This window comes from Monodon monoceros, unplaced genomic scaffold (assembly GCF_005190385.1).
Source record: "Monodon monoceros isolate NGI ecotype Baffin Bay Population unplaced genomic scaffold, NGI_Narwhal_1 Super_Scaffold_12, whole genome shotgun sequence".
Lineage (NCBI taxonomy): Eukaryota > Metazoa > Chordata > Mammalia > Artiodactyla > Monodontidae > Monodon > Monodon monoceros.
In genome coordinates, this window is record NW_021703768.1 from 113,876,410 (window position 1) to 114,020,588 (window position 144,179).

A 144,179-nucleotide genomic window follows, 5' to 3' on the forward strand; every position below is an offset into this window, starting at 1 on the left:
CCCCACTGGGGCCAGTGGCCTCTGGGACCTCTCAGAATGTGTTTGTCAGATAAATGAAGGATGAGAGTCTCCAGATGGTTCCCTCTCCAATCTGAGCCTAGTCCTTCACAGGGCTGTGGTTGGTGACCTCTAACCACCCCCCACGCCCCCAACCTGGCAAGGTTGGCTTCTGGGTTCTTAGACCCACAGCCTCTCACCCTCTGACCATTTTCTGCTTCTCCAGGGAACCACCCCTTACTCCCGAGAGCATCACAGGTTCCTCACAAGAAAATACGTTTAGTTCACTTAATTGAAGGTTAAGAAGTCATAAAACTCATTGAGCAGGAGGCTGAGAACAGCTCTAACAAAATCAAGCTGAGGTCAGAACCACTCAAATATGGGGGACTACAGCCCTGGAAAATGACATGAATATCTGAAAATCCCTTCTCTGTATTTTCTTAAAGAGAGGCCACTTTCAAATAATCTTTTTTTTTTTTCCTCTAACTGATAAACACTGTGGCATTCAACTTGATCAAAATAATCTAGCTCATCAGTATTTCCACAGGCTATGTAACTGATCAGGAGATTTTCTTCTTTTGGAAACATTTCTTTCTGTGGAGAAATAAATGGAAAGAAATCCAGAAAAATATATCCTACTGTTAGCTCCAGAGATATACAATTTCTAAAAAGGTTGTTATCTATCTTATAGCAAGAGCAGAAAAGAAAAAACCTCATTTGTATATAAAAATAAGATAGAGATTGTGGTTCTCTCTGCCGTATGCAAAGCCTATAGGGTCTTGCTATTAATCTGCTATTAAATCCCAGTTCTTTTCCTGAGATTGAACCAGCAGGTCAAAATGACAGATGCCGCAGTTGCCAATGCAGCAGATCATTGTTTTCTGAAAACAAGTGTGTTCATGTGAGAGGGACCAGGGCTTGTTCCCTAGCCTGCCTCTTTGTGTAGTTCAGGAGCATGTCAGTAAGGCTCCTGATTGAATTCTCAACACTGAGCACTGAGCCTGGAATCTAGTCAGAGTTCAATAATATATGTTGAGTGAGTGAATAACTACGTGACTGTATTCACTCCTCCCAAAATGCACACTGTGACTGGCCCTTATATATATTTCGTGTACAAAATTCTTCCAGGGTACGACCCATTCTTTAAGCTACAGTGCCACCATCTCCATGACATACAGGAATTGTGTGAGCACAGAGGATGGAGCATCTGAATCTGCCTTGGGTTATCAGAAATGCTTTATGGAGGAAGTGCTGTTTGAGTTGCATCTGGGTGGATTAAGAGGTAGAGAAGAGAGAGAAGGCTCTCTAGGAGGAAGGAGGGGAACTGTTGCAGGTGAAGAGAGTCAGGGGAGGGGAAGGGCATACTCTTGTTGGCTTCTTCCCAGAGTCCAGGAGATCAGAACCTTGTGGGCCAGTGATTCATCTCCCTTGCAGGCCTTTGAGAGTAGAAGGGTCTCTCTGCTCCTACATGCCAGGATCCTAGGGCATCAGAGTCTCTGATCTGAGAATCTCCTCCACCCTGAGAGCCAGGAGCGTCCATCAGGCCTCTGCCCTAATCGGCCTGGTGGTCCCAGCCAGACCTATATTCCGCAAGAGGTATGAGTGGTACTTGGTGTGCCCTCAGAGAGCTGTGATGCGAGTATGCGAACTGCCTTCTTACTGTCCATCATTCCTTAGGACCCCTCCTCTAGAGGCGCCCACACAGTACACAGTAGAGGCCCTGGCACATTGCAGGGCTCAGTAATTATTTCTGAGATGAATGAATACTAGAATCTTGGAGGTGGAATCATTACCACATTCCCCATCTAAAATAATCCTGGATTATTTCTTCATTCATTGGACTCTTGGTGGAGGGGTGATTTGGAACATTTCCATCCCCACTAAATATTCCGACAGTGAGTGCCCAGTCTGTTCTTCTCACTTTTCTCTGAGTAGTTAAACATGTCCTACATGAGGGTTTAGCCTTTTGTCCAAGCCGCCGCCAGACGCTCAGTAAAGTGATGTGCTGTGCAATTGGACCTCATCAGGATAAAGAGAGCTGGTCTGGTCCTGGGGATGTAGGAGACAGGTGAGTCACAAGGCTATTAGGTGCACGGGAATTGTCATCAACTGAGAAGAAAGACCAAGCAGCATGGTCATAAACAAGAGTGTCCTATCCAACATTTTGTAGATAGGCAGTCACTCCCAAGAACATGAGGGCAAGCACCATTTTGAAACTCCTGCCAGGTGTGTTGTAGTAAAGGGAAATTTGAATGAGCTGATGTTCGGAGGCATATCCCTTCCTTTCCAATCACAAGGCTCTGGTGCTAATTAGAATTTTATCAATATAACTGATACACTGAATTGGCTTTTAATAGCTCAAAGAGGTTGAGACGTTAGGAAAAATTTCATTTTGGAAGAGATCATGGAGTAGAATTTGTGACCTGCTTCAGGCATTTTAGCAGGTGCTGACCTCTGCCCCTCCTCCATTCACTACTTCCTTGTCAATCCATGCTCCAGTTATTCTCCCTTGCCTCTGTTAGTGTCTCAGTCTTCTGTGGCCTCTAGTTTCTCTCCTTCTTCCTTCTCTAATCCATGCTAGAGTGAGCTTTCCAAGATCAAAACTTGACCATGCTCTTCTCAGGTGAATGTCTCCTAATCAACTGCAGAGTAAAACTGAAATTTGTTGTTGCAGGGGACCTGGCCTCACACAGTCCTTGTCTATTTTTCCCTTCTGTCACTATCTCTTCCTTCATCTGTCTTCAACTTCCTTCTGTTCCCCAAGCAAGTTATGTTATCTTCTGTTCCTTCACCTTTCCCAGTCATTTTCTTCTTTACCACACTTGCCCTTCCTTCCTCGAATATATCTGATTTTTAACTTTTCAAAACCTTCCCCGTGAAGCCCTCCTGCTGGCACAGTCACTCCCTGCAGTGTCCCCATAATACCTATACAAGTCCTATCAGGGAGTTTTCTCATTGTATGTTTGTATGTATGTGTTTGTTTTTTATTGAATCATAGTTGATTCACTATAGTATATTAATTTCAGGTGTACAGTATGGAGATTCAGTATTTTTACAGATTATACTCCATTTAAAGTTATTATAAAACAATGGCTATATTTCCCTGTGCTGTACACTATATCCTTTTTGCTTATTTATTTCGTATACAGTAGTTTGTGTCTGTTAATCCAGCGGTCCCCAACCTTTTTGACACCAGGGACCGGTTTTGTAGAAGACAGGTTTTCCATGGACGGGGGTGGGGGTGGGAGGGAATGGTTCAGGTGGTAATGCTAGCGATGAAGCTCTGCTCGCTTGACCACCGCTCACCTCCAGCTGTGTGGCCCGGTTCCTAACAGGCTGCAGACCGGGAGTTGGGGACCCTTGTGTTCATCGCATACTTCTCTCTCCCCCTCCCCTGCCCTTCTCCCCAGTAGTAACCACTAGTTTGTTCTCTATATCTGTGAGTCTGTTTCTTTTTTTTATATCCATTTGTTTGTTTTATTTTTTAGATTCTACATATAAATGCTAACAAGGAGTATTTATCTTTCTCTGTCTGACAAATCACTAAGCATTATACTCTCTAGGTCCATCCATGTTGCTGCAGATGGCAATATTTCATATATATACCACATCTTCTTTATCCATTCATCTATTAGTGGACGTTTAGGTTGCTTCCCTATCTTGGCTATTATAAATAATGCTGCTATGAACATTGGGGTGCATGTATCTTTTGGAATTAGTATTTTTATTTTCTTTGGATATATATACACAGCAGTGGAATTGCTGGATCATATGGTAGTTCTATTTTTAGTTTTCTGAGGAACCTCCATACTGTTTTCCACAGTGGCTGCACCAATTTACAATTCCACCAACAGTGTGCTAGGGTTCTCTTTACTCCGTTTCCTCGCCAGCATTTGTTATTTGTAGACTCTTTGATGATGGCCATTTTGACAGGTGTGAGAGGATAACTCATTGTGGTATTGACTTGCGTTTCTCTGATGATTAACAATATTGAGTATCTTTTTCATATGCCTGTTGGCTGTCTGTGTAGCTTCTTTGAAAAAAAGTCTATTCAGGTCTTCTGCCCATTCTTTAATTGGGTTCTTTGTTTGTTTGATAGTGAGTTTTATGAGCTGTTTATGTATTTTGGATAATAACCCCTTATCATTAATATCATTTGAAAATATTCCTCCCATTAATTAGGTTGTCTTTCCATTTTGTAGATGGTTTCCTTTGCTGTGCAAAAGCTTTTAAGTTTAATTTGATCCTATTTGGTTTTTTTTTTGCTTTTGTTTCTTTTGCCTTAGGAGACAGATCCAAAAAAATATTGCTACAGTTTATGTCAAAGAGTGTTCTGCCTATGTTCTCTTCTAGGACTTTTATGGTTTCAGGTCTTACATTTAAGTCTTTAATCCATTTTGAGTTTATTTTTGTACACGATGTGAGGAAATGTTCTAATCTCATTCTTTTACATGTAGCTGTCCAGTTTTCTCAGCACCACTTGTTGAATCGACTCCATTGTATATTCTTATCTACTTTATTGTAGATTAACTGACTGTAAGTGCATGGGTTTATTTCTGGGCTCTCTATTCTCTTTCATCTATGTGTCTGTTTTTGTGCCAGTACCATACTCTCTTAATTACTTACTGTAGCTTTGTAGTATAGTCTGAAGTCAGGGAGCATGATACTTCCAGCTCACCTCTTTTTTCTCAAGATTCTTTGGCAATTTGGTGTCTCTGGTGGTCCATGTAAATTTGAGGATTATTTGTTGTAGTTTGTGAAAAATGTCATGGGTGTTTTGACAGGATTACATTAAATCTGTAGATTGCTTTGGTTAGTATGGACATTTTAATGTTATTAATTCTTCCAATCCAAGAACATAGGATACCTTTCCATTTCTTTGTATCATTTTCACATTTCTTCATCAGTATTTTATAGTTTTCAGAGTATAGGTCTTTCACCTCCTTGATGAAGTTTATTCTGAGATATTTTATTTGTTTTGATGTGATTATAAATGGGATTGTTTCCTTAATTTCTCTTTCTGATAATTCATTATTGGTGTAGAGAAAAGCAACAGATTTCTGTCTGTTAATCTTGTATCCTGAAACTTTACTGAATTCATATATTAGTTCTAATAGTTTTTGGCAGGGACTTTAGGTTTTCTGTATATAGGATCATGTAATCTACAAATAGTGACACTTTTACTTCTTCCCTTATAATTTGGATGCCTTTTATTTCTTTTGCTTGTCTTATTGCTGTGGCTAGGACTTCCATTACCGTGTTAAATAGAATTGGCGAGAATGGACATCCTTGGTTTTTTCCTGATTTTAGAGGAAAGGCTTTCAGCTTTTCACCATTAGTATGATGTTAGCTGTGGGTTTGTCATAATGGCCTTTATTATGTTGAGATATGTTTCCTCTGTATCAATGTTGATGAGCGTTTTTATCATGAATGGATGATGAATTTTGTCAAATGCTTTTTCTGTGTGTATTGAGATGATCCTGTGATTTTTATCCTTCCTTTTGTTAATGTGGTATATTACATTGGTTGAATTGTGAGTATTGAACCATCCTTGCTTTCCTGGAATAAATTTCATTTCATCATGGTGTTGGATCTTTTTTATATATTGTTGAATTCAATTTGCTAATATTTTGTTGAGGATTTTTGCATCTATACTCATTAGAGATATTGCCCTATACTTTTCTTTTTTTGCAGTGCCTTTGTCTGGTTTTGGTATCAGGGTAATAGTGACCTCATAGAATGTGTTTGGGAGTGTTGTATCCTCTCAACTTTTTGGAATAGTTTGAGAAGGATAGAGCTCTCCTTTATCTGGTAGAATGCCCCTGTGAAGCTATCCAGTCCTGGACTTTTGTTTGCTGAGAATTTTGTTTTTAACTACAAATTCAGTTTCACTGCTAGTGATTGGTCTGCTCACATTGTCTATTTCTTCCTGATTCAGTCTTGGAAGGTTGTATGTTTGTAGAAATTTGTCCATTTCTTCTAGGTTATACAATATTTTGGCTTATAACTGTATTCTCTTATGATTTTTTACTAGATCTTTATTGGAGTATAATTGCTTCACAATATGGTGTTCATTTCTTTTGTACACCAAAGAGAATCAGCCATATGCATGCATATGTCTCCATATCCCCTCCCCTATGAGCCTCCCTTCCATCCTCCCTATCCCACCCCTTTAGGTCATTGCAAAGAACCGAGCCGATCTCCCTGTGCTATGCTGCTGCTTCCCACTAGCTAACTATTTTACATTCGGTAGTGTATATATGTCGATGCTACTCTCACTTTGCCCCAGCTTCCCCCTCCCACCCCGTGTCCTCAAGTCCATTCTCTATGTCTGCATCTTTATTCCTGCTCTGCAGCTGGGTTCATCAGTACCATTTTGGTTTTTTTTTAGATTCCATATACATGTGTTAGCATACGGTATTTGTTTTTCTCTTTCTGACTTACTTCACTCTGTATGACAGACTCTAGGTCCAACCACCTCACCTCAAAACTGATAACTCAATTTTGTTTCTTTTTATGTCTGAGTAATATTCCATTGTATATATGTGCCACATCTCATGATTTTTTTAAATCTCTGTGGTATTGCTTGTTGTTTCTCCTCTTCCATTTCTTATGTTGTTTATTTGAGTCCTCTCTCACTTCTTTATGATCCTGCCTAAAGGTTTATCAATTTTGTGTATATTTTCAAAGAATAAGCTCTTAGTTTTATTGACCTTTTCTATCTTTTTGGTCTCTATTTTATTTATTTCTTCTCTTATCTCTATAATTTTCTTCCTTCTGTGAACTTTGTGTATTGTTTGTTGTTTTTTAAATTCCTTTAGAAGGAAGGTTAGGTTGATTATTTGAAATTTTTCTTGTTTCCTGAAGTAGTTTCAGGAAAAATTTTCTGAAATTTTCCTTGTTTCCTGAAGCAGGAAAACTTCCTTCTTATAACTGCTTTTGCTGCATTGCGTAGTTTCTGGAAAGTCGTGTTTCCATTTGTATTTGTCTTCAGGTATTTTTTGATTTCTTCTTTGCTTTTTTCATTGATCCTTTGGTGTTTTAGTAGCATATTGTTTAGTCTCCACATGTTTGTGCTTCTCCCATTTTTCTTCCTGTAAATTATTTCTGATTTTGTACTGTTGTGGTCAGAAAAAAAAGTGCTTGATATTTATTTATATTCTTTTAATTGTAAAACACATGTAACATAATTTACCATCTTAACCATTTTTAAGTGTACAGTTCAGTAGTGGTAGGTATACTCACAGTTTTGTGCAGCCACTTCAGACTATTTCATCTTGCAAAACTGAAACTCTGTTCAGATTAAATCTCAACTTCCCATTTCACCCTCCCCTCATCTCCTGGCATTGACCATTCTTTCTGGCTCTATGAATTTTATTACTTGGGGTACTTTACGTAAGTGGAATTATACACTATTTTTCCTTTTGTGACTGGCTGTTTTCACCTAACAGTGTCCTCAGTGTTCATTCATGTTGTAGGATAGGTCAGAGTTTACTTCCTTTTTAAGGCTAAGTAACATTCCGTTGTATGGATGGGCCACATTTTGTTTCTCCAGGTGTCACATTGATGGACAGTTGGGTTGCTTCCACCTATTTGCTGTGGTGAGTAGTATTGCTGTGAGCTTGAGTATGCAGATTTCTGTTTTAGTTCCCACTTTCAATTATTTTGTGTATATACCTGGAAGCGGGATAGCTGGATCATATGATAATTCTATTTTTAATCTTTTGAGGGACTTGAGACTTGTTTTTTGGACTAGCATGTGATCTGTCTTTGAGAATGTTCCATCTGCATTTGAAAAGAAGGTGTATTCTGCTGTTTTTGCATGGAATGTTCGATAGATATCTATTAAGTTCAGTTGATGTATTGTCATTTAAGACCACTGCTGCCTTACTAATTTTCTGTCTGGATGATCTGTTCATTGATGTAAGTGGTGTGTTAAAGTCCCTTACTGTTACTGTATTGTTGTCAGTTACTCTCTTTATGTCTATTAATGTTTGCTTTTTATATTTAGGTGTTCATGTTTTGGGCACATTTATGTTAATGGGTATAATATCCCCTTCTGTATTGATCCCTTTATCAGTATATAATGCCCTTCTTTGTCTTTTGTTATAGACTTTGTTTTAAAGTCTATTTTGTGTGATCTGAGTATTGCTACCCCTGCTTTCTCATTATTTCTATTTGCATGAAATATCTTTATCCATCCCCTCACTCTCAGTCTGGGTTTTTAGTTCTGAAATGAGTCTCTTGTAAGCAGCATATAGATGGGTTTTGTTTTTTATCCAATCAGGCACCCTGTGTCTTTTAATTGGAGATTTTAGTACAAGGACACTTAAAGTGATTATTGATAACTTACTGACATTTTGTTACTTGTTTTCTGGTTGTTTTTGTAGTTCTTTCCTGTTCTTTTCTTTTTCTTATAGTTTCTTCCCTTGTGGTTTGATGACTTTCTTTACTGGTATGCTTGTGTTACTTTCTTTTTGTTTTTGTGTCATCTATTGTAGGTTTTTCATTTGTGGTTACCATGGTGTTCATATATGTCGACCTATATAAGTATACCTACTTGTTTTAAACAGGTAGTCCTTAAAGTTCAAACACATTCTAAAAGGTTTGCATTTTGATTCCCTTCCCTCACACTTTGTGGGTTTTTTAAAAATTTGTTTTATTGAAGTATAGTTGATTTACAATGTTGTGTTAATTTCTGCTGTACAGCAAAGTGATTCAGGTATATATATATATATATAAAACTTTCTTTTTCATATTCTTTTCCATTATGTTTTATCACAGAATATTGAATATAGTTCCCTGTGTTATACAGTAGGAACTTTAGAAGTTTATAAAGTTTATAAGTTTATATGGATAAACTTGTTGTTTATCCATTCTAAATGTAATAGTTTGTATCTACCAACTATTTGTAATAGTTTATATCTGTAAGTTTATATGGATAACCTTATTGTTTATCCATTATAAAGGTAATAGTTTGTATCTACAAACCCCAAATTCCCAGTCCATCCGTCTCCTTCCCCCTTTCTATTCAGTGGCAATCAGAAGTCTGTTCTCTATGTCTGTGAGTCTGTTTCTGTTTTGTAGATAAGTGTATTTGTGTCATACTTTAAATTCCACATATAAGTGATATCATATGGTATTTGTCTTTCTCTTTCTGACTTACCTCACTTAGTATGATAATCTCTGGGTCCATCCATGTGGCTGCAAATGGCATTGTTTCATTCTTTTTTATGGCTGAGTGCTATTCCATTGTATTAATGTACCACATCTTCTTTATCCATTCATCTGTCAGTGGACATTTAGGTTGTTTCCATGTCTTGGCTATTGTGCATAGTGCTGCTATGAATACAGGAGTGCATGTACCATTTTGAATTATAGTTTTGGTGGGATATATGCCCAGGAATGGGATTGCAGGGTCATAGAGAACTCTATTTTTAGTTTCCTGAGGAACCTCCATACTGTTCCCCATAGTGGCTGCATCAATTTACAATGACTCCAGAAATGTAGGAGGGTTTCCTTTTCTCCACACCCTCTCCAGCATTTGTTATTTGTAGATTTTTTAATGATGACCACTCTGACCAGTGTGAGATGATGCCTCATTGTAAATAGTTTTGATTTGCATTTCTCTAATAATTAGTGATGTTGAGCATCTTTTCATGTGCCTGTTTAATGACTTTGACCATTTTGATGAGTATTGATCAAATAGTTTATATAATGTCCCTCAACTGAGATTTGTCTGATGTTTTTCTCATGATTAGTTTGGGGTTATGTGTTCTTGGAAGGAAAACCATAGAGGTAAATTGCCATAAAAATCACATTTTACCAAGTGTACTTATGATCAACATATTTGTCACTGTTAGTGTTGACTTTGATCAACTGGCTGAGGTCGTGTGTATAGTGTGTGTCAAGACTCTCTGCTGTAAAGTTCCTCTTTTTTCCTCTTTCCATACTGCAGTCTTAGAAATGAAGTCACTATTGCAGCCTGTACATAAGGAGTGGGAAGCTTTGCTCTCTGTCCTTGAGGGTGAAGTATCCATGCACATTATTTGGAATTGTACTGCACAGGAGATTTGTGCCTTGTTACATTTATTTATTTAATTATTTTTTTCCAGTATGGACTTATGGATATTTATTTTAAACTTCAGGTTATAATCCAGTACTACTTTATTTATTTTGTTGCTCAAATTCATTCAGCCTTGGGCTTTGGGAGGTCTTTCATTTGGCTCCCGTGTCCCTTTGACATACCTCCATCATTGTGTACTTTTTTTAAAAAAAGTACTTCTTTATGTTCTGGTGCTACAAGATGATCAAAGCTCATGTTGTGTATTTCTTGCCTCAGACGTAGAATAAATCATTTCTCCAAAGAGTACTGATTTTTTAAGGTGAAGAATGTTAAGTTCTGAGATCTGGGTACCAGGTGTATTCACTGCTGCTGAATGCTGTTGTTTATAGATCCTCTTGGCCAATGGAACAAGGAAATATATGTGTATAGTAATGTGTATATATACATATCTATAAATATATCTGTATGTAGCCATCTCTAACCGTTTTAAGGTAAACATAAGTTCACACTGATGTCTCCAACTCTGATTCATTACTACATGTTCTAGCCTCTTCCCCTTGCATATCTGTAACTTCCCACTCCAACACTGAGAAACTTGGATCCCACAATCCACCAACAATTTACTTAATTGTTCAGTTCCAGTATACATGTGTAGCAGTATCATAACCTGCACTCCCATGGGGAACAACTTTATCAGTTGGAGCACAGTGCTTATGTATAGTTTTCTTTTGCCTTTAGGCTTATATTATAGATTTCACTCATTTAAAAGTTAATTAAGTCAGGGACATTCACCCCAACCCCTTCAGTGAGGTTGTTACGTACATTTGTAATACATTATTGTTTTGTCATATTTTGCAGTTCATCTTGGGACTCTCCCAATTTCCTGCATGATTTTTTTGAAATTTGCATGTATTAAGACTTCGTGCTGAAACCTTTTATGGATTTTGACAAATGTGTAATGTCATGCATTCCCCTTTGCTTTACCTATTTAACCCTGTTCCCTCCTCTTGGATGTAACCATTGATATGTTTACCACCTGTATAGTTTTGCCTTATCCAGAATGTCGTATAATTGGAGTCCTTTACATACTGTCTCTTTTCCCTTAGCAATATTCATTTAAGATTCATCCATGTCTTCTCATAACTTTATAACTCATTTCTTTTTATCCCCCAGTTTTATTGAGAGATAATTGACATAAATCACTGTATAAATTTAAGGCATACAGCATGATGGTTTGATTTACATATATTGTGAAATGATTACCAAAATAACTTAAGCTAACATCTGTCATCTCATATAGATACCATAAAAAGAAAAGAAAAAAATTTTCCTTGTGATGAGAACTCCTAGAATTTACTCTTAGCAACTTTTCTGTATGTCATACAGTAGTGCTAACTGTAGTCATCCTGTTGTGCATTGTGACCCTACTACTTATTTATCTTATAGCTGGAAGAGTGTACATTTTGACCACCTTCCTCTAATTCCCCCTCTCCACACCCTCTGCCTCTTTTAACTACAAGTCTGATCTCTTTTCCTGTGAATTCTTTTAATTTTGTTTTGTTTTTTGTTTCTTAAGATTCCACATATAACTGAGATTATACAGTATTTGTCTTTCTCTGTCTGACTTATTTCACTTAGTACAATGCCTTCACCATTCATCCATGTTGTTGCCAATGGTAGGATTTCCTCATTTTTTATGACTAAATAATATTCCATTGTGTATATATCCACAACTTGTTTGTCCATTCATACATCGACAGACACTTAGGTTGTTTCCAAGTCTTGCTACTGTAAATAATGCCATGAACATGGGAGTGCAGATATCTTTTTAAGTTAGTGCTTTCATTTCCATTGGATGTATTCCCAGAAGTGGAATTAGTGGATCATATGGTAGTTTTATTTAAAAGATTTTAAGGATTCTCAATACTGTTTTCCATAGTAGCTCTACCAATTGACAGTCCCACCAACAGTGCACAATAGTTCCCTTTTCTCCACATCCATGTCAGCATTTGTTATCTCTTGTTTTTTTGGTGATGGTCATTCTCACAGGCGTGAGGTAATATCTCATTGTGGTTTTGATTTGCATTTCCCTAATGACTGGTGATGTTGACCATCTTTTCATGTACATGTTGACCTTTCACATATTTTCTTTGTAAAATGCCTAGGTCCTTTGCTCATTTCTTACGTGAGCTATTTGTTATTTTGCTGTTAAATTGTATGAGTTCTTTATATATTTTGGACATTAACCTCTTATCAGATATATGGTTCTTAAATGTTTTCCCCCTTTTCTAGGTTGTCTTTTCACTTTGTTGATGGTTTATTTTGCTGTACAATGCTTTTTAGTTTGATGTAGTTACACTTGTTTATTTTTGATTTTGTTACTTGTGCTTCAGGTGTCATATCTAAAAAAAAAGCCATTACCAAAACCTGTGTCAAGGAGCTTTATTCCTATGTTTTCTTCTAGGAGTTTCATAGTTTCAGGTCCTACATTTAAGTCTTTAATCCATTTTGAGTTAATTCTGGTGAGTGGTGTAAGATAGGGATCTAGTTTCATTCTTCTACATGTGAATATTCAGTTATCCCAGCATCATTTATCAAAGAGACTGTCTTTTCTCCATTGACTATTCTTGGTTCCCATGTCAAATACTAGTTGACCATGTATGTTTGGGTTTATTTCTGGGCTTTTGATTCTGTTCCATTGGTCTATGTGTCTGTTTTTATTACTGTTTTTATTATTGTAGCTTTATTGAAATCAAGAAGTGTGATGCCTCCTGTTTTGTTCTTTCAAAGGATTTCTTTGGCTTTCAGGGTCTTTTGTGGTTCCACATACGTTTCTGGAGTGTTGTTTTTTTCTACTTCTATAAAATTCCATTGGAATCTTGATAGGGGTTGCATAAATCTATAGATGGTTTTTAGGACTTCCCTAGTGGTCCAGTGGTTAAGACTCCATGCTTCCAATGCAGGGGGCTCAGGTTTGATCCTTGGTTGGGGAACTAAGATCCCACATGCCACACAGTGTGGACAAAACACAAAAACAAGCAAAAATCTATAGATGGTTTTTTGTAGTTTGGACACTTTAACAATATTAATTATTCCAATCCATGAACATGGGATACTTTTCTATTTGTGTCTTTTTCAAGTTGTTTCATTATTGTCTTGTAGTTTTCAGAGTATAGATCTTTCACCCCTTTGTTAAATTTATTCCTAAGCATTTTATTTTACTTTATTTTTTGATGCTATTTTAAGTGGGATCAATTTCTTCATTTATTTTTCAAAAAATGTGTTGTTAGTATATAGAAGCACTACTGATTTTTGTAGGGTAATTTTGTTTCCTGCAACCTTATTGAATTCATTGATTACATCTAACAGGTTTTTTGGTTGAGTCTTTGATTTTCTATGTATAAAATCATGTCATCTGCAAATAGAGACAATTTTACTTCTTCTGTTTTGATTCTGATACTTTTTATTTTTCTTGCCTGACTGTTCTAGCTAGGACCTCCAGTAGCATGTTGAATAGGAGTGGTAGAGTGGGCCACCCTTGTCTTGTTCCTTATCCTAGAGAAAAAGTTTTGAAACTTTCACAATTGAGTATGATGTTAGCTGTGGGCTTGTCATACATTGACTTTTATTATGTTGATATGTGTCCCTTCTATGCCTAATTTGTTAAAAATTTTTATCATGAATGTATGTTGAATTTTGTTGAGTGCTTTTTCTGCATCTATTGAGATGATAATATGATTCTTTTCTTTCTTTCTATTAATGTGCTGCTTCACATTGATTTATGTATGTTGAACCCCTTGCAACCCAGGCATAAATCACACTTGATCATGGTGAATGATCCTTTTAATGTGTTGCTGAATTCAGTTTGGTAGTATTTTATTGAGAATTTTTGCACCTATATTGTTCAGGGATATTGGTCTAGTTTTCTTTTCTAGTAGTGTCCTTTTCTCGTTTTGGTATCTGTATAATGCCGGCCTTGTAAAATGAATTGGGGGATGTTTCATCCTCTTCAATATTGTGGAAGAGTTTGAGAAGCATTTGAGTTAATTTTTCTTTAAGCTTTGGTTAAGTTCACCAGTGAAGCCATCCAGTTCTGGGTTTTTCTTTGTTGGGAGATTTTTGATTACTGATTCAGTCTCTTTACTAGTAATGGTTCTATTAAGATTTTCTTTTTTTTTTTTTCTGTTTCAGTATTGGTAAGTTTTGCATTTCTAAGTTTTTTTCATTTTTTTCTAAGTCATTCAGTTTGTTGGCATATAGTGTTCATAGTAGCCTCATGATCCTTTGTATTTCCGTGGAATAACTTGTAATGTCTGTTTTTCATTTATAATTTTATTGATTTGGATTCTCTCTTTTTCTTGGTTAGTCTAGCTAAGGATTTGTCAATTTTGTTTATCTTTTCAAAGAACCAACTTCTTAGTTTGATTAATCCTTTCTATTGTTTTTTCTTGTTCTCCATTTCAGTTATTTCTGCTCTGATCTTTATTATTTCCTTCCTTCTGCTAACTTTGGACTCAGTTTGTTCTTCTTTTTCTAGTTCCTTAAAGAGTAGAGTTAGGTTTATTTGGGATCTTTCTTGCTTCTTAATGTAGGCATCTATTGATATGAATTTCCCTCTTAGAACTGTTTTTGCTACATCCCATAAGTTCTGGTTTGCTGTGTTTCCATTCACATTTGTCTCAGGAAACTTTTAAATTTCCCCCTTAATTTCTTTTTTGATTTATTGGTTATTCAGAACAGTGCTGTTTAATTTCCATGTGTTCATGAATTTTCCAGTTTCCCTCTTGTTATTGATTTCTAGTCTGATGCCACTGTGGTCAGGGAAGATAATTGCTATAATTTCAGTCTTTTTTAATCTGCTAAGACTTGTTTTGTCACCTAACATATGGTCTGTCATAGAAAATGTTCTATGTGCACTTGAGAAGAATGTGTGTTCTGCTGTTGTGGATGGAACGTTCTGTGTATGTCTTTTAGTTACCTGTGATCTATAGTGTTGTTCAAATCTTTTTCCTTATTGATTCTCTGTCTGGATGATCTATCCATTATTGAGAGTGGGGTACTAAAGTCCCCAACTATTATTGTATTACTATTTGTTTGTGCTTTTAGTTCTGTTAAGTTTTGCTTTATATATTTAGTTGCTGTGTTATTGGGCATACAAATGTTTACAACTGTTATATCTTCTTGATGGATTGACCACTTTATCATTATGTAATGACCTTCTTTGTCTCTTTTTACCATTTTTAGCTTAAAGTCTGTTTCGTCTGATGTAAATATAGCTACTCTTGCTTTTTCGTTGTTGTTACCATTTGCTTGAAATGACTTTTTCCATCCCTTCACTTTCAATCAATGTGCATCTTTAAGGCTAAAGTGTGTCTCTTGTAGGCAGTGTGTTTTTGGATATTGTTTTTAAAATTTATTCAGCTGTTCTCTGTCTTTTGATTGGATAATTTAAGCTGTTTACATTTAAAGTAATTATTGATAGGTACAGACTTACTATTGCCATTTTGTTAATTGTTTTCTGGTTGTTTTGTAGATCCATTGCTCCTTATTTTTGTCCTGCTGTTTGTTTTCTTGTTTCGATGTCTTCTTGTATTAATATATTTTGACTTCTTTATCTTGTTCTTTTGTTTAACTGCTATAGGTTTTTCCCTTGTGGTTACTGTGAGACTTACATAAAATATCTTAAAATTATAGCACCCTATTTTAAGCTGATATCAACTTAACTTTAATAGAATTCCCAAACCTCACACTTATACTTCTCCTCCCCTTCACATCTTAGGTTATTGCTGTTAAAATTTCCATACTTTTATACTGTGTAACTATTAACAGATTATTGTAGTTATGGTTATTTTTACTATGTTCATTTTTTAAAAAACATTTAAAGTTGTAGGCAAATTATGCATCACCATTACCAAGTTATAAACTCTAACTTTGACTGTATATTTACCAGTGAGTTTTACACTACCTTTTTATGTTTTTATGATGTTAATTAGTGTCTTTCTACTTCCACTCAAAGAATTCCCTTAAGCATTTCTTATAAGGCAGGTTTAGAGGATATGAACTCCTTGAGCTTTTTTTGTTTATTTGTTTGGGAAAGTCTTTATTTTGCCTTCATTTCTGAAAATCAGCTTTGCCACACATAGTATTCTTGGCTGATGCTTGTTTTCTTTCAAGTTTTTGAATATGTCATCCCATTCTCTCCTGGCTTAAAATATTTCTCTTGAAGAATCCACCAGTTGTCTTGTAGGTGTTCCCCAGTATGAAAATTCTGTTTTTTTTCTTGCTGCTTTTAAAATACTTTCTTTCTCTGACTTTTGACAGTTTTATTATAATGTGTCTTGGTGTAGTCCTATTCAAGTTTAACTTATTTAGGATTCTTTATTTATATTCTTTTCATGAATCTGGATGTTTATTTCTTTTTCCAGGTTCAGGAAGTTTTCAGGCATTATCGCTTTGAGTATACTTTTTGTGCCTTTCTCTTTCTCTTCTACTTCTGTAATTCCCATAATGCAGATATTTTCTTTTCATTGTGTCCCAAGAATCTGGTAGGCTTTCTTTACTCTTTTTCATTCTTTTCTTTTCTTCTGACTGGTAATTTCTAATGGCCTATCTTCTAGGTCACTGGTTCTTTCTTCTGCATGGTCGAGTTTGCTTTTGAAACTCTATTGAATTCTTCAGTTCATTCATTGTATTTTTCAACTCTAGGATTTCTCTAAGGGTTTTGTTTTGTTTTTTGATGATTTCTGTTGTATTGCCAAACATTTCATTTTGTTCATGCATTATTCTCCAAATTTTGTTTAGTTGCTTGTGTGTTCTTGTAGTTCATTAAACTTCTTTAAGAGGATTATTCTGAATTTGTTGTCTGGCAGTTCATAGATCTCCATTATTTTTGTGGTCAGTTATTAGAGTTTTATTTGTTTCCTTTGATATTGTCATACTTACCTTTTTTTTGTGATTCTTGGTTTCTTATATTGATATCTGCACATTTGAATAATTGCCTTTTTTCCTCTTCGAGACTTTACAGGTTTGCTTTAGAAGAGACAGATTTTCAGCAGTCCATTCAGGTTGGGTTTCTGGATGTGTCTGCTGGTAAGTCCTTGGGTAGGTGAGGCTGCTATTATGGTATATTTTTGGTCAAGGCAACTGAACTCTGAGATTGGGGGTGGCAGGGAGTGTGCCATGGCTGATAGTAGTTGGATATGACGTCTGGCTTGGGTCTCTTCTGAAGTGAGGCTGTAAGATGGGCTCTTTGGTTGCATAGATTCTCTGGTCAGACTTAACACATGGTTAGAATTGGATACTATATTCATTAGTAGGTGGGGCTATGAATTAGATTCCTTACACTGGTGGTGCATCAGGACAGAACCCGGGGCCTCTACAGCTCATTGTTTGGAGACCTGAATTGGGCAAGAGTGTGCACTGAATTCCCTGGTCAGGTGAGGTCACTGGTTTTGCTCCACAGTTTGGGGAAGCCATGATCTATGCTCTCTGTTCAAGTGCTCCTGTAAGCAGGGCTGTTCCATGGGCTATGCAGCTTCCTGTATGCTCTGGCTAGGTTCCCTGGTCAGGCAGTTGGATGATATATTCAGAAATGACTGGGGTTAGAAATTAGTTTCCCTTCCTGGGTGCAGTGGGAGAAGCAGCTCTAAAGCTGGTAAAGCTCTTTGTTTGTTGTCAAGTAGACCCATGTCCTAAGTTTCCTGGTCAGTCGACCCATAGTCCACTGGCTTTGCTCTGAAGTCTGTAGGCTACCAACTCTACTTGAGTGACACTGGGCTGCACAACTTCTAGGAGTTCTCACCAGTCTTTCTGGTCAGATGGGGACCAAGAGCCAGAGTGGAGGGTCTGTGTCTCAGTTCATTTGCTTGGGTGGTCAGGAGAGTAGTGGCTAAAGGCAACTGTTAGTGTCCCAGACTTTCCAGCTGGGGGAGCCTGGGAGTTACCCTCCATTTTAAATTTATTTATTTATATTTTATTATTTTTTTAACAGATTTATTGGAGTATAATTGCATTAAAATGGTATGTTAGTTTCTGCTTTATAACAAAGTGAATCGGTTATACATATACATATATCCACATATCTCCTCCCTCTTGCATCTCCCTCAGACCCTCCCTATCCTGCCCCTCTAGGTGGTCACAAAGCACCGAGCTAATCTTCCTGTGCTATATGGCTGCTTCCCACTAACTATCTATTTTACATTTTGTAGTGTATATATGTCCATGCCACTCTCTCACTTCATCTCAGCTTACCCTTCCCCCTCCCCATGTCCTCTGGTCCATTCTCTACATCTGCATCTTTATTCCTGTCCTGCCACTAGGTTCTTCAGAACCTTTTTTTTTTTTAGATTCCATATATATGTGTTAGCATATGGCGTTTGTTTTTCTTTCTGATGTGCTTCACTCTGTATCATATACTCTAGGTCCATCCACCTCACTACAAATAAATCAATTTTGGTTTTTTTTATGGCTGAGTAATATTGCATTGTATATACATGCCACATCTTCTTTATCCATTCATCTTTCGATGGGCACTTAGGTTGCTTCCATGTCCTGGCTATTGCAGTGAACATTGTGGTACATAACTATTTTTGAATTATGGTTTTCTCAGGGTATATGCACAGTAGTGGGATTGCTGGGTCGTATGGTAGTTCTATTTTTAGTTATTTAAGGAACATGTTCTCCATAGTGGCTGTATCAATTTACATTCCCACCAACAGTGCAAGAGGGTTCCCTTTTCTCCAAACCCTCTCCAGCATTTACTGTTTGTAGATTTTTTGATGGTGGCCATTCTGAACTGGTGTGAGGTGATACCTCATTGTAGTTTTGATTTGCATTTCTCTAATAATTAGTGTTGTTGAGCACCGTTTCATCTGTTTGTTGCCAATCTGTATATCTTCTTTGGAAAAATGTCTATTTAGGTCTCCTGCCCATTTTTGGATTGGGTTGTTTGTTTTCTTATTACTTAGCTGCTTGTAAATTTTGGGGATTAATCCTTTGTCAGTTGCTTCATCTGCAAATACTTGCTCGCATTCTGAGGGTTGTCTTTTCGTCTTGTTTATGGTTTCCTTTGCTGTGCAAAAGCTTTTAAGTTTCATTAGGTCCCATTTGTTTATTTTTGTTTTTATTTCCACTTCTCTAGGAGGTGAGTCAAAAAGGATCTTGCTGTGATTTATGTCATAGAGTGTTCGGCCTATGTTTTCCTCTAAGAGTTTGATAGTGTCTGGCCTTACATTTAGGTCTTTAATCCATTTTGAGTTTATTTTTGTGTATGGTGTTAGGGAGCGTTCTAATTTCATTCTTTTACATGTAACTCTCCAGTTTTCCCAGCACCACTTGTTGAAGAGGCTGTCTTTTCTCCATTGTCTATTCTTGCCTCCTTTATCAAAGATAAGGTGACCATATGTGCGTGGGTTTATCTCTGGGCTTTCTATCCTGTTCCATTGATCTATATTTCTGTTTTTGTGCCAGTACCATACTGTCTTGATTACTGCAGCTTTGTAGCATAGTCTGAAGTCAGGGGGCCTGATCCCCCAAGCTCCGTTTTTCTTTCTCAAGATTGGTTTGGCAATTTGGGGTCTTTTGCATTTCCATACAAATTGTGAAATTTTTTGTTCTAGTTCTGTGAAAAATGCCATTGGTAGTTTGATAGGGATTGCATTGAGTCTGTAGATTGCTTTGGGTAGTATAGTCATGTTCACAATGTTGATTCTTCCAGTCCAAGAACCTGTTGGATATCCCTCTATCTGTTTCTATCATCTTTAATTTCTTTCATCACTGTCTTATAGTTTTCTGCATACAGGTCTTAGGTCTCCTTAGGTAGATTTATTCCTAGATATTGTTTTCTTTTTTTTCCAGTGGTAAATGGGAGTGTTTCCTTGATTCCTCTTTCAGATTTTTCATCTTTACTGTATAGGAATGCCAGAGATTTCTGTACATTGATTTTGTATCCTGCTACTTTACCAAATTCATTTATTAGCTCTAGTAGTTTTCTGGTAGCATCTTTAGGATTCTCTATGTATAGTATCATGTCATCTGCAAACAGTGACAGCTTTACTTCTTCTTTTCCGATTTGGATTCCTTTTATTTCTTTTTCTTCTCTGATTGCTGAGGCTAAAACTTCCAAAACTGTGTTGAATAAGAGTGGTGAGAGTGGGCAACCTTGTCTTGTTCCTGATCTTAGTGGAAATGGTTTCAGTTTTTCACCATTGAGAATTATGTTAGCTGTGGGTTTTTCATATATGGCCTTTATTATGTTGAGGTAAGTTCCCTCTAAGCCTACTTTCTGGAGGGTTTTTAATCATAAATGGGTGTTGAATATTGTTGAAAGCTTTCTCTGCATCTGTTGAGATTATCATATGTTTTTTATCCTTCAGTTTGTTAATATGGTGTATCACATTGTTTGATTTGCACATATTAAAGAATCCTTGCATTCCTGGGATTAACCTCACTTGATCATGGTGTATGATCCTTTTAATGTGCTGTTGGATTCTGTTTGCTAGTATTTTGTTGAGGACTTTTGCATTGTTTTCATCAGTGATATTGGCCTGTTGTGTTCTTTCTTTGTGACATCTTTGTCTGGTTTTGGTATCAGGGTGATGGTGGCTTCGTAGAATGAGTTTGGGTGTGTTCCTCCCTCTGCTATATTTTGGAAGAGTTTGAAAGGATAGGTGCTCTTCTCTAAATGTTTGATAGAATTCTCCTGTGAAGCCGTCTGGTCCTGGGCTTTTGTTTGTTGGAAGATTTTTCATCACAGTTTCAATTTCAGTGCTTGTGATTAGTCTGTTTATATTTTCTATCTCCTCCTGGTTCTGTCTTGGAACGTTCTGCTTTTCTAAGAATTTGTCCATTTCTTCCAGGTTGTCCATTTTATTGGCATAGAGATACTTGTAGGAATCTCTCATGTTGCTTTGTATTTCTGCAGTGCCAGTTGTTACTTCTCCTTTTTCATTTCTAATTCTACTGATTTTAGTGTTCTCCCCTTTTCTCTTGATGAGTCTGGCTAATGGTTTTTCAATTTTGTTTATCTTATCAAAGAACCAGCTTTTAGTTTTATTGATCTTTGCTATTGTTTCCTTCATTTCTTTTCCATTTATTTCTGATCTGATCTTTATGATTTCTTTCCTTCTGCTAACTGGGGATTTTTTGTTCTTTCTCTAGTTACTTTAGGTGTAAAGTTAGGTTGTTTATTTGAGCTATTTCTTGTTTTTAAGGTAGGATTGTATTGCTATATTCTTCCCTCTTAGAACTGCTTTTGCTGCATTGCATAGGTTTTGGGCCATCGTGTTTTCATTGTCATTTGTTTCTAGGTATTTTTTGATTTCCTCTTTGATTTCTTCAGTGATCTCTTGGTTATTAAGTAGTGTATTTTTTAGCCTTTATGTATTTGTATTTTTTACAGATTTTTTTCCTGTAATTGATATCTAGTCTCCTAGCGTTTTGGTCAGAAAAGATACTTGATATGATTTTAATTTTCTTAAATTTACCAAGGCCTGATTTGTGACCCAAGATACGATGTATCCTGGAGAATGTTCCATGAGCACTTGAGAAGAAAGTGTATTCTGTTGTTTTTGGATGGAATGTCCTATAAATATCAATTAAGTCCATCTTGCTTAATGTATCATTTAAACTTTGTGTTTCCTTATTTATTTTCTTTTTGGATGATGTGTCCATTGGTGAAAGTGGGGTGTTAAAGTCCCCTACTATGATTGTGTTACTGTCTATTTCCCCTTTTATGGCTATTAGCATTTGCCTTCTGTATTAAGGTACTCCTATGTTGGGTATATAAATATTTACAATTGTTATATCTTCTTCTTGGACTGATCCCTTGATCATTTATGCAGTGATCATTTGTCTCTTGTAATAGTCTTTATTTTAAAGTCTGTTTTGTCTGATATGAGAATTGCTACTCCAGCTTTCTTTTGATTTCCATTTGCATGGAATATCTTTTTCCCTCCCCTCACTTTCAGTCTGTATGTGTCCCTCGGTCTGAAGTGCATCTCTTGTAGACAGCATATATACGGGTCTTGTTTTTGTATCCATTCAGCCATTCTATGTTTTTTGGTTGGAACATTTAATCCATTTATATTTAAGGTAATTTTTGATATGTATCTTCCTGTTACCATCTTTAAAATTGTTTTGGGTTTGTTATTGTAGGTCTTTTCCTTGTCTTGTGTTTCCTGCCTAGAGAAGTTCCTTTAGCCTTCGTTGTAAAGCTGGTTGTGTGGTGCTGATGTCTCTTAGCTTTTGCTTGTTTGTAACAGTTGAATTTCTCCATCGAATCTGAATGATATCCTTGCTGGGTAGAGTAATCTTGGTTCTAGGTATTTCCCTTTCATCACTTTAAATATGTCCTGCCACTGCCTTCTGGCTTGCAGGGTTTCTGCTGAAAGATCAACCGTAAACCTTATGGTGATTCCCTTGTATGTTATTTGTTGTTTTTCTGTTGCTGCTTTTAATATTTTTTCTTTGTATTTAATTTTTGATAGTTTGATTAATATCTGTCTTGGCGTGTTTCTCCTTGGATTTATCTTAGAGTATGGGACTCTAAGTGCTCCTGGACTTCATTGACTATTTCCTTTCCCATGTTAGGGAAGTTTTCAACTATAATGTCTTCAAATATTTTCTCAATCCCTTTCTTTTTCTCTTCTTCTTCTGGGACCCCTATAGTTTAAATGTTGGTGCCTTTAATGTTGTCCCGGAGGTCTCCGTAACTGTCCTCAATTCTTTTCATTTTTTTTTTTTCTTTCTTCTGCTCTGTGGTAGTTATTTCCACTATTTTATCTTCCAGGTCACTTATATGTTCTTCTGCCTCATTTATGCTGCTATTGATTCCTTCTAGAAAATTTTTAATTTCATGTATTGTGTTGTTCATCATTGTTTGTTTGCTCTTTAGTTCTTCTAGGTCCTTGTTAAACGTTTCTTGTATTTTCTCCATTCTATTTCCAAGATTTTGGATCATCTTTACTATCATTACTCTGAATTCTTTTTCAGGTAGACTGCCCATTTTCTCTTCATTTGTTTGGTCTCTTGGGTTTTTGCCTTGCTCCTTCATCTGCTGTGTGTTTTTCTGTCCTCTCATTTTGCTTAACGTACTGTGTTTGGGGTCTCCTTTTCGTAGGCTGCAGGTTCGTAGTTCCTGTTGTTTTTGGTATCTTCCCCCAGTGGCTAAGTTTGGTTCCATGGGTTGTGTAGGCTTCCTGGTGGAGGGGATTGGTGCCTGTTTTCTAATGGATGAGGCTGGATCTTGTCTTCTGGTGGGCAGGACCACGTCTAGTGGTGGGTTTTGCAGTGTCTGTGACTTTATAATGATTTTAGGCAGCCTCTCTGCTAATGGGTGGGGTTGTGTTCCTGTCTTGCTTGTTGTTTGGCATAGGGTGTCCAGCACTGTAACTTGCTGGTCGTTGAGTGGAGCTGGGTCTTAGTGTTGAGATGGAGATCTCTGGGAGAGCTTTGCCATTTGATATTACATGTAGCCAAGAGGTCTCTGCTGGACCGAATTCCTGAACTTGGTTCTTCCACCTCAGAGGCATAAGCCTGATACCTGTCCGGAGCACCAACACCCTGTCAGCCACACGGCTCAGAAGGAAAGGGAGAAAAAAAAAAGAAAGAAAGAAAAAAATAAAATGAAATAAAATAAAGTTATTAAAATAAAAAATTAAAGAAATTATTCAAAATAAAACAAGTTAAAAAGTAATAAAGAAAAAGAAAAAAAATAAAGAAGAGAGCATACAAACCAAAGACAAATCTACCAATTATAGCCAGTACTAAAAACTATACTAAAAAACACAAAAACAAACCAAAAAAAAAACGGACAGAGAGAGCCCTAGGACAAATGGTAAAAGCAGAGCTATACAGGCAAAATCATACAAAGAAGCATACACATACACAGTCACAAAAAGAAAAAAGAAAAAAAATATATATCTATATATATTTTTTTAAAAAAGGAAAACAGCAACGAAATGAATAAACAAATCCACCAATGATAATAAAGGCGAAATACTAAACAAAGATAAACAAAACTAAAGCTAAATTAGATGCAGAAAGCAAACCCCAAGTCGACCGTTGCTCCCAAAGTCCACCGCCTCAATTTGGGATGATTCGTTGTCTATTCAGGTATTCCACAGATGCAGGGTACATCAAGTTGACTGTGGAGATTTAATCTGCTGCTCCTGAGGCTGCTGGGAGAGATTTCCTTTTCTCTTCTTTGTTAGCACAGCTCCTGGGGCTCAGCTTTGGATTTGGCCCCACCTCTGCATGTAGGTTGCCAGAGGGCATCTGTTCTTCGCTTAGACAGGACAGGGTTAAAGTAGCAGCTGATTCGGGGGCTCTGGCTCACTCAGGCCCAGGGGAGGGAGGGGTACAGACGCGGGGTGAGCCTGCAGCAGAAGAGGCCAGCAGGACGTTGCACCAGCCTGTGGCGTGCCATGCGTTCTCCCGGGGAAGTTGTCCCTGGATCCCGGGACCGTGGCAGTGGCGAGTTGCACAGGCTCCCCGGAAGGGAGGTGTGGAGAGTGACCTGTGCTCGCACACAGGCTTCTTGGTGGCGCAGCAGCAGCCTTAGCGTCTCATGTCCGTCTCTGGGGTCCACTCTCATAGCCGCGGCTCGCGCCCGTCTCTGGAGCTCCTTTAAGCAGTGCTCTTAATCCCCTCTCCTCAAGCACCAGGAAACAAAGAGGGAAGAAAAAGTCTCTTGCCTCTTCGGCAGGTCCAGACTTTTCCCCGGGCTCCCTCCCAGCTAGCTGTGGTGCACTAACCGCTTCAGGCTGTGTTCACGCCGCCAGTCCTCTCCCTGTGATCCGACTGAAGCCCGAGCCTCAGCTCCCAGCCCCCGCCCGCCCCGTCGGGTGAGCACACAAGCCTCTTGGACTGGTGAGTGCCGGTCGGCACCGATCCTCTGTGCGGGAATCTCTCTGCTTTGCCCTCCGCACCCCTGTTGCTGTGCTCTCCTCCGTAGCTCCGAAGCTTCCCCCCTCCGCCACCTGCAGTCTCCACCCGCGAAGGGTTTCCTAGTGTGTGGAAGCCTTTCCTCCTTCATGGCTCCCTCCCACTGGTGCAGGTCCCGTCCCTATTCTTTGTCTCTGTTTTTTCTTTTTTCTTTTGCCCTACCCAGGTACGTGGGGGGTTTCTTGCCTTTTGGGAGATCTGAGGTCTTCTGCCAGCGTTCAGTAGGTGTTCTGTAGGAGTTGTTCCATGTGTAGATGTATTTCTGATGTATCTGTGGGGAGGAAGGTGATCTCTGTGTCTTCCTCTTCCGCCATCTTCCCCCTCTCCTTACTGTTGTTTTAATATTCCGTTCCCTAATGACATATGATGTTAAACATATTTTCGTTTCTTTTCTTATTTTTTTTCAATCCTTTTATTATTCTTTTTTAACAAACGGCCCCGTGGATTGGGGACCAGGGGAGGGGGGAGGAGGGGACTTGTTTTTAAACTTAAAGCCCTTTTGTGTTCTTTTTACTTAATTAATTTATTTATTTTTGGCTGCATTGGGTCTTCATTGCTGCATGTGGGCTTTCTCTAGCTGCGGCAAGTGGGGGGCTACTCTTTGTTGCAGTGTGCTGGCTTCTCATTGCGGTGGCTTCTCTTGCTGTGGAGCACAGGCTCTAGGCACGCGGGCTTCAGTAGTTGTGGCACATGGGCTCAGTAGTTGTGGCTCGTGGGGTCTAGAGCACAGGCTCAGTAGGTGTGGCACATGGGCTTAGTTGCTCCGCGGCATGTGGGATCTATCCAGACCAGGGCTTGAACCCATGTCCCCTGCATTGGCAGGCATATTCTTCACCACTGCACCACTAGGGAAGTCCCTAAACATATTTTATTATGCTTATTTGTTACTTGTAAAGCTTTGGTGTTCTAATTTTTGCCTACTTTTTAATTTGGTTGTTTAGTTTCTTATTGTTGAGCTTTCAGAGTCTTTTGTACATTTGGAATACAAGTTCTTTATCAGATATATATTTTGAAAATATTTTCTCCCAATTTTTGGCTTGTCTTTTGATTCTCTTAACAGTGCTTGGTGCCAACTGATAAGAATGGATTTTATTTTCTAATAAATGTTAAAGTTATTAAGACAGTATTTGTTTTATTCTTTAAAAGTACTTTTATTTAATTCTCTAAACATATCATGTGTGTTTTAACATCTTTGTGTGCTGAATTCAATATCTGGAGCTGGTTTTTATGGATAGCTTCTTTACTGAGTATGGGTCACACATTCCCATTTTTCCTCCCCCACACCCCTGCCTTGGGTGTGTAAGTTTTGATTGTGTGCTGGATATTGGTAATGATATGTTTAAGCAACTCTGGAGTCTGAAATCTTCCTCTGAGGAGTGTTAATTTTTGTTCCATTTGGCAGTTCACTTACTGGTTGATCACCTTCAACCTGTGTAGACTTGACTTTATAATTTATTTAGGGTGGATCTGTGAAAAGCCTGAGGTGTTTTCTTAGCTGTTCTAACTTGGTGAGACTCAGCCTCCAAATTTTATCTTCCCTTTTCGATCTTCTCAGGCCCTGGTCTTAGGTTTTGTTAGGATAGGTCTTGAATATACTTTATTTTAGGATGCAGTCTTTACTTTTTTTTTTTTTTTTGCGGTACGCGGGCCTCTCACTGTCGTGGCCTCTCCCGTTGCGGAGCACAGGCTCCAGATGCGCAGGCTCAGTGGTCATGGTTCATGGGCCCAGCTGCGTCGCGGCATGTGGGATCTTCCCAGACTGGGGCATGAACCCGCGTCCCCTGCATCGGCAGGTGGACCTCAACCACTGCACCACCAGGGGAGCCCGCAGTCTTTACTTTTTAGACTCAGCTTTTCTTGTGTCTCAGCTGAATATCTGGGATGCTATTGAGGTGTTAATGAATTTTGTCCTCTTAGGCTAGATTTGACCAATGTCCTCTAGTATGCTTGACTGCTATTATCTTTTTATTTTTATTTTGACTCTGTAGCAGCCAGTAAGTCACATTTTGTCTACTACCTATGTAATCACAGAGCAGTGTTCAGCTAAAACCTTGTGGAAAACTCTCAAGAGGCTTGCAGGGAACCCTCCTGCACAATTCCCATATATATGGACTCTGCTCTTCAGATTTCAGTAGCTCCAGATGCCCAAACTGTGATCTCTTTCTCCTCAGCGCAGTGGGATTGCCATGCTCTGATTGTACTCTAGCTCAGTATGCAGTGGTCAGGAAATTGTTCCTACGCAGATGACTAGAGCTATCATGGGACTCACCTCATAAGTTCTCCTTCCCTTAAGGATCACAGAATTTCACTGCTAGTCAGCCTGTGTCTGTAAACAGTTGCCTCATGTAATTTGTCCGGTTTTATAGTTGTTTTTAGTGGGAGGGTCCACTGAAATCCAGTAACTCCATAATAGCTAGAAAAAGAAATCCCAGCATGACAGTATGTTTTGATTTTTGTCATCTTTGAAACTCTCTTAAATTCCACTTCTTCCTTGAAGTATCTCCTGATAATGTCAGAATTAATCTTTTTCTCCCTTTCTTGTCCATTGTTTTTTGCACTTGTGTTATCACCATGAAACATGAAAGATATATCACATCCTATATCTAGTTATTTGAGGGGTGCCATCATTGTATTACAGCTAATTATTGTCTTTGGGGGCTAACAGGATTGGGGAGGGGCTGTCATAGTCTTGTTCTACTCTCAAGGTCAGTGTCCAGCAGGACGCATTCTCACATGCTGCATGTCTTGCTCCCCCACTAAAGGGAAGCTCCTTAAGAGGAAGAACTCTAGGCTTTTAATCTTTGTTTCTTCTCATTATGCCTAACATAGTGCTTGAGGCAGTGACGATGATGAAAATTAAGAATAACACCAAACGTTTATTGAGTGTTTTTTATCTGCCAGGCACTAGAGTAAATGCTAGACTAAGCATTTTATTTAATGAACAGTCATTTGTATGGCGTTTACCATGTGCCAAGTATTATTCTAAGCACTTACAAGTATTAATTTATGTACACAGGTCATCTCATTTAAGCCACCCAAGAACTTTATGAGGAGCTCTATTATCTCCATCTTACAGATGAGAAAACTGAGGATTGGGAAAGTTAGGTAACTTTCTCAAGTGCTCACACATCTAGTAGGTAGGGTACAGCTGAGACAGGCTGGGACCTGGGACTCTGCTGCATGCAGTGCTTGCACCTGGACAAACGTCTCCTTGAGCTACAAATTACAAAGAAGCTATATGTGACTAAAAATAGTTGCATGCATATACAGTTGGTGCAAATTCTGGACAAAAAGATACAAAGAGACCCAAAAACCCAACCGCCACTGCTGAAGAGCCGGGAGCAAAAACAGGGTGTCAGGAGCAAAAGCAGGGCATGCTCCCCTGCACTCAGCACCACCAAAGAGGTGGGCAAAACATCTAAGCCACTCCTCCAGCCTGACCCCTGGAGATACCCCTACCCTCACCCCATATAAGAAACCAGCTTGCCCCCCCCCCCGCCCAGGGAGGGAACTAGGGAACCTGTTGCTTGTTCTCGCTTCCCCCTGCTATAGCAGGGGCCCCATTAGAGCCTTGCCTGGATTCTTGTCTGGCCTCTAGTCAATTTCTGTTGATTTGGGAAGGCCAAGAACCCTGGTGGGTATCAGAGCTAGTAGGTAGTCATCAGATATTTGTTAAATTACATACAGTTTATAGCTTATACTTGGTAATGTTTCACTCCACCTTTACAGACAGTAATATTATACCAATGCACATAATGTGTACACACCCTGCAGGGATTTGTCTGGTCATTCCAGCTGGCCGCATACAATATCCTGAACCAAGGTGTTAATGCCAGAACTAAAACTTTTTGGGAAAGGAAGCCCTGTGGGGATTAATGGCCACCCTTCCACAATCTTCCATTTGATGGATTCTAAGTTGCCAGAGTAAGCTATGGTTGTGTGCCTGGACCCAGAACCACAGAGGCCCAATTCTTATTGATTGTTTGCAATCAAAGCTTCCAAATTAGATTGCTGGAAAAACAGCAGAGATTTGAAATGACCAGGAAAAATGTCCTTCTCCAGGAAGATGGATCAGGTAGTACTTATACTTTAATTCAGGTTTTATGAAGCTATAAGCTTCAATAAGACATTTCAGCCTAATATATCAAGACAATTTCAGCACAGTATTTCTCCAAAGAACTCCATCTTTTTCCTGGCAGTGGGTACAAAGGGGAGGGGGGAAAACTCCTGTGGTCAAAACAGACACTTCTGTGCTCCAAACTGAAGCAAGCTAAGAACACGGAAACATCTTTTATGTAGTGTAAGCCCTTCCCACTCTCCACCAGTGATAGATAGTGACATTTTTCCACAGTAGAAGGAAGATTTTACCTTTTCATTATCCTACAACCTGTTATTTATCCTAAGTGCTGAAGGATTTTTAGAGGAAATTTAGCTGATTCCCAGAGCTCTAGTAAATTGCATTTGCTTTCTGCAAGTAATTTTCCTTTCCTCAACTTTCTGTAGCTCATTTTCCATGAGTTCAACCAGTCCCTAGTCCTTGTAGTGTGTGTGTGTGTGTGTGTGTGTGTGTGTGTGGTGGGGGGGTGCATCCTGGTGCTACACTGATTTTGAAAGCAGTTCCAGAGACTCCCTTCCCAGCATGTCCAGAATAGATTAGTTGTTAGATACAATATGATAATGATGTATTTCACATACCCAGACTAAGGGAATGACACATATTTTATCTTTTAAAATTTTATTCATTTATTTTATTTATTTTTGGCTGTGTTGTGTTGTTGTTGCTGCGTATGGGCTTTCTCTAGTTGTGGCGAGCAGAGACTACTCTTTGTTACGGTGTGCAGGCTTCTCTTGTTGTGGTGCATGGGCTTCAGTAGTTGTGGCATGAAGGCTCAGTAGTTGTGGCTCGTGGGCTCTAGAGCGCAGACTCAGTAGTTGTGGTGCAGGGCTTAGCCGCTCCACGGCATGTGGGATCTTCCCTGACCAGGGCTTGAACCCATGTCCTCTGCATTGGCAGATGGATTCCCAACCACTGCACCACCAGGGAAATCCGACACATCTTTTATACTTAATACTGTGACTAGACTTAGAGTGAGAAAGTCCTGGTGCACACCCTCTCCTGGTCCAAAGATTGATATTGGTTTCAGACTGAAGAAATTTTATAGAGGACACAATTTAGAGAATCAGTCAAAGGCCTAGTGAATCTACTATTGTAGACACTGAACTGAACTGTGACCCAGGGGAGGTGGTCTAAGGAGATGGTAATGTGCACTGCCCTTTGGAGTGAGACAGAATGGGTTCAGTTTCTAGTTCTGGTGCTTACTAGCTATGTGTCCTCGGATATGGAAATTAACCTTTCTGAGCTTTCATTTCCTCTCCTGTAAAATAGTCATGATATTTGATGGTTGAAAGCATTAAAGAAATAATGCAGGTGTGACTCTTATTATAATGCTAATAAAAGATTGGAAGAGGGCTTGACAAAACTTAACCATGTTTTCACTGTTCTAGGTTCTTTATGTGTATTATTTTGATCAATCTTCAGAACATCTCTCAGAGACTTTCCTCATTTTCACAGATGAGGAAACCCAGAGTTCAAAGTTTAAATGACTTGCCCCAGCAAGAGCTAATAAGTTATCAGCAAAAAGTAAATTGATGCTAGTTGGTGCCACAACACCTTTCAAATGCTGGAGGCGGCACTCCATAAAGTCAGCGAGCATTGGTAGGACTCTGGAGCAGGAAGTTCATCCTGTCCAACCACCTGGGCAGGATGGTTGAAGGTCATCCATCAGTGTTTCATGAACACACTAGCTGTATTTATAACCAGCCTGGTATTTAACAGCTATTTAAACAAACAAACAAACGTCAAATAAATAAACATAATGGCATTTCTTGAGCACTTGCCACATGCTAACAATTTCCTTAAGTTTTATCTCATATTATCTCATCTAATTCTCATAATAACCCTGTAAGACTACCAAAATAATCCCCGTTAGGAGTGTGGAAACTGGCATTTAAATGCTTATTTGCTCAAAGTCACTGGGCTAGTTAGAAGCACAGCCAGGGTTTGAATCCAGGCCTGTTTAACCTCAGAGCACTATCTACTTGCTGACTATGTTAGCAGACTACCCTTCAGATATGAGGGCACCGTTGCTAGTTGCAAAGTCCAGGGCAGTGTTGAGAGCTCCACAGATGATCATCCTTGGCAGCCACTTTCATGTTTTTCCTGTTCCTGTGTTCCTTGAATTTCCTTGATGATTTCAAATGCTAAGTGACTTGGCACTTCATTTGGGAATTCTGCAGTGACGCTGACCACAAACAAAACTGAACAGTCCATGGTGGATTCTTTTTATTATTAACTGAAAGCCATTTCTTGTGAGCCTATTAGAGTAATAATTTTTTTTTAAATAACCATATTCTTTTTTTAAAATTATTTATTATTTCTTTATTTTTGGCTGTGCCAGGTCTTCATTGCAGCACACAGGATCTTCGTTATGGCATGTGGGATCTTTAGTTGTGGCATGTGGGCTTCTTAGTTGCAGCATGCATGAGGGATCTAGTTCCCTGACCGGGGATCGAACCCGGGCCCCCTGCATTGGGAGCATGGAGTCTTACCATCTGGACCACCAAGGAAGTCCCTAGAGTAATATTTTGATTGAATGAAAATAATTACTAAAATATCTGGCAGTACAGATTTACCCTAATGCAGGTTCAGGCTTAGGAATCATTTATTTGAATTAAAAAAAAAAAAAATCACAGCTTTTTTTCCTATACGAAAATAAGAAAAGTTCTATATGTCTACTTTCTGAGTTAAAGACAAGTTACTGTCCCATGAAAAACACAAATAATAATTATACTCCAGGCTCATATTATGACTAATAAATGAGGGGGGGTGAAGTACAGTTGTCCCTTGGTATCTACAGAAGATTGGTTCCAGGACGGCCCAAGGATGACTAAATAAATCTGTGAATGCTCAAATCCCTTACATAAAATGGCATAATATTTGCATATAACTTAAGCGCATTCTCCCATTTACTTCAAATCAACTCTAGATTACTTAAAATATCTAATATGATGTAAATACTATGTAAATAGTTGTAAATACAATGTAAATGCTATGTAAGTAGTTACCAGAGCATGGCAAATTCAAGTTTTGCTTTTTTGAACTTCCTAGGATTTCTTTTTAAGTAATATTTTGGTTCTGCATTGATCCAAAAGATTACTTGAATTGGCTATGGAGGGCCGACTCTATTTCAGCATCCTGAGAGTAAAGAACAAAGTTATTTTAAATATAATTTGTATATTATTCTTTCTATTAAAAAATACTAGATCAGCTTTTTAGATTGAAAATTGCCAGGAAAAGGTACAAAATGTGCTCTAATTCCTGTCTAAAACTGGGAAGTGTAACAGGATGACTAGTGGACACAGAGTTGGGAGACTTGGGTACTAATTCCAGAGGTGCCACCTACTGCTGTGTAGTAGAGGAAGCCATGTGTCCTCTCAGGGTCTTGATGACTGTTCCTGTAATGAGAGGACTCCAGGCACTGCATTATTTCATTTAATGCTCACAAGAACTTTATAAGGTTATCTTGGCCCTAATTGGTAGAATAGGTAATTGAAGCTTATAGAGTTCAAGTGCTTTGTTCACAGTTGAGTTGTGTTTCGGCATCCAGAGGCATAAAGGAAATTTGCTCTTGGTATTGATTCTAGGCGCCCAAAGCAAATGTATGCAGGGGGAGAGGGCTAGCCTTGTCCTAGACACATATAGGAGAACTAATCTGTCAGAATTCAGTCAATTCTGGTCTTTCCTATAGTCCTAAAGTCTCTAATAGAAATTACATGGGGAATATTTCCAATGAAGTTGCTTGGAGGAGCTGCTTATGCGAGATGACTATAAATAATGTTTGGCTTCGTTTAAATTGAATTGAGAATGTGCTGAATTAGGGACTGACTAAAATGTTAAACCACTTTTGCTTGAACTATATTCAAGGACAGGGCTGAAATAAAAAGTGTAAAGCCAGCTGCAAAGGAGGAAGACATAAGGTCAGCTGCATCATTGATGGCAGCTTGCCCTGGAGTTAACTCTGCTTGGCTGCAGTCCTGTCCCAATGGGCAGCTGCAGGGAGGACAGGTGAAAGTCTGAATGGGCTGCCTCAGGAGAAAAAGAGTCTGCAGAGTGGCCCGTTATTACTGTCAGATGGGAATCATCCCTCCAACCAGAATGAATACTTCTCTAGCCAAGTCATCTTTTAGCAATTAATTATATTTGTGAACAATATTGAGATATGTGTGCTTCGTCATTTCTGAACACTTGGCAAACCAAGACAGACACCCATTTTTGATGAGTTCAAGCTGCAATGTCTGTGAAGACTCAGCTCAAGAATAAAGATGTAAGACTGTTGATATTTCCATGCCAGTTGTACTTTTGTCCTGATTAATTCGTTTATTCATTCATTCAGCAAACGCGTTCTGAACACTCACTGTGTGGATAGTTCTAAATGCTTGGTATACATCGGTAAACAAGACAGACAAAGATCCCTGCTCTCATAGACATTCAGTTCCAGCGATTTACATTATTAAGTGGAAAGAGCACTAGCTTTGGAGCCAAACAGCTCTAGGTTCTAAACTCAATTCCACCGCTTCTTACCTGTGGGACCTAACCTGTTTGAGCCTTGTTTTACTCATGGGTAAAATGCGGACCATAAAAACCATAATTCCAGCTCATAGAAATGATGTGAGGTTTGGAACAAATGATGCAAGTATCCATGCTTGGCGCTGAAAAGGTCCTCAGTAAAGCTACCTCCTTCTACTTTTCCCAGGCAGTGGCTTCCTTCATTCCTGCTCTCTGCTGTACACCAGCCAGCTCCATACCCTAGACTTTGTTCTGTGCCCATTGTGCAAAATTCACTCATCCCTTCCTCAGAGTTGTATTTTCAACTACAACTGACTAGAAAGTAGCAAAAAGAGGGGTGAGTGCTATGGTCTGAATGTTTATATTCCCCCAGATTAATGAGTTGAAGTCCTAACCCCCAGTGTGATGATGTTAGACGGTAGGGCCTTTGAAAGGTAAATAGGGTTGGATGAGGTCATGAGGGTGGAGCCCTCATGGTGGGATTAGTACTCTCACAGCAAGAGGAAGAGGCACCAAAACTTTCTCTCTCGTATGCAATGAGGAAAAGCTGTGAACGCACAGGGAGAAAGTGGCTGTCTACAGCTAGGAAGAGTGCCTTCGCCAAAACCAGAACCTGCCGGCTCCTTCATCTTGGACTCTTCAGCCTCTAGAATGTGAGGAAGAAGTGTTTGTCGTTTAAGCCAACCCAGTCTATGGCACTTTGTTACAGTAGCCCCAGCTGGCAAAGCCAGTGAGCTTAATGCCATCTGATAAGAAAGGATGGCCACTGGTGCTGATCCATCCATTTCATTGGTCTGAGCACAGTGATCCTCCCATATAGTCACCAGGTATCTTAACAGCGGTCTTTACAGCCATGTCTCCCCACCAGAGTCATCATCCTGTAGGTGGGGACTTCAGATCCCGGCTGACCACAGTGGGTGTTCTTAGAACATGCCACACAAAGTGGAGTCTTCCCTTCCTCAGCATTCTGAATTACAGTCAAACCTCCTTTTGCTTGATTAAATTTTGGTTTACTGTGTTTCCCAGTGACACCAAAATTTTTAATTGACTTCAGAAATGCCATTTCTTGATATAAATTAAAACATCTGCCCCTTTGTACCTTTTAAACACTCTTAGTCTTTCTTTGAATTGTTTTTAAACTATTGATAAACAGAAACTAATAATGACTAAGGAATTGATTAATGACCTCTGATACAGCTTAATCAGTGGAGGTATTAATTTCAGGTATCATGTGTAGTTTTCAGGTGAGAGGTAAATTTTAAATTGTATTATACATTTAATAATATTATATTGCTACAAATATATATAATACATATTCTTGATAGAAAGTAGAGAATAAACAAAAATAAGGAAATATTACAGGACCCTGTGGTAAATGCTAGTCATTTCTGACAAATATTATAGTTGTTAAAGTTGGTAATCTACTTTTATCAACCTATTTCATCTTTTCCTGTCATTAGATACTTTTATATAATACCATTTTAATAACTTCATTAGTACTCCATTACACAGATGTACCATAATTTACTCCCCCCCCTAATTTTTACATTTATCCCTCATACACTTTTGGACATCACTAACAGCATCATGATGAGAATCTGCAGAGCCAAGTCTTTGATCTCATCCATGTTTATTTCTTTAGAATAGCTTTCTAAAGGCGAAATGGTGGGTCCAAACTTAGAGCCGAACTCCCATTGATTTATATATTTATTTAGCAAATATTTTAAAGCATATTTTCAGGCAGCGGTAGGCACTAAAGAAAAATCATGTGAATGAGTCACACAGTCTCCATCCTTACAAAGCTTATAATCTCATGAATTTGTCTGATTTATCCTCCTGCAAGCAGAATGTGAGAGTGTCTTTTATCTAATATGAATAGGCTCCTTCCAAAATGCCTTTGAAAATCTTTCATACACATTTGTTGAACTGCAAAATAAAATCGTTCCCAATGTCCTAACGTTGTGCTATGCGAAGATGCGTACCAAATCGTATCAGTCTGTTGGAATGACTGATCACACAGTGATGTCCTTTTACCACAGTTCTTGGACGTGAACATGAACTCCTTAAAATCAATAAACTAGTATTTTTATGCCTTGCCTTGACATGTCTTATGCTCAAAACCTCATGTGTTCCTCATTTTAACACCTCTTGTGTCTGGGTGTCTGGAGCAACCCAGACTTGGATGTTCTGTTTGAATGTCATGGCATTTGTGTCCAAACAAATTAGTGTCCGAAATGGCTCAAGTGGAAATAGGTGGGAAGGGGACTGGACAAGATGGCTTTGAAATGCTGTCTAACCCTATTTTTTCTCCTCTGTTGTCATTTTAGAAAGTAAAAAGTGTCTTCAAAAAGAAGAAAATCTGTTAGAACGCAGATAAAATTTATTCTAAATCATTAACAAAGAGAGACATCTATCTTCTCTCAACACAAAGAGATCCCAAAATGTCATACCCAAGTCTGCAACATGGAAAATCTGAACCATTGAAAATCATGCATTAACTATGGTTATAAGATAGTCATCTCATCTCAACAGCTAAAAATACACAGGGACAGTCAGAAATATTTCCATTTTTTATATCCAGTGAAATAGCTTCATTTTCATTCCACAAAGAAAAAGGCTTCTTTGAACCCTGAACAATATTAAATTTTCTGTTAACTCCCATTATGCCACATTCTGTCTTAAGGTCAATACGCTCAATCCTCCCCTGGCCAGGGTGCCTCCTTTGCATAAGCTCCCAGGGTCCTCCCACATTGCTCATTCTCGGTGAATTCCAACCCATCCCCCCAAGATCTAGGTTCTTTATTCCCCCAGTCACTCACAGCTCCCAACCCCCCTTAATGCCCACCCATGCTTATTTATTGGCTAGCTGAGCCAAGAGTATACGACTGAGTTAATGACAGCCTCCTGAATAGGTGACTTTTGCCGCGAGAGAATAGAGACCAGTGCTTTCCCGATGCTTTCAGTTAAGGCTTCTGGTAAAAGAAACTGACATTGGAAAGAAGAGGTGTCAAGTCAGTAACTTCAACATCAGAAGTGAGGGTAGTGAGGGAAGGTGAAGTGAGATACCAAAGGATCATTTAATTTGGCAAAATAACACACAAGCTTTTATAGCAGTTACTATAATATGTCTTCAGCTTAGGAACTTCATATTTTGGGGAACTATAAACATGTATTTCCCTAAAATGCCTGAATCATTTTTGCTTCATTTGGAGCCACTCACTTTCAAAATACTCAGGAGGCTGTGTTTTTCCATAAGTTCGCCTAAATCTAGATCAGTCGGTTGTATACACCAGTGAGATTAAAAACCTCCTAGGGACCTTGCTGTAATGCAGAATCCCAGGCCCTAATTCCCATTCATCTTTATCCAGGAAATCTGGGCTGGGGCCAGCTAATCCTGATGCAGGTGCATCTAGGGATAAAATGCCTGGTACATGGATTTGGATATATTACGGAGCAAGCTGGACTCAGAGGTAGTGAAATGTGAGGGCTTGAAAATCATGCCAAGGTTTTAGCATAGTAGTCTTTAAGTTATGTCATTGGGTGTTGAAGCAAAAGGAGGAAGATAAATCTTCTGTGATATTCCATGACCAAGTCTGAGACCATACCATCATGCAGGGACAGGTTTGGTTCTGAGCTAATCAAATATCTCAGACAATTAAAAGCATATAAGTGTATAATAGCTTTACAGTGTTGTGTTCGTTTCTGCTGTACAACAAAGTGAATCAGCTATACGTATACGTATATCCCCATATTCCCTCCCTCTTGTGTCTCCCTCCCACCCTCCCTATCCCACCCCTCTAGGTGGTCCCAGAGCACCGAGCTGATCTCCCTGTGCTATGCGGCTGCTTCCCACTAGCTAGCTATTTTACATTTGGTAGTGTATATATGTCAATGCATCTCTCTCACTTCGTCCCATCTTATCCTTCCCCCTCCCTGTGTTCTACTCCAATAAAGATGTTTAAAAAAAAAAAGGGAGAGAGGGATAAAAACTCTATTGATTAATTAATGTATGGTGTCATGGCTTATTCCACAGGGCTCTATCTTGTCAGCCAGCTAAACAATGCTTGGTTCTGTTAAACCATTTGTATGTTTTTCATATGCTGGAAAAAAAATTTATATACAGGTTTGGTTTGAAAAACTGTTCAATAGAGATTTTTGTTATCTAGAAAAATAAAATGAAGGAAGATTTAGGTAAAAAAAAAAAAAGCATATAGGTGTCAAGCAGATTAAATAGTACCGAAACGAGTGGAAATGAGCCACAGATATTGGAAGCTTCTGGTGCTTAGCACAAGTGCTCGCTTACCTCAAATTCTTATTATAAAAGAGAGTCTGGAGCCAATGGATGACATGTGAATTAAAAAGTAAAGAAATTTCTTGTCTTTTTTAATGAATTCATTTTTTATTTATTTATTTTTGGCTGTGTTGGGTCTTCATTGCCGCATGCGGACTTTCTCTAGTTGTGGCGAGCGCGGGCTTCTCACTGCACTGACTCCTCTTGTGGAGCACCGGCTCTAGGCGTGTGGGCTTCAGTAGTTGTGACATGTGGGCTCAGTAGTTGTGGCTCACGGGCTCTAGAGCACAGGCTCAGTAGTTGTGGCACACGGGCTTAGTTGCTCCATGGCATGTGGGATCTTCCCGGACCAGGGCTCGAACCCGTGTCCCCTGCACTGGCAGGCGGATTCTTAACCACTGCGCCACCAGGGAAGTCGCAATAAATTCCTTCATTTCTGAGCCCTCTCACCTTTTTGATCCTTTTAAGGGACTGCCACCACCTATAGGCAAGAGGCCAGACCCCGCCAGTCTGGCACATGGAAGCCTTAAATATCAGGCCCACCTACCCACCCAGCCCCTTACCTACTCCAGCTCCTCTTCCCACACACTCAGTGCTCTATTCCCGTCGACTTTTGGACGTCCCCTAAACATACCCTCCTGGAGAGCAAACCTTGCCTGTGGCATCCCCTCACCCACCCGCACCCTACTTCCACGCGAGCCCTGCTCTGTAGCAACCATCATCATTTCTCAAACCTTCATTCTGGACGTGTCTCCTCTTTGGACATTTCCTGACCCTCTGAGCCACCCTGATGAAATATCTGAGTTTTTCTTAATGGCCCCACAGCAACTTGAACCCACTCTGTAATGTTTTCCAGGGCATGTTACTATGTTAACCTTGTTCATTTGTCTGTCTCCCCTTACTAGACTTACAACCCCTCCTGGGCAGAGGGCAACCACGTGGTGGTGGCATCACAGGGCTTGCACTTGGGGGCAGATACTGAATAAATATTTTTATGTGAAATTCTAAGACCACCAGGTTTTTTGGGTAGACTGAAAAACAGCGTGGTCAGTAGAGCTAACATTTTAAACCTTGGCCCCTTTTCTAATACTTTTCTCTGGAGTGAGGAAGGGTTGTGTTGAGGAAGTCCCTCTACTTCACCAGAGCAGTTGGTGGCTTTCCCAGTTTTAGGACATATTGTTGGGGTGGTGTTTCTGAGCTGGCCTCTGATGTCTGTGCCCGGCGTCTGCTTACCAGCTGCCATGTGCTCTCAGGCGCTGAGGCTTGAGAGCTACACATGAGTCAGATTGGATTTGGGGTGAATGCCTTTATCCTTCATTTCTCAAGACTTTCATTCTTGACCTGAAGTTATTCATTTTAGCAGTCCTACATCTGAAATTCTATTATTTTGTATATTTGATAATTTATACCAATCTGTAGAAGACTTGGATACACATTTTTTTTTCAGTGAACAGAATGGGACAACTCAGTTACTGCAGATTGAATTCTGTTCCATTTCACAAATTAGCTTTTTCAAACCTATTCAGAAAAGAAAGGGTTGGCTTTGGCCCTGTTGTCCCAGACCCCTCCCTGATAGCAGCTTCTGAACTGGTCTTTCTGTTTTTTGGGTGAATGGGAAAAGATAGCGGTATCACAGGTCCTCAACTGCCCAGACCAAACAGCGTACAGCATCTTTACCTCTAGGAATTGCTAGTGCTAATGCCAATTTAAGGAAGGATAAAGACAAACCAAAGGCAACTTATTATTTTACGGAGATAGATTTTATACATTAATTTATATTCATTGATTGATTAATTCATTTACATATTGACTGAGGCTCTTTCTGTGTGAAGGTTATGCTAGATCTTGGCACAGGGAGGTGACTCTCTCCAGTCTCATGGGGAGACATGAGTAAATAGTTACAGGGCTTATGGGGTTCTGAGCTCTGAGGAAAGTGTGGCACTGGGTACCATGGGGAAAAGCAGGGAACAGGGAGCTCTGTGTGGGGAGATGTGGGAGGGCCTCCTCATGGTAGACGTGTAGCTGGCAAGAGAGCATACTAGTGGGTGGGGAGGAGGGCGACCAGGCGGGGAAACAGCTGCTGAAACTCTTCAGAGGGCATGTCTTATTTGGAGACCACAAACTTGTTGGTCTGGCCAGAGCATAGGTTACAGATGTGGAAGTAGAGACAAGAGACTCTAAAATGGGAGAACAGTCCTAGATCTGAAGGGTCTTGGCTGCCAGATGAATGAAAGTCCCCAGGAGATGAATTTGTTTTAGAATTTTACTTCTATTGTGGCTTATCTCAACATCAGCATACAAGAATATATCCATATAATAGATAAAGATAAAACATTGGAACAGCTGGGTAATAAAAATCATGAGACCACAATTACGCTGTAATGCATTTAAAATAGTCCCATACCAAGCTAGCTGATTTGATCATTATTTTCTCCTCCACTAAGGTGCTCCCGCCACCTGCCTTGGAGCAAGGGCACCCCAGCAGCACCCCAAACACTACAGTTTCCCCTGACTTCCCCTCGAGCACAGTTAAGCAGACAAATGTGCTTCTAATTGCCGGAGACATCTTTGTTCTCTCTACAGAGATGAGCTTCTTCCAGCCCTTTGTGCTGTCATCTCACTCTGTTAGGCACTTTCTGTTGGGTGTGGATTTTGCCGTGATGGGTTTCTTTAACAGGCCTTGCTGCTGCTTTTTATCTGAAAGAAAGGGCTGCAAGCATTCAATGGATTATTTATTAAACAGCCGGTCCTGCTTTGAGAGACTTTTTTTTCCTTTTGAGTGTTTAATAATGCTTCTCCTCTCGCATGCTCTCTGCCTAAAAGAAGTTAAACTATTGAAGAAATGATTTAACCATTTAAAAACTAATACACTTTAGAATTCTGATTTGAGATACAGTAGAATTTTATTAACAAAGGGCAAATCTCATTTTTACAATGTGGAAATGTGTTCCTACTGGAAGGACAAAACCAAGTCTGGGAAAGTGTGACTCAGGTGATCAGCAGCCCAAGGTGGAATTAATACAGGGCTCAATGTCCTATTCATGAAACCCAGAAGGATTTCCTTGCCCTCTGACCCCTCTCTTCCCCACCAAAAAAAACCCAGGATGGCCCAGAGAAAGATATATGTAAAAATAATATCCCTCATGTATGGCTTTTGGCCAGATCCTTGTGTAAATGAACATCTATCTCCAAGTTATTTATTCATAATATTAGCTCACATCCATTGAGCATAGGGTCCATGTAGGACATACAGGTAATACTCCCTTTTCCTCTGTAACTCTGTGGGGCAAGTATAATGATTTTCCTCAATTTACAGATGCTCAGAGGAATTGAGTAACTGCCAAGGTTAAACAGCTTCTAAGTGTGAGTGTTGGCACCCAAATTCTGGTCCATTTTCAAGGCACACTTTTTTTTTTTTTTAAAACAATGCTTTGTGGTCTCCTGATATTTTTATTAGTTACCTTGATAAAACTGTAGGAATTATATACCTGTAATCATCAGTCCTAAAAGGCTTGATAGCTGCCCTTTGAAAAAGCCAGACACTCTCCTGCCTCAGGGCCCTTGCACCTGCTGTATGTCTCCCTGGCATGTTCTTAGCTCAGATGCTTGCATCATTCTCTTCCTCATCAACTTCAGGCATCCTATTTAAATTGCACTCCGTAGCAATCCTTATTTCTCTTCCCGTTATTTACTTTTCTCCATAGCGCGTACATACCGCTTACATATTTTATACTTTATTTATTTGCTCATTATCAGTTTTCTCTCGCTAAATGCAGGTTCCAAGAATGTAGGGATTTTGGTTGGTTTTATTCACCACTCTGTCTCCAGCATTTGGAACTATGCCTGGCTCATAGTAAGTGTTCAGTAAAAGCTTGTTAAATATATTGTAAATAAATATGTATTATGAATAGAAAAACCAAGATGACATGTGTACTCATTAGAATGTAATTTCCATGAGGGCAGTAACTGAGTTTTGTTTGTCACATGGTCCCTGGTGCCCTGAAGAGGGCCTGATACATAATAGACATTCAGTATACCTTTATGGATTGGATGGATCAGACCTCATTAATAAAATGATTGGAAATATTACTAGGTTTTTAAAGGAGAGATGAAGAGAGGGAGAGAAGAAAGAACAAGACAGAGAATGTATAAGTATTTGTATGTAGAGCTCACTTTCATTTTACATTGGTCTTACAGAGATTATATATAGTTTATTAGGTTAGAGCTACACTTTCAAACAAAATTTGCAATTCCCCAAGAACAGAAAATCAAATTGTGAATAAATATAGCTTATCATGAAAACTCATATCGACTCCCTGTCAGATGCCTTTTTTTTTAATGTATCAGTCGGTCTGAAGTGAGGTGCATTTAATGGTATGTCTTGTAAGTCTTGGCTGTACTGATCATATTCTCTATAGATGTCTATAGATGTATTGGAGTCATGTATAATCCAACAACCATTTACTCAGCAGAGAAAATAAGAAAGATTACTCTTGCAGAGTTCATTCTCTGTAGACTCAGGGACAAAACAGGCACTTCAGCTTTACCATGAACCAATCATCATCTACCTGGGAGGGTGCAGGGAAGGGGAAAAATGTAAGATGAATTATAATGATGAACAGGACGCTAGCATTTGAAGTGCCTGTTTATTACAAAAGTGGGAAAGCTTCAGAGTTATTCTTTCTGCTGCCCGGGAACCAGAGCTAAGCAGAGAGAGGAAAATTGCCTTTGATTGAAGCTTGTGGCCAGCAGCCACTAGTATGCTGTAAAAGCAGAAATAGACATTATAAGATACAGAGGATCACTGTTTGACCTTTAAATATATTAAAGCACATTTCTTAACATGGAGAAATATTAACAATGCTATGAATTTTTAGAATTTGGAATTAGATGCTTAGATGTTTAAATAATCAAAAGTATTCAGACTAAGACAATACAAGGTAGAATATAATACCTGAAAAGGATAGTTAAATTAAAAATGGGAGGGATGGACTTCCCTGGTGGCGCAGTGGTTAAGAATCCGCCTGCCAATGCAGGGGACATGGGTTCGAGCCCTGGTCCAGGAAGATCCCACATGCTACAGAGCAACTAAGCCCGTGCACCACAGCTACTGAGCCCGCATGCTGCAACTACTGAAGCCCTCGTGCCTAGAGCCCGTGCTCCACAACAAAGAGAAGCCACCACAGTGAGAAGCCCGTGCACCGCAAAGAAGAGTAGCCCCCACTCGCCACAACTAGAGAAAGCCCACATGCAGCAACGAAGACCCAATGCAGCCAAAAATAAATAAATTAATTAATTAAAAATAAATAAATAACTAAATAAAAATGGGAGGGTGTTATGGGTGGCAAAATATTAAGCTTAGTCAGCAAATAATTAGTTTGAAGAAGGAATCTTGGTTAGTTCAGGCAAATGGACAGTTAGACCTATTCAAGACTTTAGATAATGTTCCTGTGATCCATTCATTATATTATTGTGAAAATAAGCACTAGAACTAGCTCCCAGCCTATTTCTAAGGGAGGAGTTTACTTCCTGACTCCTTGACAGCAAGCTTGGGCATCTGATTTTCTTTGGTCAGTGAAATGTAAATGACATATGACACTTACTAGCAAAAGCTTGAAGAGCCATCATGAGATTCTGCCATTTCTCTTTTCCTTCTACCATGACGTCAGGATGTTTCATATAGGGCCAGCTCTTCAGCCTTGGTCCCCAAATGGAAGGGGCACGTAATATATTCATAGCCAATTCATAGGGACATAAATGTGAGTCAGTGAATCAGCCTTTGTTTTTGCAAGCCAGTAATGTTGGAAGTCTTGTTATTGTTGCACAACTTAGCCTAAGCTGACTGTTATTGTCTCTGTATCTGTGTGGAGTATTGAAAACATAGTCTGGTCTTCTCAGAGAACATTCTCAGAGGAGTGGTGTCATGACTTAGACAGAGAACAACAGAGTTCTAAGAATTCAGATTTTCTGCAGGTGTGGTACCACATCAGAATTAACTGAGAGCTGGTGAAACCTGCAAATTCCCAGGCCTCATCCCAGAATTAGTGAATCTGCATCTCTGGAGTTAAGGCCTGTGTATCTGCATTTTCCCAGACTCCTTGTATAAACCCAAATCTGAGAACTTCTGGCCACGATGTTGACCTAAGACTGAAGGGCTAGAGGAGAGAGGTAGTGAACAAGAAATTAGAAAACTTATTTCACAGGTCTTGAGATTGGGCCTGGTGTTGCCTGCCACTCATTAGCTTTGGGATCCTGAGCTAGTCACTTTAGTTCCAGTATTTGGATTTCTCATGGCTTCCATGGTTTTGGTGACAGCCATTCCCACTACCTCTCAGACCTGTTGTGATAAAATAATGTGAAAATGCTTCATAAACTGAAGAACACTTTGCATATCAAGATATTGTGGCCTTGTTAAGATATCGTTTGCAGGGGGGAGGGGGAAGCTTTTCTCTAGGGACCTTGGGAACTTCTGAGACCATATATTGAATCAAGATGGAAATCAACAGCATGGCATTGGAAAGCAGGCACAGCCTAGTCAATGCTAATTTTATTTTGCTCTTTTAATAACAAGTAGGAAAATGAATTAGGGATTATTCATGTCTAAAAGGTGGCTTAATGTCTAGAGCCCATCAGATTTAAGCTGCAGAACTGAGAAGACAGACACATCCCTGCTCTTTCAACTGAGAATCCCAGATACTTGGAGAAGCCAAGAAGGGAGAACCTGCCGAGTTGTTCTTAGCTCAATAAAGGAAGGGTAAAAGCTCCTCTAAACTCCCCCCCAACCCTGCTAAGGTAGGGCATTTATTGCGTGCTCATCAGGTACTCAGCATGTGCTAAGCACTTTACCTGAGGATTCACAGTAATCCCAAGAGATAGGTATTTTTGCCTACTTTTGTAGATAAAGAAACTGAAGCTTGGCAAGATAAAGTTGCTTGGTTGTCTAAAGTAACCCCTCTAATAAATGACGGGGCATGATCTTAACCAGATTTTGGCCTCACTCCAGAGTTTTTGCTCTCAGTCACTATGGTTAGTTTTTCTGTACAAAACAGATACAGTCATTGTTGATGAAAAGACGAAAACACAGGTATGTATTGTTTTTATAACCAGAAAAAAATAAAAGTGATAATTTGGAACCAATGAAACTCACCACTCAAATACCAGGACATTCTACCTAGCTAGAATAAACTGGAAACTATAGTACAATAAATTATAAGAATCCAGAAACTCTCATAAAAATGATCTTCTTACCTTACATTAAAAAATAGTAAATGTAAAGCAAAAAGACACCCGATGGAATGGGGGAAAATATTTATAAATGATGTGACCAACAAGGGATTCATTTCCAAAATATACAAGCAGCTCATACAGCTTAATATCAAAAAAAACAAACAACCCAATCAAAAAATGGGCAAAAGACCTAAACAGACATTTCTCTAAAGAAGACATACAGATGGGCAACAGGCACATGAAAGGATGCTCAGTATTGCTAATTATTACACAAATGCAAATCAAAACTGCAATAAGGTATTACCTCACACCAGTCAGAATGGCCATCATCAAAAAGTCTACAAGTGGGCTTCCCTGGTGGCGCAGTGGTTGAGAGTCCGCCTGCCGATGCAGGGGACACGGGTTCATGCCCCAGTCCGGGAAGATCCCACATGCCGCGGAGGGGCTAGGCCCGTGAGCCATGGCCGCTGAGCCTGCGCGTCTGGAGCCTGTGCTCCACAATGGTGAAAGGCCCGCGTACCACGAAAAAAAGGTCTACAAGTAATAAATGCTGGGGAGGGTGTAGAAAAGAGGGAACCCTCCTACACTCTTGGTGGGAATATAAATTGGTGCAGCCATTTTGGAGAACAGTATGGAGTTCCTTAAAAAAACTAAAAATAGAGTTACCATATGATCAAGCAATCCCACTCCAGGGCATATATCTGGAGAAAACTCTAACTTGAAAAGTTACATGCACCCCAGTGTTCATAGCAGCACTATTTACAATAGCCAAGACATGGAAGCAACCTAAATGTCCATCAAGAGATGAATAGATAAAGGAGATGTGGTGTGTGTGTGTGTGTGTGTGTGTGTGTGTGTGTGTGTGTGTAAAATGGAATATTACTCAGCCATAAAAAAGAATGAAATAATGCCATTTGCAGCAACATGGATGGATCTAGAGATTACCATATTAAGCGACGCAAGTCAGACAAAGACAATTATCATATGATATCACTTATGTGTGGAATCTAGAAAAATGGTACAAATGAACTTATTTACAAAACAGAAATAGACTCCCATACATAGAAAACAAACTTATGGTTACCAAAGGGAGGGGGGAGGGATAAATCAGGAGTTTGGGATTAACATGTACAAACTACTATATATAAGATAGATAAAAAACAAGGACCTATTGTATAGCACAGGGAACTATATTCAGTATCTTATAATAACCTATAATGAAAAATATATGTGTGTATATGTATGTATATATATACATATATATATAACTGAATCACTGTGCTCTACACCTGAAACTAATACAACTTTGTAAATCAACTGTACTTCAATAAAAAAATAATAAATGTAGAAATGCATGGCTGTTGCATAGCTGCCTTTAGATCTGAGTTGAAGAAGTAAGAAGAAATCAAAATCACTGTATCCTTCAAGGTTTTTTATGTCATAGGAATCTAGACACAACTCTAATGATGAAGAGAAAAACACATCCAGTGGAGCCAACTCTTTTTCCTGCAATTATAACCCATTTGAAATGGGCATCCTGTGTCTTCTTAAAATGCTTTCCTTGGGCTTCCCTGGTGGCGCAGTGGTTGAGAGTCCGCCTGCCGATGCGGGGGACGCGGGTTCGTGCCCCGGTCCGGGAAGATCCCACGTGCCGCGGAGCGGCTGGGCCCGTGAGCCATGGCCGCTGGGCTTGCGCGTCCAGAGCCTGTGCTCCGCAACGGGAGAGGCCACAACAGTGAGAGGCCCGCGTACCGCAAAAAAAAAAAAAAAATGCTTTCCTTGATTTTCTCATCACTATAACTCAAAATAATTCCTAAGGAATTATGCCAAAGAAAAGAAATGCCAAAGAAAAAAATGCCCTTACAATCAGGAAAATAAAAATACATTTATATTTTAAAATTACAATGTTCTGAATTATAGTTAAGTACTTAAATGTCTGGTTATCTATTATATTCTATACCTAATACAGGGCCAGGGTAAAGGAGCTGCTCTGGCAATAAAAATGTTTCATATGCTAATATATCAAAACATAATTAATAAAATATGAATTTCCTTTACGTGATCTAATGCACCTCAGTTTTTGGACCATTCTCTATCCAGCAAATTCCTGTGGCTCTAAATCTTTAAAATTCACATAAAAACAGCTGACACGCAAAACAGGCTACCATGTGGGAAAAGCTATATTGTCAAGAAATGGAGTACATAAAGAGAAGTAATAAGGCCAAGCAAGAGCTTTACAGGACTTTAAAATGAATCCAAACCCATAATGAATGGTGACCGTTTGAGTTCTTGGAATTACTTAAGAATTCATTTAACCATTTTATTAGTTATTTTCTTAGGCATATTTCAAAACATGTAGAAATTGTCTTTCTTTTACTTTCCTCTCTTTTTCCCTGCCCCATCTCACCTTTCCTTCCTCTTTCCTTTCCTTCTTCCCTCCCCACCACCCTTCCTTCCTTTCTTCCTTCCATCCTTCCTTCCCTCCATTGTTTATACTATTCTTCCTTCCTTTTATTTTTACCAGCAAAGGAGAAAAAGCATGATTCTTTTGAGAAGTATTACAGCAAAGTTAAAATGCTGCTATATACATAATCCCTTGCTCAGACTAAATAATTTTAAAAATTCTGAGTGTCTACTGTTGCTTTTTTTAAAAAAAATCACAGACTTGTTACTCATTCAGTCATTGATTTTTGGGTACCTACTGTGTGCTAAGCTCTAGGCGTTTTCCCTGTCATATCCACAGCAGGAGGGAGGTAGAGTTTCAGAGCAGGGAAAAAGTTTCTGGGGTTCTTCGTTGTTGAACTCTGGCTTTGGCACTTCTGTCCCATGGCCTCCCTTGGTGAGTGGAGTCAGAGAGACAGACTCTCAAGGTCAAGACAGGTAAGGGTTCCCCTCTTTTCCACTTCACTTAGGTCCACTTCTCACACCTCTGCAAGTTGACATTCCTCTACTGAACATTCCTGACCCTGAGTACTGCTGGAAACAGGTAACCCATCCACTTGTATTCTCTGGATTGGTACCTGGACAGCCAAGCACTGGCTGGAGAAATTATACCATCTGGCAGTTATACCAGTTGGTTCCATTATTAACTCATGGTTACAGCTTCAGCTGCCTTCAATGTGGACCTGTCTTGGCCCATCCAGTTCTCGTACCTGCAGAAGATGTCTAAATTTGCTTCTATGCCCTTCATCCTCTCAGCAGATGATCTCCTCTTAAAGAGAAAGCAGAAGGCATGGGAGAGGAGTCCCTGGCCCCTTATCTGCAAGCCTCTTTGCCTTCCTCCTCTCAAGTCTACTTGTACTCTGTGTTCTCTCTCTTCCATCTTCTCAGGAACTGTGTGCTGTTAATTACTCTCCCTCTCCCCAGTATCATCAATGTGATATGTCTCGATCTTCTTGGCAACACTTTAACGTGTTCTGGTTTCTCCCAAATTAAGAACAACTCTGGGCTTCCCTGGTGGCACAGTGGTTTAGAGTCCGCCTGCCGATGCAGGGGACACGGGTTTGTTCCCCGGTCCGGGAAGATCCCACATGCCACGGAGAGGCTGGGTCCGTGAGCCATGGCCACTGAGCCTGCGCGTCCGGAGCCTGTGCTCCGCAATGGGAGAGGCCACAACAGTGAGAGGCCCGTGTACCGCAAAAAAAAAAAAAAAAAGAACAAATCTTCCTGAACTGTCCTCCAGCCTCACTATGCTTCCTCTAGTTTACTATAATGCCGAGTAAGGGACAGTGATTTTGTTAAGGTAGCTAATGCAAGCTGGACTTTGAGGAAAATGTGTGTCTTTCAGCCTTAATAACTCCTGTGAAGAACTATAAGACTTCATGGACTGAGATTTATAGAAGATGTTTGCTAATATATACTGAAACGACCCTTCCATTTCTGTAAGCAACATTAACAAGCTCAACAAATTAAATGATTAAAAGCTGCTAGAAGTTGGCCTTCATGCAAGACATATCTTTCTCTGTTTCTCCTCAATGGCACACGTTTTTTTTAAAAATAAATTTATTTTATTATTTTATTTATTTATTATAAATTTATTTTATTTTATTTTATTTTTTGGCTGCGTTGGGTCTTCATTGCTACGCGTGGGCTTTTCTCTGGTTGCGGTGAGTGGGGGCTACTCTTCGTTGCAGTGCACAGGCTTCTCGTTGTGGTGGCTTCTCTTGTTGCGGAGCACAGGCTCTAGGGCACGGGCTTCAGTAGTTGTGGCGCACGGGCTTAATTGCTCCACGGCATGTGGGATCTTCCGGGACCAGGGCTCGAACCGTGTCCCCTGCATTGGCAGGCAGATTCTTAACCACTGCGCCACCAGGGAAGCCCAGTAGCACACATTTGAATGGGAAGTATTCATTTAATCATGGAGGAAAGGTAAGAAGTTAAGCCGAAGAATGCGTAAGTAAAACCAGTGTCAGAGTGCATGGTTCGTGGCCAGCCTGGACTCAAAAGATCTGAGGAATAGAATTTTTAAAATCTAATTTCCAGTGAGTCAGTAAAATAACTCTTTGTCTTTCTACTCTGAATTGTATTAAAAAGCCTATAGCTAACTTCATTAACATCATTCTAGTGAGGACAAATAAAATAAATATGGAAAGAAAAAAAATCTGAGCCCTAAAACAAAACTGCTTCTGATAGTTTAGAATGAGCATTGGATTCGATACATTCTGATATTCCATTTCTGTATATGTATCCCATGGCTCCACACACTTTAGGGAGGTGTGGGTCTCAACTGTAGAAAGCCCAAGCCCTAGAGCTCAGTTGCCAAAACCCTTGCTCCTGTCTGCATACCTGCAGCTGGAAGCTAGTGCATTCGGAACATATGGATGTTTAAATTTTGAGGCTGAGCTTCCATTCCACCTAGGAGAATTGGCTTTTTTCATCTATCAGTATCAAAGGCAGAATAAATGGCTTCATAACTCTTTTACTTTTGCTAGTAGTAGTAATAAATCTAGATTTTTTACTGACCTCTGTCCCAAAGCACTTCACAAGCATAAAGAGAAGTACAAACGTCCCACAAAGATTGCTTTATACAGTCAAAAGCCATTTCCTATGAAATGAAAGGCACTTGCTGTTTAACAACCCACGGATACATTAGAGAACAATTTGAGGCAGGATTATCCAATCGTAACCAAAGGCAGAATTGATTTAGGCAGGATGCAATTACCTCAAGCGCTCCTGATCTCCATTTTACATGCCATGTGAAGGGACATTAAGGAGTCCAGTTAGCACACAACTCTCTATTTGGGTTCCATCCCGACTCCTTTTGGGGGGATCAGAGTAGGTGGCACTAGTCCCTATGTGGAAAGCTATTCATTTAACCCCAGGGCCCAGGCTGCCCTGGTGAACCAAAGATTTTTCTCTTTATTTTTGTCTTCTTTTGCTGGTCAGTCTGTTCAGAGGCTCACCTAATTTGACTGTCTTTCCCTTTTCCAATTCTCATTTTTCTCCTGGTGTAATCCCTTTAAGCTTGAGCTAGAGCAGCATTTCTTGCCCAACACTTCTCAACAACCACAGTTCTGAGAAACAGTTACGGAAAATGGTTCTAATCGTGAAACTGTTTTCAGTATTCTCCCTCTTGGAGACTTTCATCATCTACTAACAAATTAAAGGCTCTGAGAATTCCTGTAGTGGTACTGTTGGACTTTGCTTAAGTCAACATTTCCTAGACAAATTCAGTGACATTATTTCCTCCCTCTTTTGTGAAACAGATATTAACATCTGGCAAAACTTAGTCTCCAAGGAGCACTCTTTCAAAAATGCTGTTTAACAGAGTGTCTCCCACATTGAGTTACCTTCTTCCAGGTTTTCTCATCTATGGAATAAAACTATTATTAGACTGGAACTTTTCTGAGATCCCTGTCTGTTTCAAAATAACATGCATATAATGTAAAATGTAGTGCTGGAGGAAGTCATTCTCAGGGTGACCCTAAGTGTGTAAAATAGCAAAATTCTTCTCAACCTGTACTTTCCAATAAAGTCTCACCCAGTATTCCAATTGATTTTTCTCTGCTAAGAACTGGAACTCTATTGTCAATAAAATCTAAGATTTATTGGTAGAGGGGTTAGATTAGCTGGCAAACACAGGAACTGAACAAGAATTCTCCTGAGGAGAGTATGTTCTTTATCTTTTCTCTCCTAGATTTTAATCTATCAGACTTCTGTATATTAGTAATAGACTCCATACACTACCTAAAATTATCTCAATGTAAATCCTGAATTAGGAACGGATACAGACTAGAATTCTCATTTTGGTCTTTAGCAGCCACTGTAAAACAAAACCTCTGACTTTGGCATATAACAGATGAACACATCCAAAGAGCCTAATAGGAGAAAAGGAGAGACATCTCAATTTTCCCTTTAGATCTCTGGATTTTTTTTTTTTTTGCGGTACGCAGGCCTCTCACTGTTGTGGCCTCTCCCGTTGCAGAGCACAGGCTCTGGATGCGCAGGCTCAGCGGCCATGGCTCACGGGCCCAGCCGCTCCGCGGCATGTGGGATCCTCCCGGACCGGGGCACGAACCCGCGTCCCCTGCATCGGCAGGCGGACTCTCAACCACTGCGCCACCAGGGAAGCCCTCTGGATTATTTTGACACGTGCATTCCGGTGATGATTTGGGGAATTTAGACAGATATTTTAGTCAGGGATAATGGAAGAGTTTAGGCCATGGAGGGTCAGTATACAGCAGTTGCTACTCACTGAAATGTAAGAACCACTAAGAGATCATTCAAATTTTAAGTAAGTACTTCACCTGTCTTTTTCCTTCCTTTCTTACCTAAAGTTGTCACTGATATTGAATCTGTTGGTGAGAAATTTTCTAAAGGGTACATGAGAAAGGAAGTACCTTGGGGCTATCAGTTCATTTAACACCAGTGCATTGGGCACCTATGGCAGACTAGGTGCTTGGTGCTGGAGTTGCAGAAGTGGATGGAGAAGGCACATACGGGTACGGTTCCCTCTCTTGTGAGCTAGGAGTGTGAAGAGGGACACAGATGGTAATCACTTGACCACATTGCCAACTCTGTGACTTCAAACTAAGATACATACAGTCTCTGAAGGGAAGAGGTGTGTTTCTGTGACAGCATCTATTCAAGGGGTTTGACCTAGAACATCAGGGGCATAGACCTCTCAAATAGGATACACAAGGATTTTGTGGAGGAGTAAGAGTTCTCTGAGTTGGAAAGAATATTCCAGACAAATGAAACATCATGAACCAATGTGCGGTGGAATGAAGGGTTCTCACAGTATGTGTAAGGAGTAACATGTTGGTATTTTGGGGGTACACAATTTTTGGATAAATTCGTAATCTTTTTGAGTACATTTCTAATTGGGAAAGAGGACAGGAGGTGGTTGAGAGGAGACTGAAAAACAGGAAAGAGGTAGATCGAGGAAGTACTTGGGTTCTGTGCTGAGGAGCGGCATACCTGCCGCATGTTGCATTCAGTGCCCATGGCAGAGATTGCCAGTCAACTGTAGGAATATTTACTGTTGAGTCCTGAAATCTCAGCCCAGAAATCTACTGTAATTGACTTGGGATTGGTTCTTGAGCTGAAGCCTATTTGCCATTCCTGCTGTAAACAATGAGGGAAGGTTATTATTTTTTAAGCAATGTAGGTATATGATTAGCAGTGCTTTAGGAGGATCAATGACCAGAGGATTGATTCTAGAGGAGAGAGGAGTAGGAAGACCAGTTAGGAATAACCTCGAAAATTAGGTGAATAATTGAGCCATTATTATTGAGTATTCATGTATATTTATGTGTAATATCTCATTTAGACTTCCTTATAACATCATTGAGATATATTATTATTCCTATTTTTATAGATAAGGAAAGTCAGCTTAATAGTGGTTTAGTAGTTAGGCCCTGGTCACATCGGTAGAAAGTGGCAGAGCTGGACTTGAATTTTGCAAGGCTGGCGGTTTTATGGCCCTTGCTCACTTGTTTGGCCTCATTTCACACCACCTCCTCCCTACCTTTCTGGGTTCTAGTCCTATTGGCGTTCTTTCAGTCTACACTCCCTTACCATAGGGCCTTTGCAGAAACATGCATTTCTCTCTCTCTGAAACAAGCTTTGTCCCTCTTCATATTCTTGATTCCTTCTTTGTCAGTCTTTTCCATCTCATCACTTTCTTCGGGGAAGGCTTCCCTAAAGACTTTTGCAGCACTCTGTTCATTTCCTTCAAACCTCTTGCCTCCCTTTGTACAAACACATTTACTTATGTCATAGTATGATTAATGCCTGTCTCTCCATGATCTAAGTCCCTTGAAAGCAGGGACTGTAGCTGCCTTCACTGACCACTGTATCCCAAGAGGACAAGGCATGATTTAGGGGAACAATTTATATTTATTAAATCAATTATTCCAAATCTCCTTCATGTTGTAGTTACCAAATATATCTCTCACTCTGGTAAGAAGGTAAAAGGGAGGACTGGTAAATGGTTACAGAGTTATGAGCTCAGAAAATAAGAGAAAAAGTATTGGGTAAACCATATTGATTTTCTTCTGTTCCAGAAAAAACGTAATTATCTGGATGCTCCTGGCAGCCCATAAATACAAGAAAGGCATCATTACTCTTAGGTGATAAAAGAAGCTTTCTGTGCTATTATTAAAAGAATTTGATTATGCCAGATTTCCTTAGGAAACCATTGGACAAATTAAATCACTTTAAATTCATTAAATAAAATGAAAGGAGAGAGAGAGATTGGGAAATTCTTAAGCAAAAAGCATCAACCAAAATATTCTAATTCAGAAATAAAAACAGGCAACACAAATCCAAAAGACCAGAAGGGTCTACCAAAGAGAACCACAACAGGCACTTCAAATAATACTTAACTCCCTCTCTTATCTACTGTCAGAATATAAACACACCCCTCCAGTATCGTCAGTTGTGATTCTTAGACCAAAGAGTAAAAATACAGGTGTTGTTGTTGTGTGGCTGTACAAAATATTTTCACATTTGAATATAAAAAACTAATCTTAAAATACCTTGAAATCATCCTAGAAAATCCCTTTTAGAAAATATCTCTCTCTGAGGTACAGTACCTATTTAGGCAATAGGCTTTATTCATCAGAAAACATGCATTAAATGTGGTATTTTTAAAAACTAAAATTTTAAATTATAAATCATATAAGATCATTGTACACATATAAATGATACAAAAGTGTAAAATTAAAAAAAAAAACATTCTCAACATGTACCTGTGCCACTGCCAATCTCACTGCCTATGGAGGTAACCCTAAAGATTTCCATTCTTAAAAAGTTTGTTGTGACCTCCACAGTTATGGTCAATTGATTTTTCACAGGGATACCAAGAGATTTCAATGGGGAGAGAATAATCTGTTCACAAATGGTGCAGGAACAGCTGAATATTCTCATGCAAAAGTATGAAGTTGGGCCCCTTCCTCACAACATATACAAAATAAACTCAAAATAGATTATAGACCTAAATGTAAGAGATAAAATGATAAAGCAATTAGTAGGAAATATAAGAGTAAATATTTGTGGCTTTAGGTTAGGCAAAGCCATCTTAGATATGATACCAGAAGTACAGGTAGATATAAGACAAAAAGATTAATTATAATTCATCAGAATTAAACAACTATTTGACCAACTATAGATTGCTTATGAGAAAACACGGAGGTGAGAGGTTAGTGGACTAACCTCAGTGGAGGCTAGTCAGTGGAGGTTAGTCCACTGACTAAAATACTGAAAGGAGAATTCACAGGTGAATTCTATCAAACATTTAGAGAACAGCTAACGCCTGTCCTTCTCAAACTCTTCCAAAATATAGCAGAGGGAGGAACACTCCCAAACTCATTCTACGAGGCCACCATCACCCTGATACCAAAATCAGACAAAGATGTCACAAAAAAAGAAAACTACAGACCAATATTGCTGATGAACAGAGATGAAAAATCCTCAACAAAATACTAGCAAACAAAATCCAATAGCACATTAAAAGGATCGTACACCATGATCAATTGGGGTTTATTCCAGGAATGCAAGGATTCTTCAATATATGCAAATCAATCAATGTGATACACCATATTAACAAATTGAAGGATAAAAACCATATGATAAACTCAATAGATGCAGAAAAAGCTTTTGACAAAATTCAACACTATTTATGATAAAACTCTCCAGAAAGTAGGCATAGAGGGATCTTACCTCAACATAACAAAGGCCATATATATATACGACAAACCCACAGCCAATATCATTCTCAATGGTGAAAAACTGAAACCATTTCCTCTAAGATCAGGAACAAGACAGGATGCCTACTCTCACCACTATTATTCAACATAGTTTTGGAAGCTTTAGCCACAGCAATCAGAGAAGAAAAAGAAATAAAAGGAATCCAAATTGGAAAAGAAAAGTAAAGCTGTCACTGTCTGCAGATGACATGATACTATGCATAGAGAATCCTAAAGATGCTACCAGAAAACTACTAGAGCTAATCAATGAATTTGGTAAAGCAGCAGGATACAAAATTAGTGTACAGAAATCTCTTGCATTCCTGTACACTAATGATGAAAAATCTGAAAGAAAAATTAAAGAAACACTCCCATTTACCATTGCAAGATAAAGAATAAAATACCTAGGAATAAACCTACTTAAGGAGACAAAAGACCTGTATGCAGAAAAGAAAAAATGCCTTAAGACAGGAGAATTTGAGAAAACCAATTCATTAACTAGAGGAAGCGACAATGGTGGACTGAAGCAAAGCATGACGGAAATTTCTTGGTGCAGGTGCATGCTTGTGCTGTCTTTAAAGCACCTCTGCATCCCAAGATACTTCCTTACCTGGGCTCTTCTGATTCCTGTTCAAACACTCCCAGGCATCTTGAACCAGGGAAGGGAAGGAAGGGTTGTAGAAGAGAAAGGAGGACACAGTGTCAAATGAAACTATGACCAGTGTTACATAGTATTCATGGTTGCCTTTGTGAACTTTCGAAAGTTCTCTGTGTTTTTGGACATACTTCCAAGTACTCTCTCATGTAATGGTTTTGGTGGTCATTCCCAAGTCATCTACATTCATCCACTCATACTCTGGGGGATGGAATGTGCCCATTATTTAATTCTGAGTATGTATCAAATTGTCACTTCAGGCTGCCAACCTAGATTTCTGGCACAGGGTCACAGTTGGATTACACTGTGGGTGTCATACAGTCTACATATATTTGCTTTTCCATCTAAAAATTGATCACTAAAACCTCAAAACTTAGACACCCATATATAGACGACATGCTAATGGAATGTTTCATTCCTGCAGGTTATTGGAATGGAAAAGGGCGGGTGGTTAAAATGCAGTGCCTCACTTACAGAAATATTTTTGTGATGGGATTTATTAGTTAAGCCACCATGGAGGAATGCAGTTTTTTCTAATAGGTTCCATTCTGGCTCGCTAGATAAACAAAATACTTCTCAAAGAAATTTATGTATTTATACGTAGGCTGGAGATGAAATTGTTTTTGAAATTCAGTACTTAGTGGGCAAAATACAGCTCTAATGCATTCTAGATATAAAGTTTACAAAGACACTGGCTGGGAAACTGATGAAAGGTCACCTTTTTAAAAAAGAGAAGGATAACGGAGAAGACTCTCAGACGTGTAAATGTCCACTCAATGTGGGTGGTGGGGATGAGAAGATGTGTACTTTGGGCAAGGAGGTGATCACATGGATCACTTCAGACTCTGCCACTGGGATATGCCTTGTGGTTGTTTCTGATTTTCATGGCCTTGTCTATTCCTCTCCTTCTTAGCCTACAGCTTTTCTAAAGCACTAAGATGTTGTAGTTTGAAATAAGCAGCAATGTGTTGGGCAGCAGTAGCAATGGGCAGGAACTGTCGCACAGTTTTTGAATTTAGAAAAAAGAAAACCTTTACTAATGTGACTACTACTTGATGGCTTTACAGGGGTATATACAAAGTATTTTATCATCTTAGCGTTTTAACTTTGGTTCTGTTACTCCTAAAATGAAGATCATTACGTTGCAATCCAAACATTTCTTGAACATCTACCACATACAGGGCCTTTTGCTAGGTTTTCCCAACTGTGAAGTCATTGATAACATTCTGAATTTCGTGAGGCAGCAACTACTAGAAAGGGGTACTTTTCCAGGGACTACTTTATCTCACATAAGTCCTTAACATGACTGAAGACTTATTCTAACTGTGAAGCCTGATAGATTCAGTCCTGAGGCCATGGTTTTCTGGCCGAGGCCGAATGGATGGTTTCCATTGCTTTGTTTGTTATGTAGCACTTGGCTTTCCTCCAGCCAGTTGGAGTCATGGAAGACTGTTCATTACATATGCTTAATGGACAGGAAATTAACACAATGGAAAAATATGTATTGCTGCCCAGTCTTTGAGAGTACTTCATTTTTAACTAAGTACAGACAAGAAGTATCTTGTTATTTTACAACATTTTAAAATTATTCCAGCAATACATGTTTACTGTAGAAAAGTTAGAAAAATACAGATAAACAGAAAGAAGAAATTAAAAGTCATCCTTGGGGGCTTCCCTGGTGGCGCAGTGGTTGAGAGTCCGCCTGCCGATTCAGGGGAAACGAGTTCGTGCCCCGGTCTGGGAGGATCCCACATGCCGCGGAGCGGCTGGGCCCGTGAGCCATAGCCGCTGGGTCTGCGCATCCAGAGCCTGTGCTCTGCAGTGGGAGAGGCCGCAACAGTGAGAGGCCCGCATAACGCAAAAAAAAAAAAAAGAAAAAAGTCATCCTTGATACCTAAAGATAACTGTTATTAACATTTTGATATATATCTTTTCAGAGTTATTTCTGTGTTTAGATTGGATCATGCTGTTCATGTTTACAATATGATTTTTCTTTGGTTTAATAATATATGATTAAAAACTTCCTCTGTTGATCGATATATTTTTACAACATTTACAAATGGCTACACAGTCCGTTGTGATACTTTGTATACCCCTGTTCATTTATTTGAACCCTCCATTGGTAAACATTTGTAGTGTTTTCAATTTTTAGATATACTAAGTTGCATTGCAGTAAACGTTATTGAAATAAATTTTTTATACACATTGATTCTTCCCTAGTAAAAATTGCTTAAAGTTTAATTGCTTTGTCAAAGGGTCTGCATTTTTATGTATTTTGTTGTATGTTGTCAAATTGTCTTTTAGAAAAGTTATACCAACTTACAATAACATTGTGTAAGAGTGACCATTTTCTCTACATTCTTGACAATTTTAAGTATTATTACTTTAAAAATCCTTATCAGTTCTGATAGGTGAAAACTAGTATCTCATAGGTTAAATTTCTTTGGTTACTTGTGAGTTTAAGCAATAATTTTGTGTTTATTGTCCATTTTTACCTTTTTTTGTGTGTGTAAATCACCTGTTCATGTCCTTTGTCCATTTTTCTATTGATGTGTTTACCTCTTATTGAAGTAGTCATCATTTGGGGGATATCAATAACAAGATGATTATCAATGTAATATTTATTTAGGAGTTGAGTTAAAGAAGAAGAAACTATGTGAGCCAACCATCCTGGACTCACAGTTAATGAACATGTTTATATTAATATTTGAAATTTAATAGCTATCATTTATTAAGCAGAGTTTACAGGGAATTCTCCATAGCTTACCATCCCAGAAAATATCTGTGTCCACCTCCCCATCTCTCTTTCAGCAGGCATACTATAGTAAAATAAATGAGAACCACAGATCTTTCTTCTTCTCTCATATAGGCTTTTTGCTTCAAGCTGAATGGCGGGATGCTATTAGCACTTCTCCCACATCCGGTTAGATCCCTTTCCCTTTTTTTGTGCACCCTAGTTCCCAGGGCATTTTCACTCCAGACAGCCAGCACCTGTGTCTCTTGGTGGAAGGGCTGCCCTCTTGCTGTCTTAACTCCCTTTCCCTGCAGGGACCTGCGGACACATGCCTAGGGGCATTACTCAACCAACAACTGAGGCTGTGCAGCCCCTTTGTCCCGTGAGATGGGCAAGTCTGCAGTGTGACCTGTCCCATCTCAGTAGGTCTGCTGCGGAACTGCCACACCTACCCCCCATTGGACTTGGCTTGATTTACACCCTAGCCTGACCTCTTTCCTTCTCAGTTACCACTTCCCCTTCTCCACTTTACTGAGAATATTTACCATTACATCAGTTTTACACAAATGCTGGTTGTTGGATGGGCCTCTGGAGAATGCCCCCTAAGGCACATATAACAGCATCTAGAACTTATACTATTATGTCAGGGAAGGTCCCTTCATACTGTGAGCTCTAATGGCTAATGATAGCTACAGTAACTAACATTGTTGAGACTTTACTGTGAATCTAGCACTATACTAAATGTTTTTTCACATAATAGCTCATCTAATCCACATATTATAGCATATCTATTTTTATCCCCAGATGAGAAAACTAAGCTTAATTTCCTTACGTCCACATAGATTCTCAGTGGCCAAAGTGGGATTCAAAGCCAAGTCTAGTAGACTTTAGAGCCCAAGTTCTGTAACCACAATGCTACTCTTCCTCATAAGAGGCTTGGTGAGCTCTGCAGCAGGGTCAGAAGTTCTCAGCACCCTGGGGGCATTCTTGGGCACAGTCTAAGGTGCACGCGCACTGGCCGGCCAAGGCAGTGTGTGACTCAGTATTCTGCTGGATCACTCTCACATCTACACAAGTTGCCTTTAAAGGACTACCCTTGTTTTCAGCTCAGCACAGTTTCGTAGGAGAAAGAAAATATGACAAAACTTTCTGTTGGGCGGAAAGTCAGGATAGAGACATATTTGGATGGTATAGAATCTGAATCATCAGGGATTTTCTTTTTCTTTTTCATTTAGTGGCCTAAGTCGTCCCATAAAGTAGAATAAATTATAATTATTTATATGCACTTGAGCATAGCATGTAAATAATTTTAACTTATTTCTAACTTTAGTGACATGATGCTTTCATTTTGACTCTAGCCTATAGACCCAGACCAAAAAAAAAAAACACTGAGATTTAAGAGATTTCTGTACATTCCAACTATTTACTTGTTAGCTAACTCAGCCTCCTTATTTAGAAATCCCTATGTAGGGTGCCAGACATAGGAAACAACAACAACAAGATGCCCTGTTAAATTTGAATTTCAGATAAGCAATGGATAACTTTTTAATGTAAGAATGTCCCATGTAATTTTCCTCCATGCAGTATTAGGGATATACTTATAACAAAAAACTATTTATTGTTTATCTGGAATTCAATTTAAACTGGGCATCCTGTATTTTATCTGGCAACCCAGCTTACTTGGATGCCCACCCCAATAGCAATATTCCTTGTGTTTCAGCTTCTCATAGGTTGTCACAGCTATTCTCATGGGCCAAAGAGTGTCCCTGCTCAAGAGAGGTGGCTTGGTCCCCACAGAGGATCTCTTACCGGTCCCATGCTTCCAAATTGCTGTCTACAAACTTGTTTCCATCCAGCTGTCTGAATGATTGTTCCAAAACATAAATAATACCACTCCCCTCCTCAAAACCCTTTGGTGGATTTCTGTCACATGCAGAATATCTAAAGGGCTGGGCACATGTTCTATAAATCCTCACCTGACCGGGTCTTCCTTACCTCACTGACCTCCTATCCCTCTCCCCAGGCAAGAGGGCAATTTCAGGTTAAGTCTGAGCCTCCTCTGATTCCCCAGCAGAGCGGTGGGAGAGTCTTTCTCCCCTCAAAGGAGCTGGGCTTTCATCCTCTTGCAACAGTCAGTCATTGGCTAAGGTTTACTCCAGGAACATGTGACTCCCCTGGATTTTAGGCTCTCAGTATCTGGGTGAAGCAGCTTCAGTAACCAGCAGTTAGTTCTCTGATGAAGATTTCTAGAAGATATGAGCCACTAGGAGCAAACAGCACAGAAGCTGAGCAATGGATCCACAGAACCATTAAGGGAATCTGAGGAAGCTTGGATGGTTCTAACAGCATCCACTAGAGCAGGACTCGGACAGGGTCCTAGAGGCATATTGGCAGGGGAGTTTGGCTGCCTTCATTGCAATAATGTCCCCAACTGTTGGCAGCAGCCTGTTAGATAATTAAGGTTCCCGGGCAAGTCAGGGAGTAAGAACGGGCCACTTCAATCACACCGAGGGTCAGGGAAAAACCAATGAATATCTGATTAGTTTAGTTATGAGACGGAATGAGCTGCTCGCTGGGCTTCTTTGGGGGAACAAAAGCAGAAGTGAGTTCTGTCTTCTTGGAGCGTACCATTTTCAAAAAGGCGTTTGGCAGTATAGGGTGAAGAGGCAGTATTAAGCAGAGCTTCTGACGAGCAAATCTTTAAGAAAGAAGTGGCAGAATGTAGTGCCCTCAAAGGTCTGAAAGTGGTGGTTGAGGAAATTGAAAGAGTATTCATTATTTTATAAAGGAATAACCACATGTAAGAGCCCGATAGAAATATCTACATGCTCTAAGGAAATTCTACTTCAGCCCTAATGTGTGCCTAAATCTTGAAAACTGCAGGGGTGTGTATGTATCACCCATCAGAATGTAACATCCAGGCAGGATGAAGCCGTGCTGAAGCATCCTTCAAGTATACTTCTAAACGCACACACTGCTGTGTTCTGTGATCACTGCTTTATAATTGCTATAATCCATCAATTTAATATTGTCATGAAAGGTTCTAATAAATCATGACTAAGTCATGATTGATAAGACATGAGTAGGATCCTGGGCTATGCACTGAGTCCCCCTAATTTATTAGCCCGTTTATTTGAAATGGATTGAAATTAAAGATCCTCTCACAATGCCAGTTAAGTGGCTTTGGGCAGAATTCTGTACAGTGTTCAAATGAGGAAATCCTTTCCAGGCTGAAGTTGAGTTTGAGAGATTTTATCTGAAAGCTCTTCTCCTCCCCATGTCCTTTCAGAAATATGAGGGGCCTGGGGCACTCCCAGGAATGCTCCCAATCCTCTAGACTACATACTATGCACCCCCAACTGTGCCCAGGTAACTCTTACCAGACTACCCCAATTCTAAATAGTTCAATCATCTTCAAGGTATAAGGTCCTTTGGAATGACTTTTTCAGAATTGAATAGACCTATTTATTTGATTAAAAAAAAATCCTTTCAATCAAAAAGGAACTAAAAATGTAGGCCACTCTCTTTAGAAATCAATTTCCTAAATTGTGCTCTTAATCAGAAACTTTGATTCTTTATTTTTGTCAGTGATTACTACTTCAAAAGGCCAGATGTCTGAAAAAAATCTCTCTTGGTTTATGACAGTCATAACCTATTGCAAAATCATATGCCTATTACAAAATATTTTTTTCTACAGCTGGATCCGTGTGTCTGGCTCATTTAGAATGGTATCAAATCATAAAGGTATACGTTTAAAAATGGGAGCTGTGTTTTATAATCAATAAAATACTAGTAAACAAATGAAGGAGAACCTCAGTCTTACTGGTAATCAGAAGAAAATAAACTAAAACAATAATGAGATGCTTTAAAGCCTGACAGTGCCAGGGGTGGTCAGTATGGCAAAGAGATAGGACTCAGCCATCTCCCATCCTTCTCTAGACACACACCAGAATGCAGGTTCCATAAGGTCAGGAGCCTTGCTTGTTCAAATGGGAGTGTAAATTTGAACAAGCAGTTTGGCAATAGCTGCTAAAATTGAAGATAAGTAAAACCTATAAGCCAGCTACGCTACTTCTGAGAATATAGCATAGAGAAATTCATGCACATATGCACCAAGAGACCTAAATGAAGATCTATTCATTACAGAATTATTTGTTTCAGCAAAAACAGGTAACAATCCAAATGTGTTTCATTAGAGGAAAGGAGAAATTAAGTATGTTCATAAAATGATACTATGATGCAATAAAAAAGAAGAAATAGATCTATTTGATCAATATAGGTAGATCCCAAAAACAATATTGGGTTAAAACAAAACAAAAAAACCCAGATTGCCAAATGCCATGTACAGTACAATATGTTTTATATAGAAATATATTATTAAAGCATATATACATAGTTAAAGTATAAAATGGCCTGGATTCATGCCAAGTTTATGTTAGGGGTTACATCCAGGGGAGAAGAATGGGAATGTAATATAGAGAACAGGGGAGACATCAGCTTTATTTTTAGAGTTTTCTTTAAAAAATATGCAGCAAATATGATAAAAAATGTTAGCATTTATTTCTCTGAGTGGTAGGTACATCGATGTTTATTATCCTCTGCATTATTCTGTATTTTTTAAATTTCATAATGAAATAATCAATATGAAAATAACAATCACCCTGGAAGAAAAATGGGCAAAGAACATAAACATGGAATTTCTAACCATGCATAGAGAAATACACATTAAAAGATACAAGTATTTCACATGTGACTGCCAAAGATTAAAATGAATGACGATATTTGGGACTATAGAAGGTATAAGGAATTGTGAACTCTTAAACATGGCTAAAATTAAAGGAAGTTGATACAATATTTCTGCAAGATGATTTGGCTATATATTAATGATAAATAGGTATGTAGATAATTAAAAACGTTCAATCGTGTTGCTCCAACAATTCTTTTAGAAGTTTATCTTATAACAGTAAATGTGTTCAGAAATTTATGCAATTATATATGCTTGAAAATGCAGAGAATGTGTACTGACTGACTCACAAAAACAGTGTTGACTGTGTCTCTGGGAAAGGTGATGGGGCAATACAAGTTTGGGGTGGTATGGGGAATTTTCATTGTATATATTTTTATAGAATCTGATGTTTAAAGTCAAATTCATGCTTTTCTTTATAATAGCTTTATTGAAATACAATTCCCATACCATAAAACTCACCCTTTTAAAGTATATAGTTCAGTGGGTTTAGTATATCCACAGAGTTGTGGAACCATCACCATTGTCTAATTTTAGAATATTTTCCTCATTCCCAAAAGAAACCCTATACCCATTTCCCCCTTCCCTTGGCACCTGGTAACAACTAATATATTTTCTATCTCTGTGGATTTGCCTGTTTTTGATATTTCCTGTAAATGGAATCATACAATATGTGGTCTGAATTCTTTCACTTAGCATGTTTTCAAAGTTCATCTGTGTGTAGCATGTAGCAGTACTTCATTCCTATTGGAGCCAGCATAATATTCCATTGTATGGATATACCACATTTTATTTATCTCTTCATTGGGATTATGGACATTTGGGTTGTTTTCCACTTTCTGGCTGTAATGAATAATGCTGCTGCGACCATTTATGTACAAATACCTGTGTGGCCAAATGTTTGCATTTATCTTGGGTATGTAATTAAGGAATGATATTGGTGGGTAATATGGTAACTCTTTGTTCAATTGTTGAGGAACGTCCAGACTGTTTTCCAAAATGGCTGTACCATTTGACATTCTCACCAGAAGTGTATGAGAATTCTAATTTCTCCAAATCCTTCCCCACATTAATTATTATCTGGCTTTTTGATGTAGCCATATTAGTGGGTGTGAAGTGGTACTTCACTGTGGTTTTGATTTGCATTTCCATGATAGCTAATGATGTTGAGTATCTTTTACTCGCTGATCTTTTGTAAAATGATCAGTGAGTAAAATTTTCTTTGGTTAAATGTCTATTTAGATTATATTCCCATTTTTAATTGGATCATTTGTCTTTCTGTTGTTGATCTGTAAGACCTCTTTATGTATCCTGAATACAAGTCTCTTATCAGATGTATGATTTGAAAATACTTTTCACCGTTCTGTGGGTAGTATTTTCATTTTCTGGTGATGTCCTTTGAAGAATAAAAGTTTTTAATTTTTTTAAAATACATTTATTTATTTATTTATTTTTGGCTGCATTGGGTCTCTTGCTGCACGTGGGCTTTCTCTAGTTGCATCGAGCGGGGGCTACTCTTCGTTGCAGTGCGCAGGCGTCTCATTGTGGTGGATTCTCTTGTTGTAGAGCATGGGCTCTAGGCGCACGGGCTTCAGTAGTTGCAGCACGCTGGCTCAGTAGCTGTGGCTCACGGACTCAGTCGTTGTGGCTTGCAGGCTCTAGAGTGCAGGCTCAGTAGTTGTGGCACACAGGCTTAGTTGGTCTGCGGCATGTGGGATCTTCCCAGACCAGGGCTCGAACCCATGTCCCCTGCATTGGCAGGTGGATTCTTAACCACTGTGCCACCAGGGAAGTCCCAAGTTTTTAATTTTGATATAGTCCAATTTATCTATTTTTTTCTTTTGTTGCTTGTGCTGTTGATGTCTTATCTAAAAGGCTTTCATAACCCAAGATTACAAAGATTTACTGATAAGTTTTCTTTAAGGCGTTTTGGTTTTACACTGAGGCCTATCATCCTGCTTTGAATTGATTTTTGTCTGTGGTGCGAGGAAATGATCTAACATCATTCTTTTGCATATGTGTATCCTGTTGTTCCAGCACCAGCTGTTGAAAGACTTATTTCCTCCATTGAAGTATCTTGGCAACCTTGTCAAAATCAATTAACCATAAATGTAAGGGTTTATTTCTGGACTCTTAATTCAGTTCCATTGATATACATGTTAATCCTTACGTCAATACCACACTCTCTTGATTATTGTAACCTAGTTTTAAAATAGAGAAATGTGAGTTCTTCAACTTTAGTTTTTTTCAGAATTGTTGGCTATTTGGTGTCACACGTGTTTCCCTGTGAATTTTAGGATAAACTTGTCAATTTCAGCAAAAATTCCAGCTGAGACTTTGATAGGGATTATGATGAATCTGAAAATCAGTTTGGGGACTATTACTATCTTAACAGTATTAAGTTTTTCAATCCATGATCATGGGATGTCTCTCTGTTTATTCAGGCCTTCTTAATTTATTTTACCAGTGTTTTGTAGTTTTCAGTTTACACTTCTTTTGTTAAATTTATTGCTAAATATTTTATTCTTTTTGACGGTATTTTAAATGAAAATTTTTTTTTTTACTTTTGTTTTGCATTGTTCATTGCTTGTATAGAGAAAGACACTTGATTTTTGTATGTTGGTCTTGTATCTTGCAACCTTGCTGAACTTGTTTATTAGCTCTAATAGCTGTGTGTGTGCGTGTGCGTGTGTGTGTGTGTTGCTTGATTTTTCTATCCACAACATCTTGTCTTCTTGAATAAACATAGTTTTATGTCTTCTTTTCTAACCTGGAGGAATTTTGTTTCTTTTTCTTGCCTTATTACCCTGGACAGAAGTGCTGGTATAATGTTGAATAGAAGTGATGAGAGCAAACTTAGACATCCTTGTCTTGTTTCTGATTTTAGCAGAAAAGCATTCAGTCTTTCATCATTATCTATGATGTTAGCTGTCGTAATTTGTAGATGTCCATTGTCAGGTTAAGGCAGTAACTATAAATTCTTAGGTTTTTGAGAATTTTTATCATAAAAGGGTGTTGGATTTTGTCAAATGTGTTTTCTGCCTCTAGTGATATGATCATGTGGGTTTTGTCCTTTTGCCTGTTAATATGGTGTGTTACGTTAAATGATTTCTGGATGTTAAGACAACTGTGATGGTTAATTTTGTGTGTCAACTTGACTAAGAGATGTCCAGACAGGTGGTAAAACATTATTTCTGGGTGTGTCTGTGAGGGTGTTCCTGGAAGAGATTAGCATCTGAATAGGTGTAAAGATTGCCTTCATCAATGTGAGTGGGCATCCTCGAATCTGTTAAGGGACTAAATAGAACAGGGTGGAGAAAGGGAAAATTTGCTCCCTTTGCCTGAGCTAGGACATCCATCCTCTGCTCTTGGACGTGGATGCTTCTGGTTCTTGGGCATTTGGTCTCAGCCACGGACTTACCTCGTTGGCCCCCAGCTCCTGCTCTGGTTCTTGGGCCACTGGACTCGGACATACACCATTGACTCTCCTGGTTCTCAGACCCAGACTGCATTGTATTAACAGATTTCCTGGTTCTCCTGCTTGTAGACAGCAGATTGTAGGACTGACAGGCCTTCATAATTACATGAATCAATTCCTATAATCAGTCTTCTAATATATATCTATATATATATATCCAATTGCTCTGTTTCTCTGGAGGATTCTGGAAATTAACCAAATACTTGGAACAGTACAACAACAGTCAATTTAAGAAAGAGGACTGAACCTCAGTAAGGACAGCAAGCTTTTTTCCCACCCTGCTCTCCAGATACGTTACAGTAACCTTGATACAGCAGCCTCACAATCACAGATGCTGAAAACCCAGCAGCCTCGCCGCCACTGGAGGGGGTAAAATGGGTTTGGAGCTCCCCCAAAAGCCCCATCTCCAGAGATTGTCATTATTTCACTTATTTGGCTGCTGTTTGGAAAATCCCCCTTCACAGCATTTGTCCTTATTTGACCTGACTCAGAGCTTGCTCAATATCCCCAAGGTGTTTATTGCCACTCCAGAAGTTCTTCTACATGCATTACTTTTGCAGTGAAAAAAGTACTTACTTTTTTTTTTTTCTTGCGGTACGCGGGCCTCTCACTGCTTGTGGCCTCTCCCGTTGCGGAGCACAGGCTCCGGACGCGCAGGCTCAGCGGCCATGGCTCACGGGCCCAGCCGCTCCGCGGCATGTGGGATCTTCCCAGACCGGGGCACGAACCCGTGTCCCCTGCATCGGCAGGCGGACTCCCAACCACTGCGCCACCAGGAAAGCCCAAAAGTCCTTACTTTTTAAAATGTTTGTACAGTATAATTGAGTTATTTAAGGAGTGATCAAGTAGAAACAACCTAAATGTTTAAACACTGTTTTAAAAAGAGTGATATATCCATAGCCTTTAGAATGAGTGCATGTGTGTATAGTATGTTAAATAATAATAACTTTGCATATAATGATAAAAGTGACAGATAAACATATCCCCAAATATTGACGTTGGCTATTTGGAGAAGGATTGGATTATGGATGATTTATTTTTAAAAAATAATTTTAACTTTGTGCTTTTAAAAATGTGTATCTATGTGTTAAGTTTTCTGCATTAAGCATGTATTTCTGCAATTAAAGTATGATTAATATATCTAAAATGAATTTACTTCCTAATTAAAAGAATATATTTTCATACCATAGTTCTTTTAAAATAAATTGATACAGGCTTGCCAGCTATCTAATCCATAAGTGGACACAGAATACTTTTTGATAGGTAATTTTCTACTTATATTGTTACTTTGAAAACCTGGGTCAGAAAGAGGGAAAAATAAAAAGATACTGCCTCCTGACCATTAGGTAGAGCATGTCACTTTCTCAGTTTTATTCAGTTGGTGTCCGGAGACACTAACCTATTCCCAGAACTACTTTTGTTTTTAGAATCTGCACAGATCCCTTGGAATATATAATTTCTCCATTGCTTAGCAACCGTTCCACTATTTTCAGGAACTTGTTAAATGAATGAATGCATTTTGATGACAAGACAGCTTTATTCATGCCATACTCTGGGCCACCATGTAACAATAAGAGATAACAAAATGAAATATTGCAAAGATCATGTCTCTAGTCACTCTGCCCACAAAAGCCCTGAGAAGAGCTGGGTTGGAAAATAAACTTTTATGCAAACAGATTTTAAAAGCTAATAGAAAAAGCATATTGATCTGAAATACTTATATTGTGGACACACATTCACATGTTTTTTTTTTATCATTTCTTGGATGACCATCCATGAATAAAATACAAGCAGAAGTGCTATGTGGACATCAGTCTTTAACAGTTTCAAAAGCCTTAAAATATCTCTGGTTTCCCTTATACTTCTGTGTGTTAGAAACTCAACGTATGTTGGAAGGTAACTGGTGGATGATCAAGATTCTCATTTTAAACAAGTTCAAACATTTGGCCAAGAAAGTTTGCAGACTGGAATAACACATTCTACAGAACCAGTTCCTCTGTAAGAAGCAAATGCTGTGTGTTAATACCCTTTGAATAGAAATAACAATTCTAAACAATTATGGCTTAAAATACTTACATTTTGGGTTTGACTCTCAGAAAACTCAGAGCAAAATTTTGGTACCTAAATTCCAGTAACAAATTTACCCTGAGGTCCTGACAAATCTTATTTCCTCCTAAGAATGTCGAAGGAAACATACATGCACATACACACCAACACACACAGTGAATAACATTGACAACAAATATGAAAGGTCTGAAATGTACCAAGTTATGGGATTATGCCACCTAAAATATGTATGAATAATGAAATTTTGAGAATTAAATGTATTCTCAGGCTTAAAGTCAAGGGGTAGGGGCGGCACTTTACAGTCTCCCCGCTTAGTCCCCTCTCTTTAGCTCAGGGAAGCTTTAAACCTCGTTCAAGGTAGAACCAAAACTGGGAATCAACATTTTTACTTCCAGTTCATGCTCATCCAACTCACTGCACTTCTCTTCCTGCCAGAAACTTTAAGCTCAGGGTTATAAATAAAACTTTTGCTGTAAAAATCTAAATAATACAAAAATACATGGAGTAAAAACCTCTCTGATTCCTCATTTGTGAAATTTTTATGTATGGGTATAGCTCTGCTGTTGGTTCTTAAGAAAATAACAAAAATATTCTTTAATTACACAACTCAATTCAGCTCAACAATTAAATTCCATGCCTTGTGTCTGCAAGCACCATTTGGGAAGTGAGGCAAGGTGGGGTCAGGGGGTGTACAGACATGTGTGCCACAGCTCTTGTCTTCGATGAGCTTGTAGGCTGTTTGGGGAGATAAAGCAAAGAGACAGGATCACAAATATTGTCAAGATGTGTAGTTCGAGAATATATTTTGTACTTCAGAGAAGGATAAGTTTATGAATGAATGGTTCATGAAGGAAGTAGAATTTTAGGTGGGTCTTAAAAGATGGGTAAGATCTAGAAAAGCAAAGGGAAGAAAGAAAAACTCAGACTGTTTAATTTGCACGCTACATTCTTCCCCAGAGGATTGTAGTGTGGGCTACAATAAGACAAACTACTTAACTTCTTAGTGCCTTACTTGGTTTGTCCTTGGTAAAATGAGATAATAAAAATAGAACCAACTTCATAGTATTGTGAAGATTAAATGAAATTCTATATTTAAGTAGCTCAGAAGAAGTGCCTAGAAGACAGTGAGCCTTCAGTCAGTGTTTACTACCTGTACTTCTGTTATTCAGAATGAAGTATGCAGGGCCATATATAGCTTTGCAAACGTTTCATTCATTCCTGTTCCTCACCAAGGAGAACGGTGATACTAAGTTTAGCTCGATTAGGCCCTTGAACATGGAGGTGATTACTAACAGAAGAAGGGAGAGTGCAAATCCGTCAAGATACTTCTCAGAACATGAGACGTAGTTTCTTACTACTACTTAACTTTTCTCTGTTGTTGAACTTGGAACTCAAAAAAAAAATCCTTAATATGTCTTGAATTCTCCTAGCTTAAAAGCCATGTCCTTTAGAATTGAGAGTTTAGGGTAATCCAACTGAATATCTTGATATGCTATCTACTTAGACCTCTGAAACCCATAGATGCTGGGCTTCAACCCATTGCATACTCTGGGCTGAGGTACCTCAGCTGGTCATTTGTTGGGACTAGACTCAGTCCCTTCTCTCATCCCATCTCCGTCCCAGCTCTGTCCAAGCATCTTTCCTAGTATCATGGATACTGCGTTTCTAGTTCTGATAAGCCTTTATTCAGATGTGTTAACTAAAACAGTAAACCTTGCTGTTACCATTATCCTTTTGTAGAAGCATCCTTGAGTCAAGGATGACGCAGAAGGCTCAGGATTACTCCTGCAGTAGCAGACCAGACAAATCAATCTGTTCCTTCTTAGGGAAATAACATTCGAGTGCAGTCAACTATAATGGGAGCAAGGAAATATTTCTTTAACAAGAAAAATATTAATGATTAAAAAGGGTGGGGGGCTTCCCTGGTGGCGCAGTGGTTGAGAGTCCACCTGCCGATGCAGGGGACACGGGTTCGTGCCCCGGTCCGGGAAGATCCCACATGCCGCGGAGCGGCTGGGCCCGTGAGCCATGGCCGCTGAGCCTGCGCGTCCGGAGTCTGTGCTCCGCAACGGGAGAGGCCACAACAGTGAGAGGCCCGCGTACTGCAAAAAAAAAAAAAAAAAAAAGGGTGGGAATGGGAGAGCTTCAGATCAGCAAAGAGGCTGGAAGTGTCTCCAAAGGGGGCAGATTTTGTCAGTTAAAATCTGTCTTAAAATGGGCTGCTTATCAAGATATTTTAGGCTGAATTTGAAAGCAAAAGTTGCACTTTTTTTGCATTTTCCTTCTAAACTTGTTTTAAAACCATTTGTATTGTAGAATATTGTACACATACAGAAAATACATAAAATATACATGTTTGGTTTAACAAATTATTATAAAGCAAGTCACATTTAACTACCTTCTCAAGCCAACACCCCCATAACATTGCCAGCACCCCAAAAGCCTCTCCCAGCCTCTACCCATTATGACCACGTCCCTCCTCCTCCCCACTTTTCTGACTTTTATGGTAATCATTTCCTTGCTCTACTTCATAATTTTATCCCCTAAGTATGAATCTCTAAGCACCGTACTAGTCTGTCTGTTTGAAGTTTAAATGAATTGAATCACACAACATGTGTTCTTTATGTCTAGCTTCCTAAGCATGACATTCATCCGTGTTGTGTGTAACCGGGTTCATTACTTTTTATTGCTGTATGGCATTCCATTGTGTGAATATACCCCAATTATGTCTCCATTCTCCTGTTGATAGACTTCTGGGTTATTTGCAGTTTAGGGTTATCACAAATAATGCTGTCATGACCATTCTTTTCATTTCTTCTGATGCACACGTGCAACATCTTTCTTGGGCATATAGTCAGGAGTAGAATTGCTGGATCATAGAATATGCAAATCTTCAACTTAGTAAATAATGCCAGTGGTTTTCCAAAGTGCTTATCCCAATTTACACTCTTACCAACAGTATATGACAATTTTCTCTTAACTTTTAAGAGAGGAAAGACATGTTAAAATATATTTAACTACATGAAATCCATACATTTGACTATTGCAAAAACAGGGCACGTTTTATGGACTAAGTTCCTACAAATGGTATGAGTGGTGTGCTCAATAAGTGCTTTTGCTCTGGGCTCTGACAAAGCTGAGTTCAAATGTTGGTTCTGCCACCTATTTTATGTGTTACATTAGGCAAGGCATTTAACATTTCTAATTGTTTTCTTATCTGTAAAACAGGGGTGAAAATAGCATGTAATTCATAAGATTGTTGTGTTGAGATAACATATTTAAGGTGCCTAGTATCTTGTCTGGCCCAGAGAAAAACTGAATATAATAGTAGCTATTACATTATTATTATTATTATTACTACTACTGTTATGTGTACTCAGAATTTCCTTTCTAATCATAGCAGTGAGAAAGATTAGGAAGCAGAAAGTTAGACTTGACCATCTATACTTGTATATTTTCCAGTAATGTCCCACATCAGGAAATAGTGGAATAGTCTCATAAAAGGAGAATCAAGTTGTTTACAAGCCAAGACTCAGTTTTGTCTGAGTGGCATCGTCAAGAGAGGACCTCCCAGGTCACTTTGACAGTTTTACATTTCTTGGCATCTCACACAAAGTGGTTGGAACCCTGAGCTCTCCACCACCTGGCTGGGGCGCTCAAGTGCTCTGTTGCCCTCATTCCAGGCATAGCCCCTGGCGTGCTCCTGACTTTTGAGACCACAGCTGTGGTAGCAGCATGGCAGCCACATCCAGTTGGACCTCTGTTCACCATCGTGCTGGGATGCAGCTGCCAGGCTCTGCTCCCAGAGGACTATGGTGGCTGGCAGCCAGCAATACTGAGAAACGTGAGTCATAGAATCCAGGATACAGGGTGGAAATTATTGTAAAATATCCTACAATGAGTGAGCAGAAAGGCTGCCAATGAAATTCTGCACCAGGGTTGACTGTTCCCACAGCAGCTTCTCTTCAGCACCTGTTCCTTTTGTCCATTTTTCTAAGAAGATGCCCAGGAGGCATCAGAAAGATTTCTGCAGGGCTCTGGTAGCTCTCTACATGAATGGCCCATCACGGTTTCATGGGGCAGGGCCTTGGGCTGGAACTCCTAAAGGGAGGAGGGATGTGACACCACATTCCTTGTCCTTTTAAGGCCAAGCCTTCCCACTTCTGACTTCTTCGTTTTAGAGAAGTGATGTATTGGGAAAGGCTCAAGAGTCTGCGGGATAGGGAACTTGAGTCTGGGCTAGCCAAAAATCTGAATCAGAGTACACACACACACACATACACGTGTGCGCGTGCAAGTTCAGTGACTTTAAATTGGCTAAGTGGGTCTTGCATTAGAGAATCTATTTAATAAATCTTGGAATCACTTTAGACTCCACTCATTCTTTTCACGCTGCATATCATATTTCTCCACTCCACTCAGTTCTCTCTGAAATGTTCCCATGTGGTGTTTCCCTTCTTACTTTGAATCTTGCTACCTTTATTCCTTTGTTACTGCAAAGATCTCCCACTCCAATCAATTTAATGTCATTTAAGCAATTCTTTTATCATTTTATGATGAAATGCTCAAAAAGCCTCCCATCTACCTATGCAGTAATACAAAAATTCTTCACCCTGGAATTTAAGGTCCTTTACAGTCCATCAGTTTTTTTAATTCTCATTTCCCACCGTTTCTCAGTGAATTCTTACATACAGTCAAATTAGGGGACTCATTTTTCCCTTTAACAAGCTACACCCTCTGTTCTTCTGTGGCTCACCTTCTGACACCATTCACTTTCTTTCCCTCTTCTTCTATCAAGCTCAGTATTGACAGCATGTGATATGGGTATCTCTGCTGTCCCACGATATGATTAGGTGGTAAACCAAATTTTAAAAACTTTAATATGTAAACTTTTAATAAAAATGTTTTATAGAATAATCAGATTATCACATCACACTCATGACTTTGTGGATATCATTGTCCAGGCTAGTCTAGAGCAGGTAATGCCACAGTATCTCACTTATGCAGACTGAATAATTATAGGGGGCTTCCCTGGTGGTGCAGTGGTTGAGAGTCCGCCTGCCGATGCAGGGGACACGGGTTCGTGCCCCGGTCCGGGAAGATCCCACATGCCGCGGAGCGGCTGGGCCCGTGAGCCATGGCCGCTGAGCCTGCGCGTCTGGAGCCTGTGCTCCGCAATGGGAGAGGCCACAACAGTGGGAGGTTCTGCTGTAGATGATCCATGCCTAGGGTTCTTTCTTTTCAGAAATGTGTAGAAATTTTACTTCTGGAAGCTGCCATTCATTTAGCAAGTGAAATACAAACATTAGAGTTAGGATTTTACTCTTTGTTTTTCTCTTGTGTAGAGCCCATTAGAGAGCCCTGGTTGAAAATGAGATTTTTACAGTGTAAAGGTGAGCCCATATTGGAAACATAAGTACTAGTAGTGACTGGTGTTTGAATGATTGCACAGGAAGTTAAATCTGCTGACCACCATGTTCTGGTGAGCTTTATGGAAAGGTGGGTACACACTAAAACGATTTCTGTTTTGTTCTGAAGTGCTTGGGCTTTCACACAGAAAGGTCCTGAACATCTATTGCAAATCAGTTCTCCTCACAGCTCAGCAGTCTTTCCCAATCAGTCTGCCTCCACAAAATAAAGAAAATATGTATGTTTTGGGCAAGCCATAAACTTCATTTGTTTAGAAGGCTCTGGTCAGAAAGAAGATGAAGAATTGGGTAAATGAGAGAAATTTATCATTTTTTTCAGTTACGGAGATAATTCACTCCAGAAAATAGGTATGGTGCCAAATACCTGTGAATGAATTCAGCATATCTGGGGAATAGAATATTTAAAGAAACCCCATTTATCACATTATTTAAAAATAGCCAAGATGAATGGATAAAGAAAATGTGGTCTATACATACAATTAAATATTATTCAGCGTGAAAAAAGAGGGAAGTCCTGCCATACGTGACAACATGGATGAACCTGGAGGACTCTATGGTAAGTGAAATAAGCCAGCCACAGGAGGACAAATACTGCTTGATTCCGTCTACATGAGTTATTTATAATGGTCAAACTCACACAAACAGAGAATAAAGTGACATCTTCCAGGGGCTGAGATGTGGGGGAAATGGAGTGTTGTTGCTCAATGGGTATAAACTTTCTAGATGAAGAAGTTCTAGATATCTGCTTTATAACATGGTGCCAATAGTTAACACTGTATGGGCAATTAAAAACCTGTTAAAAGGATAGATCTCGGAGGAGCTTCAAGATGGCGGAAGAGTAAGACGTGGAGATCACCTTCCTCCCCACGAATACATCAGAAATACATCTACACGTGGAACAGCTCCTACAGAACGCCTAGTGAATGCTGGTTAGAAGACCTCAGACCTCCCTAAAGGCAAGAAACACCCTCACATACCTGGGTAGGGCAAAAGAAAATAGAAAAAACAGAGACGAGAATAGGGACAGGACCTGCACCAGTGGGAGGGAGCTGTGAAGGCGGAAAGGTTTCCACACGTCTTTGCGGGTGGAGACTGTGGGTAGCGGAGGGGGGAAGCGTCAGGGCCGCGGAGGAGAGCGCAGCAACAGGGGTGCAGAGGGCAAAGCGGAGAGATTCCCGCACAGAGGACCGGTGCCAACCGGCACTCACCAGCCCGAGAGGCTTGTCTGCTCACCCGCCGGGGCGGGCGGGAGCTGGGAGCTGAGGCTCGGGCTTCGAAGGTCGGATCCCAGGGAGAGGACTGGGGTTGGCAGCGTTAACACAGCCTGCAGGGGGTTAGTGTGCCACGGCTAGCCGGGAGGGAGTCCGGGAAAAGGTCTGAAGCTGCTGAAGAGACAAGAGACTTTTTCTTGCCTCTTTGTTTCCTGGCTCTTGAGGAGAGGGGATTAGGAGCCTGCTTAAAGGAACTCCAGAGACGGGCGCGAGCCGCGGCTATCAGCGCAGACCCCAGAGACGGGCATGAGACACTAAGGCTGCTGCCTCCACCAAGAAGCCTGTGTGTGAGCACAGGTCACTCTCCACACCTCCCCTCCCGGGAGCCTATGCAGCCCGCCACTGCCAGGATCCCGTGATCCAGGGACAACTTCCCCGGGGGAACGCACAGCACGCCTCAGGCTGGTGCAACCTCACGCCGGCCTCTGCCGCAGGCTCGCTCCGCAGCCGTACCCCCTCTCTCCCCCTAGCCTGAGTGAGCCAGAGCCCCCGAATCAGCAGCTCATTTAACCCCATCCTGTCAGAGTGAAGAACAGACGCCCTCAGGCAACCTACACGCAGAGGCGGGTCCAGATCCAAAGCTGAACCCCGGGAACTGTGAGAACAAAGAAGAGAAAGGGAAATCTCTCCCAGCAGCCTCAGGAGCAGCGGATTAAATCTCCACAGTCACCTTAATGTACCCTGCATTGGTGGAATACCTGAATAGACAACGAATCATGCCAAGTTGAGGAGGTGGACTGTGGGAGCAAAGATATATATATTTTTTTCCTTTTCCTATTTCTGTGAGTGTGCATGTGTATGCTTCTCTGTGTGATTTTGTCTGTATAGTTTTGCTTTTACCATTTGTCCTAGGGTTCTGCTTTTTGTGTTTTTTTTTTTTTTTTAGTATAGTTTTCAGCACTTGTTATCATTGGTGCACTTGTTTTTTGGTTTGCTTGTTCTTTCTTTTTTTGTAATTACTTAAAAAAATTTTTTAATAATTATTTTTTGTTTCTTATTTTAATAACTTTTATTTTATTTTATCCCTTCCTTGCTTCCTTCCTTCCTTTCCTTCCTTCTTTCCTCCCTTCCTTCCTTCCTTCCATCCTTCCTTCCGTCCTTGCTTCCTTCCATCCTTCCTTCCTTCTTTCTTTTTCTCTCCCTTTCATTCTGACCCGTGTGGATGACAGGCTCTTGATGCTCCAGCCAGGCATCAGGGCTGTGCCTCTGAGGTAGGAGAGCCAAGTTCAGGACACTGTCGACCAGAGACCTCCCAGGTCCACATAATATCAAACGGCAAAAATCTCCCAGAGATCTCCATCTCAACACCAACACCCAGCTCCACTCAATGACCAGCAAGCTACAGTGCTGGACACCCTATGCCAAACAACTAGCAAGACAGGAACACAACCGCACCCATTAGCAGAGAGGCTGCCAAAAATCATGTCACAGACAACCCAAAACACACCATCAGACGTGGGCCTGCCCACCAGAAAGACAAGATCCAGCCTCATCCACCAGAACACAGGCACTAGTCCCCTCCACCAGGAAGCCTACAAAACCCACTGAACCAACCTTAGCCACTGGGGGCAGACACCAAAAACAACGGGAACTACAAACCTGCAGCCTGTGAAAAGGAGACCCCAAACACAGTAAGTTAAGCAAAAGGAGAAGATAGAGAAACACACAGCAGATGAAGGAGCAAGGTAAAAACCCACCAGACCTAAGAAATGAAGATGAAATAGGCAGTCTACCTGAAAAAGAATTCAGAATAATGATAGTAAAGATGATCCAAAATCTTGGAAATAGCATGGAGAAAACACAAGAAACATTTAACAAGGACCTAGAAGAACTAAAGAGCAAACAAACAATCATGAACAACACAAAAAATGAAATTAAAAATTCTCTACAAGGAATCAGTAGCAGAATAACTGAGGCAGAAGAACGGATAAGTGACCTGGAAGATAAAATAGTGGAAATAACGACTGCAGAGCAGAATAAAGAAAAAAGAATGTAAAGAACTGAGGACCGTCTCAGAGACCTCTGGGACAATTTTAAACGCACCAACATTCGAATTATAGGGGTTCCAGAAGAAGAAGAGAAAAAGAAAGGGACTGAGAAAATATTTGAAGAGATTATAGTTGAAAACTTCCCTAATATGGGAAAGGAAATAGTTAATCAAGTCCAGGAAGCACAGAGAGTCCCATACAGGATAAATCCAAGGAGAAACATGCCAAGACACATATTAAACTATTGAAAATTAAATACAAAGAAAAAATATTAAAAGCAGCAAGGGAAAAACAATATACAAGGGTATCCCCATAAGGTTAACAGCTGATCTTTCAGCAGAAACTCTGCAAGCCAGAAGGGAATTGCAGGACATATTTAAAAGGATGAAAGGGGAAAACCTACAACAAGATTACTCTACCCAGCAAGGATCTCATTCAGATTTGATGGAGAAATTAAGACCTTTACAGACAAGCAAAAGCTAAGAGAATTCAGCACCACCAAACCAGCTTTACAACAAATGCTAAAGGAACTTCTCTAGGCAGGAAACACAAGAGAAGGAAAAGACCTACAATAACAAACCCAAAACAATTAATAAAATGGGAATAGGAACATACATATCGATAATTACCTTAAATGTAAATGGATTAAATGCTCCAACCAAAAGACATAGACTGGCTGAACGGATACAAAAACAAGATTCGTATATACACTGTCTACAAGAGACCCACTTCAGACCTAGGGACACATACAGACTGAAAGTGAGGGGATGGAAAAAGATATTCCATGCAAATAGAAATCAAAAGAAAGCTGGCATAGCAATTCTCATATCAGACAAAATAGACTTTAAAACAAAGACCATTACAAGAAACAGAGAACGACACTACATGATCAAGGGATCAATCCAAGAAGAAGATATAACAACTGTAAATATTTATGCACCCAACATAGGAGCACCTCAATACATAAGGCAAATACTAACAGCTATAAAAGGGGAAATCGAGGGCTTCCCTGGTGGCGCAGTGGTTGAGAGTCCACCTGCCAATGCAGTGGACGCGGGTTCATGCCCCAGTCCGGGAAGATCCCACATGCCGCGGAGTGGCTGGGCCTGTGAGCCATGGCCGGTGAGCCTGTGCGTCCGGAGCCTGTGCTCCCAATGGGAGAGGCCACAACAGTGAGAGGCCCGCGTACCGCAAAAAATAAATAAAATTTAAAAAACGGGAAATCGACAGTAACATAGTCATAATAGGGGACTTTAACACCCCACTTTCACCAATGGACAGATCTTCCAAAATGAAAATAAATAAGGAAACACAAGCTTTAAATGCTATATTAAACAAGATGGGCTTAATTGATATTTATAGGACATTCCATCCAAAAACTTCAGAATACCCTTTCAAGTGCTTATGGAACATTCTCCAGGATAGATCATATCTTGGGTCACATATCAAGCTTTGGTAAATTTAAGAAAATTAAAATCATATCAAGTATTTTTTCTGACCAAAACGCTATGAGACTAGATATCAATACAAGAAAAAACTCTATAAAAAATACAAACACATAGAGGCTAAACAATACACTACTTAATAACCAAGAGATCACTGAAGAAATCAAAGAGGAAATCAAAAAATACCTAGAAACAAATGACAATGAAAACACAACAGCCCAAAACCTATGGGATGCAGCAAAAGCAGTTCTAAGAGGGAAGTTTATAGGAATACAGTCCTACCTTAAGAAACAAGAAACATCTGAAATAAACAACCTAACCTTACACCTAAAGCAATTAGAGAAAGAAGAATAAAAAATCCCCAAAGTTAGCAGAAGGAAAGAAATCATGAAGATCACCTCAGAAATAAATGAAAAAGAAATGAAGGAAACGATAGCAAAGAGCAATAAAACTAAAATCTGGTTCTTTGAGAAGATAAACAAAATGGATAAACCATTAGCCAGACTCAACAAGAGAAAAAGGGAGAAGACTCAAATTAGTAGAATTAGAAATGAAAAACAAGAAGTAACAACTGACACTGCAGAAATACAAAGGATCATGAGTGATTACTACAAGCAACTATATGCCAATAAAATGGATGACCTGGGAAAAATGGACAAAGTTTTAGAAATGCACAACCTTCTGAGACTGAACCAGGAAAAAATAGAAAATATGAACAGACCAATCACAAGCACTGAAATTGAAACTGTGAGTAAAAATCTTACAACAAACAAAAGCCCAGGACCAGATGGCTTCACAGGCGATTTCTATCACACATTTAGACAAGAGCTAACACCTATACTTCTCAAACTCTTCCAAAATATAGCAGAGGCAGGAGCACTCCCAAACTCATTCTATGGGGCCACCATCACCCTGATACCAAAACAAGACAAAGATGCCACAAAAAAAGAAAACTAGAGACCAATATCTCTGATTAACATAGATGCAAAAATCCTCAACAAAATACTAGCAAACAGAATCCAACAGCACATTGAAAGGATCATACACCATGATCAACTGGGGTTTATTCCAAGAATGCAAGGATTCTTCAATATACGCAAATCAATCAACGTGAAACACCATATTAACAAATTGAAGGAGAAAAACCATATGATCATCTCAGTAGATGTAGAGAAAGCTTTTGACAAAATTCAACACCCATTTATGATAAAAACCCTGCAGAAAGTAGGCATAGAGGGAACTTTCCTCAACATAATAAAGGCCATATATGACAAACCCACAGCCAACATCGTCCTCAATGGTGAAAAACTGAAACCATTTCCACTAAGATCAGGAACAAGACAAGGTTGCCCAATCTCAGCATTATTATTCAACATAGTTTTGGAAGTTTTAACCACAGCAGTTAGGGAAGAAAAAGAAATAAAAGGAATCCAAATCGGAAAAGAGGAAGTAAAGTTGTCACTGTTTGCAGATGACATGATACTATACATAGAGAATCCTAAAGATGCTACCAGAAAACTACTAGAGCTAATCAATGAATTTGGTAAAGTAGCAGGATACAAAATTAATGCACAGAAATCTCTTGCATTCCTATATACTAATAATGAAAAATGTGAAAGTGAAATTAAGAAAACACTCCCATTTACCATTGCAACAGAAAGAATTAAATACCTAGGAATAAACCTACCTAAGGAGACAAAAGACCTGTATGCAGAAAATTGTAAGACACTGATGAAAGAAAGTAAAGATGATACAAATAGATGGAGAGATGTACCATGTTCTTGGATTGGAAGAATCAACCTTGTGAAAATGACTATAGTACCCAAAGCAATCTACAGATTTTATGCAATCCCTATCAAATTACCACTGACATTTTTCACAGAACTAGAACAAAAAATTTCACAATTTGTATGGAAGCCAAAAGACCCCGAATAGCCAAAACCATCTTGAGAAAGAAAACGGAGCTGGAGGAATCATGCTCCTGTACTTCAGACTATACTACAGAGCTACAGTAATCAAGACAGTATGGTAATGGCACTAAAACAAAGATAGATCAATGGAACAGGTTAGAAAGCCCAGAGATAAACCCACGCACATGTGGTCACTTTATTTTTGATAAAGGAGGCAAGAATATACAGTGGATAAAAGATAGCCTCTTCAATAAGTGGTGCTGGGAAAATTGGGCAGCTACATGTAAAAGAATAAAATTAGAATACTCCCTAACACCATACAGGAAAAATAAAATCAAAATGGATTAAAGACCTAAATGTAAGGCCAGACACTATCAAACTCTTAGAGGGAAACATAGGCAGAACACTCTATGACATAAATCACAGCAAGATCCATTTTGACCCTCTTCCTAGAGAAATGGAAACAAAAATAAACAAATGGGACCTAATGAAACTTAAAAGCTTCTGCACAGTAAAGGAAACCATAAACAGAACGAAAAGACAACCCTCAGAATGGGAGAAAATATTTGCAAATGAAGCAACTGACAAAGGATTAATCTCCAAAATTTACAAGCAGCTCATGCAGCTCAGTATCAGAAAAACAAACAACCCAATCCAAAAATGGGCAGAAGACCTAAATAGACATCTCTCCAAAGAAGATATACAGATTGCCAACAAATACATGAAAGAATGCTCGACACCATTAATCATTAGAGAAATGCAAACCAAATTACAATGAGATAATCATCTCACACTGGTCAGAATGACCATCATCAAAAATCTACAAACAATAAATGCTGGAGAGAGTGTGGAGAAAAGGGAACCCTCATACACTGTTGGTGGGAATGTAAGTTGATACAGCCACTATGGAGAACAGTATGGAGGTTCCTTGAAAAACTAAAAATAGAACTACCATTCGACCCAGCAATCCCACTACTGGGCATTTACCCTGAGAAAACCATAATTCAAAAAGAGTCATGTACCACAATGTTCATTGCAGCTCTATTTACAATAGCCCACAGATGGAAACAACCTAAGTATCCATTGACAGATGAATGGTTAAAGAAGATATGGCACATATATACAATGGAATATTACTCAGCCATAAAAAGAAACAAAACTGAGTTATTTGTAGTGAGGTGGATGGACCTAAAGTCTGTCATACAGAGTAAAGTAAGTCAGAAAGAGAAAAACAAATACCATATGCTAACACATATATATGGATTCTAAAAAAAAAAAAAAAGTCATGAAGGACCTAGGGGCAAGACAGGAATAAGTACACACAGACCTATTAGAGAATGGACTTGAGGACACGGGGAAGAGGGTAGGGTAAGCTTGGACAAAGTGAGAGAGTGGTAGTGTATATATGGACGTATATACACTACCAAATGTAAAATAGATAGCTCCTGGGAACCAGCCGCATAGCACAGGGAGATTAGCTATGTGCTTTGTGACCGGCTGGAAGGTTGCCATAGGGAGGGTGGGAGGGAGGGAGCCACAAGAGGGAAGAGATATGGGGATATATATATATGTATAACTCATTCACTTTGTTATAAAGCAGAAACTAACACAGCGATGTAACACAATTATACTCCAATAAAATTGTTGAAAAAAAATGGATAGATCTCATGTAAAGTGTTCATATCACAATACAAAAACAAAGGGGCAGAAGGAAACTTATAGAGGTGATGGATATGTTTATTACCTTGATTGTGGTCATGGTTTCATGAGTGAACGCATCTCTCCACACTTATCAAATTGTATATATTAAATAGGTCCAAAATTTTTTTATGTATCATACTGCAATAAAGTTTTTTCTTTTTCTTTTTTTAAAAGAAATCCCTTTTAGAATCTTTTTTACACATAAACGTATTTTGGAATATGTATAATTGTTTTTTATTAAGTATAGAATTTAGCTTGTTTCGTATGTAGTTGATACATAGAAAAGTCCGACTGTAACAGGTCAAGGCTCTTAAGGGAAAATGCTGTATTATTAATGGTAAATAAATATGGCTGCTGTGACAGAACTCTGAATTTCCAGTGACTTTACACAGTACAGTTCATTTCTTGTGTTGCAGCCTGGTGCAGGTTAGAGAGGGTTGATCATTTAGGGACCCAGTACCACCCTCCTCTGGGTTCTAGGAGTTCTTTCCGTCCCACCAGCCAATGGAGAGGGAGAGAGAGAAACACACATGGGAAGTAAGGGCTAGATTGAAAATTGCACATGTCACTGCCACTCACTTTCTTTTGGCCAGAATTTAGTCCTAGGACCAGATTAGCTTCATGCCAAGCTTTATGACAAGGAAGCAAGAAGCTCACAACTTTTGGTGAGGACCAGCTTTCTCACAGTTCTAACTAAAAGGAGTCTACACAGTTATCCAAATTAGCAAACTTACACCTACTCTGGCAAGGCACTGTGCTGGAGGAGTCATGGGTCTTTTCACTATGAGAATGCTCTAGGGACCCCAGCATCCTGTTTGTGAGTCCTACCACAAAGTGACAGGCTAACAGAAGCTTCCTCTATGAAGAATGAAGGCCTCGGATATGATACAGCCCTTGAATACCTGGCCTGGGTCACTCCTTTCCAACAACAGTAGAAGTTGTTAGGTGTCAGGCATAGGCATGAGGGATGTGAGAACCCAGTATGTTTTCAGAATATGTGAAATATTAGGAGGAGGTGTAATGCTCTAGAGTTTTCCTAAGACTTAAGAAAATAGACTGTGGACAGTCTGAATATGCTCAGCTTGAAGCCTTCCTGGATAAACTGTGGTTCTGTTTTTCTTTCAAAGTACTTCTTGCTCAAAGATGTGTTTCCTCCTGCTGTTTGAAAATAGACGCCTGAGGAAGAAATGAGAATGGTTTTGCAATGAAAGGTTAAGGCAGGCAGTGGTTATTGATGAGAGAAGTAAGCTGTGATAGTATGAGAATGTGTTTTACCATTTGCTTACTTTACGGAGCATAACTGACGGAGGGCCACAGATGCTACTCTTTGAAAATTGTCTTGGTTTTGCACTGAGGCCACACTTCCCATGAGCAGGTCTCTGCTTCTGATAGTTACCTCTGTTCAAGAACTCCCTGATGGGTTTTTTGAAGTTTCCTTTGACTTCATGAGTCTCAGACACTTCTACCCAACTTTCTCTCCCCCTCTCTCTTACCTGGGGTCTGACTTGCATCACAGTCTGATGCTCTCCCAGCCTATCCTGACTTCATCCTTATTGCCTTTTACGTGGGCATTTTCCTCATAAAGTCCCTGCACATCCTTCTTGGCATCTTCTTCTTGGAAGACTGACACAAAAGAGTATGCTTAATATTACTTTGCTGACTGTCACTTACAAAGAAAACACATATACAAACATGCACACCACACATTTCCACAGAGGTCAGTCCTAATAAGTCTTTCTTTAAAATTCCTGTGAATTAAGAGAGGGAACTGAACAACCAGGAACTTGGGAAGAGAGTTGTTGGGGAGATCGTGAAGCTTGGGGCACTGTTAAGTGATATTTGGCTAGGGAACAAAGAAGCCTGAATTGTCTCTCTCTAGATTCTTAAGAGAAGAACATACACAGGAAACAACAGCAAGTGGGTGATAACGTACTACTTTACTGTTTATTATTGGCTGGCTTGAACTCAGTGAAGAGCTTTCTCATAGGCTGGGCTGGGCTTGAGCACCCAAGCTAGACTAAAGACCTAATGGACTCTTCAAAATCTTTAACTCAAACCTAAATTCCAGAATCCACCTACCCTTCAGCCAGACACATGGGACAGGAGACAAGTGAACAAGAATACCCAAGCCCATGTGCTTGAAGAAAAGAGAGAGCAAGATGGCTGAGTCTCCTCCCACATGGGAGTGGACTCTGCCTTACTTCACCACCTACGCCAGGGGGAGAAATGGAACAATTAAAGAAGTCATCCCAGAAATTCACACTGACCCCACTGCTAGTGAACAAGACCTAGTCAGAGTCTTGGGAACCAATCCAATCAGATTACTATTTCCTTTTTTTCAGGGGGAGAGAGGAGAGAATAAGGAGGAGCAGATAATATTCTCTCTCCTCAGGGAGCATACCTAGATCCTTACTAGAATGGACATCAGTCAGCTAAGAGCTCTGTGTGTGTGTGTGTGTGTGTGTGTGTGTGTGTGTGTGTGTGTGTGTCTGTGTCTGTCTTATAGGAGGCAATCTCTTCCCTTGAGGAGTTGAAAATTTAATTGGGAGATGAAACACATGCATATAGAGCAATCAGATAACAATTTATAGCTCAGCTCTGTGATTCTGATCAATAGGATGGATGGGAACAACATGGGCCAGGCTGACTAGCCTGAGCTTCCAAGAAGAGTTAGACCAGGGTCAAGAGAGATGGAAGGAGGGGCATTGGTTAAGTGCTCATGTCCTGGCATGCAACAGACCTGGGTTCAAAACCTGACTCCACATCTTGTGAGGTTTAGCAGGTTGATGAATCTTTCTGAGCCTCATTTTCCTTATCTGTAAAATAGGAATAATAATCTTATTGACAGGTTGTTGCAAAGATTAAGTGGTAGATGACTGCCTATCATGATAGGTGGAGGGGAGGAACCATTCCAGCGGGGAGGAGCAGCGGTAGCAGAGATGCATCTGGGGGACCAGGAGGAGACCAGCTGGCCAGAGAGAAGAATGCACTTTGTAAGGTCTTGGAAAGTCGGGTTGGCTCATGTGATGGGCCTAGTAAGGCTGCAAGGCTGGCTGATACTCCAGCTTGATGCAGAAAGAAAGGAGATTAAGAAGGTTTTCCAGTAAGCAGTAGCAGATGAGGGCGAGCGTTTAAATATTTAAATCCCTGGGAACAGTAGGGTAAAAGGGTTCAGCTGGAATGAGACTTGTACTCTTCCTCCTCTAAGGGCCCCACACACAGGATCTACAGCATGGAAGAGAAGATTGCATTTTCTCATATCAGTCAATCAAGGAAACTTGGAATTAGGGAAACTTGCAGAAGACCAAGTGGAGATTTTGCCTGTTGCGATGCTAATTGCTTGCAGAATGGTGTTCACTTCCTATAACTACAGCTGCATTTGCAAATAAGATATGTAAGGAAGCTAAATGCAGAATGACAGTGTGGAGTCTTATTGAAAAAGTTATTTCTCAAAAATGTACAATTTACATTTTTTAATCACAACAGACCCAGATAAAAGGCACTTGGCCTCTAATTTTTATTCCAACCTAATTACAAAATGACTAATCTATTTACTGAGCTCTTTAATATTTATCCATATTCCCCCTGCCTGTTGAGTTTAATACACATCCAAGCCTTTTTGGTTCTTGGACCTACACAGATGTAATTTTCTATGTTATTTTCACATTAAGTTAAATACTCCTGGTCCTTCTGACCTTTTTCCTCCATTGGTTTAATCTTGACTTTATCCCAGACTCGACATGTATGGCTGTCTGTTTTTATTAAGATATTTTGGTCTGCCTTGGAAAACAAAAATTGCATGTGATGTAGCCCATTGGGATTTTAATCACAGCAAAAATGACCGCAGGATTAAAGATGCACAGCTTGATTTAAACAGTCTTGTTAATAAGTACTCCCCCACACCCAAAATTCATTCCAGCCAAGGAGCCAAGGAGCACAGGCAATAAAATTGGCCAGCCCACATTTTTTCATCAATCATTAGTCTCCTGTTGCCCTGGTTCTGATCTAGTGGAGAAAATAAGATCTTCAGGGCCTGTGACTGCTCTGCTTTCTAGTATATTCTGGCTTGGTCCAATTCTAAGTCAACTTGATGGCTGTTTTTTTTTTTGGTCACAACAAATGAACTATTTTATTCTTTAGATTCTTAAAAAGAAATTCAGTGAATCTTTGCTCACTGCTAGCTTTTCTAGATCTCTCCCAATATCTTTTTTTTTTTTTACATCTTTATTGGAGGATAATTGCTTTACAATGGTGTGTTAGTTTCTGCTTCATAACAAAGTGAATCAGTTATACATATGTTCCCATATCTCTTCCCTCTTGCGTCTCCCTCCCTCCCACCCTCCCTATCCCACCCCTCCAGGCGGTCACAAAGCACCGAACTGATCTCCCTGTGCTATGCGGCTGCTTCCCACTAGCTATCTACCTTACATTTGGTAGTGTATATATGTCCATGCCTCTCTCTTACTTTGTCACAGCTTACCCTTCCCCCTCCCCATATCCTCAAGCCCATTCTCTAGTAGGTCTATGTCTTTATTCCTGTCTTACCGCTAGGTTCTTTATGATTTTTTTTTCTTAAATTCCATATATATGTATTAGCATACGGTATTTGTCTTTCTCTTTCTGACTTACTTCACTCTGTATGACAGACTCTAGGTCTATCCACCTCATTACAAATAGCTCAATTTCGTTTCTTTTTATGGCTGAGTAATATTCCATTGTATATATGTGCCACCTCTTCTTTATCCATTCATCCGATGATGGACACTTAGGTTGTTTCCATCTCTGGGCTATTGTAAATAGAGCTGCAGTGAACATTTTGGTACATGACTCTTTTTGAATTATGGTTTTCTCAGGGTATATGCCCAGTAGTGGGACTGCTGGGTTCTATGGTAGCTCTATTTGTAGTTTTTTAAGGAACCTCCATACTGTTCTCCATAGTGGCTGTACCAATTCACATTCCCACCAGGAGTGCAAGAATGTTCCTTTTTCTCCACACCCTCTCCAGCATTTATTGTTTCTAGATTTTTTGATGATGACCATTCTGACTGGTATGAGATTATATCTCATTGTAGTTTTGATTTGCATTTCTTTAATGATTAATGATGTTGAGCATTCTTTCATGTGTTTGTTGGCAGTCTGTGTATCTTCTTTGGAGAAATGTCTATTTAGGTCTTCTGCCCATTTTTGGATTGGGTTGTTTGTTTTTTTGTTGTTGAGCTGCATGAGCTGCTTATAAATTTTGGAGATTAATCCTTTGTCAGTTGCTTCATTTGCAAATATTTTCTCCCATTCTGAGGGTTGTCTTTTGGTCTTGTTTATGGTTTTATTTGCTGGGCAAAAGCTTTTAAGTTTCATTAGGTACCATTTGTTTATTTTTGTTTTTAGTTCCATTTCCCTAGGAGGTAGGTCAAAAACGATCTTGCTGTGATTTATGTCATAGAGTGTTCTGCCTATGTTTTCCTCTAAGAATTTGATAGTTTCTGGCCTTACATTTGGGTCTTTAATCTATTTTGAGCTTATTTTTGTGTTTGGTGTTAGGGAGCATTCTAATTTCATTCTTTTACATGTAGCTGTCCAGTTTTCCCAGCACCACTTATTGAAGAGGCTGTCTTTTCTCCATTGTCTATTCTTGCCTCCTTTATCAAAGATAAGGTGACCATAGGTGCGTGGGTTTATCTCTGGGCTTTCTAACCTGTTCCATTGATCTATCTTTTGGTTTTTGTGCCAGTACCATACTGTCTTGATTACTGTAGCTTTGTAGTATAGTCTGAAGTCAGGGAGCCTGATTCCTCCAGCTCCATTTTTCGTTCTCAAGATTGCTTTGGCTATTCAGGGTCTTTTGTGTTTCCATACAAATTGTGAAATTTTTTGTTCTAGTTCTGTGAAAAATGCCAGTGGTAGTTTAATAGTGATCACATTGAATCTGTAGATTGCTTTGGGTAGTAGAGTCATTTTTACAATGTTGATTCTTCCAATCCTAGAACATGGTAAATCTCTCCATCTATTTGTATCATCTTTAATTTCTTTCATCAGTGTCTTATAATTTTCTCAATGCAGGTGTTTTGTCTCCTTCGGTAGGTTGATTCCTAGATATTTTATTCTTTTTTTTTCCAGTGGTAAATGGGAGTGTTTTCTTGATTTCACTTTAACATTTTTCATCATTAGTGTATAGGAATGCAAGAGATTTCTGTGCATTAATTTTGTATCCTGCTACTTTACCAAATTCATTTATCAGCTCTAGTAGTCTTCTGGTAGCATCTTTAGGATTGTCTATGTATAGTATCATGTCATCTACAAACAGTGACAGCTTTACTTCTGATTTGGATTCCTTTTATTTCCTTTTCTTCTCTGATTGCTGTGGCTAAAACTTCCAAAACTATGTTGAATAAGAGTGGTGAGAGTGGGCAACCTTGTCTTGTTCCTGATCTTAGTGGAAGTGCTTTCAGTTTTTCACCATTGAGGACGATGTTGGCTGTGGGTTTGTCATATATGGCCTTTATTATGTTGAGGAAAGTTCCCTCTATGCCTACTTTCTGCAGGGTTTTTATCATAAATGGGTGTTGAATTTTGTCAAAAGCTTTCTCTGCATCTGTTGAGATGATCATATGGATTTTCTCCTTCAATTTGTTAATATGGTGTATCACGTTGATTGATTTGTGTATATTGAAGAATGCTTGCATTCTTGGAATAAATCCCACTTGATCATGGTGTATGATCCTTTTAATGTGCTGTTGGATTCTGTTTGCTAACATTTTGTTGAGGATTTTTGCATCTATGTTCATCAGTGACATTGGCCTGTAGTTTTCTTTCTTTGTGACATTTTTGTCTGCTTTTGGAATCAGGGTGATGGTGGCCTCATAGAATGAGTTTGGGAGTGTTCCTCCCTCTGTTATATTTTGGAAGAGTTTGAGGGTAGGTGTTAGCTCTTCTCTAAATGTTTGATAGAATTCTCCTGTGAAGCCATCTGGTCCTGGGCTTTTGTTTGTTGGAAGATTTTTAGTCACAGTTTCAATTTCAGTGCTTGTGATTTGTCTGTTCATATTTTCTATTTCTTCCTCATTCAGTCCTGGCAGTTGTGCATTTCTAAGAATTTGTCCATTTCTTCCAGGTCATCCATTTTACTGGCATAGAATTGCTTGTAGTAATCTCTCATGATCTTTTGTATTTCTGCAGTGTCAGTTGTTACTTCTCCTTTTTCATTTCTAATTCTATTGATTTGAGTCTTCTCCCTTTTTTTCTTGATGAATCTGGCTAATGGTTTATCAATTTTGTTTATCTTCTCAAAGAATCAGCTTTTAGTTTTATTGATCTTTGCTATCGTTTCCTTCATTTCTTTTTCATTTATTTCTGATCTGATCTTTATGATTTCTTTCCTTCTGCTAACTTTGGGGTTTTTTTGTTCTTCTTTCTCTAATTGCTTTAGGTGCAAGGTTAGGTTGTTTATTCGAGATGTTTCCTATTTCTTCAGGTAGGATTTTATTGCTATAAACTTCCCTGTTAGAACTGCTTTTGCTGCTTCCCATAGGTTTTGGGTCATCGTGTCTCCATTGTCATTTGTTTTTAGGTATTTTTTGATTTCCTCTTTGATTTCTTCAGTGATCACTTATTTATTAAGTAGTGTATTGTTTAGCCTCCATGTGTTTGTATTTTTACAGATATTTTCCTGTAATTGATATCTAGTCTCATAGCATTGTGGTCGGAAAAGATACTTGATACAATTTCAATTTTCTTAAATTTATCAAGGCTTGACTTGTGACCCAAGATATGATCTACCCTGGAGAATGTTCCATGAGCACTTGAGAAAAAAGTATAATCTGTTGTTTTTGGATGGAATGTCCTATAAATATCAATTAAGTCCATCTTGTTTAATGTATCATTTAAAGCTTGTGTTTCCTTATATATTTTCATTTTGGATGATCTGTCCATTGGTGAACGTGGGGTGTTAATGTCCCCTACTATGAATGTGTTAGGGTCGATTTCCCCTTTTATGGCTGTTAGTATTTGCCTTATGTATTGAGGTGCTCCTATGTTGGGTGCATAAATATTTACAATTGTTATATCTTCTTCTCGGATCTATCCCTTGATCATTATGTAGTGTCCTTCTTTGTCTCTTCTAATAGTCTTTATTTTAAAGTCTATTTTGTCTGATATGAGAATTGCTACTCCAGCTTTCTTTTCTTTTCCATTTGTATGTAATATCTTTTTCCATCCCCTTACTTTCAGACTGTATGTGTCTCTAGGTCTGAAGTGGGTCTCTTGTAGACAGCATATATATGGGTCTTGTTTTTGTATCCATTTAGGCAATCTGTGTCTTTTGGTGGGAGCATTTAGTCCATTTACATTTAAGGTAATTATCAATATGTATGTTCCTATTCCCATTTTCTTAATAGTTTTGGGTTCGTTATTATAGGTCTTTTCCTTCTCTTGTGTTTCTTTCCTAGAGAAGTTCCTTTAGCATTTGTTGTAAGGCTGCTTTGGTGGTGCTGAACTCTCTCAACTTTTGCTTGTCTGTAAAGGTTTTTATTTCTCCATCAAATCTGAATGAGATCCTTGCTGGGTAGAGTAATCCTGGTTGCAGGTTTTTCTCCTTCATCACTTTAAATATGTCCTGCCAGTCCCTTCTGGCTTGCAGAGTTTCTGCTGAAAGATCAGCTGTTAACCTTATGGGGATTCCCTTGTGTGTTAGTTGTTGTTTTTCCCTTGCTGCTTTTAATATGTTTTCTTTGTATTTAATTTTTGACAGTTTGATTAATACGTGTCTTGGCGTATTTTTCCTTGGATTTATCCTGTATGGGACTCTCTGTGCTTCCTGGACTTGATTAACTATTTCCTTCCCCATATTAGGGAAGTTATCAACTATAATCTCTTCAAATATTTTCTCAGTCCCTTTCTTTTTCTCTTCTTCTTCTGGAACCCCTATAATTCGAATGTTGGTGCGTTTAAAATTGTCCCAGAGGTTTCTGAGACTGTCCTCAGTTCTTTTCATTCTTTTTTCTTTATTCTGCTCTGCAGTCGTTATTTCCACTATTTTATCTTCCAGGTCACTTATCCGTTCTTCTGCCTCAGTTATTCTGCTATTGATCCCATCTAGAGTATTGTAAATTTCATTTATTGTGTTGTTCATGATTGTTTGTTTCATCTTTAGTTCTTCTAGGTCCTTGTTAAAAGTTTCTTGCATTTTGTCTATTCTATTTCCAAGATTTTGGATCATCTTTACTATCCTTATTCTGAATTCTTTATCAGGTAGACTGCCTATTTCCTCTTCATTTGTTAGGTCTGGTGGGTTTTTATCTTGCTCCTTTATCTGCTGTGTGTTTTTCTGTCTTCTCATTTTGCTTATCTTACTGTGTTTGGGGTCTCCTTTTTGCAGGCTGCAGGTTCGTAGTTCCTGTTGTTTTTGGTGTCTGTCCCCAGTGGCTAAGGTTGTTTCAGTGGGTTGTGTAGCCTTCCTGGTGGAGGGGACTAGTGCCTGTGTTCTGGTGGATCAGGCTTGATCTTGTCTTTCTGGTGGGCAGGTCCATGTCTGGTGGTGTGTTTTCGGGTGTCTTTGGACTTATGATTTTATGCAGCCTCTCTGCTAATGGGTGTGGTTGTGTTCCTGTCTTGCTAGTTGTTTGGCATAGGGTGTCCAGCACTGTAGCTTGCTGGTCGTTGAGTGAAGCTGGGTGCTGGTGTTGAGATGGAGATCTCTGGGAGATTTTCGCCATTTGATATTATGTGGATCTGGGAGGTCTCTTGTGGACCAGTGTCCTGAAGTTGGCTCTCCGACCTCAGAGGCATAGCACTGACTCCTGGCTGGAGCACCAAGAGCCTTTCATCCACACGGCTCAGAATAAAAGTAGAAAGAAAGAATTAGGAGAAGAAGGAAAGAAAAAGAAGGAAAGAAAGAAAGAAAGGAAGGAAGGAAGGAAGAAGGGAGGGAGGGAGGAAGGAATGAGGGAAGGAAGGAAAGAAAGAAAGAAAGAAGATAAAGTAAAATAAAATAAAGTAAGATAAAATATAATAAAGTTATTAAAGTAAAAAATATTAAGAAAAAAAATGGACGGATAGAACCCCAGGACAAATGGTGGAAGCAAAGCTATACAGACAAAATCTCACACAGAAGCATACACATACACACTCCCAAAAAGAGGAAAAGGGGAAAAAATCATAAATATTGCTCTCAAAGTCCACCTCCTCAATTTGGGATGATTCATTGTCTATTCATGTATTCCACAGATGCAGGGTATACCAAGTTGATTGTGGAGCTTTAATCTGATGCTTCTGAGGCTGCTGGGAGAGATTTCCCTTTCTCTTCTTTGTTCTCACAGCTCCCAGGGGCTCAGCTTTGGATTGCCCCCGCCTCTGCGTGTAGGTCGCCTGAGGGTGTCTGTTCTTCACTCAGACAGGACGTGGTTAAAGGAGCAGCTGTGTCGGGGGCTCTGGCTCACTCAGGCCGCGGGGGGAGGGAGGGGCACGGAGTGCAGGGTGAGCCTGCGGCGGCAGAGGCCGGCGTGAGGTTGCACCAACCTGAGGCGCGCCGTGCATTCTCTCGGGAGAGTTGTCCCTGGATCCCGGGACCCTGCTCCCCGGAAGGGAGCTGTGGAGAGTGGCCTGTGCTCCCACACAGGCTTCTTGGTTGCTGCAGCAGCAGCCTTAGCATCTCATGCCCATCGCTGGGGTCCGCACTTTTAGCCGCGGCTCGTGCCCGTCTCTGGAGCTCCTTTAAGCAACGCTCTTAATCCCCTCTCCTCGCGCACCAGGAAACAAAGAGGGAAGAAAAAATTTCTTGCCTCTTTGGCAGGTCCAGACTTTTCCTGGACCCCCTCCCGGCTAGCCGTGGTGCACTAACCCCTGCAGGCTGTGTTCTTGCCACCAACCCCAGTCTTCTCCCGGCGCTCCGACTGAAGCCCGAGCCTCAGCTCGCAGCCCCGCCCGCCCCGGCAGGGGAGAAGACAAGCCTCTCCGGCTGGTCGGCACCCGATCCTCTGTGTGGGAATCTCCCTGCTTTGGCTTCCGCACTCCTGTTGCTGCGCCCTCCTCCGCGACTCCGAAGCTCCCCCCTCCGCCACCCGCAGTCTCCACCCGCGAAGGGGCTTCCTAGTGTGTGGAAACCTTTCCTCCTTCACAGCTCCCTCCCACTGGTGCAGGACCCGTCCGTATCCTTTTGTCTCTGTTTATTCTTTTTTCTTTTGCCCTACCTAGGTACGTGGGGAGTTTCTTGCCTTTTGGGAGGTCTCAGGTCTTCTGCCAGTGTTCAGTAGGTGTTCTGTAGTTGTTGTTCCACGTGTAGATGTATTTCTGATGTATCTGTGGGGAGTAAGGTGATCTCCGTGTCTTACTCTTCCGCCGTCTTCCCCTCCTTCCCGGATGGCTGTTTTTGTGGCTAAACTGGAGCGTCAGATTTCTTTCTTGCTTATCTCAGTCTAAAGCCCCAACGCCACTCCCCATGCTGCAGCGAGGGATGCTCCTGTGCCAAGGGAATTACAGAGGCAGTGCATGGATTCCTTGCTCATGGGAGGCTTAACAGAGACATCAAAATTGGATGACGAGGGTTCCTTTTTCTCCACACCCTCTCTAGGATTTATTATTTTTAGACTTTTTAATGATGGCCATTCTGACTGGTGTGAGGTGATACTTCATGGTACTTTTGATTAGCATTTCTCTAATAATTAGTGATACTAATTATTTCATGTGCCTGTTGGCCATCTGTATGTCTTCTTTGGAGAAATGTCTGTTTAGGTCTTCTGCCTATATTTGATTGGGGTTTTTTTAAATATATATATTGAGTTGTATAAGCTGTTTGTATATTTTGGAAATTAATCACTTGTTGGTTGCATTGTTTGCAAATATTTTCTTCTAGTCCATAGGTTGTCTCTTCATTTTGTTTATGGTTTCCTTTTCTGTACAAAAGCTTTTAAGTTTACTTAGGTCCCATTTGTTTGTTTTTATTTTTATTTCCATTACTCTAGGAGATGGATCCAAAAAAATACTGCTGTGATTTATGGCAAAGAGTATTCTGTTTGTGTTTTCCTCTAAGAGTCTTATACTATCCAGTCTTACATTTAGGTCTTTAATCCATTTTGAGTTCATTTTTGTGTATGGTGTTAGAGAATGTTCTAATTTCATTCTTTTACATGTAACTGTCCAGTTTTCCAAGCACCACTTATTGAAGAGACTGTATTTTCTCCATTGTATATTCTTGCCTACTTTGTCATAGCTTAATGGACCATAAGTGGGTGGGGGTTTATTTCTGGGCTTTCTGTCCTGTTCCATTGATCCATGTGTCTGTTTTTGTGCCAGTACCAGACTGTTTTGATTACTGTAGCTTTGTAGTATAGTCTGAAGTCAGGGAGCATTATTCTTCCAGCTCCATTCTTCTTTCTCAAGATTGTTTTGGCTACTCAGGGTCTTGAAGAGTGTTGTTTGTCATGATTGTCATGAATTTATTTACATATCATTAACTTTGTTTCTACAGCATATTTTTAATAGCTGCATTTTATTTTATCATAAGGCTATATTATAATTGAAATAGTTCTCTGTTACTTGACATTAGGTAATTCCCAGATATTTTTTAAACAAAATTCACATTTTATTTAGGTTGAAATAAACTATACAAAATTGATTTTCTTCACCAAAAATAACAGCAATATTTTCTATATTATTCCTAGATAAGCCACAAAACACTATTTTTGTAGGTTTTCTAGGTTTTGCTTGTAAATCAAGATGAGGCAGTAGATACAGTCATGGAAAAAGACAGAAGAAGACAGACAAATCAGTTGTCAGTATCCATGGTCTCTGATCCTGTCTTGACCATGAAACAGAAGTGTTCAACATATACCTGTCAAAAAGCTTATAAAGATATAGGCTCAATAAAGGAATGTAAACAGCAACAATCAGATGTGGAACAACAATGGCAGGCTCTTCCATTCAAACTTTAACTATAACTTGTTCCTTCAACTTCATTTGATAAAGGCAAAATCTACACTGAAATCCTTGCTTGGTGAGTTCACACGTTTCTCTTACAGTCTGATCATTTTAACAGTCCCGTACAGATTTTTAACAGCATACGTAAAACTCCTACTATTCAAAGGTCAGTCATGAGCTTCATTGTAATGTTTTATAAAATGTATTCCTTCCTCCCATACCTCCTCCTCAAAGTTTATTTCTTCAAAGAACTGATAACTAAGTACCTGACAATTGGATCCACAGTGACAAATGTTATATCTAAAATGACTTAACTAATACAATTTCAAAGTACCATTAGCAGAGATCACACAGAGTGTAACATGGTACTTTCAATGCTATCTTCTGGAAGAATAGTTAGGTCTCCAAAGCATGGGACTTCAAACGGGCCATTTAAACAAGAAGATTATCAATGACTAATGTACTCAATGGGAGGCCTACAGGTCAAGGTATTCGGTGATTAAGTGGCCTACGTACACCTTACAACTTTTCTGTAAGATATTTTCAAATTTCTTACAGATTTTTTCAAATATCAAATATAAGAGAAAGCCTATTTTAAAAGTCTCTTAGGTATTTTCAATGTTTTCTGAATTATCTGTAGGAAGCTCTGACTTACTTGTATAGAGTTTGATATATGTACCCACCATTAAATCCAAATCGTGTTTTAAGTTTATTTATTTATTTATTTATTGCTGTGTTGGGTCTTCGTTTCTGTGCAAGGGCTTTCTCTAGTTGTGGCAAGTGGGGGCCACTCTTCATCGCGGTGTGCGGGCCTCTCACTATCGCGGCCTCTCTTGTTGTGGAGCACAGGCTCCAGACGCGCAGGCTCAGCAGTTGTGGCTCACGGGCCCAGTTGCTCTGCGGCGTGTGGGATCTTCCCAGATCAGGGCTCGAACCCGTGTTCCCTGCATTGGCAGGCAGATTCTCAACGACTGCGCCACCAGGGAAGCCCCAAATCGTGTTTTATATCAAAATTTATGTTAAGCAAAGTCAAGTTACTTGACCTTTGGTCTGTCAAAGTGTTCCTCAGGTATGCTTTGAGACACTTTCGCCCATTTTCATAGTGTTCATTCTCAAACTTCATCACAGGAAGAATACACAGGACCTTCAGCAATGCATAAACATTAGGAAAAAACTTGATGTCTGGCAGATGAAGGGCTTCATAAATAGTGGATGGAAGTTCTATATCTTTCCGTGTTTCCATCTGATTCTCCAACAATGCAGCTCAGCAGAGAGTGTGTCAGGATTAGGTAAATCACTTCCGTACATGTCAGCATGATGCTCCTCTGATGTATTGAATTTAAGCTGTCCCATGACAGAGGGTACCAGAGGTAAGCATTTAAGAGCTTTGAGGTGTTGTTCTGAGAAGATATCTTTCAGTTCCTGAATAATGTGTTCCACTGTTGGAACACTTAGAGTTTCTTTATAGTAACTCTCAGAGGTTAGCTGAGACTCCAGGTTACTGTGCTGAGCTCTGCGAAATTTCCCTGGGAGTTTCATCTGAATATCAAGTTTGGCTGCCAAATTTGTGGCTTCCTCAAACCAAAATTCATGATAAACTTCGATATTTTCCATCACTTTATTTAGTGAATGCAGCACTGCAGTCAAACTACTGGCTGCAAAGAAGACATCAGAAGTTTGCCCCTGAAGATTTTTCCCAAAGGCTCTTGTAAAAGATAGAACATTTTTAAGAACAACAATGGTAACGATGAAATCAAAATCTGTTACTACACTACAGGGTACAAATGCTCGGCCAGCTATACAGTTATTCCATCTAACATTTGTGTCACTATTTATACCATCTAAACATAAAACAAGTGCTTGTAGGAGGTCCACTAAGATTTCAAAAGCATCATGCCTGCGTGTCCACTGAGAATGGCAAATTTCCTTCAGTTCTTTGCCCCTTTCTTCATTGTTCTGAAATAGGACAGAAATTACATTGTCAAGCTCTAAAAGCAGTTGTGGTGATCGATGGATAAAAGAACAAACTTCCTCAATTGTTCCTAACGCGATAGATACTCCCATAACAGGCACTGATTTTGCCAACCACATATTTAAGGCACAGGAAGAGCAGAGCGTGTACATAGCTTGGGGATATTTCTCTAAAAGTCTAGAAGCAACAACTTTCACTTTGGAAGAAAATCCACTGGACACAATGTAAGCCTGGCCACGACAGTACTCCATGTTGAATCCACACTTCTCAGTTATCGTAGTGTGAAATTTCACAGCCAGAATTTCTGCATCAGCTTCATAAGGCAGGAAGCCCACAGATTCCTCTCTCAGGTTGTGAGCTTCGTCAACAAACCTCACCAACACAGGCAGGTGCTCTTCCCCTGCTATGTCCACCACATCGTCAGTGATGATGGAAAAGAAGTGAGAGTCTCTCACTTCCCTGAGGGTTTCTTCCCGGATGCAGCTCTCACAGATCTCTAGCATCTGTTTCTGCTGTGTTTTCGAACAGAACAATGTGTTAACTGCTGTTGTCTCAAAGCGCCTTCTCAGAACCTCTTCACCAGAATTGATCCGGCACTCCAGCAGTGCTTGAAAGTTATCAGGAGTAAAGAGACCTTCTGGGATTTCATCAGCTTCATGTCCATCCAGAGGTGTGTTCTGTTTTCCCGTAAGAATCAAAATTTCAAATAAAGATTTTAAGTATTCTTTGTTTTCCTTCTCTTCGAGGGTTAAAGGTAAAATGTCTTCACCCTGCTCTTCACCCCGTTCTTCTGCACTGGGGTTCTGAGCATTGCTGTTGTTTATTTCCTTATGTTTTCGTTCCTGTTCAGAAGTTTCATCAATTTTTTTCTGTTTCAGTGTCCTGATTTCATCTTCACTCAATTCTTTTATTCGTTTTCTGTGTCTACTGTGTGGATTATTCAAATGGCTGGTAAGATCAAATATTGTTGGTATTGCATTATCTCGAAGAACTGTCCTATAAGGGCTAGTTCTACAGATCATAGACGTCTCAAAGTGTTTGACACACAATCGATAATGTTTATTTAGTTGATCAGGTGTTCTATCTTCTAAATCTGCTCTCGCACAATTCTCCACCCACTTCTGACATCTGGCTGGATCCCGCGGGAACCTGTAAAAGGCCAGGTCCGACTGCGAGCTCTTGCGCGTGCAGTTGGGGGCCGCGCAGAAGTTTGGCATCGTCGTCTGCCCGCCGGCCGGCCCAGCCCTCCCCTCCCCGCCTCCTCAGGGCAGCCCGCCTGTCGGGGCGGGGCCAGGGAGGGGAGCCAGGCCGGCGCGCCGGGGGGAGGGTCCCCAGATTTTTGTTTAAAAGTACTGATATAAATATCCCAGACTATCAATTTGCGGTCACACAATGATGATTTCCTTAGAGAAAATGCTTCTAATTGGACTTTCTGGGTCAAAGATTATTGGCATTTTAGGGGCTTTTTATATATATTATCTAATTACCCTCCAGAAAGAGAATTGGACTTCAGTTTCAGACTTGCAAGCAGTGTGAGCAGCTGTCTGGTCACTGAACCTTTGCCAACACTAAATATTGACCATTGGCACCTTTTCATATCTTTATTGAAGTCATATTAATTAGCTACACTAGAGGATTATAAAATAATAATAGTTACACACTGGCCCCTTCCTAATGCCAGATCCTAAGCTGAACACTTTACACACAAACATTTTCCTTAAAAGTCCCATCCATCCTGGGAGATGGTGTTATTAACATCCCCATCCTTTAGATGAGGATATGAAGACAAGAATGGTTAAGTAACTTGCCTAAACTCTCATAGCTAGTAAGTGGCAAATTTGAAACTAGGATTGTGTGATTTCAAAGTCTGAGTTTTTACTGACGAAACCATCCTGCTTCAATAGCATAAGTTTTTAGATGCTACATAATCTGTCTTAAGTTGATTCCCCAGAAAGGGATTCAGACTTTGAGATCTGTGTGCAGGAGAATTATTGGGGAGTGCTCTTGGGAACAGTCCCTGGGTTCAGGGCAGGGGCAGAGAAGCAAGATGGACAGAGGGAGAAGTTAAATAGCAAAGCAGTTGTGACAAAGGCCTCAGTGAGTTCTGGAGCCAGGGTTGGGGTGGGAGGTGCTTCAGAGCATCCTGCATTGGGGCCAGAAAGCCAGACCTTCATAACCCTGTCATTGAATGTGGGCCTGGCCAGATAGTGACTTAACCCTGGATAAGGCAGCTCCATTTGCACAAAGGCAAGTCCCAGAGAGACTCCGCTGTGTGCTGTCAGGCAGGAATGAGTGCCTTGGTGCTGAGTGGGGGTATTAGCAGCACAGCATACATCCCCTCAGAACTCAAAAACACTTGTTCAGGGGACTGACCTGATGAGTCAAGCATAGGCCCAGAGTCCTGCCCGTCTTTAGTCCTTCTGGGAAAAGTATAGTTTTCTGAGGAATTTTTCCTCCTTTTCTGGGACTAGCTGGGGAGGGTCATTGTCGCAGCTGTATCCAGCTTCAGAATGTTGGTGATGGGGGTGGAGGAAAGAACTGAGGCTGTGGTCAGGAGCCCACTGGTCACTGTTCATTAGCTGGTGATATCACGAAGGGCCTTGTGGGAGACAATTTCTGGTGCCCTGTGCCAGCACCCCTCTTTCACTTCAGGAATCACCTTGCCCCATTTTCAGCTCATATGGTTTTATGGGGCTGGCCCTCTCCCCAGCCCCAGGAATGGGCACAGGACCAAATGCCTCTGGCTACGGTGATTGGTTAAAGAATAAACAGGTGACTTCCCCAGGCTAATGAGAGTCACACCTGGGACTTTGGCTGGAACATTTGGGAAAGAGATTCTCTTTCTACCATAGTTGCTCCAGCCTGGAGTTTCTGGTGGCTATCTTGGCCTTTACTTGGAGAGTACTCATTGGGAGAAAATGGGAGGAAAAAGACACATGGAGGTAGAGACAGAAACAAAGAGATACAGAGACAGAGAGGGACTGATTTCAGTGACATGGTTTTAGCACTTGAATTCAGACAAGCCTGTGGTTATACTTTCCTTATCACCATTCTTCAGACTTTTCAATTACCATAGCAAATAATTTCCTTTTTCTCCCCCTTAAGAAAGTGTGGCTTGGGTTATGGCCTTTGCTTTTGACTGAGTTCTCATGATAAAAGAGATAGCTGAAGGTCTCAAAGCACAGTAAACAGGGCTTCTTGGCCACCAGCGGCAGTTTTGGGGGGGGATTGGTCTAGTATCCTTGAGCATCATAGAAGGCTGTAGTGACCACCACTACAGTGTAGTGACGGCACTTACCTAGGGTCACACAGGTGCTGGAAAATCCAGTCGGAGGACATACCTCTCCCAATGCAGAGAAGGAACTAAATGTACACTGACCTTCCCTAAAATCTTTATGTGATAAATAACACGGGTATTGATGGCTGGTGAGGTGAGATGGGCTGCGTTATGTGCTGAGAGATACAAAGATGAATCAGTCATGAACTCTGGCCTCAAGGGGCTATTCTCAAAGTTTTTTTCTTTTCTTTCTCTTTTTTAAAATAAATTTGTTCATTTATTTTTGGCTGCATTGGGTATTCGTTGCTGCGTGTGGGCTTTCTCTAGTTGCGGTGAGTGGGAGCTACTCTTCGTTGAGGTGCACGGGCTTCTCATTGTGGTGGCTTCTCTTGTTGCGGAGCACGGGCTCTAGCTACGCAGGCTTCAGTAGTTGTGGCACACAGGCTCAGTAGTTGCGGCTCGCGGGCTCTAGAGTGCAGGCTCAGTAGTTGTGGCACACGGGCTTAGTTGCTTTGCAGCACGTGGGATCTTCTGGGATCAGGGCTCGAACCCGTGTCCCCTGCATTGGCAGGTGAATTCTCAACCACGGCACCACCAGGGAAGCCCTCAAAGTTTTTTTCTTAAACTCAACGTATTTGAGGTAGAATTGACAAGATTTGAGTATCAATGGAATGGAGGAGAGGAAAGGGATGATAGAATTAAGAATGACTGTAGCCAAAATGATTAATTAAGGTGGGAAGTAGAGGAGAATCTGATTAACTGAATTCTGGTTCACCGAGTCTTACTCACTGTAGGAAGAGCCATGAGCCATGCAGTTTTCTTCCCTTCTTCCCTCCCTTCCTCCCTCCTTTTTCCCCTTCCTTCCCTTCCCTTTCCTTCCTCCCTCCCTCCCTCCCTTCTTCCCTTCCCTTTCTTATGCCAGAGGTAGATATTCATGAAGTATGAGAGGCCAGAATTGGGAGTGCAACATGTAACAATTAAATGACAGTGTCATAAAACTATCACTCTGCTAGATTCCAGGAATAAAATAGGATGTATTTGTACTGATTTAAAGTTATCTATGTTTATTTGCTTTTCTACCACTTGCTATTTTGAATGAAAGAATTATTTAATGTGTCAAAGATTATTTTCCTTAATACATGCCTCCTTATTTATCACTCTACTTCATCTCCTCTCTTTTTTTTCTTTTTTTAATTTATTTTATTTATTTATTTTTGGCTGTGTTGGGTCTTCGTTGCTGCGCATGGGCTTTCTCTAGTTGCGGCGAGCAGGGGCTACTCTTCGTTGCGGTGCACAGGCTTCTCATTGCAGTGGCTTCTCCTGTTGCAGAGCACAGGCTCCAGGCACACGGGCCTCAGTAGTTGCGTCACTCAGGCTCAGTAGCTGTGGCACACGGGCTCTAGAGCGCAGGCTCAGTAGTTGTGGCGCACGGGCTTAGTAGCTCCGCGGCATGTGGGATCTTCCCAGACCAGGTATTGAACCCGTGTCCCCTGCATTGGCAGGCGGATTCCCAACCACTGCACCACCAGGGAAGCCGTATCTCCTCTCTTTTTTCCTGTTCCCTCTTACTAAAAGCCAAACGTTGATAAGAAAGTAAAAGAAAATACAGAAGTTGTGTCTAAATAAACTTAAATTGTGTTCATTTTCCCCCATTTTTCAAATTGTCCAATTTCATCAGACAATGACCTCAGTCTAGCCTAGAATAATAAAGGCAATTATCAGCTACTCTGCTGCATGAATAAGCCCTAATTTTGCTTTGCCAAGCATTCCATTAACTGTTTGCTGGATTCTTCTGTTTTTCTTCTTTGTGTCGGAATCAAGGCAAGCATCCCAAGCCAAGTTAGCCATACTGCAGACTGGAAGTAAGTGGAGAGCCAAACAAGGAAAACAGACTCAGGGACGATTAATTTTCCCTGAACGAGAAACAACCTACTCTGATCAGAGAAGACCAGTGTCACTTAACATATGACCAACTACTGTCCACGGAATGAATTACCATGGTAACCCAGGGCTGCAGAGCACAAAACTTCTGGATCAACCCCATTCTGTGCTCATTGGTCACATCTCGTGCCTTCTGACTCTTATTGAATATCTACTGTGTATAAAGCATGTGATGAACTTCATCATTACTAAATAGAATTTGGACAAAGCCCAACCCCCCTTTCCAATACAGAATGTACCTTAGGAATAAGATTGAGCAGAAATATAATTCCATTCCATGCCCAGAGACTATACGGGTATCCACTTGAGGTGGGACGATACACATTAGGCTTAGTCCTGATGCTCCAGGCAGGCCCATTTCAGCTCACTCTCAGGGCTGAATCCAAAGTACTAGGGTGGATACAGTCATGTGTCAAACTGACTACACAGCCAGAGAAAACACTGGAGAATAACGGAGCTGAAAGCATCTTTCCAAGTCAGGGCTTACACTCTCCACAGATAGACCTAAATCAGTCTGTCTTTTGACTGTGGAATTGGAAAGGATCCTTAAATTGGACTGATGTCGGTGAAGCTCAGAAAAGCTGGAAGAGAATAGAATGACACTTGGCAAATAATAACTTTACCTTCAGGGAAATCCACAAAGCTTACTGGTTGTCAGAAATTCCCACAAGGAGCTCTCGCCCTGCAGGAGTCTTGCCAATTACAAAAATTCAAAGCCTCTTGAGGAGTCACTGTTAGCCTGGCACTCTGCCAAAAGCTTTGTAAGAGTTAGTTCACTTAAATCATCCAGTGAGTCCATGGTATAGTTTTTAATTAATCTGGGAAAACTGAGGCTCCAAGCGGTTAATTAATTTGACTAGAATCACAAACTACAAGGTGGTAGAACCAAAGTAGTCTGACCCCAGATAAGCCTATGCTCTTATCAGCTCTGCTTTGCTGACTCAATGCCCAGCTTCTTTACCTGGCAAGGAAAACTATGGAAAACTGTGTATAGGGACTGTAGGGACCACACAGAAACATCTTACTTGGGCTGTCCTCTAATATTGTTCCCTCTGCTTTGCCAGCATGTAAATGAGAGACTAACCTGGCTGAACCATGCCCTTGTGTCATTTGTGGAAATGTAGTAAAAGGCGTTTGTTCCCTGCTATTCGCTAATCTAAACAGGGATTGATTTGATTTATTTCTAAATAGTTTTACAAATTAATTTGGAGGCAGTATGCTGTAGTGGTAAAGAGCACAGCCTTAGGAATAAGCCTGCCTGGGATCAGTATCATCTCTGCGTCTTACAGCTAACCTACCTGACCCTCAGATCCTTTATCTGTAGAATAAAGGTGATCATGGTTCTTACTTTGGACGATTATTATGAAAATTAAAATAAAGTACTTAGAAGTGTTCTGAGCACAGAGTTAGCCCTCAGAATTAGATATTAGAATTATTTCTCCGCTTGCTGTTTTCAGAAAGTAAGTTACATTCCCAAAACCTCTTCCCTAGAAATCTTGCAGCCAGGTGTGCTTTAGAATTCACAATTTGGGGGATTTTAGAAAGGTAACAGGGTGTCTGTACTGTATATGCTTTATGATGTAGCTTCCTCGGTGGGGCCTGGGACAGCACACAATGATCAAATGCAGGAATATTTCTTCAGCAAAATGTATAACTTCTTACTCTCAGTGGGATAAGTAGAGATGATAAGAAGTCTCATGTCTTTTGTGGCAAGTGAGTTTGCCAGTGACTACAAATAAGTAAATAAATAAATGGGCTTGTTTTCAGAACTCTTTGCCTTTCAGAATTGTGGACAAGAGACTGTAGATGTTAACTACAGGACAGGAGTTTCACTAGGCATCCAATTCTACTCCCAGCTTCAGCCATCTCCTCCCTGAAATGGATCCCCCATCAGCACTTCCTGGACTCACTTTCATGTCCAGGTACAGAAAGGACAACTCCCGGTCACTTCCTATTGGTACCGCAGGCCTGACTTGTTTTCTTTCCCATCAGACCTGCTCCTCCTCCCATATTTCCTCTCTTTATTAGCAGCATCTCAGATTCCAGTCCCCTTGGAATCCCACCTCTCCAGCCAGTCGGCTGCAGTGCCCTGCTGCTGGTGCTCTCCTGCTCTCCCAAAGTCTCTCCCCCATCGTCTGGCTGGAACCTCTCTCCCTCACTGGTTGTCCCAGCCTGGCCATCAGACACAGGCTGCTGGGTCAGTCTCCCCACGGTGCCGCTCACATCCTGGTCCTCCACATTTGAAGATCCCTCTTGCTTTCAGGAGAGTCCTAGCTCGCCAGCCAGCTCTTAAGGGTCTGTGGAACCTCTTCTTAACTTCTCTTTCCAGTCTCGCCTGCCTTTGCTCCACCACACCTGTGGACTTGCTGTTTGTCCCACAACCCATGCAGCTGTCTCTGTGTGTTGGTGTGTCCTCATACTGAGCCTAATTTACCCTTCCTTGTCTCTACCTTTTGAAACCTTACTCAAGCCATTTGCTGCCTCTTCCTTGAAGACTGTTTTGATTGCTCCAGCGGGAAGTGTTCCCCTCCCACCACCCCATCGTCCTTTCCTTGTTGCTTCCCTCATTCTCCAGTTGCTCTGTCCATCTTGCTGTCTGTAGGGAGGCTGCATAGCATCATGGTCAGGAGTCCAGGCATTACATACCTCATCAGGTTGTTTTTAGCACATTTACTGCTTTGCTGTGTGTAAAGGAAACCATTTAGCAGAGTGCCTTGGGGACAGCGAGTACTCTTATCAGTGTTTGATATTTTTGTTGTTGTTGTTTTTCTTATTCTGTACGTTATACCATGAGTGCCCTCGTGGAAGAAACATGTCTAGTTCATTGTTCAAATCCTCTTCAGTGCTTTTCATAATCTCTCACACACCATGGGTAAAATGAACATTTGTCAAATGGAATTCTTATACCTTCATACTCTTCCTTTTTAATATTCAACTCACCTACAGCCCTTTTTGGAGTGAAGGTCTCAGAAGCTCAAAAGAATGAAAAGGTCGAGCCAAAGTGAGAAGATTGTGTTCTTTTGTGTGTGTGTGTGTGTATTTTTAGTATTTATCTGTATGTATAGTATTTTAGTATACTTTAGTATATATTTGTATATGTAGTATTTGTATTTAAATACACAAGAGTCATAGGGACTATATCCATTTCTTTGAATGGCTCAACCTAAAAAAAATCTGGAAAATTCTATATCCATCAGTGCTCGTGAGGAATAGCGTATGAAGAATGAATGAGAAATAAATCAGTTTAGGGTATGAGAAGAGGACCACCTGGCAGAGGCAACGGGAAGCTTCATTAAAGTCTGTTAAACCCCAGCTACTAGGTCAATAACAGAGGGATTTGTTTTGAGCTCTGTAAAACTGTAAGTATGTTTAATTGCACTGTGTAATCCAGGCAAACCGTTGACCCTTCTCAGATGCTCTGCTGTCAATCCAGCTGCTGTGCCAGCTGTTTCCTTTCGTCCCAAAGCCGCTCCCCCCGGTTCAAGTGAGCCAAGGCAGCCAAGGAGATAAAAGCCTTTCCTCTCACTGGAACTGGATGCCTGTGTGACAGACCATCTGCCACAGTCCTGCAGTATCTGATCAGATCCCCCTCTGCCGTGGCTGTGGGAGGGGCAGCCGGGGAGTTGAGAGCAGAGGCATCATAGAGACCAAAACAGAAAAACTGTATCTAGTCCAAGTCATCAGATCAAAAGGGAAAGGCATGCTTTACAAACAGAGGGCTTTTAAGCGTATGGTTGAGTTGCAGTGTGAGCAAAGAGAGTCTGCCTTTCATCCACCATCTCCAGCCCTGGAGGTAGGTGGGCACTGCCAGGACCCTCCTCAGGATTCCAGGTTGGACACAGTTGGGGCCTAAACATGCCATCCTGAGTGTGTGTGGCTTTTGCTTGGTTTTTTCTCCACACATAATCCATTCTTAAGAGCACCCCACTTTCCTCTGGGGAATTATCACATTCCATAGTGTGCAGTCATGATGTGGTAGTAAATCCAGGGCACGTGTCCCCCAATTTGCAGTTGAATATTCCATGCCAAACCCTTCAGCCTTTACTTAGATCCTGCAAGTGTCCCCATTGCCTTCTAGAAAATTCTCTTTCTGCTGAATTTTCTAAATAAGTTTCTATGGCTTTTAATCAAGGACCCAAACTCAGACCCTGTCTGATTGATGGGCATCTGAAAAGGGATTTTTGATTGGGGCCTTTCTACAAACACCATTTCCATTCCTTCTAGTCCTTCTCCAGAAGGCTTCCAGGCTTAAGGGAACATTCCCCAGAGGAGAAGAAAGAAACAAAAGACTTCCATAAACAAGTAATCCAGGGAGCCGGCTGTGGGCAGCATGGACAGCAGGGTTGCACTCACTCAGCGTCTCCGGAGCAGCTCACGCTAGCTGGACCCTGCAGGAAGGTGTGGGCTGAGCTGATCAGCTCATTGAAGCCCCACCCAGCTAAGCATCCAAACTGAGTTTATGCTCTTTGGTTGAAAACCTTTTCTAAAATTTACTGATATGTTTTACATTTCTGTATCAAGCTCTAATGCAGCGGTGCCCTCAGTGCCCATTTCTTGGGCCCCCTGGAGATGTTTGCCTCTGTACTAATTGCCGTGCTACTTGAGTGCCTCTGTAATTTTTAGTGTTCTCCCCCTCCCCACTTCCTTATTTTGAGTAGTTTTCTCTCACTTCTCACCACTAAACGTGTCTGCACACTGTATCACTCTTCTAATTTTCTATCAGCTTTGAAACCAAAACGTCAGGCTGGTTAGAACTAAGTGTAAAGCAGAGTGAAGGCTTTGGTTGTGAGTAAAATGCATCTCAGCACATGGGCTTTGTGACGTCACCTTTCCTCCTATAAGAGGAGTTTTCTCTTGTATTCTGAAATGATATGATTGTCAGAGCTGAACTCCAGACACAAGAGATGTTTCTGTGCTCAGAAACCAATTTTATTTCTCTCAGATTTGACTGAACTTCCTCAGCTGCTTTTCCTCCTCCAATGGACTGTTAATCATCTTGACGGAAATCAGTAGAAATCACTGAGTTCTTACAGGCTGCTCTTGATGAGATGTTTACATCAGAGTCCACTCTTGTCAGAGAGGAGACATGAAAGATGGATCAGGTAGCTTTTGTTGCATAACAAGCCACTCTGAAACCTAAAAGTTTAGAATGACGATCTTTGTCTGTTCGTCTGTGATTCTCTGGTTCAGAAATCAGGCTCAGCTGGGGTGGCGTGTTCCTGCCCCACTTGATGTCACTTGGCGACTTTAGCTAGGACACCGGGGATGGTTGGGAAGGCTGGTTCTCTCTCACCTCATGGTCTCATCCTCCAGGAGGCCAGGTGGCCAGCTTGAGCTTCTTCCCGTGGATGCTGGGTTACAAGATGGTGAGGATGGAAGCTATGACAGTGGGCTCAGAAGTCCCACAGTGTCACCTCAGCCATATTTTGTTGGTTGAAGCAAGTCACAAGACTGGTCTACACTCAAGGAGTAGAGAAATAGACTCCATCTCTTGATGGGAAAAGGTGCAAAGATTTGTGATCATTTTCAATCTATAGCAGCAGGAACCCCCAAACTCATCATTTTATAAAGGACCAATAAGGCATAAACTCTTCTGATTCCAAAATAATCATCTTTCCCTGGCCTTGTCCAACCTTTTGTTATCTGATTAGTGCTTGTGAATTAACAGATTGCTTTCATGTTCTGTATTTCATTTATCTACAGGACAAACTTTTGAAGTGTGTCATTTCCTGTTTTGAGGTCAAGGATTAGAAGCCCAGAGGAGTTAATGACTCAGGGTCCCACAGCTATGAAACAGGGGCACCCCAAGTCCTGTGCTTGTCCCCTGTGCTCTTCTTATGAGGAATTCCATTTATTTCAAGAGGTCGATCTGCTTATTTAGTATCACGTTTGAGATCAGATTGAAGCTGGTTCTGCCCCTGGTTCAGGGGGCAGATTGCTGGTTCAGGGCTACCACTGACTCATGGGAGATGAGCACACATTCGTCTGGGATGCACTTCTCCCTAACCACAGAGTTGTGCTTACAGATACCACATGTGCTTTCAGTGGCCTCTTTTACACCAGCAACTAGATCGGCTGCACTGCAAGTAGAAGTATTGGTATGTACAGCTGGTACTCCTCAGAAGAGCAGGACTAATAGTCATATCACTATAAAATGATAGCAGCAGACTGGGAACTTTTATGACTTCTAAGCATATATAGTGAAATTCTTTAAACCTGTTGCCTTCAGAAATCTATAGCATCTAGCTATCCTATTAAATGAGGTATGCATGCCATGGTTCTCTAGCACAAATGAAGTTTTGAATTCAGCTGGAAACATGTTTGAGCTGTTAAATAGTCATCTTAAAAAAAAAAAAGGAACGTTCTACCCAACCTGCCTGAGAATCTTGAAAATTTACTAAGGGGATGCTTTAAAAACGAAATGTGAATAAATTAAATCATCGAACAGAACCTCCACACTGGACAGAAAGTTCAAGGATACAAAGAGGGATCAGAGATCCTTATTGCCAACTGTGAAGGAATGTCAGCCTTAAAATGACTACAGTGATACATTATTTATTTACCTACTGCATTTCTATGCTTCCTCTAGTTTTTCATTTCAGATGCCAAGGAATCTGAGGCAGGGTTCTTGGAAAGTCACTTAATTTCTGTACCTTGTGACACTTAGCGGTATGCTGTCATTGATGCTGCTTTTGAAGCTTCACATTTTTATTATATGGAGGATTCTTACTTGTAATTCCTTTCTTTATTCCCAGTTCTGTGAGAGAGTCAGGGCAATTTCTCCATCTGAGTGAGGAAGCCGAGACTATGAGGCTATTCTAAAATCACAAATTTAGTTAAGTCAAAAGTGAAGCTAAAACCCCTGTTATAATTCCTTCCACCTGTCATATTGCTGGCTTTTAAAAATATGTAATAGTCTATGGATTGTTTTCCGAACATCAAATAAATAAATGCACAAATAAATAAAAGTCTAAACAAAAAAATACAAATTATTTAAGATCCCACCACCTAGAAATAACCACTGTCATTCTGTCATTGGCTGGCTCTTTTTTCTTGTCTTTAGTATTACTGGAATTATATGTGTATACAGATTTTTATCATGATTTTTGTTGTTTGGCTTGTTTTGCTTAAACTTAGATCAGGAGTATTTTTCAATGCTATTATAAAATCTTTGGAAATATAACTATGAAATGCAGTGATACCATGTCATATGCATATTCCATAATCATTTAATCAGTGCCCTGTTGTCTGACATTATCATGGATACTATCTTGTTTTTAATCTAGTACATAACAATGGAATGAAAAAGGTTATGTATAAATTTTCTTTTATATTTCTGGCTTTTTCCTTAGGACATATTCTTATGGGACTGTAGGGTCAAAAGCCGTTACGTTTTTTAAGGCACTTGACATTTCTTAACTATTAAATCTCCCCCATTAAATTCAGGCGCAACTCAGACTGTGAAAGACAACTTCTCAATAGCGAGCACCAGGGTTCGCTCTACTGAAAATTCTCTTCTAGGAGAGGCAGGAACATATTCGATGGACAGTGGCTTGGTCTTACAAATTAGACCCTACACAGAGATTGGTAATAATTTCTTTAATGGGCTTTGCTGTCTTACTTTTGCTCTCTGTGTCCCTGTTCTAAGATTCTGCTATAACTTCTACAAAATTCTCCACTATGAGATTAAAAAGTGGGAGTGAGAGGAATAATTAAAGTGTGGAAATCTGGTGAGAAGGCTGTGTTGTAGTTATCCTGGGCCTGCTCTCCTTTGCATCTATTCCTTCTGCCTGGAATGCTCAGTACAACCTTTTCGTTCAGTTACTTCAACTCATCTTCAAATAATCAGCCTAGTCCTTGCTTCCTCTGGGAAGCTTACTCTGTCCTCCTCCCCATTAAATCTCACTATAATGGCTTCGTAGTACTTACTGCCTAACTGTGGTATTTATCACATTTTAAACTTTACATTTATTTGAAGACTTGTTTGGTTAGTATCTGCCTCACCTACTAGATTGTGAATTTCAGTCACATCTGATTTTTGCACATTATTGTATCTTCAGTACTTGGCATGTAAAGGTTCAATAAATATTCGTTCACTTAATAAATGATTGAGTGAATGGATGAGTGAATACAAGGCTATATAAGTATCAAAATAGAAGAAGTCAGGGGTCAGGGAAAGTAGGGAGCAAGGAGGTGAGTGTGGTTCCAAAAGGGCAATATGAGGGATCCTTATGGTGATGGAAATATTCCCTAGCTTGACTGGGTCAGTGTCCATACCCTGACTTGGCAAGGCGTGGGTAAAGTGTAGAAGGGATCTCTCAACCGCATGTGAATCTACAGTTATTTCAAAATAAGGTTTAATTTAAAAAACAGAAGTGATGTTCAATCTGTGGAAGTTGGCCTAAAACACTTTTCTGTACACTGAGTTAAAAGGTGAGGAAAGCTCCAAACTACTTAACATGGTTGCTGGTGGACTTGTCCACTACATGATGAGTATAAGAATGTTGGAGGAGCTGTTTCTGTCACTATGCTCCTACTATAAATGTTTGGCTGGAGAAAACCCAGATGTACATTTTCTGAGACATACAGAGGGTATCAAATGGGAATGGAATGTTTAAGAGCTCTATCTTGTAAGGAGTAAAGAGCGGCCTTTTTGAGGATGCTAAACCATCTGAAGTCATGGTCTGGCTTTTCTAGCACTGTAACATATGAGCATGCCATTCAGTACTATCTTTATATATCCTGCAGGAAAATATCTTCTCCTCATGCTTTTTCTGGTACTGATTTATAAGTTTATGATGGAAGTGACTGTTACTAAGCCCTGGTCAGAATGTTGCCTGGGATCTACAAAAGCCAAGGTGTTTGCCGTTGGTTTACAGAGCAGAGAGAACTTTCAAGATGTCAGTGGTAGCTGAGCTCTGTTCCCTAAGGAGGGAAAAATTTATTGCAAAAATCCTTTACTTAGTGAGAAAGTAATTTGGCGTCAGATAAAATAGGAGGGAGACCTTATCAATATTAGGGTCATATCAAGAGCTCATCTTTTGATCTTTCTTTAACATATATATGTATATATTTTTAATGTTCTTTCCTTATAAACACATTAGGCTTTTCTTTCTCTTCAGATTTGTTATAGTAGTTGTGGGAGAATTCCCTTTAGATTTGGTCAGTGTCTGGTTAGTATATAAATGTGCATGTTTCTTTTCTAAAGGACAAAGAAAATTTTGTCTTCAGTTCTTATAAACTACATTTCAAAGGCAAAATTTATTTGTATTTCTTATACAGTTCTTTGAGTATTTAAAAAATTTTTCTCCCAACTCATACCCTGCCTCTTCCTTTCTTCTGTTTTCTCTGATTACTATCCTCCCATAGAATTTGCAGAACAAAATAACTCTGCAGTAAATAGGTTGTAACTGCTCAGTAATTGCAAGCACAGTGCTTGAGTGCTTCACGCAATGGGTTGGTACAAAAACAGGACCCCTTCAGGTCATCTCTGCTGGAGATACTTATCATCAGAGAGATGCAAATACAGTCATCTGGAAAATGCTTTTTTAAAAATTAATTCAAAGGATGTTGGGTAAGAGTGGCCAAAATCTCATGATCCACAAAGCTGCTAGCAATGAGAATAACGGAATACAGAACACACAGAAGCAGCACTCGATTGATGCTAAAATGAAGGAAGGTTTTTGGGAAGGAGGCTGAAGAGCACAGGGTAAGTCAGTTCTTGTTTGACAATCTGATTACTAAGAAATAAGAGAGAGTAAACAGCCTACTGGATTAAAGGTCTGGTGGGAACCAGTAAGCTGCTCTCTGAGCACAGTTGCCAGGGTGATAATAAAACCATTGAGATGTGCAGAGAGATGGACATGGATCTTCTAGCAGGAGAAACAGCAAGGAAAATGGAAGTGGGCGTTGGCAAATATTTTCCTGCAAACTTGCAGAAGCTCTGTTCTTTGCAACTAATGGGTAAGGTGTTAGTCTTTATAAAGCTGCACTCAAGGCAAATTTTATTTTCCTTGTATAATGAGGTATCGTAAAAGATGTTACTGGAAAACAAAACATCACTGAGAAAATGACTTGAAAAACTTGAGGTGGGTAAGACTTTAGAGATAAGTTATCTACACTTTTCTTGAAAATCTCTGGAATTAATGATGCTAAGTCCACAGTACCAAATATCTAGAATGACTATAGGTCAGTTGAGTTATCCAGTCTGAGAATAAAGGAAATCAGAAAATAGTTTGAGATGAATGAAAATGAAAACACAACATACCAAAACTTACAGGCTGCAGTTAAAGCAGTACTTATGGGGAAATGTATAGCCGTTGATGACTGTAGTTTTAAAAAAGGATATAGATATCAAATTAGTAACCTAAACTTTCATCTTAAGAAACTAGGAAATGAAGAGCAATGTAACTCAAAGCAGCAAGTAAGATTAGAGCAGAAATAGATTAAAGAGCAAATAGAAAAATGATAGAGGAAGTCATTCAATAAATATAGTTGAGCATGTTTATGTGCCAGGCATTGTACTAGGTATAGCTAACACCGTGTCTTTCTTATCCCCTTGTCTGTGGGTTCCTCATGGGAAAGAGTTTGAGTGAATCGCCTTTGTGACCTCTGCAGTGGTTTTTAGGTAGTACTCAATGAATGTGGCCCATCTGACTGAAAGATTAGTACTCGCTCATCCTTATTTCTATCAACAATACTCAGAGGTTGCTACAGTTCATCATGCCTGTTTGTGTAATAATATCACTAGCTAGAAATTACTGAATACTTTCCAAGAGACAGACTCTACCTTAATCACTGATGTTCACAGAAATTTTGAAAAAAGTATGAATATCAGCCCTTTTTATAAATGAGGAAACAATGTTGAATTGTAGGTCACAGATAGTAATATGTGGTAGAGATGAGATTTGAGCTGAAGCCTGCAGTACTCTTCCCACCACACCATGGTGAGTACTAAAGGAAAGTGTCACTTGAATTGGACCGAATATTATGGAAAACAAGGTACTAAGGATTCCATGTCCCAGGGTGCTAAACGACATGACCTCTGAGAACAGCTGCCCAGGTAGGCACAGCTGTCCAAGAGGGGTGCCTGGGAATGTCGTCCTACGGTAGCTGCTGCCTTTCATGGAAAGTGAGCTTTCAGATTTCAATGCTGAGAGCTATGTAAGGCCTTCCAAAATTGATTTTTTTCCTATGATGGCTTTTGTACTCTTTAGCAACCCAGGCTTATTTTTTGATTGAACTAGACCCTAGTAATTTCCAGACTAAATGGATTTCAGAAGTTCCAAAAGGCTGAACTGTTTGAAAACTACACAGCCTACATGTGGCCACAGAGGGAATCTTCCTCTTGAGCCAACTGCATTCTGAATATTGAAATGTCATTTTTACAGCTAATGCAGTTTTTCCAGATGGATTCTTTTTCAGATTTGGTCGACATTACCAGAAACATAAGTTCTTGTTATTAAAAAAAACCCCATTTCTTTGAGTTTGAAATAAATCAAAGTTAGAAATAGTGTTCTGTGAGTGGAAATGTGAATTAAGATGCCTCTAATGTCCCTTGTTCCTGATGCAGTTTTCCCTGAGAATGTTGTCAGCAATGCACTGTGATTGTGTTGAGAAGGAAAAAGAGCTACTTTATAAGGCTTAGTAATCTCCCCAGAATTAATTCCATAAGGGACAGTCAGTGCATCCATTTTGGCTAATAACCACAGTATATGGTAGTTATCCGAAGTAAGCATACTTTCCACCTGGAAGACAAATTTGAAAGCTAAATTCTTGATTTTATCTTGGAGATGTCTAATTTTGTGGTGCCCCTGTGATTTAATTATCAAGCGTTTGTGTTGCAAAGTTTTGTTTTTAACTTCTTAATTGAGGCATAACATGTATATAGTTAAGCATATAAATCTTCTGTGAACAATCCAGTAAATGTTTCCATATGTATACATCTGTGTAACCACCATCAAGATCAAGATACAGAACATTTCCAGCACCTCCAGAAAGCTCCACTGTGCCGCCTTTTAGCCAATAACCTCTTCAGAGGTAACCGTATTCTAACTTCTATCACTATATATTTGTTTTGCCTGTCCTTAAGCTTTGTAACCATGGAATCATGAGTGTGTATTCCTTTGTTTCCGGTTTGTTTTGTTCAACATTATTTCTGTGAGATTCATCCATGTTGCATGTAACACTAGTTTATTCTATTTTGTTCTGTGTAGTATTCCATTGTACCACATTTCCTTTTAAGGATCATAGCCAAGATGACCATAAATTTACTCAGTGTGATAGGCAAAGAACCTATCTGTCACTGCTAGAGGAAGATACATTAAATTTTTTAAAATCCTATGGTCTTATCTCACCCTACAGAGAGAGACAGAGAGAGAGAGTGAGCAAGAGAGAACATCATCTAGCCAGAAAAGCTTCATCTCACATCGGCAGACAAGTCAGCCCTTTATTGGGTCTGAGCAGTTTCACTTTTCAACTGCCTCTACAATGGTTTGCAATATTCAGGGATTCCTAATAAGAAGGTAGTATTGTTAATTGACAAGCGTGGAAGAAAATATTGCCTTTTTGGTTCATAATCAGTAAAGCGTATTTAGTCATTGAAACATCATTGGAAGCTTCAAGAAGAGGCAGTTTCCAGGAGCAGTACACTTGGGACACGCGTTGATGGTGTGGAAGCCTGAGTCATGTTGACACTCAGTAGAGATCAGTACGTGGAATGTACTCAGTACGCTCAATACGTGAGCATATGAGGACCAGGAAGAAATGGGCTCTATAGGTAGAGCCCATAGACATGAAAGAGCAGAACAAAGTGAGATGGGTGAAGAGGTTTAATGGAATAAAACCTGAGACTGGGGTGATTTTTATATAGAACTATGATAGTATGGTGTATCTGAACACATATCACAGTTACAAGGGGGTGGAGATGAATAGAGAAATGGGAGCCTAGATCGTCTTCTAGCATTTGAGACTGTTTTATGATCTTGTAGGGGAGTGAGGCATTCTGAGGTCATTACAGCATAAAGTGTACAAAACTCCAGACCTTATTAGTGCATTGTCTTGAGCCAGCCATCCTGATAGTCATGGTAACTAGAAGCAGAGAGGCATTTGATAAAATAGTAAAAAAGGAGAATGATGTAGAATTCATATATCATGAAAGAAAGAGCTTGAGGTGAGAACATAACTTATAAACTCTTTCAGCTTCACCATTCCAGTTATATCATTAAAATAAATATGTATTTTGTCTACAATTCATTCATTCATTCAATTAGTTTTTGTTGAGCTCCTCCCATGTGCCAGGATACGGGAAGAGACTTATAGGTACCAATGCCCATTGTCAATGACCACACTCTGACTCAGCATCTTAGCTATTTTCCAAGGACATTTTATCCTACAGCTGTTTTTGCTGCCTGTACTTTCAAATCTGTGACTATATTTACAGTTTTCTTTTTGCCTTTGACATTTGCACTTCTCACCTCAATGCTTCAGTAACTCTCCATGCCCATTACATATCCTGCAGCTAATAGCTACGCTGCTTACCTAAGAAAAATAAAAGAAAAATAAAAGAACCTTGAGTTGAGAATTTGTTGAGAACTACGAGCCAAAAGCTCCTACATCCTGACTATGCATTTTCTGAGCATGGTTTACAAAGGAGAAGCATCTGGGTTTGCTTGGGTGTGGACAGAAGGCATCTGCTGATACTTGGGGTGTCTATAATGAAGTTCCTTCACTGTCAGGTACCCCTACTATAAGAGGGAGGGGAATTTGTTTTTCTTCATCCTTTAGCTTCAGATGGTCTGGGAAATGTATCTATTGTGCAAGTTGCTCAGTGCTCAGGACAGGAAATTCAATAAGAAATGTCATTCAGATGCTGAATTGCATTCATTTTGGGTTGAGAAAGAAGGTCCAAGGAGGAGGAATGGAGAAGATATAATGGACTGATAAAACAAATCTGGAAGGAGAGAAAACATTTGACCCTAGCTGAGGTTACAATATTACAACAGGACTCTTGTTTTTTGAGCACTTACTACTTGTCAGACCCTGTGCAGCTCCCAGGGCTTGCAGTATCTGATTTAAGCTTTCTGGCAATCTGACCAGGTATCTACTATTAATTTTATCATATTAAGAGAGGAGACTGAAAATCAGATACTTTCTGTAGATCACAGAGCTTATACACAGCAGATCTGGGATTTGAACTCTGGCCTGGGTGACCCCAGAAGCCATGAATTTAACCAAGTGGCATGCTGTCCGCATCTCTATATGTAGGTTGAGATAAGGGAAGCGGTATAGGACAGAATGCTTTTCATTAGGAGGTGAAGGTAATCAGAGGCAGAGGTACCTGCATGTTTGGAGACAGAGAATTGGAAGGATGGATCCTCAAGTTTTATAAAAACTTGCAGGCTCTCTGCAAACCTCCGAATACTCTAGTGCATCAGGTAGCTCTATACTTGGAGGGGTGGGTATCACTGCCAGTCAAGCCTGGATATGTCCTTCTATACGGAAACCTGATTTTCTTGTCTTCGTTCATCAACCACTCTGAAGCTAAACCAGGACCTCCACAGCTGGAAAAGCTCGCTAGCCTTCTACGAGCTCTCTCCTTATGATGTCTCATCTGCATCTCACCATGCTGCTGTGAAGTATGATGCAGATGTAATTACTCCATTTTCATAGATGAGGAGTCTGAGCCATAGGAAACTGCATGGAATTGGACTAGCTGGGTCCCTGCCCCCTCCCCATTCTCCAGGCTGGTTCAGTTGTTTGTGCTTCAGTCTGTGTAACCCTGCCAAAGAACCAGTGCCAATGCTTGTCAGAATTTAAATTAAATTTCAGAGGGTTCACAGGCTTGATTTCTTCTTCTCTTGTTTTTTTTTTTTTTCCCTTTTTAGGAAAATGATCTCAGAGACTTGATGTATTTGGTCGCTTCGAGTCCTTCCTACTCTAGAGACACTTCCACAAGCTGTTTCTGGGAAATGCAGGGAGCAGAGCCTCACCCAGACCCGCTGAAGCCTGAAGGGTGGCAGAACAACCAAGGGCCTCCCTAGTGATTCTGGAATCATGAAGACTGCACAGCCTTCCCTACTGACTCCATCCATGCTAGTTGGGCTATAGTCATGTCTTGCTTACTAAAAAGCATGAGCTCTTCATTATGCCAGGCATTATGCTGTGTGCCGGGGATTTAGAGGTAAATGAAACTCTGTCCTTACCTTCAAGGCTATCATAGCTCAGGCAAAGTGTGTTTGGGGGATAAGCCTAACAGCCTACCCTTAATAAGCCATGGTTAAGCATGAGACCAATTGCATGAATAACGTGTTACAGGATTTCTGAGGAAGAAAGAATTGATTGTGCTTTGGGTAAGGAGAATGAAGTGGGGAGGCTGTTTGAGTTGGGCTTTGCGGCACGAGGAGTGTTTTACAGCAGAGGCAGCATTATGAGCAAAAGTGAGAAAACAGGAATAGTTTGAAAATGATAATTCCAAAGAGGGTTCTGTGATTTTAATTACTTCCTTAAAGCCGTATTCATTTACTTGTTTATTCAGCAGATGTTTGCTGGGTTGCTACCTGTGCCAGGGCCTGGCTAAGCTCTTAAGGATGCAGCAGTGACTAGGACCAGCCAGATCCCCGCCCTGTGGAAGATGAAAGTCTCATGGAGGAAGGCAAAAGCTAATCAACTAATTACACAGGTATTTCTTTGGTAACAGTAATGACAAGTAGAAGTAAAAGGGTACCAAAAATGTGCCTAAAAAAGGGCTAGAGCTTGTCATTGGAAAGTGAGGAGGCCGTCAGGATGGGCTTCTTTAAGGAAGTAATATTTAAGTTGGAATCCAGAAGATGAATAGGAGTTAGTTAAGTGAACGGGAAAAGCATTCCTGACGTAGGAAGTCGTTATGGGCTGATCTGTGTCCCTCTCTCTGATTCATATGTTGAAGGCCTAGACCCCAGTACCTCAGCATGTGACTGGATTTGGACATAGAGACTTTAAAGGGGTGAATAAGTTAAAATGAGGCCATTAGAATGAACACTAATCCAATGTGACAGGTGTTATTCTAAGAAGAGGAAATTATGATACACAAAAAGATACCAGGGGTGCAGGCTCACAGATCATGCGAGACAGTCACTTGCAAGCCAAGGAGAGAGGCCTCAGGAAATCAACACTGCCAACACCTTGATATTGGACTTATAGCCCCCAGAACTGTGAGACAAATTTCTGTTGCTTAAGCCACCCAGCGGGTGGTATTTTGTTTCGGCAGTCCTAGCAGCTAATACAGGAGTAGGGCATGCTGAAGCCCTGGGGTATGTGGGGCTCTGTTTGAGGACTGGAAAGGTGGCAGCTGTGGCTGATGACAGTTTTGGTTTTGACTTGGTTAAGTCTGTCCCCTGTCCCTGGAACTTGGCATTCTCTCCTTGTAAGACAAAGGTCGTGGATTGATTGACCATCTCTGAGGTTCCTCCTGGGTCTGTGATGCTCTAAATTCAGTGCATGAATCCTTATAATAATCCTAGGACCCTAGGGAATAAATGGGCAAGATGATTATTTGAGAGCCTTTCAAAACATTCATTTTTCCTTTCAGCTTTATTGAGGTATAATTGACAAATAAAATTATATACTTTCAAGTGTACAATGTGATGATTTAACATACATAAATTTTGTGAAATGCTTGTCACAATCAGGTTAATTATGACATCCATCATCTCACATAGTTACTTCCACCCTTTTGTGTGTGTGTGTGTGTTGAGAACACTTAATATCTCCTCTTTCAGCAATTTTAAGTATGTGTTATTATTAACTATAATCACCATGCTGTACATTAGATCCCCAGCACTTATTCCTCTTTGTTTTTTTTTAAAAAAAGAAGATGTTGGGAGTAGGAGTTTAGTAATTAATTAATTTATTTTTGCTGTGTTGGGTGTTCGTTTCTGTGCGAGGGCTTTATCTAATTGTGGCAAGCGGGGGCCACTCTTCATCGCAGTGCGCGGGCCTCTCACTATCGCAGCCTCTCTTGTTGAGGAGCACAGGCTCCAGACGCGCAGGCTCAGTAGTTGTGGCTCACGGGCCCAGCCGCTCCGCGGCATATGGGATCCTCCCAGACCAGGGCTCGAACCCGTGTCCCCTGCATTAGCAGGCAGATTCTCAACCACTGCGCCACCAGGGAAGCCCCCTTATTCCTCTTATAACTGAAAGATTGGACCCTTTGAGCAGCCTCTTTCCCAGCCTCTAGCCCCTGGTAACCACCATTTTATTCTCTACTCTCCGTTTCTATGAGCTTGACCTTCTTTTTTATTTTGGATTACACATATAAGTGAGATCATACAATGTTTGTCTTTTTCTCTCTGGCTTATTTTGCTTAGCATGATGTCCTCTTGGTTCATCCATTTTGTTGCAAATGGCAAGATTTCCTTCTTTATCATGGCTGAATAATATTCCATTCTCTCTCTTTCTGTTCACATTACATCATCTTTATTGATTCATCCATTGATGGACACTTGGGTTACCTGTCTCTTGGCTATTGTGAATGATGCTTCAGTGAACATGGGAGTGCAGATATCTCTTTGAGATACTGATTTCATTTTCTTCAGAAATATACCCACAAGTGGGATTACTGGATCAAATGATAGTGTCATTTAAAAATTTTTGAGCAAACTTTATACTGTTTTCCATAAAGGCTGTACCAATTTACATTCACATCAACAGTGCAAAAAGTTTCCCTTTTCTTCACATCCTTGGCAACACTTATCTTTTGTCTTTTTTATAAGAGCCATCCTAACAGATGTGAGGTGATAACTCATTGTGGTTTTGATTTGCATTTCCCTGATGATTAGTGATGTCGAGCACCTTTTCATGTATGTGTTAGCCATTTGATGTCTTCTTTTGGAAAAAGTCTACTTGGGTCCTTTGCCCATTTTTATATTGAATTATTTTGTTTGTTTGCTGTTGAGTTGTATAAGTTTATTATATATTTTGGATATTAACCCATTATTAGATGTATGGTTTGAATATATTTTCTCCTATTCCATAGGTTAGCTTTCCATTTTGTCAATTATTTCCTTTGCTGTGCACAAGCTTTTAGTTGGTTGTAGTCCCACTTATTTTTCTTTTTGTTGCCTGTGATTTTGGTATCATATCCAAAAAAATTATTTCCATGGCCTATGTCAAGGAACTTTTTTCTATGTTTTCTTCTAAGAGTTTTTCAATTTCAGGTCTTATACAGTAGTCCCCCATTATCCATGGGGGATGCATTTTAAGATCCCCAGTGGATGTCTAAAACCATGGATAATATCAAACCCTGTATATGCTACATTTCTTCCTATACATAGATGCTTATAATAAAGTTTAATTTATAAATTAGGCACAGTAAGAGATTAACAATAATAATAAAATAGAACAATTATAACTATATACTGTGATAAATGTTATGTGAATGTGATCTCTCTCTTGCAAAACGTCTTATTGTATGATACTCTTCTTCTTGTGATGATGTGGAATGATAAAATGCCTATGTGATAAGATAAAATGAGATGAATTACATAGGCATTGTGACACGGTGCTGGGCTACTATTGACCTTCTGACAATATGTCTTTGGATGTTTTTCGATCATTGAGCCATGATGATGTTGATGGTTGGATGCCAGGAGGAGACCGTGTAGATGGTTGCGGATCCCAGGTAGGATGGAGCAAGATAGCATGAGATTTTATAATGCTACTCAGAAGAGCATGCAATTTAGAACTTATGAATTGTTTATTTCTGGAATTTTCCATTTAATATTTTCAGACTGCGGTTGACTGTTGGTAACTGAAACTATAGAAAGCAAGACCATGGATGGGGAAGACTACTGTGTTTAAATCTTTAATCCATTTCAAATTAATTTTTGTGAGTGGTGTAAGATAGTGGTCTAATGCCATTCTTTTGTATGTGGATATCCAGTTTTCTCAACATCATTTATTGAAGAGACCATCCTTTCCCTATTATATGTTCTTGGCACCCTTGTCCAAGAGTAGTTCACCATTTATGTGTGGCTTTTTTCCTGGGCTCTCTATTCTGTTATATTGGTCTGTGTATCTGGTTTTATGCCAGTACTATACTGTTTTGATTACTATAGCTTTGTAATATAGTTTAAAGTCAGAACGTGTAATGCATCCACGTTTGTTCTTTCTCAAGACTGCTTTGGCTCTTTGGAGTCTTTTCTAGTTCCATACAAATTTTAGGATAGTTTTTTCTATGTCTGTGAAAATATCAATGGAATTTTGATAGGGCTTGAATTGAATCTTTATATTGCTTTGAGTAGTATGGACATTTTAACAATGTTAATTCTTCTAGTCCATGAATATGGGAATATCTTTCTATTTATTTATGTCTTCTTCAGTTTCTTTCATCAGTATCTTAATAGTTTTCAGTGTTCAGATCTTTCACCTTCTTGGTGAAAGAACATTTATTTCTAAGTAGTTTATTGTTTTTGATACTATAGTAAATCGATTATTTTCTTAATTTCTCTTTCTGATAGTTCATTGTTATTGTATAGAAATGCACGTGATTTGTGTGTATTGATTTTGTATCCTGCAACTTTGTTAAATTCATTTATTAGTTCTAACAGTTTTTTGGTAGAGTCATTAGGGTTTTATATACATAAGATTATGTCATCTGCAAACAGAGACAATTTTACTTCTTCCTTTTCAGTTTGGTTGCCTTTTATTTTCTTGCCTAATTGCTCTGGCTGGGACTTCCAGTACTGTGTTGAATAGAAGTGGCAATAGTGGTCATCCTCGTCTTGTGCCTGATCTCAGAGGAAAAGATTTCAGCTTTTCATCATTAAGTATGATGTCAGCTGTGGGCTTACCATATTTGGCCTTTGTTATGTTGAGGTACATTTCTTCTATATCTCATTTGTAGAGAATTTTTATCATGAAAAGAAGTTAAATTTTATCAAATGTTTTTTCAGCATCTGTTGAGATGCTTGTAAGTTTTATCTTTCATTCTATTAATGTGGCATATTACATTTATTGACTTACGTATGTTGCATCCCTAGGATAAATACAACTTAATCATGATTATGATCTGTTTAATGTGCTGTTGAATTCTATTTGTTATCTTGTCTTTGATAACTGATTTCTGGTGCCCTGGCTTAGTGTTATTTCATCTGGCTTCTGGTATCTTGGATGTCAAAAGAGGTGTTGATATTTTTCCCTCCAAAAATAATAATAAGTAACATGAATTGAGTGTAAACCACATTCTGGGCACTGTACAGAATGTGTTACATCCATCTTATCCTTTTTAAATGAGGAGATTGAGGTACCAGGGGGTTTAAGTAACTTGCCCAAGTTTCCACATTTACATGTAGAGGAGCAGGAACTTGCATCTAGCAGCCTGTCTCTACACACCATATTTTTATCCTCTATTATATACTGCCTCCTGTGTAATTATGGTATCTATGTTGCAGGGATGTGTGAGGACTAAAAGAGATACTGCATACACTGATGTGTGTACACAGGAGGCACATATTGTATTATTATTATTAAAGAGAGAACACATATTGGCTCTAATCTGCAAGGCTCTACTCTCATGCTTGATGTCTACATTCTAGCACAGAATAGCCGAACAGTGACAGATATGCATGCATTTACACTCCCATGTTTAAGAAGGATGGAAGAATGTGTGGCACTGGATTCTGAGGGGTTTAGTAGGGACAGACCTTGAGGACTTTGTAGGGAGCTGGCTACTTAGCAAGACCGGCGACCAGGAGCTCCTGTTTCCATACACCTTCAGGAGGTCATTTTCTGGTCTTGCCTGGATCTTGTAGGCACAGGCCTGACCTCTGTCACTGCAGCCTGGCTTCCTAGTTTGTGCTTGGCTTGGGCAGACTCCCCAGGTGCCCTCCCAAACTCCCAATCACCTTTCCACTCTGTTAAAGTAACTTTGCTATGGGGAAAGAGACAGGCAGAGTTAAGCTATTCTCCAATGATGTCAAATAAATTGGCAAGGTATCCAGGGAGGGAAACTGGGTGACTGGAATAGTGGTGTAAGAGATACTTTTCCCTGTATACCTTTTTCAGTCTTTTGGCTTTATATCCAGTGAACATATTAGTTATTCCCACAAAATGAAATTCAAAACTAATGCATAAATAAGCAAATACATAAATCATGTTCCCTAGGTGGTTCTGCTGCACAACCAGGTTTGAGAATCACTGCATTAACTCATCATAAGGGAGGAAAATAAACTCAAATTTCTTAGACCATTTGTCAGTCTTCTAGTGTAGACATCTACCTTGTATACCCAGCACTTAATACAGGGCATGGATGAAGGGTACTCAATAAACATTTGTTGAATTTAAATCATTCTTCACCCGACCTCTACAACAGACTGAGGTGAGTTGGTCTGATGTTCTGGGTGTGTATCTTTACATGCCACCTGTAACACTAAGGGCCACATCATCATGTCCTCCGTGAAAAACTCTAATTTCCAAATATCTAGCACTGAAATGCATTTCACTGGGTAGCCCCAAGGAACAATGGGTCTCCTGCTCTTATCCTGTTCTTTCAAAATTGTGGCCTTTCAAGGTAAATTTGGAAAGAGCCTCAGGGCAAAAGTCAGAACTCTGTGTTTACAGGGAGTAATGCAAGCTTGGGAGCATCTCCATGGAGGAGGGCACATCTTGACCCAGCCTATGAGAATGGCTAGGATTTCATAGTGCTGTCATGGGAAAGGTGGACTTGGGGGCTAATACACTCCAGGTGGAGATATGGAAATGGCAAAGCATAGCATGGGGAAATGCTTCAAGTGGGAAAGTATGTGGGTGTTTATGGGAAAATAGGAGCAGCCAGCTATGGGAAAGGCGAACTAGGAGATGCAGGCTGGAGAAAGGAGTGGGCCAGATTGTGGGAGGCCTAATGCAAATAGTGTAAAAGTATTTGACATGATACACACACAGAGGAAATGATTAATTGTTATCTCATTAGAATTATTAAGATGTGGTTGAAGAAATAATGCAGATTATGGCCTTGTAGCTAAATTGGGCTGCTATTTTAAGCAAGAAATATACCACAAAGCTTTCTGTAAAAGCAGACAACACATGTGAAACTACACTCTCCAGAAAAGGAATGAATTCCTGGGACAGATTCAGGCAGGTTTTGATGTTGAACCTGCTGAGAATAATGAGGAGAGAGGTAGTGAGTGGGAAGAATAAGATAATCATTCCTTAAAGAAAGAAATGTAGAAGCAGAGTAAATAACTGTTTTCTCGTCTCAGTGTAACAAGGAAAGAAAGGCTGAGATAGGTGATGATAAAAGGTGGCCCAAGATGAAATGGAGGATCAAGTGACAGAAATCGATTCCCTGGCAATTGTGTATCCATTCTGGGCTCAGAGGCAGAGCCACCCTAGACTTTTGTTCCATATTCTCAGCTCAGTAAATTCCTCTCCTTTTCCCTAAAGCACTTCTCATCGAGCCTTTGTTGGAAAGGATGGGGTGTGCTCTTCCATCTCGGTCTGAAAGCTGCCAGGCAGCCTGAGTGTGAGGCATGTCAGCCTGCCTCCCCACAGATGCCAAGGAACCCTAGACAACATGAAAGAGTCCAAATTAATGGAAGACAGAGCAAAATAAAGTACTCCATATGTGAGCCCTATTTGCCCACGAATGTTTTGAGGGAGGAAATAGGAAAGACATCAAGCAAAATGATCTTCTTTCAGAAAGTCAGTTTTATTCCTCTAGGAGAGCAAAGGAACCTGGGGAGTGTGGATCACAGTTATAAATTCCACCCCCAAACTGGAAACAGGTATTTGTTTTATAAGCTAAAAGGTCTTAAAATGTGGGAGTTACCTTTTGATACAAGCTGATGCAGAATATCCCCTCCCTAATAAGTTTCAGGCCTTATAAATCAAGGCACATTCCTTAATAGGATTATTTTTATCTCTTTCTCACTTTTAATGTTCAAATTCCTAATAACAGCTCTTTTCATGGGAGATGGGATGAATTTAGAAAAGATGTTCTTCAGAGACTAGATGGAGCCCACACTGTTTCCCTGTCAGGCTGAGTGAAATTTCCTCTTAGGCTAACACATAACTAGCTTACTCCAACTTGGTGTGTAGGGGGCTATGGATGTAAATTTGCACGGAAAAAGGTCTAGGGCAAAATTAAAGATCAAGAGAGTCCATTTGCTGTTGCAGCTGAAAGATCAGCCTCAGCAGGGCCAGTACAAGGTTGTGGTGACTAAGGTGCCTAAGGCTAAAATTTAAGGAGGCACTCACTCTTAGGGTTATTTAAATACAGAGTAAGCCCCAGGAGCCTCCTTAAGTTTTACTCCCCATGTGCCTCATTCTGGCCCCTGCCCAGAACCTCAGTGTTCTACTCACAAACACCCAGACATTTTATGTCTGCCTTGACAGTTTATGCAACTAGGTCACCATTTATCCAGTAGGTATGTTTCTAAATATTATTCACATATATTGAGAAGCTTGATCTGTTTCTTAGGATCTTCTTCTGGCAAGGGCCCCCAACCCTGTTACTTTTCTATTTACCTTATTGCTTCATGCAGAGAACCTTAAATGCACTGCAAGAAGTTAACATTGAATGAATTGGTAAAAGAAAAATAATCTTGGGGTGTTAATGATCACCTCCCAAATTTACCTGTTTTACAATTTTGTTTTCCTGTTTGATCTTCTACAATTTGAGACCACCTGTGATAAATTTGGATTTTTGCAGTTAACTGTCCCTCCAACCAACCAGGAAGCTAAACAAAATAAGGGTTACTGTGACTCATCTTAATGCCCATTCATCATGCATACATTCTAGGTCAAAGCTATATGCTATATTTAAGGGTCTTACAGTACCCAATTGATCCCGTATTATTCTCAGGGTTGAATTCATTGGGAACCTACTATTAACCACCTGGAGAAATGGATTCTCACATTCTATGGTCCTTGATTTAGCATCTTGCTAAATAAGGGCATCTATATCAATCTGGATAACAGGATTCAAATCATTTGGTTTTAATCTCTTTTTTTTTATATGTATCATGAGGTAAGTTTTGGCCAGTACAAGCCTGAATCCACAACAGTTTTAAGACTATGGCCAACAGAGGACATTTTCAGGTCATTTCATCCTAAGTATCAGAAAAGTTGTGTTATCTACATCATTCATTGCTGAATGCTATGGCAATATGATAACTGAATATCTAAGAGGGATACTTCTCACATGTACAGCTCTATCAATACCTTTTTTCTGACTGTTTCCATTGCTCTTATGCTTAGAAGGTCCTTTACTATTAAAAAACAAAATTCAACTGAGTAAATTTTAAAAATCATATTGGCTTTATTCAATGATTCATGAATCACGCAGCATTCAATCTAGCAGATAGAAGTTCCAAGGAGCTGTACAAAATGAAAGACTTTTATGGGCAGAGGGAGCAGGAACAAGGAAGTTACATTGGACAAAAAAACCGATTGGCTATAGCAAGGTTATTTCCTTTAGAAGATGGTAGGGGTCTATTGGGCAGAGTACCTAACTAGTTCTGATTAGGTGATTCCTGATTGACTGGTTTAAAATGGCATTTCTGGGAGAGCTTAATCTTTAAGAGTTGGTTTGGTGTTGTGGGGCCTAGCATAAGTGACTCCATTTTGGGCTTGTTGTCTTGTTTTAAAAAATTTCCCCCTGATCAGACTCTCAGCCTATCTGAGAGATGTGATTAAAAAGTTAAGGCGTGGGATTTCCCTGGTGGTCCAGGCAGGTTAAGAATCTGCCTTCCAATGCAAGGGATGCAGGTTTGATCCCTGGTTGGGGAACTAAGATCCCACGTGCCACAAGGCAACTAAGCCCACGCGCTGCAACTACTGAGCCCACGCCGTCTAGAGCCCACACGCCATGACTACTGAGCCTGAATGCTCTGGAGCCCGCATGCCACAACTAGAGAGCCCGAGCACAACTACTGATCCCACGCACTCTGGAGCCTGCGCACTGCAACTGCTGAGCCCATGCACTCTGGAGCCTACGCGCCACAACTAGAGAGAAGCCCGCCTGCCACAATGAAGAGCCCATGCGCCAGAAAGAAAGATCCCACATGCCGCAACAAAGATCCCATGTGCCACAGTTAATACCCAACTCAGCCAAATAAATAAATTAATTGATTTTAAAAAGTTAAGGCATTAGCTTACCAGCTAAGCTACTCCCAGCTGCCACTCTGGAGTTCTCACAGGTTTTGCCAAGTCTTTGTGTGATATTCACAGGTCACGACCTCGGGTTCACATTCTTCGTTAGTCATTCTTTGTTCCTTTTCTAAGGTTCTAGTCTTAGGAAGATCATTTTCTTGGTGGTTCCTATGTTCTAGATTCTGAGCTGTTTGTCTTTGGAAAGTTCTTCTTTCCCTCTGGGTACATCATTTCATGTAGCTTAGGGGAGAAGGTCTAAAGTAATTTCCCCTTAGACTCTGAATATCAGCTTCCTAATGGCCAACTTCTGACCATAGAGCTACTTATAAAAAATCCTTTCACACATCTGGTCAGGTTTCAGCCAGAACTAATGCTAAATATTCCTGGAAGTACTGAACAACGCTTTGGACAAAGAGGCATCCCTGAAGAAGGTGCAAAGGAGACTTCTCTCCCAAGATTCAGAGCCATTCCCCAAAGATAGTCAAAAGAAAGAAAGACTTAGTTCCCCTGAGAGCTGGCAACAGGTGGTAGGACCCTCACTGCAAATGGAGTGCAACCCACATTTCTGTCTGGCCATATTTTTGGGCCCCCAACCTGATGGTTGAGCTGCCTGTGTATGCAAGAACCAACAACTGGCATGTCCCAGGCAGGCAGAAAGCCAAGCTAAGTTCTCAGGATACAAAATAAGACATAAGAAGGAAAGAGCTGTCCCTGGGAGAGAAAGGATCAACAACCAATGGGTACCCCGAAACTGAATTCCCAAGAGTCTAAATTTGGAAAGGAAGGGACAACCTTTAATTTTACCTTTCTCTCTCAACTGGGCACTACAAAGATCCATGAGAGCTGACTCTGGTAAGATTTCTCATGCTTCGCTGGCTTTTGCCACTTTCCCCAGGATCGTATCTGCAGGCTCCAGAGAGAGAGGGGTTTAAAGTAGAGAGTGTTGCCCCAGATTCTACCAGAATTTGTCACTTTTTACCACTAATTTTAATTTTGGTTTCCCCTTGGCTATTTAAGGGGATAACTGGTGCAATTTAGCAGAAAATCCCTCAGAGTCCCATCAACCCTGGGAGGGGCCCATATGGGGTCACTGCTTCCAGGGAGATATGGGGGCATCTGTAAGGATACTAACTTGGCAGACTTTTGTTTACAGTCTTGTGATCTCTTCAGAGTGGAATGGCAGTTGAGCTAGAGGATTTGTAGACTGTGCGTACTCAGGGGAAGGAGGGCAGAAGGGAGCAGTAGGAGCCATGCCAGTCTTAACAGTCTTTTGTTTTAGGTACCACTTGTGTCTTTAATTTTCATTAGCCTTTTGCAATGAATTTTTCAATGAAGCTAGTTTGGAATTTTGAAACATTTTTGGAGGCTTTTGCATGCCCAAAATAATTTGTTTTGATTTGGGAAACTTGCTTTCAAGTGCACCTCTTAAACGAACGATCTTGTTTAATTGGAACATTCCCCGTAATGGCCATTGTCGTTCTAGGTTGTCCTAGTAAGATTTTGCCATTTTTGTAGATATCTACAGCTTCTGGTACCACAGTTCTTAAATATAAAGTAAGTAGGTGTGCCAGAACGTGGCACATTCAGTTCTTTGAAACTTGAGGATTCCATTTCTTCAGCTAAGCTTTGGGTCTCTCAAAGCCAAATTAATACCTAAGAGGTATTAAATACAAGCAGATAGGGACAAACCACCAATGGCCACAAGATCTTCATGGTGTTGGCATTTTTGTGGAAGAAGGAAACAACAGGGCAGCATCTGATAGAAGTGAGACTGGGAGAACCCAGAACGGTCAATAGGTATTCACTGGAAAGCAAGGCAGGCTGATTTGAGAGCAGCAGCTGAAATGAGGAGGGGTGTTTCTTTCTCTAATACTGGATGAGTGCAAGGAGTCCACACTAAAAAGGTTTGAGGGAGCAGCAGTAGTCCAGCCCCTGTGAATTCTCAAAACCAGCCAGTCAGAGCTCCTATCAGGACAGGGTCCCAGGCTGAGGAGTAACTGCTGGAAGTAGAATGAAAACTGAGCAGGACAGAGACAACAGGGACAAGGAAAGACAAAACCAGGGAGTGGAAGAGCCAGGAAGCCTCAGAAAGTGAGCTGCCCTATTTTTTGAACATTACAGCACAGCTGAAAAGGGTGCTCTGAGAAGTTTTAAACACTCTCCTGAACACGCCTCATTCTAAAAGTTCAGGAAACCAATTTCACACAAAAATCAGCAACAGAAGAATATGGAAGTCAAATCCATACCAAGTTATTATAAGACAAAAGAATAAGGAGCAGAATCTCATCCCTACAATGAAAGCATGCCAGAAAGACATGCTCTCAAAATGGAATAAAACTATAACCTATTATTTTAAAACAAACTTAAAGAGACTAAGACAAAGATATAAGATATTAAAGAACAGTACAAATCAGAATAAGAATAACTCAGAAATGAGGTGGCAAAACTCAGGAAAAGACTAAAAGTAATATAAAACCTTGTGGTCTTCATATAAACTTTCTTTTTTTTAGCAAGCAACTAGAGCGATAATAGATCTAAGGGCCAGTAGTGAGTATTGGATACATAGGTACGTATAGAACTAAAATGAAATGAGAGCTAAGGAGAGGTTGTAGTTTATAATTGTATCAGTATTGTCATTCCAACACTGTCATATGTATAATGTGTGAAAAGAGAAATGAGTAATTATTAAATATTCTTATTCTGTCACCCCTGCTGTCCTTGAAAGCCAGGATTCTCAGTGTGAAAGAAAGGAGGCATATATATATATATATATATATATATATATATATATAAAATATAGAAAAGGTTAAGTAAAACTTCTGCAGGCTTAAGTTTAAATTGTAAGCAGCAAAATGAACTCATGAAGTCCTGTGTGTGTGTGTGTGTGTGTTTCCTAGTTCTGTGTACTAATGAAGAAGCCTAGAGATAATGACCAACCCAGTAGCAATGAGTTAGTACCCAGACTGTGGTCTTGAAATAAAATTTTTTGCCAGAAGTAACTTGGGCTTCATAAAGAAATAGCTGATTCTAGGTCTGGGGCAGGAAAGCTGAGATGGGCATGGAATATCTTGTCTCACACCCAGAGGGGACTGCTTGGAAGCTACCAAATCCTACTTGGGTCATGACAAAAGGACTCTCCCAGTCAACTTAAAGAGGCTCCCACTGGATAAAGGTGGGACAAATTGTGTTTCAATAATGATAAAAATCACAGTGGGTGAAGCCCAATAAATATGTTTAAATCCATGAGTTTATAGCATTACAAAATTAATCACCTTCAGAGAATGACAGAAAACTACTTCATTGTCTTGAAAACCTGTAAATAAATGAAAAGGACCAAGCATCTTCCTACCTTTCCTATATGAACTGTACCACAAGTAGTCAAAGAGTAGAAGAGGACAAGTTTCTCTTTATAAAATATTCCAACAAATAAACTAATAAAATGTCTGACTCTATTTTTTTGATGTTTGACTGCTGTCAACTTTTAAGCCTCATTCTTTCTCTTTTCACCTTTTGCTCCGAATCTGGGCAAGCTGATAAGATTGGGTGCTCTCTCCTTTGGCACCTACGGAAAGTTCAAACCACACAAGTCCCATCCATGCACAGAAACCCTCACCTCAGTCTAACCTTCTAATCAAAATAAAAACCCTAAGCCACTGTCCTTTTCTTGGTCTCTCAAGTCATTTCTGGGCTAGCTGAGAAAACCAGCCATGCTCCTCCAGAAGCTTCATTATGTAAATAATAAGCCTTTTCATTCCCTCTCGGTGTGTGTGTGACGTTATCAGTCATGACATCCAAACCAATTTTGGATGGGGATCCATTCTTTCTCTTCAGAATGATCTCATCATAAACTAAAATGAAAAGATAGACTGTTGCCATTTGTAACACCCAATTAAAAAAATGTATCTAAGCATTCAGTGTCAAAGGCTGCTAATATCATAAAATGAGAGACACATCAGACATGTGTTCCTCCTATAGTTTTGATAGAATCTGAATCTGTGTGTGTGTGTGAGTGTGTATTCAGAACAAGTTAAGACATGATGGATCTGGTACTCATACCCTGCTTGTGGAAATATATATTGGTATTATTTTTCTAGAAAGAAATTTGGGAATAAATTTTAAGAACCTTAAAAGTTGTGAAGTTCTTTGTCACATCCTTGCAGATATCAAGTCTGAGGAATGATTAGTGACATGATAAAATATTTATACATAAGTATATATTTACAGTATAGTAATGTAGTATCATTTAAAGTAGCTAAAGAAGGAGGATATGTAATGTCTAAATGTAAAGGAAAAGGCTGAATGACATGCAGTAAATTAAAAGATGCTTTTGAAAAAAAATGTAATAAACATCAATGCTTGAAATAGTGTTAAGTTTTTTTAAAAAGCAAGAAACAAATGAGTGTTTAAAATGGTTATATATATGACTAGTAGAAAACCTGGGAGAAAATTCAGCAATGCAAACTCTGTGACTCCTGATGAAAACCAGTGTTTGAGAACCGTTCTCCAATCAGCCTGTGAGAAATGAGAGATCCTCAGCAAAGTCATCGGGCAGCACTTATCACATTCTAAGGCTACATGTTCACTGTGGACTGGGTCTATAAACCTCATTCCTTCCTTGGTCCAAACACTCTTGCAATAATAAGCAGGGAAAGGAGCCTTAACATTCCCTAAAGGGGGGTGATAATAGAGAATGCCCTCCCCTTTTCAAATAAAAGATGCAGGTCATCATTATCATCATCATTGTCATCAACCATCATTGATTCTGTGCTTGTCAGGGATGGGCTCATCAATACCAGAGCCCCTGGGGCACTGAAAGGCAACTTTTCATATCACACAAGAGCACACACATGAGAATTTTAGTCTCCCTGGCAAGCCTGTAAGTTCCAAGGAGCTGAGTGTGTGTCTGTCCTGATCCCTGCTGGGGCCCTGGCTCCCAGCCCAGAGCCTGGCACAGAGAGAGTACCTGATTAATATTTGTCAGATGGATGAACAAATGTTTCTGTGACAGATGTGCTCCTAGGGAACCAATTCTCCAGTGTTTAAGCCTTCTTTCTCTAGGGAGAGATGGACTGAAATTATCTCTAGGAAAGGATGCTCTATGCCCTACCCCAACATAATGGATTGTTATTAAATGTGGGAAGCCTGCTACTTCAATATTAATACTATCTACCATTTATTGTACCCTAGAAGGTATAATAAATATGTGTTGAATATTTCATATTCATTATGTCTAATACTTGAACCATGTTATCTCTCCATTTTGCCTATATGGAAATTGAGACTCAGAGAATTTAAGTGACTGGGCTGAGACAACAGAGCTGGGAGCCCCCAAGTCAAGGTGACTGTATGTTTCCATAGCCCACATGCAGTCATAAGGATCAAATCAAGAAAAGAGAGAAGATGAAAGTTACCTCTAGATGTCTCCAAAGAAGGGAATGAATAAATAAGAATATCATCAGTAGGCGGTGAGCTTAAGTTGGTGGGAAACTCCCAAATATTTCAGTTGGTTTGCTCATTTTCATTCGATAAGGAAAAATGGAGTTCTTCAATCAGTTACCTTAATCCTATCTTCAGGGAAGGCAAAACATGGTGTTAGAGATGAGAATAGCTTAAAAAAAAAAAAAAAAAGAGGGCTTCCCTGGTGGTGCAGTGGTTGAGAGTCCGCCTGCCGATGCAGGGGACACAGGTTCGTGCCCCGGTCCGGGAAGATCCCACATGCCACAGAGCGGCTGGGCCCGTGAGCCATGGCCGCTGAGCCTGCGCGTCCGGAGCCTGTGCTCCGCAACGGGAGAGGCCACAACAGTGAGAGGCCCACGTACCACAAAAAAAAAAAAAAAAAAAAAAAGAGCTTGAAAATTCTTGAAAAGATGAAACACAAGGGATGCTGAGGAAAATGGGGACTTGAATCAGGTAGAGATTTTTTTTCAGGTTTTTTATAAACTGGCTGTACGGAGATTCACTATTGGAAGGTGAAGAGGAATGAGCAATTAATTAATGTATTAATGGGACGAAACGTTAGCAAAAATGAAACAAATATCCAAATGATTTCAATTTGAATATTTCATCTAGAAGTGTATACGCATGGAATTTTAATTTGTTTATTGACACTAAAAATGGAAATTAAAGGGTAGTTTCTATTCTTAAATATTAATCATTTAGGAGAAATGGTTAATAATGGGGAATTGAAATACTTTCATAAATGGGATTCAAAACCAATAATGAAAGTAAAGATTTTAAGATTAAAACAATGAAAACCTGATTGTTAAACAGTATTCAGCCAGAGAATACCACTCTGAGACAGAAAATGTTCTAGGTGTCTTAAGGAAAGTTAAATAATATACAGATTTGCAAGATTCTTACTGACCATTATCGTCCACTGATTCTCAATACAGGCTGCACATTAGAATCACCTGGATAGCTTAAACAATGTTCATCTTGGGTCCCTACCCCAGTCTAATTAAACCAGAACTTGTGGGAATGAAAATCAGTATTTTTAAAAGCTCCCCAGATGATTATATTTTGCTGCCAGCGTTGAGGATCACTAATTTAAGCAGTGATGAATAAGATTATGTACTTGATGAAAGTAAGAACCATCCGTGATTTATTTAGCATGGTGTCTGGGACATGATAGATACTCGATAAAGACTTGTTGAATGAATTTAGTAATGCTGTGGTATATCTATAATTAGGAAAGCCTACCAATGCTTCCTCCCCCATAATGTCATTTTTTAAATTGTCTGTGCTGAGTGATAACTTATTTTCACTTCTCCTTGAGTATGTGTTCAAATAATATTTTCTGATTCGTAGTCTAAAAAACTGAAAGGTCCTATGAAATGGGACTGAATTGGGATGTGTCTATTTCTTGTCACCCAGAGGAACCAGCTCTCTTGCCATCAAATGGTCTCTTAGCACCTGATACTGGGTGGGACAATACTGACATTCTGACACCAGAAGCCATGCTTTGACACATTTTTGATGGTGACGTGCTGTAAGACATATTCTACATAAGAACCAGTATATCCATACATTTAAATCTGAAACGAAAATCAGTACTTCCCTTTAATATGTGAGATAATCTCTGATGTTTTCTATTTTATTCGTTTAAAATGTTAGTAAAATGTAATTTCAGACCCACTCACACTGAAAGACACTGCAATAATTGGACAGTGCACATAGCATGGCCAAAGCAGAATAACAATGCTTTCCTTGCTGTGGAAGAGAAAATGGATTTTCAGTGCTTATAACTAACTCATAATACACTTGCCGGAAATGTATATTTTATTGTTTACTGTCTATTTCCTGCAATATGAATGTATGCTTCCTGGGGGAAGAGCTCCCATCTGCCCTGTACATCATTGTTATCACCAACCAGATAGAAACACAGTGCCTGGCTCATGTTAGCCACTCAAAACATGCTCATTAAGTTGATGAACAAATAAATGAATAAGTCTGTACTATAATGATTTCCCAGATACAATAACATTACATGAAATTTTCAATTATTTTCCAAACAGCTTTCATTTCCAAAGTCCTAGTTATACAATTTTCATCCTCTTGAAAAGCCAGCAATGTCATTATTGTTTTAAAAGGGATTATTAAAGAGATACATGGCATATTCAGTGGAAAATATCACGCGGCTCCTACAACTCATCCCAGAGTTAAAAAAACAAAATCGTCTTTGTTCATGGCCCTAAGACCTATGAACCGAGAGAGAGAGACAAATCTATCTTTTGAATATTTTTCTGGGAATAATAATTTCCAAATATCTTGGCAGGGAATTAGGTAGCCTTTGGAAGTAAGAGAGCCATCAAATCAGCAGCCTGGGAGCCATGAATGGTGAATACCAGTGAGGCTGCCAAATCACAGGAAGGTCCTGACCTATGAAGGAGGTGATTGAGAAAAAGTGAAAATGACCAGTAATAGGCGCACAGTGGAGGAAATGAAGAAACAAAGAGCTACATGGCAGGGGACCTGGGAGCACAAAGGCAACCCAGGGAAAGAGAGAACAGAGGAAAGGGTGAGAACATACATCTATAGCTATCCATCCATATACACACAGAGCATACCACAGATATCACATAAGTCTACGTCAGCCAGCTCTCACGGAGCCAACTGACTCACAAGTTTCAACTTAAAGATTTGTTGCGCTTAGAGATACATAGTCCAAGCTTCTGGTGTTGATGGAGGTTGCAAATCCATCCGTTCACTTAGTCGGTGAATATTTATTGAACATTTGCCTTGTGTAAGTATTAGGAAGAGAATGGCCAGTATAGTAGATGCACTACCTGTCCTTATGAAATTTTTATTCTAATGGGGAATTGAGACACAGTTAATACGAATAAATGAATTATACAGTTAATCATTGATCTCAATTTAAAAGATTATGGAGATGGCCAATGGTATTGTAAACACTTGAGCTATGATCTAAAGCATGAAGAAGAGCCAACTAGGGCATTCCAAGTAGAGAGGACAGTATTTGCAAAGGCCCTGTGGCAGTGAAGTCTGTTGCATTTGAGGACAGTGTGGCTGGAGCGCAGTGAATGAGGGCAGAATCACTAGGGAAGTAAGCAGGGTCTGGACTTGCAGGGCATGCTAAGGATTTGCTATTCTCTCCTGAGAGAAATGGGAATCCATTCAAGGGTTCTAAGCAGAGTTCAGAGGGTCAGCACTGGGGAGAGATCAGGGGCAGGATTTAATATGAGTATATCTGTCTAAGGCCGATTCTGTGGCACATGTTCCAGCCTGCTGGTTGTCAGTTGCTGTGAGCCTCTCATTCTAATTCTAACTGATGAGGTTTTGTTAGGCTCAACAGCTTTAGTCCTTTTACTGAATGATCTTTCCATTATGTCCCTGAATCTGTCCATTTTACTGTGCAGAGAAGTTCCCCAGTTTAAACCATTTCTCATTAGAGAATGAATAAAAAAAAAAAAAAGCTTTGCCTCTCTGTTACTACTGAAGAAAATGTTCTTGAGAGAGAGGCTTGTCTTAATCTTGGGGCTGTAACTCGTGCACTCCAATAATGATTTGCAATAAATCTGCTTAAATCCTCATCGTATCTCCCTTTTAATCCACAGCTCCTTCCCAACATATCAAGCTTGGGAAGACACAAATCCCCTCACTTATTAAAAGAAACCCACAGCTCCATAACCTGAGAGTGTAGTTCCATTTGTACAAGAGTGTGACTAAGTACAGCTTTGTGAAATTTTGATGAAAATGGAATTTTACTTTCCAGATGAGGAAAGTGAGAGCCAGAGGGCTTGGGACTCTAACAGTCCAAGAGCCCTATCTAGACAGCTAGGATGCATCCTTCTAGGGTTTTTATATTGCTTTTCAGATTAGATCAAATTCAATTTGACTATGAACGCTTATTTCTAAAAAAACCTATTCTTGAAAAAATTCAGGTGTGAAATCTGAACCCTAGTGGGAACATTTGAGTTTAATTACCACATCTAAAAATGAGGGAAGATTGGGAAAATTCTTTTAAATATTTATAAAGGAGTTATTGTGTGTCAGGCACTGTGCTGAATGCAGCTTTCAGTGCACTATGTCATTTTACCCTTGTAACTGTTTTATGAGGTAGATGCAACTAACATCTTCATTTTACAGGTGAGGAAAATGAGACTCAGAATGATTAATTCAGTGCTTGACACTGTGGAAGAACCAGGATCTGAACCCTGTCTATACATTTCAAACACCCTCTTTTTTAATTCCAGTACAATACTATAACATTAATTGCCTAAAATGTATGAACACCAGGCCAGTTTTGACAGGTTCCTAGTATTGTCTAATAATGTGACGTTAGTAACTCAGGCTGTCATCTAGGAAAGGTGGTGACTTGAGTTTAGAAATCAAACCCCTCCCTCCCCTCTTTTCCTTCCCATAAACTGACCAAAAAGACCAAAGAATCCAAAAACAAGGGGAAGAAAACTTGCATCAGTACAGGAGACCAGAGATGGTGCCATACCCATGTCAGAAACTTGCAGGAATTTCTGATATGGTACAGAAATCACATGTGAAAGTAGGGCAGTTTTAAGGGAACGAAGCAGAAACGCATCTGCAGAATCCTTAACAGCCTCTAATTTGGACTCACACTGCGGTGGGGTGAGGCAGGCTGCAGGACAGAGGGGTTTCCCTCAGAGCTCCTGCTACACTGGGGTCAATCAACAGCAGTCAACCCAGCAGGCAGAGGTTCCATCAGGGAGAAAGCCCTGGGGAGGTGGACTGCATATTGAGAGGCAATTTAAGGGCAACTGGGTGGATTTATTTTTTTTCTCTCCATCTGTGATGTCAAGAAGGTAACAAAACATTACCTACAGCAAACATTTCAATCAGAACATGCAATTCATTTAGAATACAAACTTCCTAAGTAAGATAGGTAGTCTGTGCCAAGGAATGGAGCATGCATTTGTTTCTTAGCCTTGGGATTACACAGGGAAGATTCCACTGGTATTTGTGGTGCAGAGAGAAAGGTGGTGTGCTGTTTGCTGGTTTTCAAGGTGTGGAAAGTTGATTCTTATCATTCCTTCTTTTCCTCTCTGTAAGTTCTACCCCCTGCCTATCCTATAAGACCCAGCTCAATTGCCCATTCTTTCATAAAACCATTACTAACCTCCTTAGTTTTCATCCCCCTAAACCAGCAGTAATGTCTACATCCTTTTGTGTTTGTTTGCTAATTGTTGTTATTTACTTAATTTTTAAAGTTATAGTTGTATAGGGTTAAAATCAAAACTCACTACTAGGAGGGTATAAGATGAAAATATATCTTCCTACCACCCCAGCCCTCTACCTTCTCCCCAGAGGCATTTTCTGTTTTCAGTTTCTTAACTTATCTCTCCAAAGATAGTCACCTATACCAGCAAATAGAAGTTCCCTCTGCACATTTTTCTGCCCCTTCCCTCCTTCATTTTAGCATGTATGTTGGAGATTATTCTACATCAAACATAGAGATCCACCTCATTTATTTCCATGGCTGTCTAACATTACATTCATGTCTCCCTCTTTTGAATCCCACTGGTGTACCTGCATTGCTGCTGTTAAGATACATGTCTCATTGACCTTGAGATCTAGTGTCCGTACACTTCTCTGCTGGATTTTAATTCATTAATGGCAAAGACTATATATTATTCTTTGTTACATTTCTTTAAGTCTTATTATCATCTTAAGGTAGAAGTATGAAATAATTAAATTGTAAAGCTCTGTCAATGTGCCATTTTGTCATAGAATAACAAGGTTTTTTTTAAAAATTGAGGTACAATTTATAAGCAATAAAATGCTCAAATCTTACGTGTTCAGTCGATGAGTTCTGACAGTTGTAACTAACAGTCAAAGTAAGATATGGAATGTTTCCATCACCCTGGAAAACTCCCGCATGCAGCCCTCCAGTCAATTTTTAACTGTCCCCCACACCAGAGGCAATGATTTTCTGATTTCTGTCACCATATGTCAATTTTCTATTTTCTTGTACTTAATTTAAGTGAAATAACATAGTATATATTCTTTGGTTCCTTTTCATTGCTGAGTAGTAACAACTTGCATGTATAACATACAGCAGTGTTAATTATATTTTTCATGTTGCACATTACATCCCTAGCACTTATGTATCTCACAATGGGAAGTTCTAGTACCTTTTGACTATCTTTATCCAACTCCCCCTCTCTTACCCACAGCCTTTGGTAATCACAAATCTGATCTCCTTTTCTATGAGTTTGTTTTTGAAGTATAGTTGACCTACAACACTATGTCAGTTCCTGTTATACAACATAGTGATTTTTTTCTATACATTTTTAGATGGTCACAACATTAAGTCCAGTCACAATATGTCACTATACAAAGATATTACTTAGTTATTGCCTATATACCCCACACTGTACATTTTGTAATCATGATTCATTTGTTTTGCAACTGTAAGTTTGTACTTCTTAATCTCCTTCAACTATTTCTTTCTTCCCCATGCCTCCCTCTCCTCTGGTAATCACCCATTTATTCTCTGTATTTATAACTCTGTTTCTGTTTTGTTATGTTCCTTCATTTGTTTTGTTTTTTAGATTCCACATGTAAGTGAAATCAAGCAGTGTTTGTTTTCCTTTGTCTGACTTATTTCACTTAGCATAATACTCTCTAGGTCTCTCCATGTTATTGCAAATGGCAAGATTTTATTCTTTTTTATGGCTTAGTAATATTCCATTGTGTTTGTGTGTATGTGTTATATATATATCATATCTTTTCATACTCTTTATCCATTCATCTGTTGATGGGCACTTGGGTTGCTTCCATAGCTTGGCTATTATAAATAATGCTGCAATGAACATAGGGGTGCATATATCTTTTCTAATTAGTGTTTTTGTTTTCTTTAGTTAAATATCCAGGAGTGGAATTGCTGAATCATATGGTAGTTCTATTTTTAATTTTTTCTTTTTTAAAGAAGATGTTGGGCGTAGGAGTTTATTAATTAATTTATTTATTTTTTCTGTGTTGGGTCTTTGTTTCTGTGCAAGGGCTTTCTCTAGTTGCGGCGAGCGGGGGCCACTCTTCATCGCAGTGCGCGGGCCTCTCACTGTCGCAGCCTCTCTTGTTGCGGAGCACAGGCTCCACACGCACAGACTCAGTAGTTGTGGCTCACGGGCCTAGTTGCTCCGCGGCATGTGGGATCCTCCCAGACCAGGGCTCGAACCTGTGTCCCTTGCATTAGCAGGCAGATTCTCAACCACTGCGCCACCAGGGAAGCCCTCTATTTTTAATTTTTTGAGGAACATTCAAAATGTTTTCCATAGTGGCTTGGCTGCACCAATTTATGTTCCTGCCAACAGTGCATGAGGGTTCCCTTTTCTGTACATCCCTACCAACACTTGTTATTTGTTGTCTTTTTGATTGTAGCCATCCAGACAGGTGTGAAGTGATATCTCATTTTGGCTTTGATTTGCATTTCTCTGATCATTAGTGATTTTCTTCTAGAAGTTTCATGGTTTCAGGTCTTACATTTAAGTCTTTAATCCATTTTTAATTTATTTTTCTGCATGGTGTGGGAAAGTAGTCCAGTTTGATTCTTTTGCATATAGCTGTCCAGTTTTCCCAACACCATTTATTGAAGAGGCTGTATTTTCCCCGTTTAATATTCTTGCCTCCTTTTTCATAGATTAATTACCCATGTAAGCGTGGGTTCATTCTTGATTCTCTATTCTGTTCCCTTGATCCATGTGTCTATTTTTGTGCCAGCACCATACTGTTTTGATGACTGTAGCTTTGTAGTATAGTTTGAAACCAGCTTTTTTCTTCTTCCTCAAGATTGTTTTGACCCTTCAGGGTCTTTAGTGTTTCCATACAAATTATATAATTATTATAATTATGTGAAAAATGCCATTGGTATTTTGATAGGGGTTACATTGAATCTGTAGATCGCCTTGAATAATATGGTCACTTTAACAATATTAATTCTTACAATCCATGAACATGGTATATCTTTCCATCTGTTTGTGTCATCTTCAATTTCTTTAATTAGTGTCTTATCAATTTCCAAATACAGGTCTTTTACCTCCTTAGTTGATTAATTCCTAGGTATTTTATTCTTGTTGATATGATTGTGAATGAGATTATACTTTTAATTTTGCTTTCTCATAGTTTGTTGTTAGTGTTTAGAAATCCAACAGATTACTGTATATTAATGTTGTATCCTGTAACTTTACTGAATTCATTGATGAGCTCTGGTGGGGTTTTGGTGGCATCCTGAGGATTTTCTATGTATAGTATCATGTCATCTGCAAGCAGTGACAGTTTTAATTCTTCATTTCCAATTTGGATTCCTTTTATTTCTTTTTCTTGTCTGATAGCTGTGGCTAGGACTTCCAATACTATGTTGAGAGAGTGGGCAACCTTGTCTTGTTTCTGATCTTAGAGGAAATGCTTTCAACTTTTCACAGTTGACTATGATGTTAGCTATGGGCTTATTATATATGGCCATTATTATCTTTTTTTTATATTTAATTTTATTTATTTTTGGCTGCGTTGGGGCTTTCTCTAGTTGCGGTGAGCAGGGGCCACTCTTCGTTGCAGTGCGCGGGCTTCTCATTGCAGTGGCCTCTCCTGTTGGGAGCACCGGCTCTAGGCGCGCAGGCTTCAGTGGTTGTGGCGCACGGGCTTAGCTGCTCCACAGCACGTGGGATCCTCCCAGACCAGAGCTCGAACCCGTGTCCCCTGCATTGGCAGGTGGATTCCCAACCACTGAGCCACAAGGGAAGTCCCTGGCCATTATTATCTTGAAGTATGTTTCCTCTATACCAACTTTGTGGAGGTTAATTTTATCATAAATAGTTGTTACATTTTCTCAGAAGCTTTATTTGAATCTATTGAGATCATCATATGGTTTTTATTCTTCAATTTGTTAATGTGGTGTATCACATTGATTGATTTGCAGATACAGAACAACCCTTGCATCCCTGGGATAAGTCCCACTTGGTCATGGTTTATAATCCTTTCAATGTGTTGTTGAATTTGGTTTGCTAAGATTTTGTTGAGGATGTTTTCATCTATGTTCATCAATGTTTTAGGCCTGTAATGTTCTTTTTTTGTGTTATATCTTTCTCTGGTTTTGGCATCAGGGTGATGCTGGCCTCACAGAATGAGTTCAGAAGGCTTCCTTCTTCTGCAATTTTTGGGAATAGTTTGAGAAGGATAGGTGTTAACTATTCTCTAAAAGTTTGGTAGAGTTCATCTGTGAAGGCTTCTGGTCCTTGACCTTTGTTTTCAATTTTCTTCTGGTAATTGGTCTGTTCATATTTTCTATTTCTTCATAGTTCAGTCTTGGAAGAGTGTACATTTCTAAGAATTTGTCCATTTCTTCTATGTTGTCCATTTTATTGGTGTATAATTGTTCATAGTAATCCCTTATGATCCTTTGTATTTCTGTGGTGTTGGTTATAACTTTTCCTTTTTCATTTCTGATTTTATTGATTTGAGCCCTCTCTCTTTTTTATCTTGGTGAGTCTGGATAAAGGTTTATCAATTTTGTTTAACTTTTGAAGAAAATTTGTAGTTTCATTAGTCTTTTCTATTTTTTTTTAGTCTCTATTTCATTTATTTTTGCTCTGATCTTTATGATTTCTTTCTTTTCACTAGCTTTGGGTTTTGTTTATTCTTCTTTTTCTTACCTTTAGGTGTAAGGTTAGGTTGTTTATTTGAGATTTTTCTTGTTTTCTGAGGTAAGCTTTTATTGCTGTAAATTTCCCCCTTAGAACTGCTTCTGTTGCATTCATGGATTTTAGATTGTTATATTTACATTTTCATTTTTCTCCAGGTATTTTTAAATTTCTTCTTTGATTTCTTCAGTGATTCATTGGTTGTTTAGTAGTATATTGTTTAGGTTCCACATGCTTGTGCTTTCTGCAGTTTTTGTCCCTATAGTTAATTCCTAGTCTCATAGTGTTGTGGTTAAAAAAGATGCTTGGTGTGATTTCAGTTTTCTTTAATTTACCAAGGCTTATTTTTTCTTCTAACATGTGATCTATCCTGGGGAATGTTCCATGTGCACTTGAAAAGAATGTGTATTCTGCCGTTTTCTGATGGAATGTTTTATATATATATATTAAGTCTATCCGATAATAATGTGTAGTTTAAGGCCAGTGTTTCCTTATTGACTTTCTGTCTGGATGATCTGTCCATTGATGTAAGTGGGGTGTTAAAGTCCCCTCCAATTATTGCATTACTCTCAATTTCTCCCTTTATGTCTGTTAATATTTGCTTTATGTATTTAGGTGCTCCTCTGTTGAGTGCATATATATTTACAATGGTTATATCTTCTTTTTAGATTGATCCCTTGATCATTTTGAAATGTCCTTCTTTGTCTCATGTTACAGTCTTTGTTTTAAAGTCTGTTTTGTCCGGTATAAGTATTGCTACCCTGGCTTTATTTTTATTTCCATTTGAATGGAATGCCTTTTTCCGTCCTCTCACTTTCCCTCTGTGTTTTTAGATCTGAAGTGAGTTTCTTACAGGCTGCATATATATAGGTCTTGTTCTTGTATCTGTTCAGCCACTCTGTGTCTTTTAATTGGAGCACTTAGCCCATTTACATTTTGAGTAATTATTGATAGGTATGTATTCATTGTCATTTTATTAAATTTTTTGTAGTTCTTTTTTGTTCCTTTCTTCTTTGACTGTCTTCCCTTGTGATTTGATGACCATAATTATTGTTATTTTCAGAT

The 144,179-nt window shown here is 39.7% G+C and overlaps 1 protein-coding gene across 1 annotated transcript; it reads right to left on the minus strand.

Annotated features, from left to right (window-relative positions):
* Positions 1-96,273: 96,273 nt before the first annotated feature.
* LOC114893298 (52 kDa repressor of the inhibitor of the protein kinase-like) lies at positions 96,274-98,857 on the minus strand. The gene is given in 3 exon segments (XM_029219013.1): positions 96,274-96,375; positions 96,675-96,901; positions 96,904-98,857. Coding segments are annotated over 3 exon segments (2,283 nt in total).
* Between the last annotated feature and the right edge of the window lie 45,322 nt (positions 98,858-144,179).